Source organism: Neovison vison, chromosome 1 (genome assembly GCF_020171115.1).
Source record: "Neovison vison isolate M4711 chromosome 1, ASM_NN_V1, whole genome shotgun sequence".
NCBI classification, from domain to species: domain Eukaryota; kingdom Metazoa; phylum Chordata; class Mammalia; order Carnivora; family Mustelidae; genus Neogale; species Neogale vison.
The window spans coordinates 62,238,012-62,382,190 of record NC_058091.1 but is presented as its reverse complement, the minus strand read 5'-3'; positions in this window follow the sequence as shown (position 1 = coordinate 62,382,190).

Genomic DNA, 144,179 nt, shown 5'->3' with positions numbered 1-144,179 from the left:
CATTAATTTGTGCTCTTTTGCATTTCTTCTTTTTTCAAGATTTTATTTGTTTATTTGAGAAAGCATGAGAACATGAGTCCAGAGCAGAGGCAGAGGGAGAGGTAGGCTCCCCATGGAGCAGGGAGCCTGATGCTGAGCTCAATCTCAGGACCCTGAGATCTTAACCTGAGCTGAAGGCTGACACTTAACAGACTGAGCCAGCCAGGGGCCCCAAGCTCTTTATCATTTCTTTGCTTGTATTTTCTTTATTTTTAATTGTTCTTTTTCTTTCTTTTTTCCTGTTCTATGTATCTTTTCCTGTTCTTTATATTTAACTGTTCTTTTCCTACTTCTTGAAGTAGACATCTGGATCACTGTTTTTTGTTTGTTTGTTTTTTGTTGTTGTTGTCATTGTTGTTTTGCCTTTCTTCTTTTTTAATATTTGCACTTATTACCAGAAATCTCCCTCAAAGCAGTGTTTAGCTGCATCGTCCATTTTGATGTCACTTTTTAAAATATCATTCAATTCAAAATATTTTCTAATTTCTTTATTTTAAATTATTTTAGAATAGTATTGGTGAATTTCCAAACATTTCAGAATGTTTTAATTCTCTTTCCTATTGATTTCTGGCAGTAACTATAGTTGGCATAATTTATATCTTCTGAGATGTTTGAGAATTTTTTTTTTTTCTGAGCATATGGTCCACTTTGGCTAATATTTCATGTGGATTTGGGGGAAAAAGAAAAGTGGACTCCAGAATAGTGGGGAATAGTGTTATAGGTCAGTTAGGCTGTTTATTATTCAAATCTTCTATATCTCTGTCAGTTGTTTTTTGGGGTGGTTTTCTTATTCTATCATGTATTAAAAGAAATACATAAAATGGCTCAATTAATTTTGTGATTTTTTTTCTGGTTTTTCTCAGCGCTATTAATATTTGCTTTATAAATTTTTAACTTATATGTATACATTTGTAGAATTGTTACATCTTTTTGATGGATTTACTCTTTTCATGACATGATCCTCTATCTCTAGCAATTCTTGCCTTTAAGTTTGCTTTGGTTGATAATAGCAAAGTTAAGTTGATTTTATCTTGACCTATGTGTTCATGGTAGATAATTTTCATCTTTTTATAATCAATATTTTGTGTCCTTATATTTAAAGGTGTCTTATCTAAATAGCATAAACTTGGGTTTTTAAAGAAAATCTAGTCTAATAATCTTTGTATTTTAATTGGAATTTTTAGTTTATTTATACTTCATGTAATTTGACACATTTGGGTTTAAACTGACCATGTTACTATTTTATATTCATTTTCCATTTACATTTTTAAACTTTTCTTATCTTCTTTTTGTTAATAAAAATTTTTTTATGATTACACTTCTGTCTCTATTAGTTAGCTATGCTTTATTTGTATTTTTAAAATAATTACTTTAGAGGTGTAGTGGCTGAGAGTACAACATTCTTTCTTTATTATAGCCTATTATAATTTAGTACTTTTGCCACTTTATGGAAGATATGAGGTCCCTTAATCATTTTCACGTCATTTACTTCCTCCTACCTTTGTGCTTTCTTCAAGTATGTAACTCTATATGTTTTAAACTTTGTAAGGCACTAATATTGTTTTAAACAATCAATATTCATTTATACTTACCCACTTATTTGTTTTTTTCCTTGGTCTTCATTTCTACCTGTATTCTCCTGCCTCTGGGATTACTTTCCTTTTGCCGGGAAAATGTACTTATCATGTGGATCTCCTGGAGATAAATTTTTTCAGATTTTTTTTTTCCGTCTGAAAATATGTCTTTTATTTTTGCTGGTATAGAATTCTAGGTTGACAGTTATCTTCTTTCAACATTTGAAGGTCGTTAATTCTTTTCTCCCCCTAGTTCATTTAGTTTCTGTTTAAAAGTTAACTGTCAGTTTTATTATTTCTCCTTTTAAGTAATGTACCTTTTTTCCCTGGCTCCTTTTAAACTATTCTTTATCTGCATTGTTTGGTAGTTCAAATATTCAGTGTCTAATTATGTGTCTTGTTGTTGCTGTTGTTTTTTTATGTATTTCTTGCTTTGGGCTTCATGAATATGTGACTTGATGATATAATGTAATTTTGGTAACCCCTTCTTCAAATATTGCTTCTGCTCTATTCTCTCTGTAGACTCCTCTGGGATTCCAATTAGGGACATGTTAAACTCTTTTCTCATGTGCATAGACTGTCTTTCATATTTTCCATCCTTTTTCTTACTGGATATATTGTACTGATTTTTACTAGTCTTCATACCTTGTGTATGTAATATGTTATGGAATCTATTTAATGAATTATTATTTCCAGTTATTTTATTGTTTACTTCTAAAATTTTATTGTCTCATTTCTATTGATTTTAATTCCTTGGTGCATTCTTTATCCTCTTACCTATTTTCTTAAATATAGTAACCACAATGATTTTTAAAATCAGTGTTTGATTAACTCCAAATTCATGTTTATTCGTAGTGTGATTGTTTTTACTGTCTGTGTTTCTATTTTAGATTTTGGCTGTTTGGACTGTCTTTTGGTATCCCTGGTAAATTTAGATTGAAGTTCAGGTATTCTGTGACTACATTATTTTATTTTCTTCCAGAGAGATTTGGGTGTACTTTTGCCCAGTAGTTAAAGGCATGGAAGATCATTTCAATTCAATCACAGGTTAAGATGATACCAGCTCCTGTTTGTGTCCTCTTGTACTGATGTACTTATGATTTGCCTTTACTCCTAGATCTATACTTTCACAAGTCCCAGCTGAAAGTTTGGGGAATTTTTTATAGTCTCTCTTTTTTTTTTTTTTTTTTAAAGATTTTATTTATTTGTCAGAGAGAGGGAGAGAGAGCAAGCACAAGCAGACAGAGAGGAAGGCAGAGGCAGAGGGAGAAGCAGGCTCCCCGCCGAGCAAGGAGCCCCATGTGGGACTCGATCCCAGGACACTGGGATCATGACCTGAGCCGAAGGCAGCTGCTTAACCAACTGAGCCACCCAGGCATCCCTCTTGTCTCCAATATGTAGTATTCTTCAATTTTTATTTCTCCAACATGATACTATTATAGAAATCTTCAAATAGTTTTTTAGGCTTTTAGCTATAGATTTCTGTGGCTCTCACCTTATATAGCTTAGTATTTTTTTTAAATGCTAAAGAAAGAAAAATTTGGTGAAAATGCCAAAATATTGAATTTTCTTCCACGTGATTCCCTTTTCTCTAGAATCTTGGTCCCTTATTTTTGACCAGTTGGTAGCCTTGTAATTCATTTTGGTCTCTATGGACTTAGGGATTTGCTTAAACCTCTAGGCTTCCATTTTCTGCTCAGTTTCTTAGCCGCATACCACTCACTAACAGGCAAATATTTTAAGAAGAAGTGTTGCAGAGAAGATCATGTTCACCTCTGTGCTTTACTTTGTCTCCAGAATATTGGCTTCTCAGGTCCTGATGTTTTGGTGAATTTCTGCTAGCTTCAAACACTTTCGTTTGTAATGTTACTTTTTTTTTTTTTTTTAAATAGAATTGGTCTGTTTTGGATAGGAAAATTATTCTGGCAAGGAGCTCTGTCACAGTTGGAAGTAGTGTTTTCCATATTGAGTACTTTGAGTGCTGCTTTTCAGAGATAAATCTCTCATATTTGACTCTTTTTTTCATGATTTGGAGTATGACTTAGCTTGAGTGTGCTTTCCTATTTTTTTTCTTAGTTCTCATTAGTTGGAAATAATTATGCATATCCTTACATGATCTAGTTTTAATGATCAAATATTGGGGCATCTTATCAAGGGTTGTGGAAAATAAAGGTATTTTGAAAGCAAGGTAAGAAATTAGTTTTTTTTTTTTTTTAATTTCCAAATAATATGTGATTTTATGAGACCCTTTTGGTTTTGGATAGGAAACCCTTTGGTTTTTCATAGGAACTTGTGTCTAAAAAGGAGCACCAGAGATCTCACTCTTGGTAATATTTTTTCCCTCCTTCTTTATAAGCACTGTGGAGAACAAAACAAGTGGCAGTGATTAGGAGGTATGCTATGAGCTCTAAATAACAAAACAGTGGCTTCATGGTCATAGTTACTCGTCTTCCAGTCCTTGCCCCCTTTCCTAACAGTTTCCTAACTAAATGTCTTCCTTGGAAAAGACATTTAGTTGTTTAGGATTCTATTTTTACATTTGTGAAGTGGCCTTCTCTCATAAGACTTTTGTGAGGATTAAATGAAAGACATAAAAGGAAATGAACACAATGTGTAGCACAGGGTTAGGTGCCCAATGAACGTGAATTCTCCCCTGCCTTCCATTCCACAGTGTCACAGTGACAGTGGAAAGTGACTTTTGGGAAAGTACATATATGACTGCCAGCTGTTTGATGGCTAGAAGTCCAGTCCAGTTGGTTAGAACTATGGGACAATGAGGCCTGGGTCATGGATTAAGAATCTGTGCATGCCAGCCAACTTCTTTCTCATTTTTTATTATCTCTCTCTCACTTTCTCTCTCTCTCCTCCTCCCTCACTCCCTCATTATCTTTTTAAAGTGGGCTCTGCACCCTGGATGTAATGAGCACTGGGTATTACATGCAACTGATGAATCACTAGATTCTACCCCTTAAACAAATAATACACTCGATGTTAACTAAATTGAACTTAAATTAAAAAATTAAAAAATAAAATAAAATAAAATAAAATAAAATACAGTGGCCTTTACATTGTGGTTATGAGGTAATAGAGGAAAAAATGTGCACAAGGACCATGAATAGCCACCTCCACTGCAAGGAGAAATGAGTCAGGCCCATCATCTTCACATACGAGGTGCAGTATAGGACATAATATAAAGCTGTTTGAAACTTTCTTCAAGCCTAGTTCTGTCCTGTGGCTTTATGGTAGAAGACAAAGGAGCCCATGGCACCTTTGCAAAGGAACAGAGGTGACCTTGTTACAACCCACATTAACTATACAGTATTTTTAAAGCTTATTCTTAGAGCTAAGGGGCTGAGCAAGCTCTCGCTGAGCAGTTAATGGTTCCATATTTGCCTCCCGAATCTGTGTACTTCTGGTGCATGACTCATTGCTTTCGGGTGCAATAACTTGAACTACATAAAACCAATTTTAATTCTAAATATAATTTTGACTCTTAGGGAAATAATATACAGCATGCATCACTTGAATTACAAAGTAGATAAAAATAGTTGGAATTAGGTTATCATCTGTACGTCAAACAGGGTGATTTCTCAGCTGCATTTTGAATTGTGGCATGTAGCGATTTTACAAGTAAAGCTAATTTAAATATAGCACACAGGCACACAATCCTCTCTAAGGTATTCAGTTAATTGGAGAATGATGCCAGTTTTGTTCTAAGAGTTACTTTTTTTCTTCAGCTTTTTTATTTTAATAAGATTTTATACTTTATTTCTTGAGAGTAACATATTTGCTATCCTCTGGTATCTTACGTAATTTAAGTTGTTACTTTAAATTGGCCGCATTCACCGTGTTAAGAAGAAGACTGACTGTTGTTTGATGGATCATTAGATTTGGTTTTAGGGTTTTCCTCTCCCATTTACATTAATTGGTTTTATGTACCTTGTGCCTTGGTTCTTTTTCCCAGTTCACATAAATATTGATGTCATCTTCAATTGAAAGTTTCAGAAAAGAAATTAGAATGAGAAAGCTGGCTCCAATAGCCATCAGTTGCAAAACCAATTCCAGTCATATCTATCAAAATTAGCTACTTTTTCAGTACATAAAATCCATTTATGCAAAAGGAAAATCAAATAAACTCTCATTAAAAAATCTGTACTGTTTTATCCATTTCCATCATTAAAAAATGACTTTCTACCACTACCAGTCAAATTAAAGTATTTTCCTAATAGCTCATATGAATAATCTACCAGTTTGTAAAATAAGTAATCTTCCTAATTGCTTAACTGTTTAGTCTCTCCATTCATTTTGAGCTTTTACTTTCAGAGTCACCTTATTTAAAATAAGATCATACCGTAACATAGGTTGAAGTTTTAAGCATATCTGTTTAATAAAGATATACTTGGGAGCTATCCTGTAGGACAATGAATGAGGATAAAAACAGTTTCCTGAGAGCTGAGTGCTCTGGAACCTGGAAGCTCTACAGCTAAATTGACCAACACATAAACCTCAAGAAGGGGGAAGTTGTGAGGGTAGTCCTATTTATCTGTCTAGACTTTTCTGACCTACCCCCAAACTGCTTTCTATCCTGCTTTGCTAAAAAGCTCTAAAAACATACTGTCCACTAGAGTAGACAATCTGTGGCTATTGTTTTTAACACAGTTCATATCTAGAGCAGTTTTAGCTTCACAGCAAAATTGAAAGGATGGTCCAGAGAGTTCTCCCATTCCCCTGCCCCCTATATGCTCAGCCTCCCAATATCCAATGACTAATCAGAGTGGTATGTTTGTCACAACTTATGGAACTACATTGAGTGATACATCGTTATTACCCAAGGTCTGCAGTTTACATTACAATTTATTCTTGGTGTTATGCGAGCTATAGGTTTGGACAAATGTATCATGTCATGTACAAAGCAATTATGCTATCATACAAAACTATTTCACTGTTCTAAAAATCCTCTGCACATGATGATTCAACTCTCCTTTACTCCTAACCCTTGGCAACCCCTGTTCTTTTTACTGTCTCCGTAGTTTGCCTTTTCCAGAGTGTTATATCATCAGAATCAAATTGTATGTAGTCTTTTCAGATTGGCTTCTTCCACTTAGTAACATGCTTTTAGGTTTTCTCCATGTCTTTTCATGGCTTAATACGACATTTCTTTTTTAGTACTGAATAATACTCCATTGTCTGGGTGAATCACATTTCATTTATCCATTCAACTACTGAAGGACTTGTAACTCCCAAATTTTGGCAGTTTTGCACCAGGAAGCACAGTTGTTGGGTTGTATGATAAAAGTGTATTTACTTTTGTAAGAAACTGCAAAATTATCTTTCCAAGTGGCTGCATCACTTTGCACTCCTACTCCTAATGAAGGAGAGTTCCAGTTCCTTGGCATTTTGTGCTCATGTTCTGGATTTTGGCAATCTAATATGTGTGTAATGGAATCTTATTGTTTTTATTTGCATTTCCCTGATAACACATGATAGAACATTTTTTTCACATGCTTATTTGTCATCTGTATATCTTTTTTGGTGTGTGGTCCATTCAGGTCATAGGCCTATTTTTTTTTTATTTTTTATTTTATTTTATTTATTTATTTATTTGACAGAGAGAGATCACAGTAGACAGAGAGGCAGGCAGAGAGAGAGAGCGAGAGAGGGAAGCAGGCTCACCGCCAAGCACAGAGCCTGATGCGGGACTCGATCCCAGGACCCTGAGATCATGACCTGAGCCGAAGGCAGCGGCTTAACCCACTGAGCCACCCAGGCGCCCCCATAGGCCTATTTTTAATTGGGTTGTTTGTTTTCTTACTGCTGAATTTTAAGTATTCTTTGTATATTTTTGATAACAGTCCTTCATCTTATATGTCTTTTGTAAATGCTTTTTCTCTATTCTGTGGTTTGTCTTTTTATTCTCTTGACAGTGTCTTTCTTTCATAGAGCAGAAATTTCTAATTTTAATGAAATACTTATCAATCCTTTTCATGTAAGTGTCCAGTTGTTCCTGCACCATTTGTTGAAAGGACTATCTTTTGTCTGTTCTATTGCTTTTGCTCTTTTGTCAAAGATCAGTTACTGTACTTATGTGGGTCTATTTCTGCCCTCTCTATTCTGTTCCATTGATCTATTAGTCTATTCCTTCACAGATACCACACTGTTTTGATTACTGTAGCTTTAGAGTAATTCTTGAAGTTGGGTAGTGCTAGTCTTCCAACTTTGTTCTTCTCCTTCAATATTGTGCTGTGTATTCTGGATCTTTTGCTTTTCCTTTGGAATCAGTTTGTCAATACCACTAAATAGAGAATTTTTACAAAAATTGAGTGACTTTATAGATCAAGTGGGGTGGTACTAAATTCTTGACAATATTTAGTCTTCTTATCTATGAATATGGAATATTTTTAAATTTAATTCTTTAATTTCTTTCATCAGAGTTCCATAGGGTAACTATGGATCTTATGCATATTTTCCTAGGTTTATACTTAAATAATTCATTTTCAGGGTGCTAATATAAATGATATTGTGTTTTAAATGTCAAATTCCATTTGTATATTGCTGGCATATAGGGAAGCTATTGATTTTTGTATACTACTCTTGTATCCTCCAACCTTGCTATAATTGTTTATTAAAGGAATTGTCTTCTGTTTTTTGTTTTGTCAATTATTTTTTTCAGATTTATTTTCTGGAGAGAGAGAAAGAGAGAGTGTGTGCATATGTGTACACATGCACAGAGGGAAGCGGCAGAGGGAGAGAATCTTCAGACGCCCCACTGAGTGAGGGTTCCCCACTCAGGGCTAGATTCAAGCCCAAGAGATCATGACCTGAACTGAAACCACGAGTTAGATGCCCAACCAACCGAATCACCCAGGCACCCCAGGTTTTGTCAGTTCTTTTGTTTTTTTTTTCATATGTGATCATGTCATCTGTGAAAAAAGGCAGTTTTATTTTTTCCTTCCCTATCTATATATCTTTTATTTTTTCTTTTCTTCATATTGCATTAGCTAAGACTTCTAGTACAATATTGAAAATCAATAGTGAGAAGAGGCATACTTGCCTTGTTCCTCCTGAAGGTTTAAATTTCTCTTCAAGTGTGATATTGTAGGTTTTTGGTAGATATTCTTTATCAAGTTGAGGAAGTTCCCCTTAATTCCTAGTTTATCAAGAATTTTTATCATGAGTGAGTGTTAAATTTTGTCAAATGTTTTTTCTGCATCTATTAATATGACCACATGATTTTTATTCCTTAGATTGTTGATATGATAAATTACACACATAGATTTTCAAATGTTGGTCTAGTCTTATATACCTGGGATAAATTCCACCTGGTCATGGCACATAATTATTTTCTTGTGTTATTTGATTTGATTTGCTAATATATTGTTGAGGATTTTTGCATCTTTTTTTTTTTTCCCTTAATCAGATATATTGGTCTGTTGTTTCCTTTTCTTGTTATGTCTTTGCCTGATTTTGGTTTTAGGGTAATGCTGGACTTAGAGAATGAGTTGCAGAGTATCCCTTCAGCTTCTATCTTCTAAAAGAGTATTTTAGACAATTGATATAATTTCTTTCTTAAATGTTTAGTAGCATTCACCAGTGAACTCATCTGAGCCTGGTGTTTTCTGTTTTGAAAGATTATCAATTGATGATTGAACTACTTGAATGGATATAATCTTATTCAGATTGTCTGTTTTTTTCTTGTGTGAATTTTGGTAGATTGTAACTTTTAAGGAATCAGACCTTCTCACCTAGGTTATAAAATTTGTAATCATAGAATTATTTTATTATTTATTTGTTTTGTTTTTAATGTTCATGGGATCTGTTCTGATATCCCCTCTTCCATTGCTGATATTTGTAATTTGTATACTCTCTTTTTTTCTTAGCCTGCCTAGAGGCTTATCAATTTTATTAATCTTTTCAAAGAAACAGTTTTTTGGTTTCATTGATTTTTTTCTATTGATTTCCTCTTTTCAACTTCATTGATTTCCACTTTAATTTTTATTATTTCTTTTATTTTCCTTTCTTTGGATTTAATTTTTCTTTGTTTTTATAGTTTCCCAAGGTGGACGCTTCCATGGTTGATTTTAGATCTTTCTTCATTTCTAATATATGCATTCAACATTATAGATCATCTTCTATGTACTGCTTTCACTGCAGCCCCCAAATTATGTTTTTGTTTTTATTTAATTAAAAATATTTTAAAATTTCTCTTGGGATTTCTTCTTTAATCCATGTGTTATTTATCTTCCAAGTATTTTGGGGTTCTCTAGCTATCTTTCTATTACTGATTTCTAGTTTAATTTCTAGTGTAATTTATAGTCTCAGAGCAGACGTGTTATGATTTCTATTCTTTTAAGTTTGTTAAGGCATGTTTTATGGTCTAGAATGTGGTCTATTCTGGTGTCTTTTCAGAGGTACCTCAGAAGAATGTCTGTTTTGCTGTTGAGTTCGACTGTGTCCTTACTGGGTTTTTGCCTGATGGATCTGTCTATTTCTGATACAGTATGTTGAAGTCTCCAACCACAATAGTGGATTTATCTATTTCTCCTTGCATTTCTACCAGTTTTTGCCTCAGATATTGTGTCACTCTTCTGTTAGGTGCACCCATGTTAAGGATTGTTATATCTTCTTGGAAAATTGATCCCTTAATCATTTTGTAGTGCCCCCTTTAACCCTGAAAACTTTCTTTGTTATGAAATCTGCTTCATCTGAAAGTAATGTAGCTACTTCTATTTATTTTTGATTGGTGTTAGAATCTTCCATCCATTTAATCCCTTTAATCTGTATGTGTCCTTATATTGACAAGGATTTCTTGTAGACAACCAATAGTTGGGTCTTTAGTGATCCACTCTGACCATTTCTGTCTTTTAATTGGTGCATATAGACCATTGATATTCAAAGTGATTATTGATATATTTGGATTAAAATCTCCTGTATTTGTTACTGTATTCTATCTGTTGCCATTATTTTTTTGTTCTCATTTTCTTCTTCCAATGTTTTGCTACTGTTTGTGATTCTAACTGAGCATTTTATATGATTTCATTTTCTCTCTTTTCTTAGCATATCGGGTTTTCTTTTTTTTTTTTTTACTTGTTTTTAGTGATTCCCTAAATTTTGCAAAATTTATAACTAATCCTAGTCCACTTGCAAATAACACTAAACCACTTCATGGGTAAGACAAGTGCCTTCTAATGACAATATAAACCTAATTCTTCCATCCTGTTTCTTGTATCGTTGCTGTAATGCAATATAAATACATATATATATATATATATATATACACACACACACACTTATACATAAGTGTATAAAATTGAATATATTTCCTAGATCTGCAATTAGTCTCTGACATTATTAATTTGAGGAAATGCTCAGTCACTATTGTTTTGAATAGATCCTCTGTTTCTTTCTCTCTTTTTTCTCCTTTTGGTATTCCTAAAATGTATTTTGTAGAAAATATCTACCAAAAGGTATTTTGATATTCCCCTTTTGATATGCCTATGTAACCCCTTTAATAGTTGTACCATGGTCCTTAAACTGTCTATTCTGTTGTACTTTTTCCTTTCTTTTCTTTTCTTTCTTTTCCTTTTTTTTTTTTCTATTGAGATATCCTTAAACTATGAGGTTTTTTCCGTAGCCACATCCAGTCTACTAATAAGCCCATCAAAGGTATTCTTCATTTCTGTTACAGTATTTTTAGTCTCTAGCAATTTTTTTTTTTTTGGCTTTGTTCTTAGAATTTCCATCTCTATGCTTACATTGCCCATCTGTTCTTGCATGCTATTTACTATTCTATTAGAGCCCTTAACATATTAATCATAATTGTTTTGAATTCCTGGTGTGATAATTCCAACATCTCTGCCATTTCTGAGTTCTGGTTTTGATGTTTCTATATCTCTTCAAATTGTGCTTTTTGCTTTTTATTATGCATTGTAGCTTTTTCTTGATGGTTGGACATGGTGTACTGGGTAAAAAGAACGGTTCTAAATATTTTTTTTAGTAATATGGTGGTAAGGTGTGGGGGGAAGGGAGGTATTCTATAGTATTATGATTAGGTCTTGGTCTTTTAGTGAATCTGTGCCTCTCCGCTGTGAACCGTCATTGTTTCTCAGCAGGATCTCTAGAGTGGGCTGGAATTGGGATATTTTTTTTCCTCCATTGGGAAGACTGGAGTCAGCTGCTGTTGGGTATTTGCTTTACTCCAGATCATTAGGCTCTGATAAAGCCCGGGCAGGTTAGGCTCTGGTTAAATAGTTTTTCCTGAGGGCAGACCTTGTCAAGAACAGAATACTCTGGCAGAATGCAAAATTATTTCTTTTCTCCTCCCCCTGCTGGAAGCAGGAGGGGACGTTCCTCTGATTATCACTGTGAGAACCTAATAGAGCCCCTGGGGATAAAAACTCACAAGTCTGCCCCCCCTTCCCTCCAACGCCTGGGTTCCCCCTGACTCCCAGTGATGAGGTCCCCCTAGAGTTTTTAATCTTTCAGAGTTGTTCACATTGAGTGTCTAGCAATTTTTCAATTATAGTTTACATCTTCCTACTTGAGTACTGGTTTCCACAGAGGTTGCAGCTCCTTGGTTTCTGCTCATGTAAGTTGTGATTCTCTGTGTCCTTCTGTTAGTCTTTCCAATTTAGCGGGAAGCAGTTTGCCGGGCAATGTCACTTCTCTTATGGATCTAAGAAGACTTGTTGATTTTTGTTTGTTTAACTTTTTACTTTTTGTTAAGATAGAGTGGTGATTTTTCAAGCTTCTTAGGACAAGAAACTGAAAGTTACCTGGGTATTTAAATTTAATTAAAATTAAATAAAATTTAAAATTCAATTCTGCAGTCATATTAACCACATTTCAAGGACTCTATATCCCCATGTGATTAGTGGCTACCGTGTTGACAGTGTGGGTATAAAACATTTCTGTCATCACTGACAGTCCTATTGTATTACCCTGCTCTCTAGTATCCCATAACTCCTTCTGTTTGGCATGGAAACAAGTGATGAGAATTGGGAAAAATAAAAGAAATAATAAAGCCAAACTATTGACTATATTCAGAGCATTATCCTGGCTTTTTGGAAGGCAAGGATTCTGGCAGTCAGACCCTTAACCATTAATCCGGCTTCCACTGTCATTATTTTATTAATAATGGAGGTATTCATTTTTGTTCCTCATTTCACTTCTTGAGTTCTTTCCTAAAAAGACTTTGCTTACAGTCTCTGACTTATTTAATGGATGATTGTTAACATCCTTTGGCTTTTTATTATGTTTTCCATCTGTGATATATTGTGGCTTATCAGCACACCAGGATATTCACTCACACTTTTAGAGTGCTTTTCAACTACAATTCTGTTGCAGTTTCTTTCTCCTTTTTCAAAATTGAGGAGAGGCTGCCTTTTTAGCTCAGTTGATTATCAGTCTCCAGTTCAACTTGAGAAACACAATCGAACTAGTACTTCAAAGTTCAGCTTGAAAGGACCATGATTCTTGAGAATAGTGATTCCTTTGCAACTTTCTCAGGAGGTAGCTCTTTTCTTTACCACAGCCTCGCTTCAATAGGTTGCAGAAGGTAGGATAGGTGTTCTCCTTGCTCCTCACTTCGACTTGCAAGCCATTATTTCTCCTTCCCCTCCCTAAAATCACAGCTTTGAATCTCAAGTTGTTTGACCATACTCTCTCTGACCATACTGCCTTTCCTTGCTGCCTCATCCACAGAACCCCTGTTTACTTTCATATTTTCTCTGATGCTCCTTGATGTGAGAGGTTTTAACTCATTCCTATATTCTCTCTAGCACTGCTCTCGTCATAAATCCTTATGGCTCCTATACCACTCAGATGATCCATCCATTCCTGGCCTTTCAGTTTCTTATCTACTCTGAATTTAAATAATTGACTACCATGGTCACCCACTAGACTTTGTCACGCTAATACCTTTAACCCTTTCCTAACTACCATTTCAAGCATTCTCTTCTCTGGCTACTACTGCCTACCTTCCTTCTCATTTTCTCTAATCGTTTTACTTCAACAGTACTGTAGGAACTCTAATCCACCTTTTCCAACTGTCCATTATTCCCTTGTATTCTCACCTCTTAGCTTTCATCAACTCCCTTTGCCTCCTTCTTTCTTCCTAATAACTCTTCTGGCAAAACCAAACATGTTGCCATCCAATTCTCTGGTCAGTTCTGCACTGGCTCCAATACAGGCTTGAAAAAAACACCCAATCTTCTCATTTTAAATGTAAGTCTACTGACTTCAGATGGCCCCTCAGTTTTGCCAGATAGTCAGGCTACATCTCCTTGTACATCCATTGGCTCTCTCCTGGATGACTGTTTTATGCATTTTCTTTTATCCTCAAACCTTCACTCTCATGTGGTGATTTTACCAAGACAATAGTAGCAATCAGAAGAAAACTTCCATGAGCTCTGCCATTCCATTCCACCCACTTAGTATATTTGTGTCTATTTCCTCTCCCTTTTCTTCTGTTGCTATGGATGATCCATCTGTGCTCCAAAGGTCACTGTTTTTTATTTCTGTACATGATCAATCCCATCACCTCTTGCTTAGTCAAAGACATTGCTCCAGCATCTCTCCCTTCTCTGTCTCACATTGTCACTATTAGGCAATCTATTGGATTATTCTGCTCAGCATAAAAACATGCTATTATTTCTTCCATCCTTAGAAAAAAAATCTTTTCTTCCCTTCCTGTTTGTCCCCCAGGCCACTACTTCATTTTTCTTCTCCCTTTCATAGCCAAATCACTCAAAAGTGTTTTCTACATTCACAACACTAATTCATCTCCTTTCATTCACTCTTGAACTCTGTTTCAGTCATGTTGTGAAATAAAGTGGTCAATATTTAGTCCCCATCTCATTTGAACCATCAGTGGTGTTTGACACCCTTTCTCCCCTCCCTACTCACTCATTCATTTTTGAAGCTTGTTTCACTTAATTACCAGTAGAATTCAGTCTTCTGCATTCACTTGACTTCATGGGTCTCTCCTGAATTTCTCTTGCTGGTTCCACCTTATCTCCCTGATAATTACATGTCAAACTGCTACAGGGTTATGATCTTGGATAACTCCTTTCTCTTACCTATACTAGCTTCTGTGGAAGTCTCATCTAGTCTAATGCTGTAAATGTTTTTACATGTTGACCATTCATCAATTTCTATCTCTAAACCAGATAATTTTTGCTGAATTTAAGATTAATATATCCATTGGCCTTCTTAATGATAAGCAATAAGCTCACATTTATATGTTTAAAACTCAGTTTTTGGTGGTTCCTACTCTTCACCCTGTTAGATCTTAGTTTCATGTTTTCTTCCTCAAAGGAACATTTCTCCTAGGAAGGAGATCACAAAGAAGTAACTAAGGAAAAGGAAAAAAAAAAGTAGGTATAAAGGTTTTAAGGGACAGAGATGATAGAGGATATACAAGGCAAATTTTATTAACATAAATGAGCAATATTTACCTGAAATAGTCCATGTCCAGTTTTGGAGATGCCACTAATCTCTTCTAAGCTTAAGGGTATAAGAAGAGTTAAGAGCCTATAGCACTGTGGTTAAAGGTATGGGATTTGGAATCAAAATATTGCATCTCTCTTTGAGAGTCATTTCAACAATGACAGTATCTCACTCACAGGGCTTCTGTGAGAATTTAATAATATGGAATACATATTAGAAAGTAAAACCTTAATAAATGTTTAATGTGTGGCGATAATGATGATGATACCCTGCATTAGCTGTATACCAAGTAGAATACTCTGGAACACAGAGGTAGAGGGACCTCATACTTCTTCAGAAAGTTAAAAATTGCTTCGCAGAGGAGGTAACATTTCAGCTGGCCTTTAAAGATGAGCAGGGATCATCATGGAGAGTATGGACAGAAGGCATAGGAGACTAAATGAGCATGTTCAGAAAATATTCTAAGATAAATGTAGTTTGAGTGGGATGGGAAATTATCTGAAGTTGGAAATTTAAAAAAAATATATACTTTATGCTTATTTTAAGACCCCAAATGTTGAATGAACATATTTCTTTACATTGTTATAGCGTCTCTTTATTCTTGTTATGAAAGAAATGAATACTTTTTAGGGAAAATCTGAAAAAATATAGAAAGTATGTATGTATATATATGTGTAGGTATATATGTGTATAACACATCTGTTATAAATATTTATAATTTACAGGTATCCTTTCTAGAGTTAATCTCTATTTTTTTGATATTTTAATATTGCTTTCTAGTCTTTTTCCTATATCCACATGCATTTTTGTATAAATAAATTATAATATGTGAATGGTTTTGAATTCCTTCCTTCCCCCTTAATATTTTATAGTAAATACACATTGTTGAGTGTTTGCAATGTGTCAAACTTTGTACTACTTGTTATGTATATTATTTCTAAATGACAATGCCTTTATAAATGTCATGACAACTTAGAAAGTTGAGATTTTTCATAGAACTAAATAAAGTATTAGAATCAGGATTCAAACTCTAATCTGTCTGACTCCAAAGCACAACCTTATGGCTTTTAAAACATTCATAATGGTATTTAATTGCTACAATATGATATTTCATTGTTAGGAATATAATGTATTTTTAAATATTTCTCTATTATTGGATAATTTGGCTGTTTGCAACTTGTCACTGTTATAAATAATGCCAGTAATGAACATCTTTGGAGTCTGTTATTTCTTGTATTTAGGGCTGATGCATTACAACAGATTCCTAGAATTCATTATTGGGTCAAAAGGAATGAACTCTCAGCATATTGACATTTTGCTTTCCAGAAAAATCCATGGCATTTCTGGTATTCTATAAACAGTTTACTTTAATGAAAATACTCCCTACCTTGATTAATGGGCCACATATACAGTGCATTATTGATCACCTTATAATGAATTCACTATCATAAATGACTCAAGTGCAGTACATTCTTTATTCAACCTGTGATTTGTAAAACAGTCACTGGCCAGAATAAAAATAATTTATAAAGTTGATGTGATTGTAGGTGTAGGTAAAACCCCAGGAAAATATAAATTGTTGAAAAACAAACAAACAAAAAAACCTCTAAATAACAAAAGCTGTAATAATGACAGTAAAATCAACTCCAAATCCCTCTTTCAACCATCTAAATGTGTTTGGTTTCTGAATAAACAATGTGTTATTTTCTAATAAAGAAAAGTTTGCCCTGTGCATTTTGTGAGGGATGACTAGTACTGGGAAGTGAGACTTTGATCACCTTTTCTGTTTCTAGGACATGCTGGTTCATTGGCAGTGACTGAAATTTATCCAAATAGACTTTCAAAGCTCCCAAGAGTTCTAAATTTATCTCACTCAATTTCTTTGGTTTAGAAACTAGTTTGGAAATCTTACAAGGCCAACTTGTCTTCAGTAATTTCTAGTGCTTCTTGTTTGGGGCAGGCTAGAAAAAGCTCTGAAAAGCTGCTAAATTTGGTGCTTGGCAGAAACCATAATACACAGGGAGAAATACATGAAGTGTAAAACCTAAAATATCAAAACTCTTTGACATTTCAAAATAATTTCAAATGTACAGAGATGATAAAATCATAACATCTGCATACATCAGCTGTCTGGACAACCTATATTAAAGAAAGAAAAAAAGGCAGTATTAATGGGATCTATACCAATTATTTTATAAATCTAATGTTTGCATATGAATGGGGTGATTTAGCCCAAGGGAAAAAAGTCTATATATTTTTTTTCCTACTGATTAAAAACAGTGTTGGAATGTGCCAAAAATGAACATTTACTGCATGGACCTGCAAGAAAGACTCATATTGAGATAAAAGATAGAATTGCTTCCAGAAGACCTTGGTTTAAGTCCCAGCTTTACCCATGTTTACTGTTTAAGTCAGGGGCAATTTATTTGAATAGTCTGTATCTTAGTTGTTTTATTTGTAAAATGGAAATAACAATATGTACCTCCCTGAATTGTTCTGAAGATCAAAATGAGACAATGTTCATGAAAACCTTGCAAAACCTCTAAACCCTATGTAAGTATGAGGTGTTATTTTTTTTTAATCTTTGCTAATTGTAAATAAAACTAAGAGTTCCTGAGATTGAGTGTGAGGTTTGCATGAATTTTAACCATTTTCTTTATCTTTTTAATTTGGCAAAGAGTACTTGTTAATTAGATTGGAATGTTGTATATGATTATGTATTAGGTATAGAACTTAGATAGCTGTTAATGAATTATAATTGCCCCTCCCCACTATTTCCCCTTCTTCCAATCTGCCACAGAGGAAATGCACTTTTATTATCCAACTGCACTTTTCAGGTGGCAGGAAAGGGGAGAGTGAAAAATAAATTTTCCTCAATAGCATGGATCTGACCATGGCTTTAAGTACAAAAATAATACATGAGCAGATAATAAAATGGCTGAATTTGAGGGATAAATTTAGACATTCTACTCCCTCCCCCACCTTAAGAAAGTAATGTCACTATGAATAGAGAGTTTGGCAGAGATGAAACAGTAAGAAAATGACTGTTCAGTGTTTGGGGAAATTCCAGGCAAATTGGATATTAAGGGAAAACCCATAGATAGGTATTTGAATCCAGGCCCATTGCTGGTCCTTAGGCTCCCAAGCCAAGTTCCTTGGAAGGATAAGTCAAAAGTGTCCTCTGATACTCAGATGTCCTTTCAAAGGCAGTATGTGCATGGCCAAGAGGAGATTTTGATTATGCTTCTGCTGCCTTTGGCTGGAGAGCTCATGTTACTACTAGTAATAGGCTTTTATTCAAGTATCTGTCTGTGAGTACTTGCAGTCAATGGAAATTGCTAGTGAGTAACAGGGGGATGGATTTGGCATTGCAGTCTGAAGACTGGAACAACTGCTTAGTATTTATTCTGCCTCTAAACCTGTAGTTCAAATATTTGTTCGTCAGCCAGATAACTTTTCCTTGGTAAATATATTTATGAAACCAACTTAAAAATGTTAATTTGTTGTCTTTCAAGATTTTTGACTGCCTTTTTATTTCAGGATTCAATTTACTATGCAAATATGAATTAAATGTTAATCTTCTTTCGCCTTGGGAATACAAGATTTCCCTTTTCTACTTCTTATGATAAAAACATATTCTAATTTTTTAAAAAATTCTAGCTATACAAAAGGTAATAGAATAGTTGTTGTTTGATGGATATAGTGTTTCAGTTTTCCAAGAGGAAAAGAATTCTGGAGATTGGTTGTGCAATAATGTGACTGTGTTTAACATTACTCGACTCTATACTTAAAAATGGTTAAGATGGTAGATTTTTTTTTAACTTGTATTTTATCAAAAAAAATGTTTAAAAAATTTTGTAAAGTTAATGGAATAAGAATGAAAGTATCCCTTTTATCTATGCCTCAATCCTACTTTCCTTCCCAACCCTGGCTGGTCTTTCACAAAGTCTTTCATAGCCCTGTAACCTTGAATGCAGTTACAGACTTTGGGAGCAAGGCAGCCCCATTTTGATCAAAACAAAATTTCACAAAGAATCCCATTAGTAATAGTGGCTAACAGCTTCATTTTTTTTAATGACATCATCTCACAAGTTATTGCCAAATGAATACATTTTTCTGTTCACATTACTTTGGTTACTGATTCATTTTTATTCAATGGAGACATTTTAAGATCATATGAAAGAGTCACAGAAACCATCCCTGGGGTTTTCCCCTACTGTGACAGCCCACTCAGGGACCCAGGAGCACCAGTAAAGGAAAAGAAAACTTACTTAAGCTTGTCATCTAATTATGCTTATTTTCTTTTAGATCGTGTCCTCATCCCCATCTACCTGCTTGTTCCATATTACTGGCGAAATACTAGCAACTTGGGTGCTCGTGGGCCTGCCTAGGGTGGATCTGCCTGAATAACTGTTGCATGTCCTGTTCCTTGTTCTCTGAGTCATCCCTTCCCCAACAGTGTGTTTTTGCCAAGACGGTGCACAAACAAGTTGTTCATTGTTTAATCTGTCAGTGGGGCCGGGGCTTAAAGCTTCTGCAAGCTTCAGGTATTCAATGCTACTCTCTCTTTCTTGTCTTCCCTTTTTAAATGTTTTTGACTTCAGAGAGAATGTCTTCCACACAATTTTCTAAAAGGAGAGGTCTCTGTGTGTAAATTTCCCATGAAAATAAAATATGTATTTTCAGTTCTCTTTATTTGTTGCTAGAGCAAAAAAACATGGGGCACTATGGTTCATACCTGCTTTGCAGCAGTGTGCCCATTAGATGCTTGGGGTGAGTGAGAAGTGTGATGTGGCTGCTAAGGATGCCACTGGACTTTAGATGTTGCCTGGGAGAACCACAGGGGAGCCCATCTCTGGAGCATGGTGGGCTTACCCAGGCATCACCCTGACTTCAGCATCGGGGGCTTGGAATTCCAGGAGTTGGGTGAGGAAACCTGAAAGTGCTCCCATCATTAATTTAATCATATGTATTGAATTCCTAAGACTTTTCTAGGCAATGGGGATTATAGCAGTGGGAAACAAACAAACAAACTGGTCTTTATGGAACTTACATGCTGGTGGGAGGACAGACCATAAACAATCAGACAAATCAATAGGAAGCGATTACATAGTCATATCTGCTAGGAAGAGAACTAAGTTGAGTAAGGGGACTGAGAATAATGGGGGTGCTATATAGAGTGGTCAGGGAAGGCCATTCTGATGAGGTGACAGTGAATAGATACCTGAATGCAGTGAGGGCAGAGGCTGTGTGTTACCTGAAAACAAAGTATTCCAGGCAAGAAAGCAGCATACTAAAAGGTCCTGAGATGGTGTGTGTCTCCCAAATCTCCTGTGTTGAAACCTAATCCCCAGTGTGGTAACATTTGGAGGTGGCCTTTGGAAGATGATTAGGTCATGAGAGGGAGCCCTTATGAATAAGATTAGAGCCCTTACAAGAGAGACCCCAGAAAGCTCCCCCATCCTTCCATGATGTGAAGACAACAGTGAAAAGATAGTTGTTTCTGAACCAGAAAGTAGACTCTCACCAGACCCCGAATCTGTTGGTGACCCAATCTCGGATTTTCCAGTCTCCAGAACTGTGAGAAATAAGTTTCCGTTATTTATAAGTCACCCATTCTATGCTTTTTTGTTACAGCAGTCCAAATGGGCTAGGATGGGTGGGAACATTGGAGTAAGAAAACTTTGAGACGAAAGCAGAACAGGAAATTAACAGTGATAAGAAGTGAGATTGGAGAGAGAAACTTGTGGGGCTTCAGAGGAGCACTGCTTTTGTTCTAAGCCTGATAGGAAGGTGTTGGAAGGTTACCAACACGAAAATGACTGATTTATTTCACCAGACCACTCTAGCTACTGTGCAGAGAAGGTGTGGTAGGGGGACTTGAAGACACCATAGATGTTCAACTGGTAAAGGAAGGTGAAGGGTAGAGAGAGGAACATTACAGTTGCTTCAAATGTTTAAAGTACTTCTATGAGTAGGAAGGATTTTTTCTTTTCTATATCCTCAAATAAAATATGCTGAAGTTATTTTAAAAAAAAGAAATTTTAGTTCAATTCAAAGAAGGACCTACTCTAAATTTACTTTTTCTCTGAATACAGAAGTAACAATTTTTTTAGGAAGTGTGTAAGAAAAGAGTAAAGTATAAATAAAATATACTACTCATAATCCCACTGCTCAAAAATAACTATTAACATTTTCTGTAAGTTTCCAGACTTTTTTCTGTGTATGCAATATGAATTAAAAAATATTTTGTGTCATGCAGATATTGTTATACTGTTCTGTAACTTAACTTTTTACTTACTAATCTACCAGGGGATATTATGCATAATTTTTAAAGAACTGCATACTACTCTTATAAACATGCACCATCATTGTTATAACCATTTTGTATAGTCAAGTGGTTTTTTAGTTTTCTTTCTTTCTTGTTATTAGTAAGTAACATTGCAAAGGACAACCTGGAGTATGCATCATGATGTGTATCTTTGGTAATTTCCGTTGGATAGATTTTTAGGATTACCTGATTTTAAAAGTATGCACACTTTAAAGGCTCATGATTTATATTGTGAAAGTTTATACCGATTTCACACATCTATCAATTAACATGTTTCATTGCTTCCCAGTTTCTTGTCTGAGAAAACTAAATATGGAGCAAGCTCCATTAGGAGGAAGTGATTTCCATGTTCCTGAAGGCACTTTAGTAGGTGTTGGAAAGTTACTTGGATGGGATATTAGCCAGGTAAATCTAGTTGGGTATTTGAAGTGTCAGTGAAGTTTCAGAATTCCTTTCCAGTTTAAGAATGGAGGTAGAGGAAAAGAAAGAAGGAGGAATGTTGAATAATTCTGTTGCCTGTACTCTGTTCTATATATAGATGAATCCGTTGATTTTTGTGATAGTTCACATGAAGCAGTTAAAAAAAAGAAAGAAAGAAAAAGTAAAAACAACAGTGAGGTACTTGTAAACAACTTTCTACAACTTGTTGGAAGTTAGAATTAGCAAAGGCCAAGTAGGATAACTGAGGTTGAGGTGTGCTTCAGATAATAGACACTCAATGTAAAATATACTGTTATATAGATGAACAGAAGGGGACTATTAGTTGTTCTTAAACTTTTCTATGTGTAAAACATAGCAACACATAACCCAAATATTACCATCTCCATCATTTATTTAGTGGTCTGTTGACTTAAGTATGCATTAGTTAAAAATATGAAACACACTAATTCTAGGTAGTTTGCTGGATTCAGGGGCTACAACATCAAATAGAACACGATTTCTGCCCTAATGAACTTATTGCCCACAGTGGAAGATGGGCGAGAAATTCAGGAACTTCATTGTGTGAATGCTACTATTAATATTCCACAGCATACACAGCATTTTATTACAAACAGTGGAGAGGTATCACCATACAAAAGTTCATGGGGACAAATCATGCCTAATTTCAGAAAAAAAAATTCTGGACTAAGGATTGGGAGATCTAAGTTTACATTCTTTCTTGGATACTATCTGGTTGGATGAGGTTGGGGAGGTCATTTAACCACATCTGAAATAAATGGGAAAAATTATATTTACTTAACATGGTTTATTTTTAAAAATTGAATAGAATAGTCTGTGAGAGCAACTAGCACAGTGAAAGGCATGCACAAAAGCTTAGTAAATGTTAGTTGAATCATTGAGACATATGAATAGTTTGATAGAATAGATCTTCCCAAAAAGTAATTTCATGCACAGCCCACCAGAAAATCACAGAATGAGACAGTATTTATTGAAACTGGAAATAGATTCTTTTGCTATAACCAATGAATTTTGCCAAATAGTATATCCTACATAAATCTGAGGTTAAGATCATGAATTGTATATGAATTTTCATGAGGTTAGGATGCAAACTCAGATGGATCGCAATTGGATAGAACTCAGGAAGTCAAATAAAAGTTTTCTATTCATAGCACACACTGACAGGAGGAATTTCTCTTTGCTAATTATCTCATGTCCTGAGCAGCAGCACAGAGATGATTGCTTTGTGTCTAATGATTAAGAAGGTCAAGTTAAATTTACAGATAAATAGAGGAAGCATTCAATGTGCCAAAATACCTCTTCAAGGAAGGACAAAAGTGCTCCCAAATAGTGAACGATTAATAGAAGTTATTGTAGGGTATGTCGGTGGGGGAGGTGAAATTCAGGATGTTAGCCTCTCTCGAGATTCTTCTCTGTCTTATTTCAGACTGACTTCTCCCACATGACATCAAGTCTGACAAATAGAGGAAGCCGGTGCTGTCTCCCAGGCTGTACATGGTGCACTGGGGACACAGCAGTGAACAAGACTGCCAAGTACTGGGCGTTGTGAAGCATGGAGTCTAGCAGGAAATACATCTCTTTAAAAATAAGCACCAAGAGGTGACTTTTGTGCAAGTGGAAGTCTAGGAAATTAGGACAGGCTCTGGTGCAAATGGTACCTGGTCTGGAGTGCTTTTGAAACATGGAGTGAGCTCCAAGAAGTATCTTCTTATAAAACTGTGGTCAAAGAGATTATTTTAGTTTTCACGTGGGGGTGGTGGTACAGCAATTACCAGAACTCGTCCTGCTGTTCTGCATGTAGAGGACCAGAGCTATTGATTTGAACTTAATGTCAGTTCAGCCTTAGATCCCCCCACCCCAATAAATAAAGCCAAATGACAAAGGGGAAAACAGCTTCACTAGTAATCAACAAGTGAACAACTCTTTCCTGAAACTATCAAATTAAAGATTTAAGTGATCACATTCAGCACTGACAGCCGTCAAAAAACTCTCGTGGCTGGCAGGAGCAAAAACTGGTACAATCTCTTTTAAAGGCGATTTGGTACTACATGTCAAAAACCTAAAAAACTCCATAGCCTTTGATCCACTGTTAATTCTAAGACTTGATCCTAAAAAAGAATCCAAAATATCGGGAAAAGATAATTTTATACAAATATGCACATCACAGAATTACTTAGAACAATGAAATTATGGAAATAACCTACTGTCTAACAACAGAATCATTGATTAAATTATGTGCATCTCCATGAGATGTGGGACCAATAAAACTGATAGTTATAATGCTTCATTGTAATGTTAAGAGAAAAGCTTACTTTTGGTTTCCCGTGAAAGAAGCAAATCCTAACGCATTTATAAAGTGCTAGCGTTTATTTAACAATTCAGCACATTGTGCCATGTAACATCTAGTACTGTGGGTTTTAGTTTTTAAATATGCACTGTTAATTAATACGATCGTAACTATGTCAAACAAAATAATAAACCTCAAACTTCACAAAACCAAAAAATACTGGAAAGAAATCCACCATTTTGTTAACAATGGTTGACTCTCAGTGGTGGGATGTGTGATGTGTGATTCTTTCCTTTCATTTTTCTTCATTTTCCAAATACCAAAATTAGTGTATATTACTTTTAGAATGGACATATGGACATCAAGCCTGAGGAGGTGTTTTTTTTTTTTTTTTTTTTTAACTTTTCTGAAAAAGCTGTCCTGTTTTCTGGTCTGTTGTCCTGGGTGAAAAGAAAGCCTGAAGCATTGACTTAATAAATAGGCTACTCATTAAAAATAAATAAATAAATAGATAGATAGGCTTCTCATGGTTTAAGAAATTCAGAGAACCATAGAATCCTAGGGTTGAAAGGTCACTAATTTCAAAACATACCACTTTTTCCAGAACAAGAAGACAATTATTGAGTGCCTACTATGTGTAAAACCCCTTTTACATTAATTGCCTATCTGCTTTCCACAGGCAAATTCCTATTCATTCATCCTAGAGAAGAGTCAAGCATCATCTCCCTTATATCCATGTCTTCAGCTTTCTTCAGTCTTCCCCCTTCTCTGCTCCAGGTGATCTGAGCTTGGGCATCTTCTGTATATTTCAGAAGAGATTTTATATTGAGAGCTTTCTGAGGGCAGGATTTGTATCCCTAGCTGCTGGCACACAGTGAACACGTAGACTGTTGAATGAATAAGTGAATGAGTAATTACCGAAGGCACTATTTAGGTGCTCTGGAAAGACGGAAAGCAGGATGAGAAATGGTATTTGCCCTCAAAGACTTTATGAATAATTGTAATGTAAAAAGCTAATTAACAGTGCATATTTAAAAACTAAAAAAGACAGCAATTGATGTCAGATGGCTCAATGTGCTTGTTAAATAAAGGGTAGCATGCAATTAATGCTTTAAGGGTTGTTTCTTTCATTGGAAATAAAAAGATACTGGGAAAGTAAGATACCAAATGGCTCAGATGTACTTTTTCATGATTAAATTATGTGGTTTTGTTTTATGATTTTTTTAATCAGTAAAACAACAGACTATTAATAATGATATCTTCTGCATACATAGATTTAAGAAATTATCAGGGAACCTTTTATAGTTTTTTGTCATGACTAATTTACCAGTTCATTTGTAGCTGAACAAGTGTCAGAAAATGTAATGTCTTCCTTAAAATATATGTTTCTTTTTGATTAAGTTGTGTGCCTGTTAGTCTTTATTAGTTGTTGAGTTATCTACCATATAAGTTGACAAGGTCAGTTCTTCAGAAGGCTTAGGACTGGTAGGAAAGAACTTTATTCACTTTAGTAAGCATGAATATCTAGAAATTACATGTTCTCCTGGGTGGGCAGAAATGGGCTTCTCACTGTTGTCTTCTCCATGAGAGGGGCTATGTATTACTGCAGCAGTGAAGAAAGGAGATCCTCTTATGCACTGTTCTCTTCACCAAGTGGGTGACTTGGCAAGTTTTCTAGATTATGTTTATAGATATAATTTACCTTCCTTTCTCCTTCAACATACAGGTAGGCATGCTAAGGGTAGAACTTTCCAACCTCTCTTGTTCCTCAATGTAAATAATGTAAAAAATTCAAATTATGCTAATTTTTTATTTATGAAAAGTGCTTTTTTTTTTTTCACCTTCTTTAGTCTATAAACATAGGCCACAGCCTTTCAGAGCCCTGAACAGATGGTAGTAGAGCTCAGCTATGTGGATTCTGTACCATGAGCTTCCTGCTAAGATGATTAGGGCATGGTGTGAATTGACTGTATCAGTCTGTAAATATCTCTGAGTAATATAGATATAGACATTTTTCATTATGCATAAAGGATATGTAAAACAAACACCACCTATTAAAATTTTTGGTGCTAACTGTAAACTAAGTAGAATATAAACGTTTCAATGCTGCCTAGGAAAATGTGTCTATGGTCAAGAAGTTACAGAGATATCAACAAAACGAACTTGTTTCTAGTATAGTAGAAAATTGCAAAAAATGAATTTCATACAAACAAGCAAGACATTGAATTACCATAAAGTAATGATCAATTATACATAAAGTTTAATCTTTTATCATAGCATGTGCATTAGGATGGCAGTAAGCTGGGCTGTAGGAATCCACTGTCTTGAGCATTCTTTGTCCATCACCTCAGTGGCTCTTGAGGGTGATGCTGAGATGGTGCTTCATGTCAAATTTGGGAAATGGGGGACTGTTGCAGCATGCAGAAGTCCCGAGAGCTCAGGGGAGCACCATGGTATAATGAGAAAATTATTTATAGTAGAAATCTGAGAACATTTAGAGTGCTAGGGGCATTGACAAACTAGACTTCCCAATAGAGGAAGACAAAGTTGATGTGGAAATTGGAGTATGGGCTACCTAAGGCCAAGATAAAGTTTCAGAGAAGTCCCTGATAAGAATTTTTCAACCCCTGAGTAGCTGCCACATGGCAGAAGGAATAGCCCACAAACAATATTTGTTTTAAAAGACAGAACTCAGGAGGGTGGGTGGAACATTAGGGAGGCAGATTTTGATTTAATATTTGTGTAACTTGTGTTTTGAATGCTACTTTAGGACACAGCATGATGTAGTGAAAAGTCAGACCTATTTCCAAATCCTGTCTAGCTCTGATTCATGATGGCAATATCTACTGTTGAGGCCTAAGGTTGGTCAGGCACATAGAGGAACTTGATGATTTTATGTCACTTCTTTTCCACCCCAGCTGTGGTCTGGTCTTGTTCTCTCTCAAGAAGGAATTTCAGCCCTGGTATGCTGCCCAGAGTCAACTTGTATCTTACTTGTAGTGCAAGCTGAATTCAGTCAATGTTACCCTGTGATCTTAATGTCTTACACAGAGATCTGTTTTATTATTATTTTTTTCCTTTTCTTCAGTGCACTCACTGCATCAAAGGACTCAGTCTGTCTATTGAGTCTTTCAGAGCCTACTGGGATAGAGGGAAGCATGAAAGACTGACAATGTGTTCTATTCAAAATGGCCTTATGTCTGACACCCACTATTGCCTTTAGGTCAAATTTATGTTTCTTGAATCACTCTTCTATTGGTTAGCCTGCCCCCCACTACCTTTACTGGCTTGAAAAGCACATCTGAAGCCTAGGGTTGCTGTAGCTCAGTGCTCAATTTAAGACTCCTGCCACGTAAAGAAAATGTTTTAATAATTAGAGTTAATCTCAAGGGGAATGACGTAGCTCAAGAAAGAATAACCTCTTTCCAAAGGAAACATGCACACAGAGGCTCAACACCCATGTGAGGGATGTGAAGGAAATAATTCTATATGAAGGAAGTGCAGAAGTATAGGCTAAGTCTCCAATAAGGTCCTTCTCATCTATAATGTTTATGGGTCTCTGGGCAATTCTGCCACTATGTTAATACTCCTTACAGGGTAAGTAAGATATCTACAAGCAGCAAGAGTGAGAAGATTGAACAAATGTACACAGGTGCATACACAGGCTCATGGAACCCCTATATAATGCTCTTTTGTCAAGAACTGGTTTGGTTATTTCTTTAGTTTTCTCTTAGGGATTATTTAACCCTGTTAAAAGATGTTCAGCAGCCTTTAGTACACCCAATAACTTAAATATAGAAGGAACTAAATATGTGAATAAGTTAACCTGGAAGATTGCCACTTTCCATTCGTTTACTACCGTACATGACAAGGTATCTTTTTAAGAGTTCATTTGCCTTACCTTTTCAAATGGAGGCCAGAGTTCATGACTAACCTTTTCTTAGTTTTTTGCCCAGCTTCAGAAGATGCTCAGTTAATGATTAAAGTCCACTCTTTCATCCAGGACAGGTTGTAACACTCACTGTGCTTGATCTAAAATGTCTCTGCTATGATCTCTGAGACCTGGGATGGTCATTTTTAATGTGTGAGAATAAGAATTTTGAGTTGTGCAGAATTTTGAATTTTTTTTCCTGTAGCACACAGCTCAGAAGTAAAATGGTTTAGGTTAAAGAAGACCCTGAATTCTCACTCTAGTTCTACCAATTTCTAGCCATATGGTCTTGAACCAATTAATTCACTTCTTTTGAATCTCTGTTTCTTCATCTGCAAATACCATTCAAACTGAGCTATAGTGGTATTATTTGCTTACTGAAGGACAAGGAGATGTTTATGTACTACACTCTAAAGGTCAAACAGATGGGATTATTTTAGATTGAAAGTGCATGTGTAGGAGTCATGCCTTTTGTGAGCCACATAAATCCCATGGGGTCTGGTAACTTGCTGTGCACCCAGCAGGAACCCCAAAAAGGTCTTATGATGGTAATAAACATAGTACCATAAAATAAAGCCACGTTTAACACGAAGAGAAACCTGAGAAAGAAAAAATGAAGGAAAAATCTAGACTTCATTTCTAGATACTTTGAGTGACTTTGGCTAAGTCATGTTACCACTTTCAGGTCTTTAATCAATTTATGGAAAGAACCAAATGCTAACAAAAGGGGGGAGGTATATAATAGAAACAGCAGAAATTACTGAGCCAATGGATAGGAAGTACAGCACTCTGAAATGCATGGCATCTTGAAATTCCTGGCTTCCCACCTCTATTCCCCTTCAAAAGGATAGAATTCCCATAAAAGCTGGTGTGGGATGATGCTAGTAGAGGCATTTATGGGAGTTGTTTAGTAGGATACAGGGTACATTTGAATTGGGAGGGAGCTTACAGATATTTTAAACTAACCTCTTAATTTTATAGATAGGAAAGTTAGTCTCACAGAAGTTATGTGAATTCTTCAAAATTATATAATTTATGAGAGGGTTAGAACGAGATTTATAAGGTTGTGAGCCAGTGGGGAAATTTGTCTCTCTGTTCTGACCTATTTTGCTTATTTTTTAGTTTAAGTGACAGAAGATAATTTTGTTTTCTGAATGTCTTAGTTTTAGATGGCATTCTTAATGCCCTTTCATTTCATTCAGTAGAAACAAAATGAATCTAGAAAGGAATTAGTTTCATAGACTTAATGCCAGCCAGGAGCTGTCCATTGTTGGGCATTGGTTTTACAATCTTGCTACAAGGTACTTGCTGCCCTTAAAGAGATTTCTTTTTCATTCCTTCACATTGTTGATGTTTAGCAAACTTCTTAGAGAAAGACAACACATTGTTAAGATATACATATATATAAAATAAAAATGAATTTGATTCATGACTCATCCCTACAACAGCCTTAACGTAGCACTGCCCAAAGAATAGTTTCCTCCGTTGGACATTAACTGCTGTCAATTTTTCTTTTGTGAAATAAACAGATTCTGTCTTTAAAATAGATATTTTCTCTGTTAAGGAGTTTTTACTCCTTGAAAGCCCTCTGTTCACATCTAGCACTAAAGGACAGAGAGAGTGGTTTCATAGGGAAGAAGGGATAGAAATGAGAGTAGACTCTACTTCCCTCTCCATCTGTGCATGTATGTGGAATAAGGTTTATTATAGCACAGTCCAGAAAACTAGGTGTCAAAGTCAGTGTTTGTGTCATCAAGGAGTCAGGGAGACTCCCTATGCTTCTTGTAATGTCTTGAAGGCTCTTAATCCTTTTGCAAATACATGCTTGGTCATAAGACAAGTCAAAGAAGAGACTTGTGGTCACTTGGATAAAGTTTAACAAAGAGAACTGTCTCTTAATAATACTAAAAAAGAAATTTTCGTTTAGGTCTGGTCTAGGAAACATGCCACTTGGAACTTTTTTTTTTTCTAAAAGCAAAGTGACCCACCCCCCGCCCGGCAAATTTAAGTGAGCAAAGTGGTGGCTTCTGTTTTTAAAGCTACCAACTTTCCACTGATGTCCATTGACATTAAAATTCCCACATACATTCTGCATAAGTGAGGAGAGATTAACTGAGTCCCATTTGACACAGGAAGACACAGGCCAGACAAATGAAAATTGTCCCAGGGGAGTGAATAATCTCTCCAGCCCAGCAAATGATTTCTTTCTATCCTATTGTCTGACTTTCCCAAAACCTGATTTCCAAAATAAATGAATCTATCCCTGAAAAAGGAATACCAACTTTCCAATTGACAATTACAAAAATGCCTTAGTCTGCACATGGGTCTGACAAGTGAGTGTCTAGGTTATAGAAACAGAGATACCCTCTTCCCACTGCGATGTTTGTGTTGATAGGCCCTGTTTGGAAGATTAATTCTCAATGTCATCATTCATGAATTACAGGGAATGAAAAACAAGAGGAAGGAAAGCAGTGAAGGATGTGCTAATGTTATGATGTTTTGATAATATTTTCAAACCCTAAATTTTTCTACCAATCAGACGATGTCATTTAAATTTAAGACTGCAATAACATTGGCTTACAGAAATATTTTCATTTGTGTGATTTCACCCATTCTTGATGCCAGAGTTCAAAAGGGTGTGTAAATAAGGTGGGATGAGTGAAATTGTATCACTGACCACCGCACCAACTGCAAGAGTAGCTCAAAACTGTTAACAAGTCTAAGCTGAGAATGAGCTGAGGCTTGTAAAAAAACCTACTAATTAGTACAAAAATACTTCAAATGCAATACTGAAAAAAAGAACAGTAATGGAGACCCAATCATAGCCCAAATAGTGTAATCTTAATAAATGTCACAGAGAAAACAGTACTAGCTAATTGGGTTTACTGACATCTTCTCCATCAAGGATCTTCACATTGGAAACTCATGAATACGCATCACCCTTATGACTGAACTGAAGTCTTAATCTGGTAAAGTGATGGTAAGGAGATAAATTTTAAAAATCGTGCTAAGTATCTAAACTCAGAAAAGTACATTTTTGGAACACAGAAATTTTTAATATTGCCTCACAAAGTGTGTCTGATATGGAAAACTATAGGAAATACCTCCCCTCTTCTTGGCAACACTAAAACATAAAGAGAAGGTGGTGATCTTAATATAATTTTCTGAAGACTTTCTAGAAAATTATACTACGCTTATCAGTTTGTTTTCATGACTTAGAAGTATTGGGAGTAGAAAATGGTGATAATTAGAAATCAGCACTGACTTATTAAAATAATTCGTGCCAAAACAAACTCATTGCATTTTTATAGTCTTCAGCCCTCAGCGTGGAATTTAATGGAATATCGGGTTATACATGTAGAAAGAAGTGGAACTCAAGTCAGGGGAAAGCGTGTTCATGTGAATTTGTAACTGTTTGAAGAGCTGCATGGAAGGTGTCATAAAATCATCTGTGCTCTGTGGGGAGGTCCCTATGGTTGTGCAACAAGGATATCTTTATTAACAAGTTCAATGAAGAATTAAGAGTAAGTCATGCTTACCAATTCTGTCTCATTCACCAAACTAGGCAATAGAGAGAGTCTATATACTATGTGGCTGAAGGGGTACAAGGCTTGGGACTCAGAGTCGGATTTTGAATTCAATTTGAATTCCAGCTCCATTTCTATTTTCAGTTGTCTGGTCCTTGACCTCCAGTGTCCTCCTTTACAAGCTAACCACTTGGTAGTGGTAGGGGTGTAAAGATTACATGAGTTAATGTACATAAAGTGCTGAACTTGTGCCTGGCACAAGTCAAGGTCTTTTTCCCTTCTCTTTCTCCTCCCCTCTTGCTTGGAATATAGATTTCTAGAATGAATTTAACTGAGTCAGCTAGTGGTTTGGTTTGCACAGAATTAGAATTTTAAATAATGATTGCTATCAGTGCATGAAAATCTGCATTACTTATGTCCTCCAAAGAGGACCTTGTTTGTAGAGGCTTAATTCAAATGTCACTACTTGTAGTTTCTGGCTGATTTTTTCAGTGCTTCTACTTAGCAGAAATTCATACAAATCCCTTGTTATGTGCTATTTCCCCTTCTTTCTACACAAAAGCTAACATAACTTTCTTTCACAAAAGTAATCAATTTGCTTTTCTCACCTAACAGTGTATTCTGGACATCTAGTTACTCATTCTCTGTAATAACCCTCATCAATTGCCGTAGGTTTTGCAGGGTCAGTAGTTTGCCAGGCAGATGGTGAAGGGAGTGACTTTCCAATATGGGGAAACTGGATGTGTCAGAAACCACTTATTCAATTTTTTCAGCAAATGTTTATTTTTTAGTACTCTATGTGCCAGACCATAGGCTGAATATTTTTTGTTCATTATGTCATGTAATCTTCATCACAACTTTATGAGGTAAATAATATCATTATCCTCATTTTACAGATGAGGAAGTTAAGGTTAGAACAACTAAGTACATCATCCAAGGTCAAAAAGTTACTCAGTAGAAAGACAGCTTAAGGGCCGGTATGTTGGGGCGCCTGGGTGGCTCAGTGGGTTAAGCCGCTGCCTTCGGCTCAGGTCATGATCTCAGGGTCCTGGGATTGAGTCCTGCATCGGGCTCTCTGCTCAGCAGGGAGCCTGCTTCCCTCTCTCTCTCTCTGCCTGCCTCTCCGTCTACTTGCGATTTCTCTCTGTCAAATAAATAAATAAAATCTTTAAAAAAAAGAGCCGGTGTGTTTTATTCCAGAGTCATGTTCTTGATCACATGATTGGCTTCCCATATATAGGGCAGGAAATGATCAGAGAGGGTTCTAGATGTGGGAACAGCGTTGTAAAGTCCCCCAGGGGTGAACAAGCATGACATGTAGAGGAACTGAAGCTCTCCTTCTGTTGACAGATCTATGAGTAGTATCAGTGCTTGTATTGTAGGAGCAAAGTAGGAAGCATGGCAGAAGATGAGGCTGAAGATACTGTCATGGCAAGGGATCAGGAACCCAGCAGATATATCTTGTGCTTGGGTCAGATAGCAGTGTGAGCACCTCAGCCTTCAGTGGGAACTTCAGAAGAAACCTGCTTTGTCAGGACCTGAGGCTGGGACTGAGAAAGAACATGTAGGCTATGAGACTACAGGTTGTATGGGGTAATTTGCCACAAGAAAACAATGGACTTAAATGTGCTTTGTGGGTAACCTAGAGTGGGACCTGGGATTTCCCAGACAGTTGGGTGGTGACTGGTGTTCCAGAAACTCTGTAAATCCCAGATCTGGCTCCTGATGGGTTAGGGAAGCATACTGTGGGTAGATCTATCTTTTCTGGTGAATACTAGTTGTGGTGGTCATATAAGCGCAAAGCATCTTCATTTTTACGCTTGGCGCTTATACGACCACAACAACTAGTATTCACCAGAAAAGATAGATCTACCCACAGTATGCTTCCCTAACCCAGCAGGAGCCAGATCTGGGATTTACAGAGTTTCTGGAACACCAGTCACCACCCAACTGTCCCTTTAAATTGATTCAATGTGGGAAGCTCTTCCCTTTACAGTGATTGTCAGCCTCCTTGAAATCCTGTGGTCACATTTAGATAATAAAGAGACATTTTTACTTTAAGCCACCAAACACTATCACATTGGAATCATCAAGATGTCCCATGTAAAATTTGCTATTAGGTAAGCAGAGTAAGATTGACCTCTTCACTCTTTTATCATGTGGTGATTTCTACTTCTCTTCCCTCTTTGGCTAACTTCAGATTTTGAATCCTTCCTACACAGGGGTTGAGGGAAAGTGGAGAGAAAAAGTCCTCAGTCACCTGATCTTCTCTTGATGTTTGAGTATTACCCTCTCTATGAACTTGGGAGGTGGGTGAAAGGAGCTCATTCTATCATAGACACTTTTTGTACATTCGTAGAAGACACTCCTCTCCAACTCACACCCAAATCAATAAGGGTCTCTCACTTATACTTCCTCTTGAGAAAGCTTAGCCTGACTACATAATCATCCTTTAGTCATGATGCATCCAGCATAAGCTCCAACTTCTGCCAACATATGAGTGAACAGCTGGACACTCCTTCTGTAGGGACCTATGATAGCCCTTTGCTGGCTCAGCTCTGTTTAGGCTTCTCCTGCATGCTCCCTCCAGTCTTTGGTCCACACTCATATATTCCTGGCCAGGGTGGTAGGCCTGCTGCCCCATCTCAGTACAGCAGACTCCTTCACATCCCTGTGGAGGACCAGCCCATCTTGTCCTTAGGGTTTTGGGTGGGAATCAGACAGCACTTAAACTGCAGAGGACAAACATCAAGGTCTTGGAGTAGTCCCAGTGAAGTTGCTTTTCTTCAGTATGAGTTTGGGATCAGTCTCTCTACTGCTCTTTCCAGAAAATTCTTCCTTGAGTTATTACTTCAAAGATCTCTAAGTTTGAAGTTAAGGCTGTCTCCTGCTCTCCTGGACCAGAGATGGGTGGTTGTGACTCATAGCAAAGGCGTCTTCAAATAAATCTTCTCCGCTCCAAAAATTCTCTTCTAATCTTCAACTAGACACTTTTACACTTTAATGCGGTTGAGACATCTAAGATTCAACTAAAGTAGATGTTAGTCTCTTACTTTGGAATATTTTTACTTCTTGGTCTATCTCCCTGTTTTGAAATGTGCCTGGAGCTCTATTTTAATATCAGGTATATTATAGATATTCTAACCAAAATGACATCTTTTCCCTCTGCTTCAATCAGAGTGCTCTTTTAAAAGTACATATATGATCTCCTGCTTTGAACCCCTCTATGAGAACCCCTGCAGTCCTGCAGTATGATGAGGAAGACAGAAGTGCACAAGTGCACCCACAAGTCAGTATAAAATCAGATGTATAGAATGCTGAGACAGAGAACAAAGAGGGTGGAATGCTGAGGCAGAGAACAAAGAGAGAAGGGGTGAGTGGGGAGGAGCCAGGCTCTCTGCCTCCCAACCATAGAGCAACAACATATAATCAAGAGGATTAAAAGTATAACTTCTGACCCCACAGTGCCTGGGTTCAAATCTCAGCTCTGTCACCTACTAGCTGGTCGACCTTGTAAAGTTACTTATCCTTTCTGTGTCCTGGTTTCCTCATTTGTAATGGGTATGATAATAGTTCCTGCACATAGTTGTTGTATTAAAGGAATTACTGTTTTTAAAGTGATTGGAAAAAATGCCCGACATACAATAAGTACTACCTAAAATTTCCTAACTAATACCACCCTCTTTGTCTACAGGTCTTGGATCTTTGCCAGACTGACTCAGAATTACCCTTTGTTATTCAGCTAAGCCATGCATCTTCTCTTCTGAGAAGCTTTAAATGATTCTAAACATTCGTTCAGGCATCCCTTTTATGTACTCTCAATGTGTTGTATACATATCACTATCACCACAATTACCCCACTGTATTGTAACTGACCTCTCTGCATAAACTAGAAACACTGTATTGAAAGCAAGGGCCGTATCTGAATCATCATTGTACGACCAGATTATTTGTTACCCATTAAATATGGGATGAATGGATAAATAAATGAATGAGCCATAGAGAAATACTGATAGATAAGGAAATAATTACCAGCTTGCAATTTGATATTTTTCTTTCTTTCAAGATAGGAAGAGTCTTCTCCAGTTTGTTAGGTATCTCACAGAGTCTATGTGACATCATTGCCTCCCAAGTCATTTGTAAAAGAAGGAAGCTTGGACATTCATCTAAGATTTGGATTTACCAGCTGAGTTTGATTAATTATTCCATCTCAGTATTTACCATTTTTATCAAATATATTGAAAACAGAATTCAACAAACATTTGTGGAGTGTCTTTCTGGGCAAATCAACATGACAGATATAAACATGAATAAAATATGGTCCCCTACATCTAGAAACTTATAGTCTAACAGAGAAGACAGACACATAGGAACTTTCGACAGAAGGTGGAATAAAACAAAAATTAAAAGACTGGAATTTCTAAAGAAGAGGGATTTCATTTATTACCATTTCTTTTTAAAATTTTATTTTTTAAAGTGAAGTCTCATTTCCAATTACTTTATCTTTTCTGATTTTTTATTAGCTTTTTTCACCTCTCAAAGTTAACTCTATTAATTGTGCCTGAAGAACAATTTCTTGATGATATAGTTCACACAGATCAAAAGCCCATTTTACAACAGTCCTTTGTTTCTCTTTTTCTAAATGCACTTTTCTCATTTTTTGAATACGCCTAGACTAATTTGTATAACATTTGGGTTCCCTGTATAGGATATCAGTGATGTCAGTGTAGAATTTTAGAACTCAGAAGAAATTCAGAGGTCATGCAGTATTAACTCCCTCTTTCTTTCTCTTTTCATTTTCTTTCTTTCTTCTCTCTCTCTTTCTTTTTCCTCTATTTTATTTTTATTTTTTTTCACAAAAATCTGAAAGAGGCCTAACTTGAACAGCATAGCTAGTTACTAGAATAGGCAAAAGAAACTCTGACATCCTGATGCCCAGTAAAACTCTTTTTTCCATGAATACCACACTGCTTCTAGAATAATTTTAGACTATAGGAAATGCAGTCCTGGGGAAGATATTTATAACAAGTCTCTGGCTCATTTAGCATGTCGTTGTTTGGGATATCCAGCTGCATGCTTTGTTCTTGTCGGTAATAAATTATTTCCTGACAATTTGGTTGACAAACAGGATTCCAGCCCCAGTGATTTGCACACATCTTTTAAAAAAATGATCAGGTTAACTCTTCTAAACAGGCTTTTTGTCCTTCACTTATCTTCGAGCATGAAGAGAAGGAAGAGTCAAGATCTTCAATAAGAGTGTAAATCACACACACGGACAGAACTCTGTTTATATAACATTTAGGGTGAAGGTACCCTTTTATGAGCCTTTGTAATCCAATGGAGATTCTCTGAAAGCCACAAAATCTCTCCTCTGCCCTGAAACTAGCTAAGTTTGCTTTTCTAACTTCCCAGTGGGCAAGGATACAAAGTATGTGGACATTTCAAATGTTTGAAAAGCAAAACAGAATCAGGAGGTGGGGGTGGGGAGGGGAATGTAAGGGTGGCCAATAAGGATTCTTTTACAACTCATATTTCTCTATTGAAAACTGAGATTTCTGGTCACATCAGGGCAGAATAATTGATAGCAGCTGCAGATGGGAAGGTTTGAGCATGCATCTCCCCAGGCAATATTTTCTTTGGTATTCTCTATGGTATGTTGTAAAGTATAGCAGTTCAATATTGAGCCATAGTTTCTCTCCTTAGCTAAGGAGACTAAAACTATTTGTTCATGTTTCTTCACAAGACTTGCCTTGTTCTGTGTTGTTCGTTAGCCCATTTCTGGCGGCCATGACATTTGTCTATCATCAACGTTAGTGATGATGGGGGTACCCTTCTGCAGGATGCGTTAAGCAGCAGAAAGTGAATGAACACAGAATGAAGACAGGTGGGTGCTATCTTGGCAAAAAACTGGCCTCTTGAAGTTAAGAGCCCTTGGCCTGATTAGTGAGGAGCAGACTTTCAAGGAATGCCTTCTCTTTCAGCTGCCATTGTTAATAATAGCAAGATAATGAAGAGCAGGTTGATCTTTGAGATGTTTGATGGTCTTAGCACAAGCAATAAACAAGTTGGAATTTAAGAGATAGTCATGACTTAAAATGGTGAAAAAGAGTCCAGTATATTTCTCCACAGATGGATTGAAAGGAGGAAGAAGGGAATTTTTCCAATATGGACCCTCTTAAAGAGGCAGGTCTCTGATTTCTTTCATAAAATATTTCTTTAAGACCTTCACATCTCTTCCTTTTAGTGAGGAGTTCTCATTTTAAATGCTCTTATTATGATAAATAGGATGGAAAGGGTATGAAAAGGCTATTAAAATAATTATAGAAGTTCAGGTCATAAATTATCTGTTGATTCAGGCTGTCAGCAGGTAAGTCAATTGCTTCAATGTTAAGACTAATTGGCAAGACTAGAGAATTGGTTGTAAATGACTTCAGACATCTGGATCAGATGTAAGCCATCATCTTGGCCAGTGAGATCCAACGTGCACTGACTATTCAGGCCCCATCTGAGCAGTACATGTTAAGTGTTGTTGTGTTGCTGAAATTTTGTATATTGCCACTTTGCTGTAGAGCATGATGGGATAAAGCATGTCCACCATAACGGCATGGATTAATGGTGACTAGCAACCAAGAAGTCTCATCCGAGAGAACACGGCCAAATCAAAAAGTTAACTAGTGAATGTTTACCATGGACTGGGTTCATCAGCTAACTAAATTATTTTCTGATCGCTATGCTCAATGAAACTCACATTTAACCAGTTTTGCATGCTTTCTAACGTGCCTAACCTAAAAACTAGCATTCTGCTCAAACTTTCCCTTCCCTGCCCCTTGCAAAAACACAAGACCAAGAATGGTTTATACTTCCATTTTGGCATGCAAGAATTTATGTATCAGTGAATCGCGTGAAAAGAACCAATAGGTTCTGAAAATAAAGGAACTCCTGAGACTAGAAAAATGCAGGGTCTAGCCAAACCTGGAAATGAAGTCAGCAGCAAGGCACCCTGTTCTGACTTAACCCTCATATCTTTTTGACTCACTTAGCTATTGTGCTCTCTCTGTAAACATTGCTAATTGGTTAAAAAAACAATAAAACCAGGATAGTCAACAAAACTCTGCCTTACTCATTGACTTTGTCTCGTGACCAGCAAAACATTCTCAATGTGACAGTGGGATTATTCACTTCTAGATAAAACTTTTAGTCTTTTACACGAACTTCTGGTAACTTTTTATTTCAACAAAGTAATCATTTGAACTGTAAAACTATACCCATGCCAACTATCTTACGTAGTTCTGTGGTTGCCTGAAAAGGAGGTCTGCAAAAATAAATTTCCTCAATATCTAAAAGTTACACTTTTTAACTTTGAAGCTTTATAAATATTTGATTATTTTTGTTGGAAACATTTATAATTATATTTGAAAACTTTCTGCTTTCTTGAACATACTAAAGAGCATATTAAATACAATGTCTTAGAAATCAGGTATAACTAAATATAAATGTACCAATGCACTTATGGCCCATTAAAAGTTTGGAAAATTTTGCCTTTCAATAAATCTCTTTATTGTCCCAAATTACTGTATTTTATTTGTCGGCTTGTAGCAGTTTTTCTGTTAGCTATTTATCCTTGTCATTGTTGGAGTACTTGCTCTGTTACTCAGTTTTATTCCTTTTCCATTTACAGCTACTAATCTACCATGGTCTAGAAAATACATAGCTAACATTCTTAAAATTGAGAACAGGAGAATAATGCCTTATGAAGTGAATGGGCTTTACCACCTGGATGTCAGGAAAATTAGTTTAGTTCCCCAGAGGGCTTATTTGCTTATGTAATTGAGGGACAAAATTAAAACAAAAACATTATTTGTTTTCAGATGACATTAGACCCTTTATGTGGGGAAATTCTTTGCTATCTGCATAAGTCTACCACTAATGTTCCAAATGTTTGATATTCTGGTGAGTGTAGAATGAATATATCTCTAATACTAAGGTCTCTTATAGGCATGCAAAGTGTGCATTCTAGCAAATATTCTCAGGTGGCTGCAGTGTGAAGGAAATGTGTCAGAAAGTGAATCCTAAAAAGATTGACACATAAATATTGTGGCGTATATGTTTTGTTTTAATATTAACTTAGCTATTTTTAGTTAGAGTGGGTCCAATAACAATCGTCTAGTTATTTGTTTCTGTTTACACATTCTAAAAAGGAGCTTTAAGCCAAAATTCATTGGCAGAGAAAACAATAAATTAAATGAAAATTAGAGATGGACAACTTATTGCCATATAGAAGGATGCATAAATCTCAAAATATTTATAAATATGGGAGGATTCCATGAAATCTCTTGCTGAGCTATTAAAAAATGTTTACCCACTTGATTTAAAATTTTCCCCTCTTGTGGAACAAATGAAACATTTAATGTGTGTTTTGACTTACACTCAATATATTAGCTTTTCTCATTATAAGAGAGCACTTCATCCAAAAATCTCAGGATGCTCTGATGTCTAAGGCATATTACAGACTTCTTAACAAGCATTTGTTTTCTTTTATTTCTGATCCAGGAAGCTTCTTTAAGTAGGTCACAAGTAAACTTGAACTTTAATTGCATTTTGAAATTCAGAGCATCTTCAAGTGGTGACTAAAGTTGAAAAACAATGTATGAAGTACATTGTTTTCTTTTCAAATAGAAACTTTGCAAAGTCATTACTTAGAAAATTGCCCAAGAAGGGGATGTCTGGGTGGCTCAATGGGTTAAAGCCTCTGCCTTCCGCTCAGGTGATGATCCCAGACCCTGGGATCAAGCCCCACTTTGGGCTCTTTGCTCAGCAGGGAGACCGTTTCCCCCTCTCTTTCTGCCTCCCTTTCTGCCTACTTGTGATCTCTGTCTGTCAAATAAATAAATAAAATTTAAAAAAGAAAGAAAGAAAGAGAATTGCCCAAGAGAAATATATGTGAATTTATGTGAATTTATATTCCTTTTAAAAAAATTATTTGGTCAAATTGATTCCTCTTTAACATTTTCTACATTTTTTCTAAGTTTTTAAATTGTATTAAGGCTGTTGACATAGTTGTATGATCCCATCTGCCTCTGTGGGGTGTGCATGTGTGTTTGTGCATGCACGTGTGTGTGTGTGTGTGTGTGTGTGTGTGTGTGTTGGGGGTGGGATGGCTGGAATGTGAAGGGTGGGTCTTGAAGGAGAAAATGGCGGTTTTGAGGTGTGTTTTTGATGATGTGTTCAGGGAGCTGATGTCAACCTTGGGAGTCCATGGCCTTCAGTTTGACTGACAACAGTTATTTCTCTTTTTTCTTCCTTCTTTCCTTTCTTTCTTTCCTCTTTTTTTTTCCTAAAAAAAATTTCCTAACACGTCAAGAGATCGCAGGATCAAATTAGATACACTCAGTGGGAATTGCCTTCGTGTTGCAAAGATCTGTGAGAAGAGTGGATTTAGCCAGCTTCGGAGATAGCTGCTGATTCCTGCTTTGTCATCACATACAGTAGTTTCTTTACCTCTTTCCTGTGGCTAAAAATGAACAACAGTAAGTACAGAAACTATTTGCTCTGCATTCTACCATCTTTCTGTGTATTATGCAACAGTTTGGCTAATCGGGCAGAAAGTTACTGAGTTTGACTCCAAGGAGAGAAGCCAATTATGTGTATCTTATTATAATGTTCAACAAGATCAGCTGCACTTTAAATATTAAAGTAGTGTTCTTTAAGGCACTTTTTCTGACCTTTAATGCAATTCATTTTACAGAACATGAAAAACAAATCACCAGAATAAACTTCCTGAATTGTATTTGTGGGCTAATTCTCAATCTACTTATAAATACTATTAGAAGTATTGGCTAAATGCTACCACATGTTAGGGCAGAATTCTTGGAATCACAATACCATACACATTACAAAATAAATTGAGTTAGCTCTGTCTATCATCCTTAGTTATTTCAACTTTATACTTATTGTGTGTTATGAAGGTTATTTCCCCCTGAAGTACATGTGCTGTGTGTAAATTATTAACTCATTAATTTCTGAGCTCCTTATGCCCCAAGGACACAACAGTTTATTTTTCTCTAGCTTGCTGGTCTCATAAATGTAGAAACTGAAAGACTTATAGCAGGAAGTCAGTATTAGGGCCAAAAATAAAATTCAGGTCTTTTAGCTCTTAGTGCGGGGTTGAAGAGCTTTTGCATAGAAATAAATTATTGCTATTTGTGGGCATGACATCAATTAAGATTAGGAAAATTGTTTTTGACCTGCCATTATTTTTAATTATTTTAAATTGCTTTAAAGCATAAATATGACATTTGGGTTTGGGGGAAACTTACTGCCCTTAGACCAATATCATTCAATTGGAATTTATTCAATGAATTTAGTAATAGACTGGGGGTAGGATAGAGTTTGATGGAGTGAACATAACCAGGTTTGACTCTCCAGTCACATGTGCACCACAAGTCCAGTGGGAACCTCCTGCGTGATGCTTGGTAAAAGAAGGGTCAGGATATAACTAGAACCAAGAGGAACAAGCTCTGAAAAGAAAATAAGCAAGTTTATGATGGCTTTGTATTACATCTTTAAGAATTCTCCAGAGGCTTCTCGAGCGATTTGACATTTTCTGCAAATAAATTTTCTGGTGTTTGTGCTATAATGATATGCTTAATAACAGCTTGTTTTAGGATCATCTGTGTAGAATGCATTACAAATACACTTTGAGGATATGACTATAATAATAAGACAGAAGGTAGCTGAATATAACAATAATTTGACAAATACTAATGAAGAGTTTACCAAAGCAACATTGATTTAAAGGGTGCAGATAAAGCCAAGGAAATAATAGAAGTAAGAACACCCAAATAGATGCAGTTTGTATCTACCATAGAAGCCTTCAGACAATATTTTACATTAAAACATTTTCTTAAAGACCGATTAATTCTTTAAGGAGTCTCTAAGCATTATTGTTACTTTTTTCTGTCCTTAATATGCTCTGAACACCAAAATTGCTGTGAGAATTGGTGCCATTGTAATCATATTCTATAAATATATTCCCAGTTGCATGACTTCACAAATGAAAAGAACAAGACAAACGACCCATGGATAGTGCATAAAGAGAATGCAGTGGTTTTACACTGGGGAGATAGAGGTAAGGGAGAAAAAAAACCCAGGAAACTATATTTTTATTAATGATGTTTTCCCTTTACCTATGTAGATTTGGCATCTCAACTGTGGAAAATTAATGGACAATCATAATTATGAGAGAATTTAAGGCCTAAGTGGTCATTTCCATAGTAGAACACAACTATTGATTGTTTTCCAGAATAGCTAGGTATAGTTAGTTAAGGTCTGTTTGGTAGGGGAAGATGAGTAGTGAGGGTCCTATTGAGGGGTTAATGAGTGATGCTCTTGGTTCTAGTGGTTCTTCTTCCTGGTTGGTCATGAGAATCTTCTGAGAAGCTTTTAAAATAGACTGATGTCCACCATACCTATGTGCTCCCTCACTCTCTCACTGGCCTGTGAGCAACAAGCTTGCTCTAGCCTATTTTTATTCAGTTGAGACTGGAAAACAAACAAAAATGCCATCTTGGGGCAAAATCAGAAGAGCAGATTCTTAGTTTGCAAACTCTGGTCTGGAAACCAGCACTGGAGATTACCTAGAAATAGTGATGAGAGGAAAAGCTGATGGGAATATTGTAATATAGAGGGGACCGAGATAGAAAAGACAATGGATTAACAGGAACAATGGGAGAAAAGCATGCCATTTGTGGACAAATATGTCCAAGGAATTTAATAAAGATATATAGAATGTAAGTGAATATTTCTAAGAGACATATTTTCTTCTATGTATGGATGCAAAATAGATAATTGGTATTTCTAGGTTAAATTCCCCAAAGCCAGCTTTTTCACACTAAATTTCCAACAACTGCTAACAACTTCCACTACGCATTTAGTCAGAAGTCTCTGAAATTGGTACCAGACCAAGAAAGCCCTCAGGCATTCTCAACAGGCCACAATATTCTGGATCAATTAAGAAAGAAAGGAACAAAAGGACTAAATTGGTAAACCATTGGTGAGACTGAGCCTATCTATGAGGTTTCTACTCTGAAACAAAAATAGTTCAAGAGTTAGGCAATTTGTGTGAGGTTTCTGAGGAATCTTTATTTTGCAAGATTTGTAACACTATGTTATTTTGGCTGAGGCTACCATAAAAACAAAGTCATTATTTCAAACCGTGCAATGAAAATCTTTGCACTTTTTCTGTGTTCCAAGCATAGGGAACTACCCATCATTCTACAAATATCTGAGGTCAAATTACCTTTGCTCTAGTTGTTTCTCTTTTTGGAAAATCTTTGCCCCTTCAATACCATCTTTAAAATCTCACTCCAAAAGGCACATTCTCTGTAACACTTCCTATAGTTGATGAAAACGATATCCAGGTATGCTCTCATCCAGAATGCACACTTCTTTAATACGACCTTTTTTCTGTTGTTTTGTTTACTTCTCTCTCTCTCCTCCTGGATAGACAGAGAGTAATTCAAGGAGGATTTATAGCCAGTGTCTTGCAGAGTGTCTGTTTTTAATTGCATTGGAAAGCTAACCCTTCTGTTGGGTAACTAGAACCCCTAATGAGAACTCAACAAATGTTTGTTGCATTAAATCCACACCCTTTGCCTACTTGGAAATTTTCCCTTTGGCCTGTCCCTGTTGAAGCAACTTGAGTTATGTCAGTCGAGTCTGTCCTGTGGTGTGTTTTTGTGAGAGTGTATTCATCAGCCTCAAGGGGTATATGAATCAACTAAAAATATATGAAAACTTTTCTTGTTTTTTGCAGCACATGCATTTGAAGGAAGGAGAAAGAAGGTCTATAACTTTTATTAGATTCTTAAAGTGGTCCAAATTCTAAAGTGATCTAATGAGAAACTGAAGGCTTTCTCACTGAATTCTGAAATAAGATGAGAATGACCATTGTAATTATTGCATCCTTATTGGAAAATAAAAGGCAAAACGTATGATCAGTGGCAGCATGACAATTTACCATAGAACAACATCAAAAAACAACAACTGAAAACAAATGAAACTTTACTAAAACTAATGGAGTTTAGGAAAGTGGCTAGAAAGTAAAAATGAATTCAGCTATAGATAGGCTTTATTATATTAGTGAAGTCACTTGAAAATATCATGAAAAAATCCCATTCATCAACAATAAAATAAATGTAATACATAGAAATTTAATAAGAAATTTGCAAGAGATCTATCAGGAAAATAATATAGCTTTACTGAAAGAATAAAGAAGACTTAATAAAGCTGTCCCATATTCCTTGTTAAGATGACACAACATTGTAAAGAATCCAAGTAAATATGTGTAAATAACTTCAGTCTAGCTAAAAATGCAAATTTACGCAATAATGAGATACATTTTATCTTTCAGATTAGCAAAGCTTAAAAATAGGTGGAGTGGCATATTTTCTCATACATTGTCGATAAGAATGTAAATTGCTATAACATTTTTGGAGGAAACTTAGAAATATGTAGCAATATTTTAACTTTTAACTCCTTAGCTCCGTTTTTAGAAATCTATCTTCTGGGGAATATCCAACCAAGTGACTGTAATATTGACATATCAGAAACATTAAAATATTTTTCACTAAGAATTGGCTAAAAAATTACTTTCCATTTATGTATTTTCCATTTATGTACTTTTCCATTTATGTATTGGATTTTAGTGAAATACTGGACAGACATCAAAAGAATGTGGCAGTTCTATACATCAGACAAAAACATTGTCCTTGATATATTGACAAGTGTACAAAGCAAGTTGAAACACACTGTTTGACATGGCTCTATTTTTGTTTTTCAATAAACAGTGTTTGTGTGTGTGTGTGTGTGTGTGTGTGTAAATGCATGGAAAGAGTCCTAGTAAGAAATAGACCAAATAGTGGCCATCTCTGGGAGCAAAATTTCATTTTTTAATTTGCCCATTGCCACAACTTTTGAAGATTTTTACAATAATGATATATATATATATATATATATATATATATATATATCAGAAACAAGCATGACCATCTATCTATCTATCTATCTATCTCTTCTCTAGGTTTTTGTCTTATGATTGTTGTGGCTTCATCTTTATTTTTCCCAAGCTTAAACTTCAGGATGCAACCCTTTTTAGGGGAACTGCCTAAAGATGGGCCCTTGGGAAGATAGAGAACGTTCATTATTTCAGAGTTGAGCAAAATTAATGATGGAAATAGCAGTGCTAATGACAAGAGAAGGACTGAGATTTTTTTGGTCAGCTTTTACTGTGCTCTCTTCCCCTCCCTTTTATCTTCTGCCTTGAGTGGAAGTCTTAGAATATATGTCATTAAAGTTCATTGACTTATGAAATGCATACATGAAAAAAGGAGAAAAGAGTCCCAAAGATACTTCTCCTCCACCAAAAGAGAAACACAATCCTCAGAACGTCAATGCTTGGCAAGAGCTTCTTTTAGACTTAAATTCGAAATTTTGGATTGAGAGTTTTGCTTGATGAGTAGGGGGGAAAAAAACCTTCCAAATGAAACAAAAATTAAATTGGAAACATCAGAAGTATTTAGAGAGCCTTCATTGTTGGTTTTCAAAGTAGGTACTACCTCCCCATGCCCCTAGAGTTTTTATTAAAATGCTTTTCCAGAACTACCTTTTCAATGCATAACCTATTGGGCATAAAGAAAATGTTCTCATTGTTACCAAATACTGAAGCACCTTGAACAAACCCTATCGTTTCTTTAATTTTATTGCCGTTTTGATTGCGTGATTATTTATTTCAACATTAAGGAATATTTCTGCTTTTAAATTCTCAACCGATCAAGCTCACAATGAGTTATTTTAAAACACATTCCAAATATTTTATTTCGCCCAGCTTCATGTTGACAGGTACAATAGTCCCATCTTAGCTTCTGTTCACACAGGAACACATTCTGAAACCCAATTAATAAAAGGTAGAGCTCTCTAAGCTCTGCAGAGCCCAGCACCCGCTGAGCGAACTGTCAAATGTTTGCCACGGTACTTAGAGCTGTATTATGGCAAAATGAAAAAAAAAAATAAGCATGGGAGTGAAATTAAAAACTCACAATGAAATAGTTGATTAAGAAAATTAAGCCATTTAACACAGACCCATGCGTCTGTCTCCCGGAGGAAGCCTTAGGAGGTAGCCGTGAAGCAGAGCCAGCTACAATGTTTGTCCTCTATGGCGATGACTGCTTAATTTTATTCACAAAGGACTCCTTTGGCATTCATCTAAATTTTCAGACCCCCTTTCAGATTTATTCATAAGTTCCCTTTTTCCCAGTGACCCCAACATACTTGGTGCTGGGAAAGGGTCTGTCAGCAAGTGGCAGATCTGCACCTACACCAGAATGAAACCTTAGGGGTCCTGAGGCCCAATTTTTGGTAGGGACTGGGGCTGAGCTCTCTGTCTCCCTGGGCCAGACATTTTAATTGCTGGGAGTTTTTTTGTTTTGTTTTGTTTTGGTTTTGGTTTTGGTTTCCATGTTTAAGGGAGAAGGGGGAGGCATGTGTGATAAGGGAAGCTTTGAAGGGATAGCGATGAATAGACCTGGCTCAACATTACTCCCCCTCCGCTTCCGCTTTGTGTTGATTGTTGAAGTTGTTCTGAGCAAAATCAACCATTTCTGTCTTTTAAATACTGAGTATCATAGCCTTGATCACGTTCATCTTTTTCACCTCGATGGCCAGGAAGCTTGGAACTTCTTTTGAGGACACGCAGCAAGTTTTATCAGCAGAATATCCCTAAACCATGACAACATCTTTACGTGTGAACCGGGATGAGTTTTTTGAAGCGTGTGTGTAGTGTCTTTCACTATGGATGATCCTCACATCAACATCTCTTCAGTAAAAGCAATTCTACTGATGTCTACACAAGGAGTTCCACGACCGTGATTTCTCCCGGTCGGGCTAAATTTGGGTAGAGCCTTGCAGAGTATCTGCCCAAATGAGGGACTGCCCTGTCAATTCCATTGGGCTAGTAAGTGTTGTGATGACAAATAACCAGGAAATCTTAGAGGCTGAAAATTCCAGAGTTTACCTCTTGTCCCTGTGGTCTATTCATCATAGTTTGACAAAGGAGTACTGTCCATTGCAGTCATTCGGGAACCCAGGTGATTAGGGGCTCCATGCTTTCCTGATCGTGGAGACTGGTGGAAAAAAACCACGGCAAACGACACACTGACTCTTACAACTGCCCCGAACACTTGTTACATCTACTGACATTTTACTAGCTGAAGTCAGCCACGGAGCAAGGCCGGTCTCCATAGGGTGGGGAAGTCCAGTCTTCCCATAAGGATGTGCCTGGAATACTGAGAACAACAGTAACAAGTTCCGACAACCGCGCATCCTTAACAAAACAACTCTAAGGAATGATTTTCTCAGCTGACATTTCCCGAGATATTGGGTGACAAAAGCCTCCGAATTGTCTTATTTCCTACGACTCTTTGAAATGCAGTGTTCTCTGCTGGCAGCTAAAAAAATAAGAACTGTCTGCTTTCAAGGACAGACCAGCTGGAGGTAAAATTGATGCTCTATCCTGAAAATGCAGCAGCCTATCAAAACCCCAGAATATTCTCCATAACTAACATTTGTATTGTTTCCATGCATAGACCTTCCTTTTTCCCTTGTCTAGTTACAACAAGCACATATAGGTGTAATGATGGTGTCTTTTATGAGTCACCCTGGCCATTCTTTTGTGACTCCTCCCATCAAAAACATTCAGTGACTCCCAGTGGCATTCCTAACATATTTGACACCTTGACTGGGTCATTTTTATAACACCCTTCCCCCAGCCCCACCGTGTGATGAAATAATTTTCATATGGTAAATAATAATCAGCATCATTTTTTCATCTTCTGTTTTAAAACAACACACAAAATGAATGATTTAATTTTTTTTTAAATATTTTATTTATTTATTTGACAGACAGAGATCACAAGTAGGCAGAAAGAGAGGAAGGGAAGCAGGCTCCCTGCTGAGCAGAAAGCCAGATGTGGGGAAAGCCCGATGTGGGGCTCGATCCCAGGACTCTGGGATCATGACCTGAGCTGAAGGCAGAGGCTTTAACCCATTGAACCACCCAGGTGCCCTGAATGATTTTAATTTTAAAGATTACTCAAATTCATGGGATATTTTATGTGTGAACTAAGATTTGCATTTTTCAGAAGAAAATATTACACTTGTCTTTTGAACTTAAGTAAAAAATAGAAAACTACAAGTGATCCCATAGAATGACATAAGTGAAGTAACTCAAGTTCTGATTTTTTTTGACTCTACAATCCCAGCTATGTCTGCCCAATGCAAACTCAAAAATTCCCAATTTACTCTTGGATTCATGCATCTGAGCATGGGTGTGGTGGGGGACCACCGTAGAGTAGGAGTTTGCTGAAATTACTTGTAGAACACAATGTTTAGGAAAGGGTAATAATTGAAATGTGATCATTCAAACCTTCCCGTGTATTCTTAAAACACAATATTAATGGCAGCAAATGTTTAAAATGAAAATATATACAATATATATATATATTTTTTGAAGAGGAAGGGTATTTGATCACTTCCTTGTTTAGAATTATAGGCATGAGGTGATGATTAAAGTCAGAATGGCTAGGTTTTATTATTGTTCAAAATTTTCTATGCATAGTTCCTTGCTCCACACACCTATTGCCTGTACCCAGGACTACTCCTAACAACACATTTAGTCAGCCACTGGTAACTCCCCATGGTTGACATAATTGGGTGCAAAGCGATGACCCTTAACAAAGTTCTCTATCAATGGCCTCAACCTCTTTTTAGCCTACTCCTCCACAGCTCCTCTCTTGTGAAAATATCCCATCAACTAGAAGAGTGGAAATATCCTGCTCCCTGAACCTGCCTCCTTTCCGCCCCCCCCCCAGTACTTATTTATTCATATTTCTCTCTCTGACAATTTAACTATAAAGAGCACAGGCTAGAGCCAGGATTTTCTGGGTTTAAAATTTCTCTCTGTAGTTTAGAAATTGGGGGATCTTGGGTGAGTTAGAGAAGCTATCTAGGCCTTAGCCTCCCCACCTGCAAAAAAGTAATGACAAAAGCCCTTTTTGCACGTAGTACTGGGTCAGATGAGGACCTAAAATATATGCGGGATTATCTGTTACAATAAATATCTTTTTTCTTTATTTCCCTTGCTAAATTTCACATGTCCAGCACTTACAGAGCTTGGTTCAAAATAGGCCCTCATGGAACTTGACAACTGACTCAAACTGATCAAACCAGATGATATAGAAGCTCCAGAGGTAGACGGTAGAGGCTTGCACTCCAGTTCTTTCTTTAATTACCTCAGCTGTGGGCCTTGAGCATTGTCATGAGAAGAAAATCTTGAATATTTCTTCCTTGGCCTTTGTTCCTCTTCTTCAGCTTTCAAGACCTCCCTCACTTAGAACAAACCCTGCGACCAAACAAGGAGGCTGCAGACCCATCACTGGGAATGGTAACCACACGGGAATCTGGACGAGGCGTCCATTTCACCTTCGGAAACATCTCAGCATTTTGAGCAGCTCAGAGGTCAGGAATGCTGTTGTCATCAGGGTTAGAGCTGCGTCCTGAATAAATACCAAGTAAGGAGGAAGATGACTCAGCCCTCAGAGCTGCCTAAACCTCATACTCCTCTGATATTTTAAGCAACAGAGAGTGGTAAGCAGCTGTCAGATATCTTTGCTTCTTTGTTCAGGCAAAGCTTAGCCTGTTCCATTTAGAAAGAAAATATTCATCATTTCCAGCCAATTTTAACTTCTCCTTTCTTAGAATTGTTACAGCACACATAGTCTGGACCACACAACTTAGTTTTATATAGTTTTGTCTCATTTTCTAATTATTTCCTGATTCCAAGTGGGTATAAGGATAGCTGTGGGAAGAGTCTATACCCTGTACTCCTCTTATATTCTCTCCAAACTTCAAGATTAGTGTTGGGTCCATAGTAGGTGGTGCGAACACCCATTTCATTTGTACAGGACTTTAAAAATGAACAAGTTACTTCTACGGTTCATTCTTGCCTTTGAACTTCACCACAACCCCGTAAAGTTAACTGTTGTTATCTCTGTTTTATCGGCCAGGAAACTAAGGTTCAAAGAGATTAAGGAAGCTGCCAAAGATCATATAACTAGTAATTAGGAGAGCTTGAATATAAATTATTTTTCTGAAAATGTATTTATGTAATATGAACTCCACGAATTAAATATAAATTCTATTAATTCTATCTTAAATTTTGTTTGATGAGACCTTAATTAGAAGACTTTTTAAAATATATATTTAATTTCTTTCAAGGTATTGGATTCCCATCACACACCTCTTTTCCTCTGGCTCTGGAATTTAGAACACCTTTTGCAATTTGTACAGGCATAGAGCTAGAACTTAATTATTTGTACACAGAAGGGTTCATCTGTGCCTAGGTAAAAAGAAATGTCACAGGAGAATTTCTGCCTAACAGAAAACACAAATTCATTTGTATTTTGATTAATATGTTCATAGGAGATATTCAGAGAATTCACACTATGTTGGAGGCGTTATTATTTATCTTATAGTTAAGGAAGGGTCAGCAACTGTGGTTAAAGTGAGTAAAAATGACATAAGTAGTTGAAAGTGTTAGACTCATTTGATTCTATCAACAGCCCTCTATGAGTACCTGCATTTTCTTTCATGGCTGAAGAGTGGTTTTGAACACAAAATTGGGGGAAGTCGGATACTCTGGAAGTTCAATCAAAATAACTCAGTTTTATACACCAAAATGATGCAGGAGGAACTGAAGAGCTACCTAGCTTTTTCATTTTGGTCTCATGTTGCAAATGGACAGTAATTCTGAGACTGATGGAAGACACTTGCCTCAATTATTATGTTATGATTCATAGATTCCTGGTATGGAACATAATTGAGTATTTTGTCTTTAGAGGCTTCCTCCTTCAGTTATTGCTAGCCTAGAGTAAATAAACATCCTATTTATATCAACAAAGTAATAATTTAAGCAAATTAAATGTTAAAGCCCATTAAAACTATAAAAAAAACTTGAATTTCAGTATGGGTAAGTGCAAGTACAACAATTTCATCTTCCTTTGAGAGATTATTGAGTGTGATGTGCAAACATTTCATGTTGCCTGTATAATTAATGTCCTTGGTAATTTACCACACCTTTTACTTTATTCATGAAAATTGTAAAGGATTAACTGTAAATGTATATTTGAAGAAGTCGACTTAATGGATCACCAAAGTAAGGAAAGAGTGGTCCAGGGAGGTGTGAGGAGTAGGAGAGTATTCAGAAGGTCATTATTGTAGCTACAGAGAAGTCTCTGTCTCCTGGTTTAATCCCTCATCCTACTCACTCTGCATTAACCTGGAATAGATCACTGTGCTTCTCTGTTAAAAATAATGTACGGACATTTAGATTGATGATTACTGCCGCATTCAAGGTTCTGTAAATAATGATAACATTACTGTCTGGCACATTATATAAGATCATCTAAATTATAAGTAGAAGATGTATCATGTCGCGATCAAGTCTAATACATGTAATTTACAGGCTTAATTCTCACTGTTGTAAGTGTCTGTTGAAGAGGGCAAGGAAAAATCACTCTTACCCAGACAAATATGGGAAGGCTGTGTCTTTTTCTAAATCTGGAGTTTAACAATTGTGTAATCCAAAGGAAAATCCCTCTCAAGGGGAAAAATGAAATCATTTGCAATCCCCCCTCCCACTAGATTTCATCAAACACATTTTGTGAGCTTAGCATGTGTTGGACACAATGCTGAGTATGATGGCCATTGTGGTAGGAGGTGGAAAAAAAGTTTTGGACATCTGCCTTGCTTTCACTAGTACCACTAGCTCATTGAGGAAAGTGTGACAGTCTGCCTTTTAGTTTTGGCTAGGGAGTATCCTGAAGTGTTATTAAAAATTCTTGTGTTTAACTTTCCTTTTGTCCTCTGAGTTTTATGGTTTTTTGTTGTTGTTCCCTGAAAGCATATTCAGCTAATTTTATTCTTTCTCTTAGATATGACTATCTGCCTTTTAAATATTTTCTCCTCTGCCCAAACAGCTTTATCATTTCTTATCATCTTCTCTCTTTTAGAATATTGCTATATTTTTTTCACATGAAAACTTTGAACTCAATCTTGATAATTTTCCTTCTGTTAGTATTTTGTAAGTTAGTTTGCAAACCTACAACCATCATTACCTCTTGGTGTGCAGAACTCAGTTATTCTTATTTCCACTTCATAGCTTCTAACATATCCAGTAAAGGCCATCCTTTTGTTTTGTTATATTCTTTAGTCCATTTCTCTATATCTTTTCTTTTACAGGCAATCATTAATCATTCCATGTATTAGATTGAACTTTATGCAATTGATATTTATGTAGGTCAAAAACTGTCAAATATCAGCAATTTCATGTGATTCAACCAAATCCGTCTTTCCAAACCATATTTGTTATTGAAATAAATATATATATAAATAATTGAAAATGTGCAATGTTTTATGTATAGGTACGTATCTATTCTAAATGAATGGCGCCAACCCGTATCAAATACCAAGCCTATATAAACCAGGGACTCTTCCTCGGCTCTGTATTCTCTTCCACTGGTATTGACTGCTGCACAATTGTCATGAGGTACAATGACTTTGCTTCTTCCCTGATATTGTTTTCGATGTTCATGGGTCTTTACAGTATTTTTTATAGATTTTAGCTAATATTTAGCAACTGATCCTCTAATATTTTAATTTTTTCCCCTCTCTTAGTCTTCTCAACTGTCCCTTAGATTTTACCAACACTACATATCTGATCTTCGGTTGCATTTTTCTGTTGACTATTATAATTTTAATAGCCAAGAGCTCTTCTATTATGTTTTCTCATTGTTTTTTTGTGATAAAAATCTTGTTCTTGATTCACGGATGCAATATCTTCTCTTACCTTATTAAAAGTAACAGTAGCTTTGCTTCTTTGTTCAGTTTTCTTCTTGCAAAGTCCCTTTTCCTTCAACTTGCTTCTCATCTCTCTCATCCCTCATGCCTGGTCATATTTAAGAGTGCTATTTTGTAAAGTTGACTGGAACTTGTCAACTGTGGACTTTAGTGTAGCCTACTGGCTATCTTGTTAGGGAACGTGCAATATCAGTATCTTAATGCTTCTCCTCTTTGGTTTATCAATGTTCCCAGAGAAAAATCTTCTAATTTCCAGGCTTAATATTATAAGTTGGGGCTATTAGTGTCCTTCACTAAGTAACTAAGAGAGAGAGGAATGGAGATCTCAAATTCAGTGTATCAACTTTCCATTAATTCCACTATTTGAAGCATGCTGTTTCATTTTTCCATTAGATGTGTTGCTCCCAAAGTCAGGGAGTCTTTGTTTTACTATCTCTAGAAAAATCTGCTTCCAGTTCTTCTGTTGGGTGGAGTAGGGTTTCTTACACAGAGTGGAGATGGTCCTATAGACATCTGTTTCATAAACAGTATTAATCAGTCATCTTTTGTTTTGTTTGGTTCTACCTTCACCCTCACTTTTAGAGACGCAGGTGCTGAAAATACCTGAGTGTAAGGGAAGTTTTGTGAAATGAATGAAAGTTTCTCAGATTTGTCTGCTACCAGCTTAGGATTCTCTTTTTTAGCTTGCTAGGCCATTTAATATGCATTCTTCTGTTTCTCATCATCTGAAGCTTTATTGCTATTCTTTCATCCTCTGTTCTCTTTGTCTTTATAGAATTTATGCCTCAAAAGATCCCTTCACCATTGTTTTATGAGGTTTATGGAGGGGGTGGATAAAAGGCACACATCCAATCCCCCATCTTTAACTGGAATTCCCTGCTGTTATCTTTTATTATTTCCTTCTTGTTTCCGTGGTTTACTTGGTCACTCTTTTACTTTGCTTTGAGTAATCAGTACCTCATTTATTTAAATCTTTCTTGGTTCCTGATAAATGTATTTAAAATGAAAATTTATCTCTCAGTACTACTTCCTTAATTTGACCTACAATTTCAGTTATTTAAGTGTAAATGTTCATAATTTTTCATGTGTCTTTCTCTTCATATTACATTTACATTGCATTTTTGGGTAATATTCTATAGTTTCCAGTAACATGGAATTATGAAAGTTGTCACTTACTAATTTTTTATTTTATTGCATTGCAATCGGATCAAAAGATCAATATGATATTGATTTAGGGGGTTATTGAAACTATTTTGTGACCTATTGCTCGGTGGATTTTTTTTTTTTTTTGGATAGTCCATGATTATCTGGGAAAAAAATAAAATAAAACAAAACATGGCCATTCTCTGTTGAGTGAAAAGATTTCCAGATAGTGATACATCAAGTTTATTCATCCTCAAATCGTTTTTACTCTGTATAACTCCTTGGTCCTCCTTCATGGTTCCTCTAGCCTCCCCCAAACCTATAAACTTCCCTTTCTTTTCTAACATCTGTAGGATTACAGAAAGAGCAGCAACTGCAAGAAATTATAATAGTGCTCCATTCTGTGAGTTTGTCTGATCCTTCTCTGTTTTATTAATGCAATGCAATTTTGGCTGTGTGTATTTTTTCCATTTGGCTGTTTGCTACAGGAAGTGTCTGTTCTTTGTTAATTCTTTAAATGGTCTATTCTTAGGTGTTCAGAACACCCTCAGGTTCATGTATAAGTAGTACCTGAGAGTTCATCCTACCAGTATTTTTGGAATTACATTAGATTAAGCGCCTGTCCTGTCCAGATGATTCTTACATTCTAAAATTAAGTAAGCAATTATAGAGAGATAAAGGGGACTTTAAAGAGACTCACATCAAATATTTTCGTTTTACAAGTAGAGAAACTGAGGCCTAGAGAAGTTAAGTAACTTTTCTAAAATTCTACAACTAGCTTATCTAAGCTCCTCTGGTTCGTCAACTGGACCATTAAACATGTTTGTCAACTGGAAATTGAGGATAAAAAATGTCTCCGTGGACCTAATGATAAAATATGATAATGTTTGTGAGAGTATTTTAAGCAACGAGAGGATTTTTTTGATAGCGCAGTAGGTTTCCCGATAGCAGAATTCTTCTGAATGCCTGATGCATATAGTAACTATGATTGCTGTTATTATGTATCAGGCACATGTAAGGGTTTCTGATTTCGGGAATGATTAAATATCCCTCTTCTCTCAGAACTTCTGGTTTGGTAGAGAAGGCATAAACATAAAAGAGAAACCCAGTAGAGTGAGACAAGTGCTTTAAGAGAAGAAAGCTACATGTCAGAGCTTTTCTAGGAAGGGAGTATCCGCCTCACCCAGGAGGTCAGAAAGGCTTCACAGAGGACAGATTATACTCTCCAACACCCCTGAGTCAACACTGAATCCCTTGGTTAAAATGACCATTTCTCCTTTATTCTCTGATGACCATCCCCAGGGCAGTGTGAGGTTTTTTGTTTTGTTTTGTTTTGGTATTTCTACAGAATATTGTGAGTGTGGTGGTGTGGCAGAGAAAGAGGTTTCAGAATTAAGCTGTCCTTGGTTTTTAGAGAGCCTACATAGATCTTGGCAGAAAGGGGAGCCATTGGAAGGAAATATTTATGTGTAGTAGTGGTCTTGTCTTAAGTGTATTAGTGTATTCCTGATTATATTACGTAGGTTTGCTTGCTGGACATTCATAGGAAAACATTTTATTGTAATTAGGTTTAAGGTTGCCATTTCTTTTTATCCGTGGCCATTCCACATCCATGCACTACCATTTTGCTAGTATGTTTATTACAGTGTGATGCTCAGAATCCAGGTAAGGAAGAAAAGTGAGGAAGTTGATGAAGACCCTGAGAGAAATTTGGGAGAGTCACTTAAATGTTCCCTAGATTTGTCTATCTTTTAACATTTTTTCAGATTTTCCTTTATATATTGTTTATTCTCTTTTTTATCCCTACTTTTTACCTCCCTCTTTCTTTCTTTTCCTTCATTCTCTCTCTCTGCCCTATTATTTCTATCCTTGCTTCCTTCCCCCCTCCTTACTTTACTTCCTTCCTCTCTTCCTCCCTTCTCCTTTTCCTCCCTCCCTCTCTCCTTCCTTCCTTCCCTTCCTGCCTATTTTTTTTCTTTCTTTCCTTCAACACAGAGACTACTTTTATATTTTTGTTCCCTTCTAGCAGATCTTTTTGGGTAAAGATGGGGTTATAGCAGTTCAAATTCTGTATCATTACCATTTTCATTGGTAAACCCTGAACTATCTGGGGCTCATTTCAGGCTGTGACAGAATCAAAATTCTAAACATCTAGACTCAGAATTTTTTTTTTTCTGTATTTCAGTAGTTTACACATAATTTATTCAATAAGGACAGAAGTCAATTTTCAAACGATGAAATCATTATCATTATCAACCCAAATAATTGCTCTTTCAATCACTAAACAGAATTAAAAAAAATATTTTATTCATTTGAGACAGAAAGATACAGAGAGAGAGAGAGCATGAATAAGGGGAGAGGTAGAGGGAAGAGACAGAAGCAGACTCCCTGGTGAGCCAGGAGCTCAACATGGGACCCAATCCCAGGACCCTGAGATCATGACCTGAGTGGAAGGCAGACACTTAACCGCCTGAACCACACAGGCACCCCATAAATGAAATTCTATAAGCAGAAAAATGAAGAGCCCATGGCTTCTCATGTTAGTTCAGAATCACTTGGATTTGTATAACTATCATCATTATATCCATCCACAATGGCAGCCCTTGGTTTTTTAATTACTATTTTACATTCTTCTGTAGTTATATACAAGTGGTAGTGGTGATATGACATGTTTTTTGTTCTGAGTTTGTATCACATTTATGTTGTTTTTTGTTTTGTTTTGTTCCAGATTTGTATTATGGTTCTTTTTCCTAATTATTTTTGCCTTTTTTCTTTGAATCAATCATATATATATGATATCAAAGGGGCAGAGAATTGTGTGTTTGTCCAAAATAATATGAAATTATAGTATTACGCAGTTTTAAATGATGAATAAATGTGTTCTTTACTTTCAGCTTGCTTACTTTAATAATTTTAAGTCTATTCTATTTTCTTTTTTAAAGATTTTATTTATTTATTTGATAGACAGACATCACAAGCAGGTAGGGAAGCAGGCAGAGAGAGAGGAGGAAGCAGGGTCCCCGCTGAGCAGAGAGCCCGATGTGGGGCTCGATCCCAGGACCCTGGGATCATGACCCCAGCCAAAGGCAAAGGCTTTAACCCGCTGAGCCACCCAGGTGCCCCAAGTCTATTCTATTTTCTTTTATAAAATGTAAAAAAGTCCAGCATTTTGGCTATGTGTGTGTGTGTGTGTGTGTGTGTGTGTGTGTGTATCGTGGGAATCTCATAGTGATTTCTAGATATTAAGTGGTTTGTTCAATCTGTGAGGAGGCAGAACCAGAATTAAAACTCAGATCTCATGAGTCCTAATATGAATCTTCCTTGACTCACAGAGGATTATGTCCTGATAAATCCATGAGTTGAAAATGTATTGAATACAGCTAACCTATGGAACATGGTAGCTTAGCCTAGCCTGCTTTAAACATGCTCAGATTACTTACTTTAGACTATAATTGTGTAAAATCATCAAACACAAAGCCTATTATATAATCAAGTGTCAAATATCTTATGTAATTTGTCAAATACTAAATTGAAAGTGAAAAACAGAATGGTTGTATGGGCCCAGAATAGTGGGCAGTGTATAGGTTGTTTACCCTCATGATTGCGTGGCTGGCTACGAGCTTCCCAACATCATGAGAGGAGTGTCATACCACATATCACTAATCCTGGAAAAGATCAAAATTCAAAGTACAATTTCTACTGAGTGCATATCATTTTTGTACCATCATAAAGTCAAAAACTCCTAAGTTGAACCATCATAAGCTGGGGATGTCTGTATACTGATCTTTGTTCTCTACTATTCTCCCTTTTGTATAATTAACATACTCAGTTGATTGCCTTGGTCTCTGAAGTTTGAGTATAATAATTTCAAGGTGTGAGTTTAGCTTAACGTGAAAGTTGCAAAGGCACAGATCAGGAATGGTGGAGAACACTACAAATTTGGTAGTCACAAGGTGGGTCTTCTGTATCTGCTCAGCAATCAAGGTGTAAGTCTTGGAACTTAACAATTTATCATCACAATTTTTCCAAACAAAATTACGAAACAAAATATTTTATTAGGTTAAAATAAGTTTGGGTTAGTTTCTCCACCCCACTTCTTTCAAAAATTAACTATAATAATGAAGCTCATTTTCTTGTTATCATAAAATGATAGAGATGGAAAGTCACAAGTGTTCATTTATTTTACTCCCTTGAACTATGATAGTACAAAACTTATCCAAGTAGATGGATACCTACCCTGCTTTGAAATGACTTCATAATCTTAATTCAATTCCAGTAGACAGATATTTAGTTATGCTCTTATAGAGATTAGTAAGAGACGGTCTCCAAATTTTTACAGAGTTTAAAATTTGAAGAAATGTTATGATCAATCCTTTTTATTACAGGCAGATTATGATACTGGTCATCAAATAAATATTAAAAAATTTGTTCTGGAAAATCAGAGTGATAACAGCATCTGTAGCTTAGGGATATCAGGAAAGACTTCTTGGTGGAGGCATTAAGATGAACATTGAACACTGTAGAAATTCAAGGATGTGAGGTGGGGCTAAGGCCTTGAGTATCTAGAATGTGTGACCTGATCAGGGAAGAGGCAAAGTTCACAGTAGGGAAGTCCTGAGAGGTAAATCTGCACAGAGAACAGAGATAGAATGGAGACAAGCTTAAAGGCAAATTGAGAATTTATAATTTATTCGGTTGGACAGTTCTGGGCGATCAATGCAGGATCTTGAGCCAAAGAGCAATCCGATGAGAAGAATACTTTAGAAGGATCAATCTGGTGAGTTGTGTAACAGGAATCAAAAGAGAATGTGAGTGGGAAAAAAGTGGAAACTTTTCAGAGTGGAAAAAAGATGTGAGGAGGGTGGGGATAGAAGGGGATTTGGAGAGAAGTGGTTGATGACAAGAGATTCCCTCGACTTGGAAACTGATTTGAGAAAGGAGCAAAGGAGATAAAGTTAAAAAAAAAAAAAAAGAAAAAAGAAAAAAGAAAAAAAAAGAGACCCCTCCCTAATGTTTCTGGTGGGGGTGGGGCGGGAGGGGTGGGACTGGTAGGCTGGTAGCTCCCTGGGAAGAACAAAGAGGTCTGAGGGGGAGTTTTTGGGGAAAGGGTGAAGGTTGTGGATAGTGAATAAAAGATTGTTTTACATCTAAACTAAAAGCGGCATATGTCAGCTTAAACTACTGGACAAATAAAAGATTTAACACCTGACCTTTTGGTTTTCATGTGGCCTAGGGGATGGTGTTGCCTTTTGCTCATGGTCTGGATTTTATGAGCACGTCCTCACTGAAAAATAAGTAGGACTTTCTTGCAGTTGTAACAATATTCTAATTTCCCGAGCAGGGTTGTGTGTGGGGGAACAATAGCAACAATCCGATAGCAATACCGTGGACAACCGGTGGCCACAATGGTGGTGAGAAAATCCGGTAAGGACAGGGATTTCTCGGCCTTCTGTCGCTCACCATTGCATGAAATGCTGCGCATTATATTGCTTCCCGCCTGGTGACTCCATGCCAAACTTCAGCCGGCCCAGGGTCAGGGCTTGCTGGGGGTGCCGCCGGCTCCATTGTGTGTGCCGCACTGGGATCAAAGCATTCTTTCCCCTTCCTCATCTACCTCTTCTCCCTACTGCTTGTCTGCCTTCTCCTGCAGGGGGTCAGGCTGGCCACATTTGCACGTCTCAATGCCTAGCCCTTTTATACAAAGTTTTCTTTGTTAATCAGGAGAAGTACATGCAAATCCTCTCTATGTACAATGAACTTCTTTGAGAAGAAGGTGTGACAGTGATATAATGACCTGGTGAATTTTCAGGCAAGGAAAATCCAAATATCTTGATTTTATTTTCCAGAGATTAGTATTTGAGGGGTGTGCGTGTGTGTGTTTGTGGGTGTGGAGATGTGTGTCCTTTTGCCCACATTCTTCCTCTGGCAAATAGCGTCTCTGTGGAATAGAGTTCTTGAATTCTCTCCTTTTCCATGTTCATACTGGAATTATCCTTAATACTTGAGTGTCAGTGCCAGGAAGCTTTGTTTTTGTTGAAACTGCAGTATATGGAATCTGTGTGACCTCAGCCTGGTTGATAAGCTTTAATACCTCGTAACCTTGGTGTGTCACTCTGGCCGACCCTGGCTCAGGTCAGGAGGGGTACACGGGCCACCTCTCCGCTGTCATTGATGAAGCCAGATTGAACCGAAACATAGGTACTGCCCTCCTTCATGTTTCTCTGCAAGATATTAATAAAAACACAGTGGCTGTTCGTTCTATTCTTCACTTTTCCTTGTCACTGTTTCTTGCACCAATCAAGTAAACAGTTAGTAATCACTTAATTGAAGTACAGGTAAGTTTGGAAGCAGTCCTCTGAACAATCCAGCAGTCTTTGGATCCGGCTTGCACTTGAAGATCTTCTTGGACGACACACGAGGTAGTTACCAAACATCTGAGAAAAAGAGGGAAAACACAGAGGTCTGTGTTGTGTTTTATTTAATTTCTTTTTCTTTTGTTGGACGGTAAAAGCAAGAAGATGGTCCCTTTATTTGACCTCCTCTCCATGGGAATCGTAACTATAATGGGTTTAATTAACTATGTGGTATTGACGTAATTAGTTATCCTGGTGATTATACTTCTTTAATAAAAGCAGTTCATTTGAGATGCATTGGTGTTCTGGGGTGGCTGAGCCCCACACCCATATTTCATAACTGTCTAGACACTGGAACCATGTGCATATTTTACCAACAACCCTTGAGAGAGGTTATCTTGCATGGCTTAAGGTAATTGGGAACTAATGATTTTGCCCCCTGGTTTCAGACTCACTCTGAGCAGAGAGCAGAGGAACTGTCGGGGGAGGGGCAGCAGCTCATTCTGAGTAAACTGAAAAGGCGGGGGAAGGGCTGGGTCTTGGAAACCATATGCTCTTAGAACTGTTTCTCTTTAAGCTAGCAATCAGAAAGACAGTAACACCAGAGGGAATTTGGGTGTTTCATCTACCGGTGCACTGTATAAATACACTGAAAGAAATGTACACAGTGTATACAGACATATGCTCATATTAACAGGAATCCTGGCTGTACACATGTCTATTAACAGACACGTACTCCAATTCGGTATTAGAAGTAGATCGCTGCTTACATTTGGTCAGCAGGTGACTGGCAATGTTCCTTTCACACAGCGCAGAGGACAATGAAGTCAGACTGTATGGGAAAAAAATAGGGCAAATATAAAGGAAGAAACATATAATGCAAAAATTTCCATATGAACATGTCAATAATAATATCACAAGAAACCCCAAAGAAGAAGAGAACAAAAGCAAAAAGATTATCTAGCTGTGTCTGGACCCGTCCACAATTTAAAAAAAAAAAAATTGTGTCTGAACCCCCTTAGTCTCTTCACTATTCAAACTTGGGAAAGGGAGGAGGAGGGAGAACTGTGGGGGTGGGGGAGACAACGATACGGAGGGAGGGAGAGGGGTTAGAAACCAAGCTGAAATAGACTCTGCCGAGAAATAATAGGTTTTGAGCACAATCTCTTTTGCGGCTCGAAGTGCTATTTCTTTTCCAGTCTGTTTTATTTGACTATTTTTTTTTTCCCCCCCAAAGATGTGCTTTCCCCGTCACCTCTTCCCGCAGCTCTTTATCCTGCAGTGCGGAGCCGCCTCCCCTCCCTGTCTTCCAGTCTAGAGACACACACCGAAATCACCGCGGGCATTTGACTGCTTGATGCAGCGCGGGAAGGAACACCGGGGGTCATCCCAACAGCCAAACCCATAAACAAGCACCATCGCAAAACCCAACAAATGGAAGCGAAGTGCCTCGGTGGAGGTACCTGCCAACAAGACTTGTTCCTCTGCCACGAGGGATGCTCCGGCGAAAGCCTCCATCCCTCATTAAATCAATAAAATCAAATGTCCTTTATTTTAAGCCTCGGCACTATATTCCAGTGGCAAGGAGAGGGGCCCAGGCTTTTCATCTCATTGTTTCAAAACAGATCGTTTGGTTGGAATTGACAAAAGGTTCATTCCTTTACCTTTGTGGAAATGTCAGTAAAAAGGCAGGTGCTGGGCATTTGGACTCTTTTGCTCAGCAGAAGAAAAAAAGAGAGAGAGAGAGAGAGAGAGAGAGGGGAGGGGGAGATCTGTGACAGGCTAACTACATGTACTGAAGCTTTCTAAGACATTTTGTTTAGCTTGATATTGTGCAGCAGTGAGGAGAGAGGTAGGATCTATTGTGTCAGCTGCATGAATCACCGGATTGAAGTCTAACAGCCTCAGATCCTCTTTTATACAGTAGAGGGGAGATTAAAGCAGGGAGCTCATATGTCACAAAATAGAGGTACAATGCAGTTCTGGCTTGCTTAGTGCACTCAGCCAGCATTTGATCCAAATTTAGCCAAAGGAAATGAAGGAACGTGTGCTTGCTGCTATCAGCCAGGGAGGTGACAAATGTGGGGCTGTAATACCCAAATTCCTTTCCCGTTTCCAAAATGTCATCTCTCCTTTGTCAGCTTCATTATGATTGAATCTATGTATAGTCACAGACCAACTGGAAACAAACAAAAAACACCAAACCCTGGCTAAATTATTCTACACCTGCCTCTTCCTAAGCTGGGTAATTGATATGGAGCACAGGGAAGTTTCCTCTCCAGGACTTACAACCTCATTTGTTTAACAAGTATTTGCTGAATGCTACAGTATATTCTAGAAGCTGAAAGGGATACACAAGGGATCTAACACATATCTTGCTACTTCCAAAATCTTGCAGTCTGGCTAAGAAAGCAGGCAGATAGACAGACAGATAAATGCATACAGGCATGCTCCCAGGAACAAAGGCAACGGAGCGTTTTGTTTAATGAGTATCTGAGGGTGCATAAAGGAAAAGTGCTATAGGAATTCAGAAAGAGAGAACTCCGAGCGGAAATTTTTTTGAACACAGAGTAGAGAAAGGGGAACAGCTCATGCTTGGAGTACTGAGCCCTTTGAGAAATATCTTACGTGTGCTGCGTCATGAAACCTAGAGTGTGTACAGAGTTGTATTATTATCATCCCCATAGACAAAGAGACTGGAGCCCAGAGAGATAAGTAACTTGCCCAGAGTCACATGGGTAAAAGAGGCCGAGCAGGATTTTAAACTTTCAGCCTATTTACTCTTCACCACTTCCCCAACCTGCTTGGCAAAAGACTGGAAGGAAGGCTCTCTGAAGGAGGCATCGGCCTAGCATCTCTCCCCTTCCCCCTTGCTAAGTGATTTCTCCACTTGGCCTCACTGAAACTTCCAGCTCCTTAATCTCTGTTTCAGCTGAATTATCGGCCACTTTCTCTGTATTTAGATTTCCTTCCCTGGACAGACTTCATGGTCAAGTCAGTAATAAAACTTTATTTCTAGAAGAAATTTAAGTGGTGGCTTGCTTATGGCCAAGTAGGTTCTTATTTACAGACATGAGATCAAAATTTGTCTTTTGAATCCCAGCCCCATGACCCTTCTGTGGGTTTTGCCACACCGATTACACCCCTGCTATTTGCTTTTCTTCTTGCTTTCTAGAGAGGACCTCCGGCAAGATGGAGGTCCAAGCAGTTCTGGTCATCTGCACGTCAAGGCCCCCAATGACAAGTGAGCAGTCACATCTGCTCCCTGACAGGGCTAGGCATCTCTTTCTGAGACTCTCAGGAGCCATTCCAGGCATTCTCTCTTTCCAAGTCCTCAATACAATTGGTAAATGATCTCCTTTTACATCCTAGTGAAAACACTGACATCAGCTGACATGGGATATCACCTTTTCACCTGAGTAAATTCTCCCTCCCCACTCCCAACTCCCTCACTGCCCAAAAGCCGGAAGAGCTGCCCCTCAAAGGCTTCCCTGCACCAACTTGTAGGATTGCTGAGGGGTTGCTTTGGGGGCTGGCATCCCTCTTAGCTTTCAGGGTTCCCCTCATTCTGTTTCAGAAGTCCAGGGTCCGTATACTATCCTACATTCTTCAGTGAAAATCTGAACTCAGAGAAAGGCCTAAGAAACATGGACTTGTAAAAATCTTTAAGGCTCAATATTATTTTCCTCAGCACAGGAGTTTTTAAAATTTTTACATAATAGGATCAAGGATCCACATATCAAAGAAACACATTTATAATTGTGCGATCTCAGGCACCATGGAAAAGGACTAAGGCATTTGGGGATCAAAGGCCATCAAATCACATCACCTCATGGGTGGGTCATCTCTGTTTGTACATGCACAGCCTGCACTGCTGATTAGCTCGAAGCCAAATCTTCGAACTGAAGAGACTCTCCCCTTCCTTTTACATCAGGACGGACCTTGTTCTTGTGATTTTCTGGCACTTTTTCTGGCTTTTTTTCTTCTCTACGTCTTCATTTTCCATGGCTGAGGATACGTAAGTTTATTCAACTTGATAATTCTTCCTTTGATTCTGTTGCATATGCTGAATGGTTGCTTTTCTCCCCTCTTTTACTGACCAGACTTTAAGTGCATCTTCTATACATTCTCTGCCTCTGTGTCTGAGTGACTGCTTAGTTTTAAAAAAGCTTGATTACTTCAGATCAACAAAATTTCTTATCCTGATACCAGATACTAAGTTCCAATTCTTTCTGATGTCTTTGGAAATTCAGCTCTTCTAATAATCTTGTCTTTTAGAATAATCACTCTCAATCCCATCGGTCCCTCAATTCCTTTTAGAACAAATGCTTTGAATGCTGCTTTAAATCCTGAAATAAACGCATTGACAATGTAACTTTTTTACTCATGTAATTTTAATAATTCAACAGAGTGCCTAAAATATATATAAAACATAGAATTAAAGGAAAGTGATTTATAATAAAATAATATACATCTATATATGGAATTATCATTAATACAATAGATACAAACGCAGGTTGATAGAAATGTGATTCCAGCATCATTAGCAGCACCACCATCCAAAATATGATTCATGAACTGATGATGAAGAAACTTTGATAAAGGTTTCAATAAAGAAAAATAAAGAGCCACCTGGGTGGCTCAGTTGGTTAAACATTGGACTTTTCATTTCTGCTCAGGTCATGATCTCCGTCGTGAGCCTGAGTCTCATGTTAGGCTCCAGACTGGGAATGAAGCCTGCTTGAGATTCTCTCTCTCTCTCTCAATCTCCCACCTCACTCATGCACTCTCTCTCTCTTAAAAAAAAAAAAATATTATAAAGAAGAAAAATTAAGAACGACATAGTAGTTATGTATTTAACAACATGCAAAACCCTACGTATTTTCATGAAATAGATTAGGTCCTACCCTGAAATAATGTAAGCTTTTTTTTTACATGTATGAATGTTCATGAATCATTCAAAAGTTTGTTTAATGCAAGATAATTCTTTATGATGTGTGACTGTGTCAATCATTGCAGGATGCCTAGCATTCCTCCCCCAACTCCCATCACTACATACAATGTAAAAATATCCTCCACTATCTCCGTCAACCCCAAATTTCTAAAATGCCCCTTCCTGGGTGGCGTGGTGCAGCATTCTAGGTTATCTCCTCTCCAGCTAGTGGCATTTCTCTTTTCCTTCTCACGTATCTGATCCCTTTTTTCCTTTGGGTGGGCTGTTTCCCCTTTCTCCTTGTAGTTTTAACTGCGGCCAGTCTTCAAGGTCCTCGCTTACCTATTACACCAGCCCCCCTCCCCCCACCTCTTTCCCTACCTTTTGCTTTGCTTTCTTGAGACATCATTTATATCCAGTATGGTTGACTGATTTGAAGTGTGCACTTAAATGTACACAGCTGTGCAGCCATTACTGCAATCCTGATATAGAATATTTCTATCACTCTAAGAGGTTTCTTCTGCTTCTTTACTTAATCTCCTTTCCACGAACCTAGCCCCTGCCCATCACTCATCAGTCTTCTGTGCCTAGAGTTTCACCTGCTATAGGATTTCTTATAAGTTTAATCATACAGCATTTAGTGTTCGAGGTCTGGCTCCTTTAACTCAACAAAATATTTTAGATAACCATCTGTGTTGTGGATGTTTTACTGATTTGTTCTGAACAGCTAAAAATATATATTTTTATTTCTCTTGGGTAAATACCTATAAGAGGTATGGTCGATACATGTTGTAAGTATATATTTTAATCATAAGACATTGCTTTCAATCTCTTTCAAAGTGGGTGCACCATTTTGAACTCATGCAAGCAATGCATGAGTTCCAGCCTACAACCTCATCAACTCTAGGTATTATCAATTCTTTTGAATTGGAGCAATAGTAGTGGGCTTATGGTGGTATCTCATTGTGGCTTTAATTTACATTTTTTCTAATGCTAACTGATGTTGAGTATCAGTTCACGTGTTTTTTTTCTTTTTTTTCAATGTGAATCCTTTGTGAGCTGTATGTTTTGAAAATATTTGTTGTAGATAATATATAATTGGGTATAACATTTTTATCCTCTCTGACATATTTGCCTTTTAGTTGGAGCACTTAGATCATTTTCATCCAATATACTTATCAATTGATTGAATTTAAAACATCTTGCTTTTTTTTTTCTTTTTATTTCAATTTTTCCTTATCCCTGCCCACCCCACCCCTACTTTTTTTTTTTCCTGTTTTCTTCTGTTGGAATATTTTTATGAATCTTTTTTATTTGTATAGTTGGCTTTTTAGTTATAATTCTGCCTGAATATTTTTTTAAATATACCTTTTGATAATTAATTTTCTCAACCTTTATTTGTCTGAAAAAAGTCTTTACTTCATTTTTACATTTGATTGATATTTTTGCTGGATATAGAATTCTAGGTTTACAGTTTTTGTTTGTTGTTTGTTTGTTTTGTTTTTTATTCCTTAGAGTACTTTATTGGTATCACGTCTATTGATGAGAAGTTATCGGTCTTCATTGTGCTTGTTCCTCTCTCCATAATGTGCCTTTTCTTCTCTGACTGCTTTTAGATTTTCTCTCATTCACTGGTTATCAGCAATTTGATTATAAATCCTTTGGTGTGGTTTTCTTATAATTCTTCTTGGTGGTCATTGACCTCGGATTTGTGGATCTCTGTAGTTTATAATTTTCATCAAATTTGGAGCTTTGGGGGGCCAGTAGTTCTTAAAATATTTTTTAGTATCCCTTCTCTTTTGGGTACTCCAATTACATGTATGTTCATTTGTTTGATATTGTCCTGCAAATTGCTGAAGCCCTGTCTTTTGAGGGTTTTTTAAAGGCTTGTATTCTTTTTTTCTATTCGTTTTGGATAGTTACATCTTTGAGTTAGTGATCTTTTCCTCTACAATATTTATCTATTATTAATCTCATTGGGTGTGTTTTTTATTTCAGATATAGTATTTTTCACCTCTTGAAATTTGGGGTTTATTTTAATTTTTATTGTTTTGTTCTTAACAGGCTATTTTTAGAACAGTTTTAGGTTTACTGCAATATTGAACAGAAGGTACAGAGATTTACCATATATCTTCTACCCCTGCACATGCATACGGGTTTGTTTTTTAAGTCACTTTCATGCTTTATATAGAGAATATATACATATGTTTAAAATATACGTGTGTGTGTGTGTATGTGTGTGTGTGTGTGTGTGTGTATGAGTTATTATAAATTCCTGGTCTCTTAATTCTTTTACATGTGTGAAATCTGTGTATGTTTATATTAATTTATTTTTTCTACTGGTTGTGGGTCATTTTGTTCTTTTCATTTTTTTTTAGATCAGACAATTTTCAATTAGATATCATATATTATGAATATTATATTAATAAATGTTTTCTACTTTTCTTGATGCACATTTACTAGAATCAAATTGGTAGCTTAGGCTTCATTTGAAACTTTTTGGGGGTTTGGTGGGGTGAAATCAAGAGCACACTTCAGTCTAAGACCAATATTCTGATAATCTAAGGCTACTCCTGAACTGTAAGAACACTAGCTCATGTTCTGCATCTATCTACATTGGGTGGTGGGGATATTAACCATGCTTGGTTTTGTGTGAGCACTGGTTGTTGCTTAACCTACTAATTTCCAGTAGATTTTTCTTCAGCCTTTGGTAGTTTCTGCTCTGTATGTGCAGAGAGCACTCCCACAAGTACTTGGGGGGCTCTCTCTGTAGTCCTTGGAACAATCTCTTTGCACCTTCCTCTCTGATATTATGAACTATAGATTTTAGCCACTTTGGCCTCTCTTAACTACAGGCAGAAATGTGGGGGCAATTGTAGGGTTCACTTAATTTGTTTCCTTTTTTTCAGGGATCATAGTCTTAAAATGTGTGCTGTCAAATGTTTCAGAATTCTTGCTTCATATTATTTAATTGTTTAAGATAAGAGTATAAATCTGATACCTGTTTATTCATCATGGTCAGAAGAAAATTTCTCAACTATTCCTGAAGGACCTATCATTCAAACAACACATTATTTGCCTTTGTGGAGCTAAGACCCAAAGATTAATCTCAATCTATGACCTCCTATTTGGCCCTATTGTTAGATTTCTAACTGCCTGTTAGTCAATTCCACATGAGTTTCTTTCTTTCCCTTGTCAAAATTGATAACCTCTTTCTATTTTCCTAGTGTCCACCAAAGGCACTAATATATATATATATATATATATATATATATATATATATATATATTTATATATATATATATATTTTTTTTAACCAGATATTCACGGTCTTAGTATTAAAGTTATTTTGAACTCTTATGCTTCTTCACTTCCCATGGATCATCTGTCACTAAATCCTACAGATTCCTTTAAAATTTCACATCTGTCATGGGCACCTGAATGGCTCAGTCGATGACACATCTGACTCTTGATCTCAGCTCAGGTCATGATCTCAGGGTCCTGAGAAAGAGTCCTATTTTGGGATCCACGCTTAGCGGGGAGTCTCTTTGAGATTTCTCTCCCTCTCTATTGCTGTCTTCTCCCCATCACTCACATGCAGTCTCTCTCTCTAAAAATAAACCTTTAAAAAATGTTTTCACATATGTTTTACTGTCTCTATACCTTTTCCACCACTGTAGTCAAGAACTTTGTCACCTTGTGTTTTTAATATGCAAATATTTTGTAATTCTTTCTCTGCTCTAGTTTCTCCGCACATCAGTTCAATGGCACAAAATATTATCCATTGCCTGAACATGCTTACAAATTAAAGGGTAGAGACTTATACCAAAATATTTGACATTAAATAATTCAGCTCTGACCAGCTTCTTATAGCTTTTATTCCAGTCCTAACTTTATCTTCTATTTCCCACAAAATGCCCACAACGTTCTAGCACATGGTGTCTCCTCAGTTCCTGTAAAATCCAGTTTAATTTCCACTTACAATAGAAAGATTTTAACATGGATATTTCTCTAATATCTGGATTGATATTTTTTTCTTTCTATGCATATCAGCATTTAATCACATAGTGTTGTAGAAGATTAGTACTTGCCTGAGTGTGATCTCCTAAATATTCCATTCATTTTATTCCCATCCATGCTGTCAGAGCATGTTCAGCAGGCAAGAGACCAACCTCTGACCTTCCAACTTCCAACCTTCAGTTAAGCATACAACTTCTTTCTTTATGCTGTATTACCTTTCCTGCCTACATTTTTTTTTTCTAATTAAGTTCTGTATTATGGAGCTAAATGAATCAAACTGAGAAAGTTAAGAAAGAAAGGAGGAAAAAAGGGAACTTTCACTTCTTTGTAACAAGAAAGTAAGGAGAGTTCTTTTTATAGTTAGGTACAGATAAAAAGTACAGATATATAGATGAAGATCTGCTGAAGTACTATAAATATAATTCCAAAAAGATCTCCAAACCTTTTTCAGGTAATTGTAGTGACATGAATATGTATCTATATACCAAGGATCCTATTGTTAAGCACTTTATTCTGGGAAGAAGTATCGATATAGTGATTAAGAGTATGAGGGTGCTCATAAGCTTCTCTGGGTTCAGATATCAGGTCTGAAGCTTGTGAGATATGTGACTGTAGACAATTTGTTCTCTGTTCTTTGACTTCTTCGTGTATAAGATGGAGATAGTATTAATCCTTACTTCACAGAATCATGGTGAGGTTTAAGTGAGATAATCTGTGTCAAGTGGGCTAATGGCAGGAAATTATGTTTGGTAATCTTTTCAAATCTGTTGTTAATTAACAAAGAGAAAAAAGTTTTGCCTGAGATGGTTAGAGTTTCATTCTTTTGATTCAGAAGAAGATTTAATTCTGGCTACGATGCAAAGATTTTGACTGTTGAAAGCAACAGCTGGGTTAGGCATCAGAAATTCACCATCAGTGAAATTGAGTTCATTTAACTTAGACAAGTTTTTGACTGAGCTTTGTCCATGTGTTCTTTTTTTCACAAATATTCTCCTTCAACTACACTTGTCCAGTCCCACAAATTCCAGCAAATTTCAAATCCACAACCCAGTGTGTGGTATATATAGATTGATCTATCTATTTTTCTATGTATCTTTAGAAAGATTAATTGCTTTGAATCTCAGTCAACACACAATTGATCTGACAAAATTGATTTGTCAATTGATTTGAAAAAAAGAAAGAAAAATGTAATCAAAATGGTTATTTAGGTACATGAAAAAATTCTATAATACTTCCTTAGATTTTCCTCTTTTTACTTCTAACTTCAAACAAACATGCTTGTGCAGATGTAGTAATATATAGCTAACCCTACCATTATCTGTGGTATCTTCAGACTGGCTTCTGCTTATCTTGTATCTATCATAATCTCTTATCAAGAAAATGAGTGTTCATCTAAGTAAGCATCTGTCCACTGATCCATTAGTAGCACCTTGACAACATAATCATAATTCTAACCAGAAGGAGTTTAGTAGAGGCTGTTTCAATCAGGAATTCAACATTTTAGAGAGGCATAATGTTTACCAGAAAAGACATCTAGGTCAGAATTCATCACCTCTAATTTTCAGATTCCTAATTTTGTTCTCATCTCACATTGTTCCATCAAACCATCATCAAGCAACACTGATTAAGTATTCCCCCAGCTTACAACAGTGTTAGAATTCTGATGATGTAAATTAATTGGCTATGGTTTCAGTCATTTGGAAATTATCTGAAAGGTATTGCTTCCAAGCCTCTTCATATTTTAATTTTTAACCAGGTTAAATGTTAAAATATGTAATAAACTCCAATTTAATAATAGTCTTATTTTTATTTAGTTAGATTATAGTTAAAACTTAGGGTGTTTTTTAAATAATTTTACAGGTCTTTCATTATTCAGGGATGTAAAACTTGACTGTTCATAGTCAGTGTATAAAATTGGTGTACAAAAGTTGATCAAGAGATGTATTAGAAATAATAATTTTAGAAGAATAAAATTCCAAATTTGGGACTGATCAAATAAAGTCTAAATCAGGTGCATTTTGGTGGTATATCAAAAAATTGTTACTGCCACTTTAACTTAGGCATTATTTTATGCATAAGATAGACTATATAGAGTTAAAGACAGTGTGGTTGGGATTTATTGGTAATTAAACATCTATTGGTCTTTATTATGTGCCAATCACTTTTTTTCCTATACATTATTTCATTTATTTCCCATCACAATTTATTAATTATTATTTTTGCCATGATTTAGATAGGAAATGAGGTTAAATTAATGGCAGATCAAGGATTCTATGCAGTTCTGTCCAATCCTGATGGCCGAACATGACAGTGCATTGTGTATGTGAATATCGTCTATCTCTAGTGGTATAGCAGAAATAAGGTCAAGAATGGCCGTGCTACACTATGGGGTAGATAATACTAACTCATATTCATAAGATGATATATAGTTTACATGGCATAGTCACATTTTATTTATTTTTAATTTCTTTATTTCCTTCAAACCTCATTATATTACTGTGAGATAGTGTTATTATTACCATATCCATTATAAATGAGGAAATTGAGAATGAGGAGTGTTGAATAAATTGCCTAAGTTTGTACAGCTGGTAAGACACAGATCCAAGATAAAACTCGGGCCTCTAACCTAAGGTCCCCTTAGTATATCCACTAGACTTCAGTGCTTCTAAATGTAAACATAACAGCTATCAAAATCAAGCATGTGTGTGCCTACCTGGACTAAATAGAAACTTAAGTTGCTGTTGTTTATTTCCCTCTTGTAAATAAATATATCAAAAGACAATCCTGGTAGACTTTGGGCTACATGGCACCTAAAATATTCCATGAGAAAGTTTTTTAAAAATCTCTGAATTATGAAAATAAAGTATTTGTATACACTAAGCCTGACATAGAGAAGATCAACATCTGGTAAGGATATTGTAATTGGAAAATTAAAATGGGAAGAGAGAATATTTAAAGAGAAATGTCACTGCAGAGTCCTTCACATGCATTCCACAAAAGAGTTAAGAGGGATATATAACTAAAAAGAAAACACCATCAGATTTCCAAAGCACAGGATTTAGCTGTAACTGTTTTATCTAGAGATAGGCCAGATATTTTTTCCTTTCTCATGATTTATAAGGTACTAGAAATAACTTTCCTGTCTAGATTATTTTTGCCATTTGCAGTGACTGCTGTCTTCATCATTAGACTTTATTTTTATGGATTGGAGGTATTATCTCCAAGAAAATTCATAAAAGTGTCCACTTGCCTCCATGGAAATCTATATTGTATATAAATCATTATGAAATTATTTTTAATCACAACTAGTAAGGGAGAAGAGTACATTGCACTAATGTGAGGAAAAGTACACAGAAAAGCTAGAAAGCTATGCCATTCTATTGGAAGGAGAGGCCCAATTTTGGTGCTGGGAGACCATCATTCATTCACTTAGTCATTCAACAAACGCACAAAGAGGTCCTGCCATATATAAGATGCTGTCCTAGGTGCTGAGATACAGCTCCACCAGCTATGAGCTCGTGTTCTCATAGCAACTTGAAAAGAGCAGGGTAGCAGTACGTGCTGTCTCTCTTCCCCCGTCCTCCCAAGCTCTCTGAAAGACATCGTCAAGTCACCAAACCTAAAGTATTTTGGGTCAAATGTATTTCACCTGAAAAAACAAGCAATAAAAAAATACTGATTCTGGAAAGAATACATTTTTGGAAGACACCTTGACTTCTTTTTCCTCTGGGAAGAGTAATGGGTTTCAGGATGCAGAACAGCAAAAAGTAATAGAATAGATTCAAAACATTAGAGCAGAGAATATGTTTGAGAAAGATATTCCACAATCAGGCATATTATCCCAGAAACCAATGAGGGCTTAAGCAATGTGAAATGATACCTCTTACCCTTGAGAGATTCCCCAGATTAACTCAGGTTCTTGTTATGCCAGTATTATTTCTGATACAGCAGTTGCACAGGTGGCAAAATGTCTTTTGCTAACAGGACCGATTCACCATAAGAATTTCACTCATGGGGGATATTTCCCCTGCTTTTCTTTGTCCAAGGAGATAGGGAGAACATGAGATGGAGAATCAGAAGGGGAGACACAGACTCCCTAAATTTTGAGAATGGAATTTTATACGCTTGAAAAGAAGTATATGGTACAATAAATATAGTTTAGAAGAACAGTTCATCAAGTATGGTCTGGGGACTCTTGGGGCTCCTCCAGACTGTTTTGGGATGACATGCTATCAAAACTCTTTTTATAATAAGATCAAAATGTCATCTGCTCTTTTCATTCATTGTCTCGTAAATGGTTGTTGGAATTTTCCAGTGGCTTGACAAGATGTTTGATATCATAACAGATGGAATGTGGAAGTAGATGAGGATCCAGTTACTTCTATTATGCAAGACACTTAAAGTTTTTGTAGAAATGTAAAATAATGCCACATTTCTAACTATTTTTTTTAAAATGTAGCTGTTTTGTAAAAATATGTTATAGGTGATGTGCTTGCTAGAGCTCTTTTAAGACAAATTAGTTTAATTTTTTTACATTATGTTTAATTTCTGTTTTGATGTACATAACATATAACATACAGAGATACAAGCTCCTTGGAGTCCTCAAGAATTTTTAAGATCACAAAGGGGTCCCGAGACCAAAAAAAAAAGAGAGAGAGAGAGAGAGAATTGGTGCCTTATTGTATTAAAGGAAAATAATTTTTCAGACATTCGTTAGAGTGTAAAAGAAGAAAATTAATAAATTAATTAATAAATTAATAAATTAGCTTTTGTTTTTCCTTAAAAGTAGATTGAAAAAAGAAGAAAGAGTGAGAAACAGAAATGGAAGCTCTATATTCCGTGGAATTATGGAAAACCTAAAATTCTGATCTAAAACATTTGAAGAAGAATGGCTAAGTACAGTGAAATTTAGATTAGCATAAGAGAAGAGAAAGTGACACCAGAAGATGACTGCTGCTGAATGCATTGGGCCAAGATGGCAGAATACACAATTCTCCTAATAGGTAGTACATCTTAATTTATCTTCTATTGTGATATAATTCATATGCCATAGAATTCATCTTTTGAAAGTGTACGATTCATTGGTTTTAGTACATTCACAAGTTTGTGTTACCATCACCACTATCTAATTCTAGAATATTTTTGTCACCCAAAGAAACCTGTACCTGTTAGCTGGCATACCTCATTCTCCCCAACCTCTAATCTACTTTCCACCTCTGTGGATTTGTTATTCTGGACATTTTATATAAATGGTATCATATAATATGTAACCTTTGTGTCTGGATTATTTTATTACAATATATTATATTACAACATATTCAAAATTCATCCATGTTGTGGTATGTGTCAGTTTGTCATTCTTTTTTTGGCAAAATAATATTCTATTGTATGGATATACCACAAATTGTCTATCCATTTATTGGTCAGTGGACATTTGGGTTGTTTCTTGGTTTTGTTTTGTTTGTTTTGTTTTACTCTTAAGAATAATGCTACTATGTGAATTTGAGTCTGAATTTTTCCATGGACATGTTTTAATTCTCTTGTGTATGCATCTAGGTATGGATTTTCTGAATCTTATGATAAGTCTGTTTAACTGTTTGGGAACTGCTAAACTGTTTCCAGAGCATCTATGTCATTTTACATTTCTGAGCGATGTATGAGAGTTCCAATTTCTTTGCATCCTCACCAACACTTATCCATCTTTTAAATTATAGGCATCCAGGGCACCTGGGTGGCTCAGTAGGTTTAAGCCTCTGCCTTCAGCTCAGGTCATGATCTCAAGGTCCTGGGATCGAGCCCCTTGTCAGGCTCTCTGCTTAGCAGGGAGCCTACTTCCCCTCTCTGCCTGCCTTTCTGCCTACTTATGGTCTCTCTCTGTCAAATAAATAAATAAAATATTAAAAAAAATAAATTATAGGCATCCTTGTGGGTGTGAAGCAGTACTTTTTGTTTGTGTTTATTTTACTTTTTGTTTGTGTTTCCCTCTTCTCATGTGTTTATCGGTCATTTATATATCCTGTTCAGAGAAATATCTATTCAAATGCTTTGTCTATTTAAAAAAATTTGTTGTCTTTTTATTGCTGAGTTATAGGAGTTTTTATATATTTTAGATATTGTTCATTTATTAGATATATGACAGTAAATATTTTGTACCATTTTTGAGTTGTCTTTTCACTTGTTTGATGCTGTCCTTTAATACACAAAGTTTTACACTTTCATGAAGTCCAACTTAAAGTTTTTCTTTGGGGGCACCTGGGTGGCTCAGTGGTTAAACATCCAACTCTTAGTTTTGACTCAGGTCATGATCTTAAGGTGGTGAGATCCAGCCCTGTGTGAAGCTCCACACACAGTGTTGAGTCTGTTTGAGATTCTCTCTCTTCCTTTCCCTTGCTCCCTCCCCCAAATAAATAAGTAAATCTTTTTTAAAAATGAAGTTTTTCTTTTGTTACTTTGCTTCTGGTATCATATCTAAAAAAAAAATCACTACTTAATCCAAAATTATAAAGAATTTATGCCTATGTTTTCTTCTAAGAACTATGCACTTTCAGCTATATAGATTTAGATCTTTGATCCATTTTAAGTTGGTGTATATGGTATGAGTTAGGGGTTCAACTCTATGATTTTGGATTTGGATATCTATTATTTCCAGTACCATTTGTTGAAAAGACTATTCTTTCCCCCATTGAATTATCTTGTCACCATTGCCAAAAATCAAATGATCATAAATATAAGGATTTCCCCCTCTATACTCTTTATTCTAGTCCATTGACTTATATACCAGTGTTATATTATCTTGATTACTGTTGCATTGTGATAAATTTTGAAATGAGGAAATATGAGTCCTCCCACTTTGTTCTTTTCAGGATTGTTTTGGCTATTCTGAGTCCCTTGAATTTCCAAATAAATTTTTAAGATCAGTGTATCCATTTCTACAAAAAAGAGCAGCCAGGATTTTGATAGGCATTTCATTGAATCTCTATTGGGGATTATTGCTATTTTATCAATCTTGTGGTTTATCCTTTATCCTATTAACACAGTTTATTACATTGATTAATTTTCATATGATAAACAAATCTTGCATTGCTGGGATAAATTTTATTTCATAGCGTATAACTTTTTGTGTGTTTCTGTATTTAATTAGTATTTTGTGGAAGATCTTCGTGTCTATATTCCCAAAGTTTATTGAGCTGTAGTATTCTTGTAGTCTTCAGGTTTGGAATCCAGATAATACTTACTTCATAGAATGAATTGGAAGGTTTACCTTCTCTTCTATTTTTTGGAAGCATTCCCTTTGTGTGTGTGAAGAATTGGTATCAATTATTTCTTAAATATTTGGTGGAATTCACCACTGAAACCATCTCATTCTAAGATTTCTTTTTTCCCCTGTGGGAAATTTTGGATTACTAATTTAATTCAAATCTCTTTGCTTATTATAGTTCTTTTAAAAATTTTTATTTATTCTTTATTTTTTAAAGATTTTATTTATTGCAAGGGAGAGAGAGAGAGGCAGAGAACACAGCAGGGGGAGAGGAAGAGGGAGAAGCAGGCTATCTGCTGAGCAGGGAGCTGGGATGCAGAACATGATCCTCAGACCCTGGGATCATGACCTGAGCCAAAGGCGTATGCTTAACCAACTGAGCCACACAGGTTCCCCATTGAAAATTTTTTATTTATTCTTTAGTAAGTTTCAGCAGCTTATCTCTTTCTCAGAATTAGTCTGTTTCATCTAGGTTATCTAATTTGTTACTAAACAATTTTTCTCATAATCTGTTATTTCTGTATGGTCAGTAGTAATGTCTCCCTTTTCATTCCCGATCTTTGTAATTTCAATTTTCACTCCCCTTTCTTGGTCAATCTACCTAAAAGTTTTTAGTTTTGTTAGTTGACTTTTTCAAAGAACAAACTTGGATTCATTGGTTTTCTCTCCATTTTTTAATTTATTTTTCCCATGATATTTATTATTTGCTTCCTACAACTTTACTGGCATCTCGTTTATTCTTCAAATTTACCTCTAAACAATACTTTAGCTATAGCTCATACATTTTGTTATGCTTGCATTTTCATTCATCTCAAAGTACTTTCTTTTTTTCTTTAATTTTATCTATTTATTTAATTGGGAGAGAGAGAGACAGCGAGAGAGGGAACATAAGCAAGAGGAGTGTGAGAGTGAGAAGCAGGCTTCCCAGGGAGCAGGTAACCTGATGTTGGGCTCAATCCCAGGACCCTGGGATCATGACCTGAGCTGAAGGCAGAGACTTAATGGTTGAGCCACCCAGGTGCCCCTCAAAATGCTTTCTCATATCCCTTGTGACTTCTTCCTTGACCATTTTTTTCTTTTCTGGCATATTGTTTAATTTATGTAATTGTGAGTGTCCCCAATTTTCTTCTGCTATTAATTTCTAGTTCATTGCTATTTGTATGATTCCAATATTTGTACAATTATTGTCTTATTTTAGACCTAACCTATAGGGAATGTTCTGTGTGCACTGAGAAAAAATATGTATCCTGCTATTTTTAGGTGGAGTGTTCTAAAGATGTCTATAAGACTTGTTGATTAATAGTGTTGTTCAAGTCTTACTTGTTGATCTTCCATGTAGTTGTTCTATCCCTTATCGAAAGTGAGTTACTGAAAGCTTCAAATATTATTGTTGACTTCTCTTTTTCTACCTTCAGTTTTGTCAATTTTTACTTTATGCATTTTGGGATTCTTTTGGTAAGTGAATATATGTTTATTTAAGTTGTATCTTCTTGATAGATTGAACTATCATTATAAAATTGTCCTTTTTTTGTTTTCAGTAATCATTTTTGTCTTCAAGTAAATGTTATCTGATAATTATGTCTCCTATAGATGGCATGTACTTGGATCATATTTTTAGTCTACTCTGCCAATCTTTGACCTTAGATGGGCATATTTAATCTACTTGTAGTTAATTTAGTTATTGATAAGGTGTGATTTACATCTGGCATTTTTCTATTTGTCTGCCATGTGTCTTATGTCTTTTTATTCCTCTTTTCCCTTTTCTATTCTTCATTTCACTGCGAGTTCCTCAGAAGTCTATTGACTGTTTTTTTCTCTCTGGCTTATGGTCCGTACTTGCTTGTCATTTTGGGTGTCTCACAATTTTTGTTTAGAAACAAAAGATATATCCTAAATATTCCCTTCTTCAGAGTTTGTTGTTGTTTATTTGTTTTCTGAATGACTCAACTGACCTAACTCTGTAAAGTCAGCATTCTCTGCTGGGTGTGGCGACTGAGTCTGTTGGGTTAGATTAGTGATCAGCAAATGACTGGACAGAGATTTCTACATGTAGAATAAATACAAGAAATGTGTAAGATATCTATAAAGAAATTTGGGGCATTTTCCTGAGTGATGTAAAGACTTAAAGTGAACCTCACAATATTTTTAGATAGGAAGATCAATATAATATAAATATCAGGGTTTTTTTTAAGTAAATATAACACAATAGCAGTAAAATGTCAAGATGATTTTGGAGGATCTAGACAACATGAATCTTGAATTCATATTAAAAAACAAATAAGTAGACAAAATTCTGAATAAAAAAATAACATAAAATGTGGTTATCTAAATTATAACTATGTGGTTATGGTAATAAAAAAAATGGGTAGATAGATCAATAGAACAGAAATAAAAGTCCAGAAATACTTCAGTGCACAGCCCAACATCTCATTTCAGTGGAAATGCACAAATTGAATAAAGTATTGAGTTTTTATTATTGAATAAATTGTGTTTAAAAAAAGGATAGCCATTTGGAAATAAATAATAAATTATAAATATTATAATTTAAAATTATAATATTTTATATAATATATAATAAATTAAAATTATAAATTCATTTTAATAATAAATTATAAATATATAATTCTGACATACTCTACAACAGGAATGAACAGAGTGGCAAGAATTTTTAAGTAAGATATAGATTTCAATAATCACAAAAAGATAAAGATTGAAAGATTATTTGGCATTAAAATTATGCTTAGAGGAAAATCAACATTAATCAAATTAAAAAACAAAAAAGAGAGGAGGAGTCAAGATGGCGGAGAAGTAGCAGGCTAAGACTACTTCAGCTAGCAGGAATCAGCTAGATAGCTTATCTAAAGATTGCAAACACCTGCAAATCCATCGGCAGATGGAAGAGAAGAAGAACAGCAATTCTAGAAACAGAAAAACAACCACTTTGTGAAAGGTAGGACTGGTGGAGAAGTGAATCCAAAGCGACGGGGAAGATAGACCCCAGGGGGAGGGGCCGGCTCCCGGCAAGCGGCGGAGCAACGGAGCACAAAATCAGGACTTTTAAAAGTCTGTTCCGCTGAGGGACATTGCTCCAGAGGCTAAACCGGGGTGAAGCCCACGCGGGATCGGCATGGCCTCAGGTCTCGCAGGGTCACAGAAGGATCGGGGGTGTCTGAATGTTGCAGAGCCTGCGGATATTGGAACGGGAAAGCCGGCTACAGAGACAGAGCCGACAGTAAGCTCAGCTCTGTGTTGCCTTAAACCGGTCGCAGGATCGGTGAGCTCAGAGCGCGGCCGGAGGTTAGGCAGACGGGAGTTACTAGGATCTGTTCACTGAGGGCGCACTGGGGAGCGGGGCCCCGGGCTCTCCGCTCCTCTGAGCCGGAGACCAGGAGGCCGCCATTTGTATTCCCGTCCTCCGGAACTCTACGGAAAGCGCTCAGGGAACAAAAGCTCCTGAAAGCAAAGCCTAGCGGATCACTCAGCCCGGCCCCTGGTAAGGGTGGTGTAATTCCGCCTGGGGCAAAGACACTTGAGAATCACTACAACAGGCCCCTCCCCCAGAAGATCAACAAGAAATCCAGGCAAGACCAAGTTCACCTACCAAGGAGTGCAGTTTCAATACCAAGGAGAGCAGCAGAATTCCAGAGGAGGAGAAAACAAACCATGGAACTCATGGCTTTCTCCCTGTGATTTTTTGGTCTTGCAGTTAATTTAATTTTTTTCTTTTTCATTTTTTTCTCTTCTTCTGCTAAAATATTTCTTAACTTTTACCCTTTTCTTTTTTAACCTTTTTTAACTAGTTTACCTAATATATATATATATATTTTTTTTCTTTTTTATACTTTTCTTTATTCATTTTCTTTTTTTAATTCTTTTTTTTTTTCTTTCTTTATTTTTGAATCTCTTTTTATCCCCAAATCAGAAGAGATCCCAATCGGTGCCTGTAATAAAATATTTTCTTTAAACATAAAAAAAAAAAAAAAGAGATCCCAATCTCTTCAATCTCTTTTTTAATTCTTTTTTTAATTCTTGATTGAATTTTTAACTCAATCTCTTTTTTTAATTCTTTTTTTTTCTTTCTTTCTTTTTGAACCTCTTTTTATCCCCAAATCAGTGGAGATCCCAATCAGAAGAGATTGGGAGACCCAATCAGAGGAGATCCCAATCAGAGGAGATCCCTCACCCAATCGTGAGGGGGCAGAAATCCCCCCTCACGATTTGGGATCTCTTCTGATTTAGTTAAAACATATTTTCCTGGGATTGTTGCCACCCTATTAGTATTTTACTTGCTCCTTCATATACTCTTAGCTGGACAAAATGACAAGGCAGAAAAATTCACAACAAAAAAAAGAACAAGAGGCAGTACCAAAGGCTAGCGACCTAATCAATACAGACATTGGTAATATGTCAGATCTAGAGTTCAAAATGACAATTCTCAAGGTTCTAGCCGGGCTTGAAAAAGGCATGGAAGATATTAGAGAAACCCTCCCCAGAGATATAAAAGCCCTTTCTGGAGAAATAAAAGAACTAAAATCTAACCAAGTTGAAATCAAAAAAGCTATTAATGAGGTTCAATCAAAAATGGAGGCTCTCACTGCTAGGATAAATGAGGCAGAAGAAAGAATTAGCGATATAGAAGACCAAATGACAGAGAATAAAGAAGCTGAGCAAAAGAGGGACAAACAGCTACTGGACCATGAGGGGAGAATTCGAGAGATAAGTGACACCATAAGATGAAACAACATTAGAATAATTGGGATTCCAGAAGAAGAAGAAAGAGAGAGAGGAGCAGAAGGTGTATTGGAGAGAATTATTGGGGAGAATTTCCCCAATATGGCAAAGGGAACGAGCATCAAAATTCAAGAGGTTCAGAGAATGCCCCTCAAAATCAATAAGAATAGGCCCACACCCCATCACCTAATGGTAAAATTTACAAGCCTCAGTGACAAAGAGAAAATCCTGAAAGCAGCCCGGGAAAAGAAGTCTGTAACATACAATGGTAAAAGTATTAGATTGGCAGCTGACTTATCCACAGAGACCTGGCAGGCCAGAAAGAGCTGGCATGATATTTTCAGAGCACTAAACGAGAAAAACATGCAGCCAAGAATACTATATCCAGCTAGGCTATCATTGAAAATAGAAGGAGAGATTAAAAGCTTCCAGGACAAACAAAAACTGAAAGAATTTGCAAACACCAAACCAGCTCTACAGGAAATACTGAAAGGGGTCCTCTAAGCAAAGAGAGAGTCTACAAGTGGTAGATCAGAAAGGAACAGAGACAATATACAGTAACAGTCACCTTACAGGCAATACAATGGCACTAAAATTATATCTCTCAATAGTTACACTGAATGTTAATGGGCTAAATGCCCCAATCAAAAGACACAGGGTATCAGAATGGATAAAAAAACAAAACCCATCTATATGTTGCCTCCAAGAAACTCATTTTAAGCCTGAAGACACCTCCAGATTTAAAGTGAGGGGGTGGAAAAGAATTTACCATGCTAATGGACATCAGAAGAAAGCAGGAGTGGCAATCCTTATATCAGATCAATTAGATTTTAAGCCAAAGACTATAATAAGAGATGAGGAAGGACACTATATCATACTCAAAGGCTCTGTCCAACAAGAAGATCTAACAATTTTAAATATCTATGCCCCCAACGTGGGAGCAGTCAACTATATAAACCAATTAATAACAAATTCAAAGAAACACATCAACAATAATACAATAATAGTAGGGGAATTTAACACTCCCCTCACTGAAATGGACAGATCATACAAACAAAAGATCAACAGGGAAATAAAGGCCTTAAATGATACACTGGATGAGATGGACATCACAGATCTATTCAGAACATTTCATCCCAAAGCAACAGAATACACATTCTTCTCTAGTGCACATGGAACATTCTCCAGAATAGATCACATCCTCGGTCCTAAATCAGGACTCAACCAGTATCAAAAGATTGGGATCATTCCCTGCATATTTTCAGACCACAATGCTCTGAAGCTAGAACTCAACCACAAGAGGAAGTTTGGAAAGTACCCAAATACATGGAGACTAAACAGCATCCTTCTAAAGAATGAATGGGTCAACCGGGAAATTAAAGAAGAATTGAAAAAAATCATGGAAACAAATGATAATGAAAACACAACTGTTCAAAATCTGTGAGACGCAACAAAGGCAGTCCTGAGAGGATAATATAAAGCAATACAAGCCTTTCTCAAGAAACAAGAAAGGTCTCAAGTACACAACCTAACCCTACACCTAAAGGAACTGGAGAAAGAACAAGAAAGAAACCCTAAGCACAGCAGGAGAAGAGAAATCATAAAGATCAGAGCAGAAATCAATGAAATAGAAACCAAAAAAACAATAGAACAAATCAACGAAACTAGGAGCTGGTTCTTTGAAAGAATTAATAAAATTGATAAACCCCTGGCCAGACTTATCAAAAAGAAAAGAGAAAGGACCCAAATAAATAAAATCATGAATGAAAGAGGAGAGATCACAACTAACACCAAAGAAATAAAAACTATTATAAGAACATACTATGAGTAACTCTACGCCAACAAATTTGACAATCTGGAAGAAATGGATGCATTCCTAGAAACATATAAACTACCAAAATTGAACCAGGAAGAAATAGAAAGCCTGAACAGACCCATAACCAGTAAGGAGATTGAAACAGTCATTAAAAATCTCCAAACAAACAAAAGCCCAGGGCCAGACGGCTTCCCGGGGGAATTCTACCAAACATTTAAAGAACTAATTCCTATTCTCCTGAAACTGTTCCAAAAAATAGAAATGGAAGGAAAACTTCCAAACTCATTTTATGAGGCCAGCATCACCTTGATCCCAAAACCAGACAAGGATCCCATCAAAAAAGAGAGCTATAGACCAATATCCTTGATGAACACAGATGCGAAAATTCTCACCAAAATACTAGCCAATAGGATTCAATAGTACATTAAAAGGATTATTCACCACGACCAAGTGGGATTTATCCCAGGGCTGCAAGGTTGGTTCAACATCCGCAAATCAGTCAATGTGATACAACATATCAATAAAAGAAAGAACAAGAACCATATGATACTCTCTATAGATGCTGAAAAAGCATTTGACAAAGTACAGCATCCCTTCCTGATCAAAACTCTTCAAAGTGTAGGGAAAGAGGGCACATACCTCAATATCATCAAAGCCATCTATGAAAAACCCACCTCAAATATCATTCTCAATGGAGAAAAACTGAAAGCTTTTCCACTAAGGTCAGGAACACGGCAGGGATGTCCATTATCACCACTGCTATTCAACATAGTACTAGAAGTCCTAGCCTCAGCAATCAGACAACAAAAGGAAATTAAAGGCATCCAAATCGGCAAAGAAGAAGTCAAATTATCACTCTTCGCAGATGATATGATACTCTATGTGGAAAACCCAAAAGACTCCACTCCAAAACTGCTAGAACTTGTACAGGAATTCAGTAAAGTGTCAGGATATAAGATCAATGCACAGAAATCAGTTGCATTTCTCTACACCAACAACAAGACAGAAGAAAGAAAAATTAAGGAGTCAATCCCATTTACAATTGCACCCCAAACCATAAGATACCTAGGAATAAACCTAACCAAAGAGGCTAAGAATCTATACTCAGAAAACTATAAAGTACTCATGAAAGAAATTGAGGAAGACACAGAGATATGGAAAAATGTTCCATGCTCCTGGATTGGAAGAATAAATACTGTGAAAATGTCTATGCTACCTAAAGCAATCTACAAATTTAATGCAATTCCTATCAAAGTACCATCCATCTTTTTCAAAGAAATGGAACAAATAATTTTAAAATTTATATGGAACCAGAAAAACCTAGAATAGCCAAAGGGATATTGAAAAAGAAAGCCAAAGTTGGTGGCATCACAATTCCGGACTTCAAGCTCTATTACAAAGCTGTCATCATCAAGACAGCATGGTACTGGCACAAAAACAGACACATAGATCAATGGAACAAAATAGAGAGCCCAGAAATAGACCCTCATCTCTATGGTCAACTAATCTTTGACAAAGCAGGAAAGAATATTCAATGGAAAAAAGACAGCCTCTTTAATAAATGGTGTTGGGAAAATTGGACAGCCACATGCAGAAAAATGAAATTGGACCATTTCCTTACACCACACACAAAAATAGACTCAAAATGGATTAAGGACCTCAATGTGAGAAAGGAATCCATCAAAATCCTTGAGGAGAACACAGGCAGCAACCTCTTCCACCTCAGCCGCAGCAACATCTTCCTAGGAACATCGCCAAAGGCAAGGGAAGCAAAGGCAAAAATGAACTATTGGGATTTCATCAAGATCAAAAGCTTTTGCACAGCAAAGGAAACAGTTAACAAAATCAAAAGACAACTGACAGAATGGGAGAAGATATTTGCAAACAACATATCAGATAAAGGACTAGTGTCCAAAATCTATAAAGAACTTAGCAAACTCAACACCCAAAACCAAATAATCCAATCAAGAAATGGGCAGAGGACACGAACAGACATTTCTGCAAAGAAGACTTCGAGATAGCCAACAGACACATGAAAAAGTGCTCCATATCACTCGGCATCAGGGAAATATAAATCAAAACCACAATGAGATATCACCTCACACCAGTCAGAATGGCTAAAATCCACAAGTCAGGAAATGACAGATGCTGGCGAGGATGTGGAAAAAGGGGAACCCTCCTACACTGTTGGTGGGAATGCAAGCCAGTGCAACCACTCTGGAAAAAAGCATGGAGGTTCCTCAAAATGTTGAAAATAGAACTGCCCTATGACCCAGCAATTGCGCTACTGGGTATTTACCCTAAAGATACAAATGTAGTGATCCAAAGGGGCACGTGCACCTGAATGTTTATAGCAGCAATGTCCACAATAGCCAAACTATGGAAAGAACCTAGATGTCCATCAACAGATGAATGGATCAAGAAGATGTGGTATATATACACAATGGAATACTATGCAGCCATCAAAAGAAACGAAATCTTGCCATTTGCGACAACATGGATGGAACTAGAGCGTATCATGCTTAGCGAAATAAGTCAAGCGGAGAAAGACAACTATCATATGATCTCCCTGATATGAGGAAGTGGTGATGCAACATGGGGGCTTAAGTGGGTAGGAGAAGAATCCATGAAACAAGATGGGATAGGGAGGGAGACAAACCATACATGACTCTTAATCTCACGAAACAAACTGTGGGTTGCTGGGGGGAGGGGGGTTGGGAGAAGGGGGGTAGGGTTATGGACATTGGGGAGGGTATGTGCTTTTGGGTAAATTGGAAGGGGAGGTGAACCATGAGAGACTATGGACTCTGAAAAACAATCTGAGGGCTTTGAAGTGGCGGGGGGGGGTGGGAGGTTGGGGTACCAGGTGGTGGGTATTATAGAGGCCACGGCTTGCATGGAGCACTGTGTGTGGTGGAAAAATAATGAATACTGTTTTTCTGAAAATAAATGAATTGGAAAAAAAAACAAAACAAAACAAAAAAGAAACTTGTAGAAAACATTTTACCATTTATAATTTCTATAATGTATTTAGAAAATTTAAAAAAATCAATAACCCAATTAAAGTGAGTGAGGAATATAAGGAAAAATTCAAAGAAAAGAAAATAGAATTGGCTTTTAAAGATGTGACTAGGTACTCAACTTACTCAGAAGAGAAATGCAAATAAACACAACAATAAAAACCATCTTTTACCTATCAGATTGGCAAGGAGCAAATATTTCATAACACTTGTTAGCATGGGTGTGAGAAAACTGGTATGTTTCTGGTGGGAGTGTGAATTAGGACAGCTCTTACTGATCACAACCTGGCAATATTTATACAAATTATTAAAACAAATACCTTTTAGTTTGGCAGTTACACCTTTAAGAATGTACCTAACAAATATGTGTACACATTTGTGAAATAACACACCTACAGAGTTATTCAGTACAGCATTGTTGATAATAACAAAACAATAATAACAACTTGAATATCTGCTTACAGGAGTCTGAATAAATTACATACAAAGATTGCTATACAACTGTGAAAGGAAAGAAAGAATTAAAAAGAAGAAAAGAAAAAAAAAGGAAAGAAAGGAAAAGAAACCCTTTATACATTAGTACAGATCTCCAACATAAATTTAAAATATACAAAATCCAAAGTCAGAATAGTATGTATAGAGTGTGTCACTATTTATGTAAAGAGGGAAAATAATAAATATTTTTACTGCTGTACATCAGGGAAAATACAGAACTACATTCACTGTAGGAATGGGGACTGGATTGAGAGTCCTGGGGGATAGAGCTTTCGCTGCTTAAAGTTTAAACACTTAAACACTGTTCACGCATTACCTATTCAAAATGTAAACCGAGAGCTCATAAACAATTACAACCACCACTAAACAATAAATAGAAGGGAAAAAATAAAAACCTTAGATCCAAAAAATAAAAACCTTAGATCCTTACATTTTGGAGGCAGATAAAATTATTAGACACAGCTAAAAATACAATTAGGGAAAGCAGACATTTGATTAAAAATGAGCAAAATCGGGGTGCCTGGGTTATTCAGTGGTTAAGCGTCTGCCTTTGGCTCAGGTCATGATCCCAGTGTCCTGGGATCAAGCCCCGCATCGGGACCCCTCCTCGGCGGGAAGCCTGCTTTCCCTATCCTAATTCCCCTGCTTGTGTTCTCTCTCTCTCTCTCTCTGTCGCTGAGTCTCTCTATGTCAAATAAATAAATAAATAAATAAATAAAATCTTTTAAAAGAAAATTTCAAAGAATTAGTAGAAAAATGTGAAAACCTCTGCAGTATCAACAGATGGGAAACTGTCAATATCCAGTAAAAAGACAAAATTTCCACTAATACCTTAAAAAATTTCCTGGAATAATTGAAGACATTCTCCAGCTGAGAGAAAACATGTTACAGGAAAAACTGATGTAGGTTGGTTAACGCCAAGTCTTTCCTGAGAAAAATTATTGAATGTAACCATATCAGAACAGTCCTGTGAGCCTCAGGCAAAGGCAGGAAAAATAGAGCCTGATATTTAGGGAGGAAAAACAGTAAGATTGGATTTAAACTTCTCCAGAATCACATCCAGTGCTAGCAACTATGGAGCAATATCTACAAAGTTTTAATGAAAAAGAACATCATCATACTTTATGTCCAGCTATACCACTGTGCAATAATAAAAACCGGTGGAAAATATTGTCAAACATACAAGAAATCAAGAAATATTGTTTCCATAAACATTCTTGTAAAAACTACTGGAGGACAGACTTCAGCCAACCAAAATATGAATTTAAAGTCAAGATACATGGAGTCATGGTGAGTAGTGAATCCGTTTAAACATTCAGCTAATGCTAACAACTGTGGGAATTATGCTTATGGAACTAACTATGACAATTTTACACCATGAAATTGTAGAAATGTTATAACTAATAAAAGCAGAAGGGTGAGAAAATGAGAGGAAGGAGCATATGTAGTTAACATGGCTTAGAGAAGGTCATATTTCATAATGTTTTTAAAAGTGAACTATGAAAATATGGTGAACTTGGAGGAAAATAAGACTGGGACATGACTTGTTCTAATATTAGCTGTGTTCTAATATTAGCCTATTAGGAAGATTTCTTCTCCCTGTCTTTGGTGCATGATTTTAAAAATTTTATATATGAATCTCTAATGGTTTCCACAGTATCTTCTTATGATAGAAGCCAAATAACGGGTTTCTGCCTATCTCAGAAGTCTAATGACCAGATCTTAATCAAGTGAAGATTTCTCTCATGCAAAATGTTGAGTTGTGATCCAGTAATTCCACTTCTGGGTATATATCAAAAAATTGAAAGCACAGGGCTGAAGAGGAATTTGTACATCTAGGATCGTCGAAGCATTGTTCACAATGACTAAGACATGGTGGCAAATGAAGTGTCCATCGATGTATGAACAGACTTTTTTTGAATGTGATATATACATACAATAAATATTATTCAGCCTTCACAAATAAGGAAATTCCGACATATGCTACAACAGGAATGAATCTTGAGGGCATTATGCTTAGTGAAACAAGCCAGTCTCAAAAAGACAAATTCTGCATGATCCCACTTATATGAGGTACTTAAACTAGTCAGAAGCAGAGGGACAGAAAGTAGAATGGTGATTGCCATGGGCCAGGATTAGGGAATAATTGAGAGTTTGTATTTAATGGATATAGTTGAATTATGGAGATAGTGATGATGCTTGCACAATCTTATGAATATATTTAATACCACCTAATTGTACCCTGAAAAATGATTAACATGTTAAATTTTATGTTATGTATATTTTACTATAATATATATATATTTTTAAGTTCAAGGTTAGGCTGTTATATTTGTCAAGCCTCCTAGCTGGAAACATCAGAATCCACTCTACCTAGCTACACAAGAAGGGTGGCTCATGGAATCCTTGGAAGGACCAGTGTTACAAGAAGCAAACTAAGCCTTCAGGAAAGAAACTTCTAAAGAATGTCCCAATTCTGGCCTGATAAAGAAGTTCCTGCCACCATCCCCAGATTCCTGGGTGATACTTCATAGACCAGTCAGCTCCAGTTTTGTAACTGGGGTGAGGATACACTTTTGGCTCAGATCTTGGGTATTGCTTGGTTGAGGATATTGGAGAGTCTATACTGGTGCTCAAGGCAATTCCAGACAAAATTCCCAGGTGTAATTCAGAACACTCACACTACCTGCAACCCTCAGAGGTTAACCCTGACTTTAATATCCAACATGATGGAGCATAGCTCTGTGAATTTATTTCTATGTTCTTCTGGTCAGATTATTCTGCAATCTGCTTCCTACTTTCAATATCCTTCAGCGTCTGCTTTCTTCACTCACCGCCTGACTCCTATTCTTGCATTACTCTTAGGCACCACTAATCCAAGATGTAGGGTATCCCTGAGGCTTACCTGAAGGTTTGAAGACAGTACAGAGCAGAAAATAATTTCACCATTAACAGAAGGCATAGACCATACTTTTTACTACAGTTTTGTGATTGGTGAGGTTATTTAACCAATAAAGCAGAATTATTTTCAAATTTGATGTCAGATAGTGTAGTAGAAATGTCCTGAGCATCTTCCATCTTGGGGACGTTCTCACTGGTCACATTCCTCCACCTGCTGCTCTCTCGACCTTGCTGCTCGCTCTCACCTCTGTCTCAACGACCTTTTCTCAGCAATTCCTACTATTCATGTGCCTCTTATTCTCTTGCATGTGCTGCCAATAGGAACTTAATCTTCCTGATTATCTTTTTGTTTTACAGTTTTCTTCCAAATCATGTCTTAGGGAGGGGGGTTTATTTTTCACACCATAGTAGATTCATTGAATTATTTAAAAAAAAATAAATTTTCCTTCCTCATACAAGTTACACCCTCCTACCTCTGTAAATAAAAGACCTATATCCAGATTTTTTTTTTGTAATAGAGCTACTTTGCCCTCCCCCACATAGTAATATTAAAAAATTAGTGGTAGCGATTGAATGGAAAACTCAAAAAGGGAGAAAAGATGAAATTAAGATTCGATTTTAATAATTTTTGACTTGTATACACAAAACTAGTAGTACATTTGCTGAAAGTCATTGATGGACTTCAGTGTATATTTTATTCCTTGAATTCTGGAAATCAAACTAAATTCATTCCTTTTGATCCTATTTTTATGTATGTAGCCATCTTTCTTTGATCTGATATAGTAACGTCTTCAAATAAAGTCCCTGCTACTTTTCTGGTAATATGGGCAGATTGCCGAAATCTGTAAAATGAAACTAAAATGAGCATCACCATCACCATATCCACATTTTGCTAGTTCTCTAAGACTGGCATTAAGTATGGGACACTCAATATATTGGCAGTAAAATGGGACTTTATCCAAAAAAAAAAAAAAGACAAACCTAGTCATAATCCATGATGATAAATATGGAAGCTGATCTTCATTTTACTTTGGGGCCAGGAAACAGGCAGGATGCAGCTGACATTTCTTAAGCCCTTCCCTGTTTTGCTCAAAAAGAACCTGGAGTAGACTAAAAACTATTGCCCATGTATCAGCAGATTAAAGAGATCAAATTTTTTCTTTGTTTTATTATTTGTATATTTATCAGCGAAAAGAAACTTTGATGCTCTGGAGATTCGTACTCTTCCCACTTTTGGTAGTTTGGCTGAGGGTTGGCTCAGCACGCTTGAGTTAGACTTATCCAAAAATAGGATAGCAGTCACAGGCTGAAAAAGCACCATTTTTAAATACTTCTCCAACCATTGCTACATAGTGTATTGTGGAGTGGGGGATCCTTTCTACTAGAATGCTAGCCATGGGATGTAAATAAGGATCATTTGTGACTGTTCTAAGTGGCAAGATCATGGAGGTCAGGTGACTGTGTGCACTCTACTATTTCTCTGCTTGTAATTTCTCACCATCCCAATAAGTCCTATATCCATACCATGTGGCACCAGTCATTTGTATCTGTCACCCGCTTTGGGCAACAATATTTCACAAATATTTACTGAGTGACTACTTTATTCCAGACACTGTTTTAATTCTTGAGATACTTCAGTGAACAAAACAGAGTTCTGTCCTTCGGGAGCTAAATTCTGGTGGGTGGGGGACAAAACAATAAGTGTGACAGGGAAATTATATAATATGTTAAAAAATAACAGTGTTGGGACGCCTGGGTGGCTCAGTTGGTTAAACAGCTGCCTTCAGCTCGGGTCATGATCTCAGCGTCGTGGGATCGAGTCCCGAATCGGGCTCCTTCCTCGGGAGGGAGGCTGCTTCTTCCCCTGCCTCTGCCTGCCATTCTGTCTGCCTTGCTCGCTCTCTACCCCCCTCTCTCTCTGATAAATAAATAAAATCTTAAAAAAAAACAAAACAGTGTTTTGGAAAATGGAGATGTAGAACAGGGTAAGTGGGTATCAGGTGTTGATGTCAGAATTGGGAAACAGGGATTGATATGTAGCTCTGCTATGAAGAAAATGTAGTATCCATAAATTCTTTAAGGTAGACTTGGTGGAGTTTTTTTCATCCATGTAGCCCTTATGAATAGTAGGTGGCTGAAAACTGCTCATCAACTTTTGCGTTGCAGTTAAGAATACAAAAAATGATCTGTCAGGTCTTACACGTAAGTCACATTACCTCAGCACTTTCCTAACTCAAGGACATTCCTCTGCTTCTGTGAAAAAATACCTGGCGCCTACTTATTTTAAGGAAACCTCATTAGGAAATAATGTTCTATGCCATCACTTTCAATTTCATTAATGTCTCCATTGAAGACTGGGTCACGGTGCTGTTTCCGGCATCTGGCAAAACACTGCAGACAGCTGAAGAGCAGTTGGCCACTACTCACCCAGAAGTAGAGGATTCAACAAACCATCAGTCTATGTTTCAAAATGGATACAGTTCTTGTTGACAAAAAGAAAAGAAACACAGATTTTGCAAAGAATTGGAATGTCTTTTTATATGGTAGCTTTGAAGACTGAGTTCTGTTTGAATTGTGACAATAAGGAGGTATAACTGCTGCTCCTAATCTTCACCTTTATGTTGCCTGTATGAAGATGTGAACAGACAGCTGATGAGCTTTCAGTCAGCCTCCGTTTTAATTAGAGATTATGCCGCTGTACCTGAATGGCCCCAAATTCAGTGGTTTAAAAAAGATAAGTCTCTTTTTGCTTTCAAGCAAAACGTGAGGAGTTTAAGTGATAGGGAAAGATCTGCCATCATCTGGGCATTTTCTAAGCCTGCATGATCAAGTTCAAGGTTCTGTCATGTTCTGAGTTCCAGCTAGCAGGTAGGAGAAAGAGAGCAGAAAAAAGTCACAGACAATATTTGAAAATTCAGACCTGGAAAAGGCAGACATCACTTCCCCTAACAAGGCTTTTGTGAGGAAATGTATCTTTTGCCCATATCTACCTGCAAGGGAGGCTGGGAAACAGAGAGCAGCAATGCAGTCATGGGCTAATTTATGGAAGAAGAGAAGAATGTATTTTCGTGGGCAATTTGCAGTTTTCCTCCACAATCTCTGAATCAGTATAGTATAAGAATGAAGGTTTTATGTTAGAATACATTCATGCATGTGGAAAGGCCATTATAGGATTATGCCAAGAAAAAGCTATACCCATCATGCTTATACCTGGTGTTCCTTTGGAAGCTCTTACAAAGCAACTTAAAAAGTGGTTTGGTAAACACTGCTGATTTTCAGATAATTCCCTTAAAGGTTACAAGAGGGTCTACACATGAAGAATAAACTCAGAAAATTCACGATACACCAAAAAAAAAAAAGAAAGAAAAGAAAGAAAAACCCTTCTAATTTGACTCCATTCATCTAATTTGGGAAGGGCACTCAACTGCTTCAAAGTCCTTGATGTCATGCCTCTTAGTTGATGTAGAGGACAATGACTCCATTTTTTTCTTCCTTTGCAAAAGGACAGGTAGAAATCACTGTCAAATTTATCCTATTTATATTGCTATATTTGTAAGATAATTTAGGGATGGAAGAAAATCTTGACAAAATATTGCTGGAAATCATATGGCTCAACTTAGTGAATCACACTGTTGGCTGACAAATTATTTCTTGGTTGTAAAAGTACTCCAGTTGTTTTTTGCTCCCTAAGGCTGATCTTGACAAACTGTGACTTTCATTGATCCTTGGTGTGGAGTACTTTAGATGACCTGGTTCAATAATGAAAATTAAAACCAACAAAGACTGGTTTGGCAGGCAAGAGAGACATCATCGTGGAATGAATGCATTGAGAGTTTAACCAGATGATAATCCTCCAGCTCATTTCAATATTTTTTTCTTTATAAGTCCATAAGATTTTAATCTGGAATGACCAAGTAGAAGTATTCATTCAGAATAATTATACACAGATAAAAGAAACATCAATTCAAAAGCAAATCTACGTGGTATTAAAAATAGAAGTGATACCTAGGTCCCTTTATTAACATCTGTTTGCTCAGAATGTCTAATAAGAGACAAAACTCTATTTTTATATGCAACTTTATAACAGGCAGACAAAATGATCTCCAAAAGAGCAAATAATGTATTTGTGGAATAAAAGGAATGTAGTGGAAAAGCATTATCACTAGACTGCTCCCAATTTATGGACATTGTTGAGTCATTTGTCTCTGGAGCCCAGTTTCCTCTTTGGTTTAAAATGGGAGACAATTATGCTTATTTTTCTCAAATATCATGACAATCCAATGAGGTAATGCAAGTGAACATGTCCTGTAAAGCATAAAATGCTGTGCACATATGAAGTTTATTTTATTTTCTGTAATTCTAGGACAAATGATTTCTTAAATTGTATCATTGCTGTGCCCTGAATTGTTATTAGGCTGAATATGACTTTCACTTACCCTGTTCGACTGTGTCCACAGTTTTCTCTCACCTCACCTGCTATTCCTGTTCTGTCTATGCTACCCCCCTCCCTGTCAAAATCCTATTTCTCTTATTCCCCAAATGCTAATGCTAGCACCATCTCTCTGCCTACCAGATAAGGAACACTGTCTATTTGTGTTCCCTTGTTAATCTATTGACCTTTAACTACAGTTGCTTTTCATTAAGAGAGGGCATGTACTTTGAGGCAAACATTTTCCACTGGTTTAATTTTAGCTGTAGGAGAGAGAGGAGGTATATCACCAAAAGAGGTGACATACACAGAGAGGAGGAGAAAGACACTCTACAGCACATTCCTCTGGTATCAGCTGGTATTTAATTTCTGTAGCAAAGAGCTATGCTGTACTGTTTTTATGGAAAATATGGAAAGACGTAAAACAATAGAGCATTTCAGCACTCTCCCAGGAGGGTACACTGCTGGAACGTTCGGAGCACAAAATAAAAATCATCTTGAATAGAGGTGTTTCACAGGGTATTTATTAGGATCCCAATTCTACCAGTTTTTAACTGAATAACTTTGGGCACATCAAAAGCTTTCTGAACCTCATTTTCCTTCTCTGTTTGGAAGGGATAACTGTGATTTTTCATATGTGTTTATGATGAGAATTAAAAGTAGTACTGCAGGTCAAAAGCTCTGGTCTAAAGTGAGTGTTTAATACACATTATTTACTTGTACATTTATAAGCAATAACTTTATTTATTTATGAATCTATAGCTCTAAGTGGATATTGGCCATCTGCCTTTACTGAGCTCCTGAGAGCTCAAAAAAGAGGCACACTTCATTTGCGGAAGACTTAAGCTATGGATACATGCAGTATCTTATGAGTACTGGAGTTCAGACTCCTAGGAAAGTGAGATTTACTTCTGCATCATCCATGACTGGCAGACATCCAGCCTCTGATTAAACTGAACAGGGACAGGATGCTCACTCGCTATCAAAGCAGTTCATTCATTTTTAGAACAACTCTCAATATTAGAAAGACCTTGCTTATAGTCCATCGAAATCTACCTCTCCAGAATTCTACCTGTTAATCCTACGTCCTTTAGTACTATAAAGAATGAAGTTGAATCACCATGTTGGTGATGGTGATTTTCATGCAACACCTGTTAAAACACTGAAGACAATATCGTGTTAGACTTAAGTCTTTTCTTGTTTTAATTCTTAAATCGATTATCTTATGATTGAATTTGCAACCCTTTACTAAGCCTAGTTACCCTAGGTGGTTTTTTTTTTTTTAATTTTATCATTTTTTTCTTTATAATGTATCGGAACCAGGTTGGAACACAGCACTGTGTGTGTGGGTCAAATACAATGGGCCTCTTTTCTTTTTTAATTGGCACATAAATGTAATCTTTAAGTTTGCAGTCTATATTTACACTCCACTAGGAGCACCACATGCTTTTTATTCAAAACAGGACACTTTTGAGAGTGGAAGATGTGTTATTAGCAATTACACTTGGGAAACAGACCTATACCAGGATTATTAAGGCTAACAAGGACAAGTTGTCATCCTACATCAAAAGTGTCCTCCCCTTCTGTTACATTCTCTTTCTCTCTCTCTTTTTAAATTCTCACCTAAATGGCCTCTTCTCTAGTTTACTGTGGCAGTTCATGGAATTTTATGCAATTTCATAAGTCTTGGTCTATTGTATTATACTCTAATTACTTTTAATAAATATACTTTTGTAAACCCAATGTTCATTTCTCTATTTCAAATCTCATTAACACACCAGGTTTGTGTACTGTCTTTTGTAAACATTTCAAGTTGCCTTCTTAGAGCATTCTCTATACATTAGAATATAATAATCTGAAACTGTTAATATTACCCTGGTGTTCTACTTTTCTGTGGAAAATATGCTTTACTCTTGAAAACATATGCTTCCCATATATATCTGCTGCTTTTGATTATTCCCAGCTTCATCAATTTATCTGAGTAATTGTCTCTCTTTTTCAAATGTCGGGTTAACACTTTTCAGATCAAGCCTACAAATAATTATATTAAATTACTTTTGTTTAATACTTCATACATTGCAAATTGCATTTGTTTAATACTTCATATGTTGCAAAATTGCTTTTATATTTGCATTTGAGTGTTCCAATAACTCTTGAGAAAGGCTGAAGAAGTATAATTATTTCTTCTTTATAGAAGAAGAAATGCATGACTTAAATCCAGATTTTTTATTGCTATTCTGGTGTTCTGATGCCACAATGTTCTTTTTCTTTGTTATCATTCATTAAATACTCTCAACCTTTGGCCTGCTTTTATCTAATGGCCTTCTGAAAAAAATTAATAGTTATTCAACATCATCTAAGTATTTTAATTTATTAAATCATGAAATTCAACTTGAAGAAAATTTACAAATAGTCCATGGAACTTCATATTTTTTTAAAAAATATTTATTTATTTTAGAGAGAGAATAGGGAGGAGGGGGAGTGTGAGAAGGAGAGAATCTCAAGCAGACTCCTGCTGAGCATGGAGCCCAATGCTGGACTCACAACCCTGAGATCATGATCTGAGCTGAAATCAAGGGTGGGTCACTCAACCAACTGAACCATCCAAGCACCCCAGGTCGGCACCTTTTTGTCTTTCTCCTCAAGGAATCAAAATCATCAGATACAGATTGTCTCTCCTGATATGTATTTTGCCTTATTATTTGTCCCCTTTATTATTTGCTTCATGTGAATAAGAAAAACTGGTAGAGTTTGGTAGGTTCAGAAAGTAAAGCAAGATTTCCACCAGATGTTATACATTATTGTATGTCTACATTATTTTATATCATGTTGACACATGAACCAGTCTAAATTAATTTTCTGAGATTCCCTGTCACTATTAGACCATGGAGATACCTATTTCATTTCAAAGGTATCTTGAACTTGTTAAGCATTCTTAATGTTGTGTGAACCCAGCAACATATTTCTTTAGAAGATCCTGGTTCACCTCATTGGGAAAGTTTCTCATGCCCAATATGTGGATCTAATCACACATGTTTCCTCCCCCTCTTTTTTACATTATTCTGTTCTCCAAAGTCTTGAGGTTAATTTCACTTTCTTCAGTTCATTTTGGTCTTTTTTTCTGTTTTCTCTGTAGCAACCTTTCATATTTTCTAATACATCAAAAAACAGAAACTTTCCTCCAATGTTCATCTTTTTTTCCAAGAGCTATGTTATCTACAATACAAGTTATAGTATAGTTTCCTTCCTGCTGGCCTTTAAGACCAGATGTTGCAGTGAGGACGAGTAGTGGAGATGACCCAGGCTTCCTCAAAAGAGACCTTTAATCTGAATGTTCCAGATCTTTTTCTTACTCATTCTTTTTCATCTCCCTGCTGCCACTGTTCAGTTTTGTTTTTTGGGAAAGATTGGAACCCCAGAGAGAGAAATATGATCACTTTATCTCAAGAATAGTATACTCATGAATACTCTCTTTATGACTCCAAGTCCAGTTCTGATCCATGAAAAGTGAACAGTGTGGCCTTGGACTGGGAGTCCAAATCCCAGCTCTCACAAATTAGCCATGTGACCTTACATTTGCCACATAATCCTTGTGAGCATCAGATTTTTCATCTTTTGAAAGTGAAGGTGTGGAACTAGTTGTTCCCCAGGGTTTTTTCCTATTTTGCATCAGCTAATTACAACCATTAACAAGGCATTTCCTGTGTGGCTTTTGGGTATCACACAGTAGTCTTCTCCTTGGTTAGAAGTGCTTGCTTGTTGACCAGGAGATGGTAATTGATTTTTCAGTGATGTTGCTTAGAAGAGAATGATTTACTTCTTTTCACCTCCTAATGACTGCTCATGAATATTTTTCATTTAATCTTAACATTTGTTTCACATATTACTTTCTAGAGTATTAAATGAATAGAAAAATCACTTAGCTGGAAGAGATTCTTTTTAAGCTTTCACATTTATAACTCGTCATTTAGATTCTGGAACTTTAAAAGATTTGTGGACTTTAATATTCTATACTGTTCATAGCGTGTATGTGTGAAATATTTGTTCATGATAGACTCTAGGTACCTTCGGGGTAAGAAATATGCAGCTCTCAAAGGTAAAAGTCTGTATCTAATATTAGATGGCTTCTGTCTCCTATTTATCACAAGTTTTTTTCCAAATGCCCAATATTTTCTAGGGTCCAATATTTTACAAGTCCTGCAGCATCACCGTGAGATGGGTAACAAACCAATTTATATTTTATAGATACTAAAACTGAGGCACAGAGAAAGCATGTGATCTGCTCTGGCCCTCCAGCAGCTCAGCAAGGAACAGCAGAATAAAGATCAAGAAAAGAAATAACCTAATTCCTCTGTGATTCTCTTTTGCTGAAGATCAGAATACCATAGGGCTGAAAGATTCTCTGAGAAGCTAACAGCCCACTATCTCTTTGTAGTGAAGTCCGTATGTGAATTTATCCAGTAGAGATGTCAAGTTTCTGACTATAATCCATACCAAATATTTAACATTCTTCATTACTAGAACATTCTTCCTTAGATTTCACCATCATCTACAACCATATCCCTGCACTCATCATGTCAAGTCTCAATCCCAGTAATAGCCATCTGATGAGGTTAATACCATAATTCCCCTCCTTCCCTTCAACCCACCCCGCCCAGTTCATTCTACAGGCTGCATCCAGTGATCTTCCTTAAAATAAGATCATTGTGCCACTTGATTTTGTAAGGTGTAAAGACTTTCTGTTTCCCAGTTTCACAGCACGTTTGGTCTATAATTCTCTCCTTGGATTTCAAGGTCATCCACAAATGGGCTTTGCTCATTATTCAGCCATTATTTCACTATCAAAACCCCCATCCTGATGTTCAGCTCTCTCTCTCTCTCTCTCTTTTTTTTTTTTTTTTGGTTTGCCTTCATCAAGATACGGCTTTGCTTTTGCACTTTCTGCTTTTCATCCAGGGTTTCCTTTCCATCTCTTCATCTCCTTACCTAAATTGTACTCCTGTCATGCTCTCCTCAAAGCCTTCATTGACTGCTCTAACTGTAGCAGTCACTTTATAGTGTTATTGAGAATTGTCCTTGTGGTCAGTTTTATCTATCATCACTTTCTCATTGTATTTGTGTGTCATCTTAATTCATCTAAGGCTACTGAGCTTCCTAAAGTGCTAAGATTTTGTCTTCTCTTTGTCTTAACCAATATTGCAAAGCACAATAAATAAAGACCATAAGTAAAACCAAGTTCTCAATAAGTACTAGTTGTTTCCTTGAAATTAAGTGAACTGGATTTGTAAATTCTGTGTGTGTGTGTGTGTGTGTGTGTGTGTGTTGATGAGTGGACTTTTTACTTTTATGGGAAAAAAGCTTGTAGATAAGCAGATGAGTATATGTAGTTTTTTGGATTATTTTGAGGAGAGTCTATCTTCACTTATCACCTGAATTTCAAATTCTTCCCAGAGTACTTTTTCCTTTAAAGGAAAGTTGTTTGGCAAGTATAAGAGCAATATCTTTCCCGTTGAGGTGCTGTGGCCTTGTATTTCCACTCAAATTCCCTGTCATGCTCTGAGTATCTTAAATCCTTGTCTTTCACTCCCTGCAATACAGGACTAAATCTTGCATTTGAATATTGTAGGAACTAAAATGGCGTATGACTAAGGTTCATACTTTATAAATGTCAGGAATTCATTTGAAAATACTGGCATAATAATATACAGTTAAAAAAAATGGGGAACAGACCTCACCATAGAGCAAAATGAAACAGTCTCCATTTTGTGAATATTGTTTTGCTCTAGAAGTTATGTAATATTTGCAGTGTCTCAATCTTAAAATATGAATGTTTCTTCAATTCCATGAGGTTGTGTTTGGAAATGATGAAAACTGTATTACATAAAACAAAAACTCATACATAGGTCCTTTTGAGTCTGAGTTAAAAGATTCTGTTCATCTGACATAGAAGTCTACCCAGCAAAAATTCCTTCTTAGCATCTGCTCAAACTTTGGTTCATGCTCTTTGGAAGATAACTGTTGCAAGGCTCTAATTTTGTAATACTTTTTCTTTATTAAGTTTAAACTTATCCAGAGGAACCTCTACCCACTGCTCCTGCATCTAAGCAGCATTCTTCAATAGAACTTTTTTTCCATGATAGATGCATTCTCTATCTGCACTGTCCAATATGGTAACCACTAGCCACTATCTAGCTTTGGGAACTAGTGACTTGAGAAAATGTATTTTCAATTTAATTTTACTTCATTTAAATTTAAACTTAAGTAATCACATGTGGTGAATGGCTACTGTATTGAGCAATGCGGCTCTAACATTTTGCAGAATGAGCCAACAACCATTTTCATATGCTGACTCTTCAAAAAGTTTAAAAGCAGTTAATCTTTGTATTTTCTTTATAAAGATTTTATTTATTTAATTGACAGAGATCACAAGTAGGCAGAGAGAGAGAGAGGGAAGTAGGCTCCCTGCTGAGCAGAGAGCCCGATGTGGGGCTTGATCAGAGGACCCTGGGATCACGACCTGAGCTGAAGGCAGAGGCTTTAACCCACTGAGCCATCCAGACGCCCTTTGTATTTTCTTTTCAGGACATTTTTGTTTCCTTATTAATAGATATGCACTTTAGAATATATTTTGTTGTGGTTGCTGCTGTTGTTATGATCCCCTCTTTTTTCTAAGATCCCTTCCAATATGTTGATTCTATGATTGTGTCTAGATGTTCCTTGGAGTTGTTTAACAACTGCGGTCTTGATGTACATAGTGTTCTGAACTCATGGAAAGAAACAAATTGCTGAATTTGGAGGCATTTGAAGACACAAGGCACACAAACAGTTCTCAGTTGGGAGTGATTTTGCCCAACAGGGGACATTTGGCTATGTCTGGAGATGTCTTTTGATTGTCATGAACTGAGGGAAGTTGCTTCTGATATCTGATGGATAGAAGGCAGGGGTGCTGCTCAACATGGGCTGGACAGAACCCTTATGACAAAGAATTATCCTGCCAAAGATGTCAATATTGTTGAGGTTGAGAAAGTTTGATTAACATATTGTAAGGAGGAAGTATCATTTATTTAGGCACATAAAAATTTCATTATTTGAAAAGAATTACACACAATTGCTTGCTGAGATGTACCAAGTGTGTGAAGTTTTATACACTGCATGTTTGACTCTGAATTCCCTCTTCCATGTTAAGGGCTCTATGGGGTTAGTGAAAATACTCATGAATTTACTAATCCAAGAATATCTTATGAAGTTTTTTATTCCATCCTTCTTTCCTTCTGAAACTATCATTGTCGATCTTGTTGCTATTTTCATTATGAATCATAATTTTAGTCCCTACCTATGCTTTTATTTTCACAAACACTATCTGCATTGTGACAAAGCTGCTGATCAAATAAGGTCAGTTGAAAATGACATATTGTGATGTCAACTTTTTCAGATAATATTCGATGGGACTCCTTTTTCCTTGGAATATTTTATTTGGTAGTGTGAGGCCAGTTAATCTTTCTCCCTCATCTTGGGGCAGGAAATAATTAATACAACCTGGGAAGAGCCTGGTGAGTCGGTCAGAATGAAACCTGACACCTAGTAAAATGTGCTTTGTTTCCGGTTTCAGCCTTAGTGTGAAATTTCCCTAAGTTCATAGAAAGGTTCATCAAATCTTGGCAAATCTCTTCGTAAACTGGGCAGTGTCAAATTCCAAAAGAAATGTGTAAGTTTTACCTGGATTCAAATTTCAAGTGTTAAAGTTTCAGCAGCCACGCCAGAAGTCTCCTTGCAATATTGAGGAAAATCCCAGGTTCTGTTTTTGATAATTTATTGGAAGAGACAATTGACTGAGAATAAAACTTCCAGGGAGGCACATTTCACGGAAACCCATCCAGACTCTTTAAAACACACTGGAGTTTTCAATGGACCTGGATGCTATCACTGTACCAACAATTTTACATTGTTCATTATCACATCGTATCATAAGGTTCCCACATTCAAAGCCAAGTGAGGGGGAAAACACTCTCCCAGAGGGTTTTGCAAAGTTCACACAAAAGAGAATAATGCATGGGACATTTCCTATCAAATTTCAAAGAGTGGAAGAAAAAGTACAATGATAAGAATCAAGAGAAAGTCCCCAAAATATTATTCATGAAATGAGCTTTAGCAGGCGATGAAGGTAAAGAGAGAAGTCACATTTCCAAGTTCTAATAGTAGTTCTGGACTTTGAAGTAAAAAACGTAGAAAACCTTGTCCTGATTTGAGCAGATTCAATGTTTGATGTACTGCACACATTTTTAAATTTTCCTGCAAAACTTTCATACATCAATTCAGTACCAAAGGGCTGTTTTGTCCAGTTCCCAGGGGCACTAGCAGACAGGCTGATTTTAGTCCTGCTAAGTCAGTGAAGGGAAGCTGCCTTTCCAGTGTATTTCTCCTTTTAAAGGAGCTACATCCTGCCAGGCCTTGGAATCATTATAGCTTCATGATAAAATTTCTGGCAATTTAATTAACACAAAGACATTTGAACAGTTTCTAATGTTTTGTAATCTCCTTCTGAGTACCATATAATCAAGGACATTCAACTGGAACAGAATTAGCCTACTTTAAAGACACCCCAAACAAATTCATACATGCTGAAGTTATTTAATCATTGGTTCTGAGAAATGGATATGGTTAAGAGGATGAACAGAGTTTCTCCATAGTGTATTTGATTGAAGGGAGTGCTCCTATAGAGCTATTGATCTCTGGGATAAATAAAAACACTGGGAGTTAAAATCACATTGATTATTACTAACTACTGCTCCTTTTTCATTGAAAGCAATACAGGGTCCTTCAAATAAGTTCTATAGCCACAAATCAAAGACCATTTTTCCATGTCCAAAACATTGCGGGAAAAATGTTGTTATCAAATCTATCTTTTCAATCACTCCTATAACATAGGTAGCAACCACTGTCAGCAGTGACACGTGCTCACATGAAGAGTAATGATAGGTTATTCTATCTTGGTCTTTTTGGTAATCAAACACTCTGAAATTGTGATTGATCGCTGGCTCAGAGTGAATTTTTTCGAGAGCGATGTTCCAAAAGATTTCCTCAGGCTAGATCTAAAATAGCGCAGTAGAAAATATATATATAAATTTACACCAATAATTGATGCTAAAAACTAATTTTCAAAATATTCCTGAGGAAATCATATAATTCAGTGCAAATTACTAGGGCATTGTTCTAATTGTTTCAATAAAAGTACTGATCTTAAAAATAATCTGGAGTGTTCTGATTTGGCTAGTGGTAAATGGGGGTTATAACCTGGGAAAATTCAAAATCTATTTGACAATGCACTGGCCTCAATATCTTTCTTTGGAATGAAAGAAAGCTGTGAATCAGGGCTTGAATTGATTTGTAACACAAGTACTATGATCGGCTCTCAGCAAACAATAACGGTTCCCTTTGGCCACATGCAGACAATTGGTGGCCCAGTTGGGTGAACTGATTCTTTCTGACATAAGAGAAGAGAGTATGCTTATACGAGGCGAGGAAGAGCTGAGTCATGTCAGCACAGGAATGAGTGATGTGACCAAGTCTGAATCACAATAGGATTTTCTATAGCTTCACTTCCCAGGCCCAGTAAAAGGAAGGACACATTTTTCTCCAGAAAGTCAGAGAACAGCATAACACAGTATTTTCCTAGAGAAGATAGTTTGGTATCCTGCTAAGCTGAGAGTAAAACGAACCTGCCAATTTCACCTACTTAAGCCATCCACTGACATGAGACTAAAGAATTGCTCAACAAAATTAATGGCTAACGCTTTAAAAAACTAAGTGGAAAGAAAATTCTGCACTGAGGGGTAGTCAGTTTGAAATTTATGGCAGTAGAAAGCACTTTAATCAAAGAGCATAGCTGTATTTTAAAAAGATTGGATAATTTTATGATCAATAACAGTATTTGTAAGCCTGTATGCTAAAATGGGGAAAGCAAATCTCATGCTTCGAAGCTGAAGCTAGTTGCTTCAGGTGTCTAGAAGGAATGTTTCCATTACATACATCATTATAACCAGCCCAGGCAAATTCCCATCTATTTCTGCTTTTATGCGAAGCATGAGGAATTGGTCACTGCAAGTGGCTGACGACTAAGTTAAATCTCTGACATGGAGATTGTCTGGGCTCTTTACCCATTAGCTATTAAAGAAGAGAGGTACGAGGTCTGTGTGGGGCTGGGTGGGGCTCAGATGAGGAAGGCAGAATGTTATGAGGAGTTAGTTTCTTCAGATTTGAATAATTTGAAGCTGACAACTGTATTTCCATTACCCTTTGGTACAGCAGTGAGAGAAGGAAGGCAAATGCCAAAGAATGATGTCAGCTAAATGCCCAAGGTTTAACCAAGTGACAGAGAGCCCAGGGGCTCATTCTATTTCCAATACATACTGGCATGAGCAGACAACTCACTAAAATCCCCATCATCTCAGTATGTAATGCCAGTTTTTCTGCAGTGAAATTACGGAGTTGACTTTTATTTTTTTATTTTATTTATTTTTTTTAAAGATTTTATTTATTTATTTGACAGAGAGAGACCACAAGTAGGCAGAGAGGCAGGCAGACAGAGAGAGAGGAGGAAGCAGGCTCCCCGCTGAGCAGAGAGCCTGATGCGGGACTCGATCCCAGGACCCCGAGATCATGACCTGAGCCGAAGGCAGCGGCTTAACCCACTGAGCCACCCAGGCGCCCCGGAGTTGACTTTTAAAATCACTTATAAAAATGTTGGAGGAAGTTTAGTGTAAAAAAGGCTTACCACGACAAATAAGAGTGAAATAGTAATTGTACCCTTGAAGAGACTAATCTAACCAGGTCCTTTGCAGCCCAATTCCAAGAGACTTCATCACTGAAGAGCCCAAAGAACACTGCTGTAAGTGAGTGTGACTCATCAGGATAGATCATAACAGGTATCAAAGATTGCACAATACTGAGGCTGAAAATCACATTATTATTATTGCTCCCCAGCTTAAACTAATACTAGGAAAGGGCTGTCCGATTGATAGTTGTAAGAAGTGTCATTGAATTATTTTTAAGCAGGCTGATTATAACCAAAGGCTTCAGCTTCCTCATCCGTCAAGTGGTGGAATTATAGGCAAATACACTCTATCCCCAGCAGTGATTTCTTATCTATTAAAGGTCTCCTATAAATTGAATATTTTGACTACCAAATGGTGCCCATTAGCACCAATGCATCAGCCATTTTAAATCAATCAGTAATCTATACAACCACAAATAAAGGTGTCTCATTCATTCCACTGGGATCACTGCAGGGGAAAAAAAGAGAGAGAGAGGAATTGGATGCTTTCTTTAGCTAAACTAACCATGGCTAAATAAAAATATATGATCACCATTAGGTTTCTTTATAAGCAAATGCGGCTTGTTCTCTCATCACTATCTTGAGAAACTTAAAGAATAGCAGACTGGAACCCATTTTTCCCAGCAGCATTACCCAGTGCCATGCCTCAGTGGAGAAACCGTGAAATAGGCCGTGTCTCTTGCATGAAGTATGTTGGTAAGTGCTTCCATTACAGGTGAGCTGCGTGTAAATGCAGAAGGGTTGCCTTAATGTCTCCCACCTGGAAACAGGAAATACTCAGTAGTCATTCCCATCTATCTCGTGCTGGGTTTTACATTAATAAGGTAATGCCTTTAAGTTCTCTGAGGTTTCAGGGAGAAAGGCACATTGGGAGAAGAGTTGTTATTATTTCCGAGACCTCCTGTCTCGAGCCAGCTTAAAGGCTGAGGGTCCCAAGGCGGTGCTGTAATAGCAGCACTAATAATGTGCAGTTAAAGCACATCTCACGTGAGGCACTCGGAAGACATTATACACATTTATTCATTAAACCTGAACACACCCCGGAGATAGGTTAACTGCTATTATACCCCTTTATGCTAAAGTAAATGAAAACAAAGGGGGGGGGGAAGCAAGTTAGTCAAGACCATCTGATGAACCTGTAGTAAAACTGTAGTGAAGAAGATGGTGTCCCGCTCCCTAGTGATTCAGTGAAAAGCTTGGCCTCATTTGGCATGAGCATATGCCTGTATGTATATGTTTATTTAATTTTATGCCATCTTGTTCTAGAAATAGCTGGAGAACACTTATAATTATATTTAATACAGCTAGATAACATAAATTGAAAATAAGTGGCTGGAGGAAAAGACCCAAGGAAAATAGGGCTATAAAAATGAGAGGAAGCTGGGATGAAGTGCTGTTTCTGTTTTATGTGACCAATGTTCAGCAAGTGCTCTTATCATTCAACTGTGTATAAATGGTAGTGCATAGCCTCAGTTTCCCCTACCCATGTGTTGTGAGAAGAAAAATTTTTGTGCCCCGAGAAATTAAGGGCTACAGAAAACATTAAAGATTTGTAAGACTAGATTTCAGATTGCTGAGTGGTGAATCAAAGAGTATCATTAGGGCCCGATAGACTCTCAGATCTAGTGGCATCTTTTTGAAAGAGTAAATGGAAGAAAAGTGTGACATTTCCCCAACATCCGGAGTAGTAAACAGCAGAGAGAGTGAGATCAACTAAGAGGAACACTGGTCACTGGCAGCAGAATGCTCTGTTCCCCTTGGAGAGATTGAAGGTCATGGGTGAATTAGTGCCACAAATGGGTCAGTGACTCATGGTCTGGGCAGAGTCTGCAGGTGACAAGGTATTTTGCATCAGCATAGACAGCAACTCATGGGTCAACCTAGGGCTGTAAACATAGTTTGCCTCCATGTAAGGACATCAACCCAGATGAGCAAAATGCCAATCTGAGGAAGGAGGGCAGAGCTGTATGTATATGTGAGATGGCTCTCTCCATCCCTATCCATCAACCTCAGCTCCACTTTGGGAATCCCACAGAGAGAGAAGAAAGACAAGGGTGATGAATGTCTTTGTGTTTGGAAAGTGTGGCTATTCTTTCAGCAGAGGGAAAGGGAATTGACTAGAGTCACCTGAATACAGTGGAATATCCAATGAATGGAAGGAAATTCTTTTTTCTAAGGATTTAACAAGACAAAATATATTTTCATTAGACTAGTATGGTTTTAATTAATGCTTTCTTGGGAAAATGAACTTCTAAACCTTTCTATTTGTAGTCATGACACTAATTTTATCATTATTTTTTTGTTGGTGCATATGTATATATATGTGTTTTGTGTTTTTTTTTTTTTAAGATTTTTATTTATTTATTTGACAGACAGAGATCACAAGTAGACAGAGAGGCAGACAGAGAGAGAGGGGGAAAGCAGGCTCCTTGCCGAGCAGAGAGCCTGATGCAGGGCTCGATCCCAAGACCCTGGGACCATGACCTGAGCGAAGGCAGAGGCTTTAACCCACTGAGCCACCCAGGCGTCCCTATATATGTGTTTTTATGTTGTTGTTTCTTGATGTACTGATCTAGTATATGGAGGTAAGGGTTTTTCCTGTGGTGGAACACCCATGGATGGAATTTAGATATCCGGTGGGAACTTCAGATCCCTTAGTTTCTACAGAAGATCAGCTTGGAGCCCTATTCTGTCTTCATTCTTTCTCTGCATGCATTAAAGCTTTATTTCTCCCAGTTACCTCAGACTTAGGGTCCTGCCTTCACTGAATTAATTTGGTTGAGGTCATTTCACTCTTCCACATATGGTGTCTCTATTCTGCACCATCTCACCAGATGTGAAATTCAGCCTCAATCTCCTCTGAAAATTCTTAACTCTTGAAGAACTTTGGAATATGGTAAATTTGACCTTTTTTTTTTTTTTAATTGGGAGTGAGTTTACATTCCAAAAACACAAACGATTTCAAGTCGGACACTGAAAATTCCGAGTCATTCATTCATTTCTACAATAGTTATTAAGGCCTTACATTATGCCAGGCACAGTTCAAGATGCATAGGGGTTTATCAGTAAATAAAATTGACTAAGATTCCTACCCTCATGGAAATTAAATTACATCAGGTGTTTGAAGAAGCCACTGTACATCTCCAGAGGGTTTCCTGGCTGCTTTGTCTGTACACAGGCTGCAATCTCCCTCAGTTCTTCTGGCTCTTTTCTTCCACACCTCTCCTGAACAAAAACAAAGTGTTCAAACTTTCTCATAAAGAACAATTAACTATTAATGTGGTGCCTTAGTTCTTTTCTTAAATGATACCCTAAATGATATGATAAAGTATTTTCTTAGTCAAAGATACTTATTCCTTTAGTAGTAATTTTGCTAGAAGCGGGGAGAGATAATATTCTTTTACTTCTTTTAATTTACTATAAGCAGCTTAAGATATCAGCTATTCATTAATAGGAAAAGAAACCTCTTCCTTATGGTGCCATTGCTTAGTTTTTAACATTGGTTAGAGAGCAACTTCTCATCCATAAAGTTTTCACTTTTCCGTTTCTGTACTTCCTGCAGTCCAACCAGGATCACAGACATGCTGCATCAGAACACTGCCAGAGTTAAAATGAGGGGAAAATGAAAGTTCTGGTTTTATTCTGTATGTTACCATTCAGGACCACTAGTTTTCTGTTCATAAATAATTTTAATTATTTTAAGAATATTCTCATAAACAAATTAGTCTTTAAAAGGTGAAGAAGCATAGAGAAGCAATCCACCCACTTTCCAATGACCCTGGTAGTTCAATATATGAGCATCCAGCAGTCTCAGTGTTCATATCCAAGGATGACTAACTCTGCTATAGATATGTAGGATAGATGAATGTTCAACAACAAACATATATCCACACAGAATGAGCCCTGACTAGGCAATGTATGTATGAAAATGAAGATAAGTATTATGACAAATCTACTAGAAAAAGAAATGATTCAGAAACTGTAGATATGGGGTTGATGGATATTTTAAAATTCAATTCTCTTCCAAAGAAATGGTTTTACCACAATACAGAAGACTGAAAGATCCCAGACATTGAGTCCCAGAAGAGAAAAACAAAACAAAACACCACTTTTGAGAGAAAAAGTCATAGGAATTCTACTTAATTGAAAAAGGGTAGCTGTCAATATTTGTAGGTAGATTATCACCAGTTAGAGAACTGTCTTAGGAAGAGAAGGATTACCCAGACTTGACAATCTATCTATACAAAACAGTACTGTCTGGAAATGGGCACTCCACAACTGTTCAAGAGCAGGTCATCTGTACTGAGGTGGAGTTGATTGGCAAATCAGTTAAAGGGTTATTTGTTGCTGAGAATGTTTGATAATGGTTGAGAAAGACCTGAGGGTCCAGTTTTCAAGGTAGAAACGTTAATTCCGAAAGGCTGGGGAGGGAGGTACTCATTAATAAAATGACAAAACCCTTGTAGGGAGAGAATTCCTTCTAGTTGGGGCATGGCAAGGATCCCCAACTAGAGCTCTGATGGGGGAAAATTTCATTTAGTAATAATATAATCAGCTCAAACGCACAGGGCACCATTTCTTTGAAGTAGATATTTGTTCATTTATTCTTTCTTCAGATTGTCTAAATTCCCTAAGTTACTGACCTCATATGTCCCATAAAGAGATAGAAAAGATCATTAAAGAAAGTCAGCCTCAGGCACTTACCTGTGCCCAAGAGAAAAAAGATGAAAAAAATCAGAACTGTCTGATCTGAATAATATGGTATCTAAAAAGCTATGAAGTTTGTCCAGAGATAACAGGTAACCCCACTACAAAAACAAAACAAATGACAACAACAAACCTCTTGATTAACTATTGCTTTGATTAACTTCTCCTAAATCCTCACAATAACAAAATAGAACTTGCATTTCCTGACCCACAAGAGGATTTGTCTATGATACCAATAAACATGTGGGATCCATTTAGAAATGGACACATTTAATTTAATTAACATATAGCAGTTACTCTATGTCAAGCATATTTCTTATTCAACTGTCAACTCACTTAACTGTCATAAAAGTGTAGATCTAAGCACTACCATTTCTGAGGACAGGCTGTCCAAGCAGAAGCAGGAGCTCAGCTATGAGTTACTCACTAGGTGTCTTTCCACATGTAGGTATAGGAAGGTTCAGTGCTGGCCAAGGGCTTATAAGAAACTCAGGCTGGAGTGATTGTGTGGTGGATGTCCCTCAGGCAAGATGTCTAAGCAACCATGGAGTAAGATCTCAGGAAGTATAAATAGCTCAATAAATGAATTGCTTTATCTATGTAGAGAAAATGATAATCTTAAGGATATCAATTAAAGATATTTCTTATCTCCTGAAGTAAGTTTTTTGTATGTGTGGGGGTGATAACCTTGCAAGAGACTTAGGGATTCCCTTGGAGGAGAAGAGAGAGCCCTAAAGAGACATGTAGAGAAAGAAGGGCTTCAATCTCAGCCTTCCATCATTATTATCATTATTATTAGCAATTATAAATTTCATCATCATAATCATTATTGCTACTTTGGTGTTTATCTTATCAACCATTATAAAAATATACCTTTAAGGGGCGCCTGGGTGGCTCAGTGGGTTAAATTCTCTGCCTTCGGCTCAGGTCATGATCCCAGGGTCCTGGGATTGAGATGATCCCAGGGTCCTGGGATCGAGCCCCACATCAGGCTCTTTGCTTGGCAGGGAGCCTGCTCCCTCCTCTCTCTGCCTGCCTCTCTGCCTACTTGTGATCTCTGTCTGTCAAATAAATAAATAAAATCTTCAAAAAAAACCTTTAAAAAGAAACAGAGAAGGTAAAAGAAAAAAGTAAAAAAAAATGTTAAGGCAGTAGAGGCTTACAGAAGAAAATCAAATGTAAAAATTAAGAATAGTAGAAAAGAGAATAAAGTAAGAATGGGTATGAGAGAATTAAAATTCTAGTAGAATAAAATGTTAAATTTGAAAATAAGATTAAACAAATGAGATTTAAAATAAAAGATAAAAGGATGGATCATTAAAATTATAAAACTAGGGATGATTAAAGAATAAGATAAAATACTTAAACCCAAAAGATAAAAAGTTTAAGTGTAAAAATAGATAAAACTAAGGATTAGTAGGAATTAGTCACTAAGTAGGAAAAAATTAAGGCATTGAAACTAAAAATAAAGAGGCTTAGAAGAAAATATGTTAAGAGGAAATTAGAGAGCTATGGAAAGAAAAATATGGAAAAAATGTCTCTGAACAGTTTGGAAATGAGTCTTATTTAAAATATTTATATACTGCGTCCTTCTTATGTTAACAAAAGGGCAACATCCTCTGGGTGTTAGAGTTGAAGGATGAAGATAGTGTAAGAGGTGAGTTACAACTTGACCAGATGCTGAAACCCCTCAGAAATCCTTCTAAGCTGTGCTGATATGTCAAAAGGCAAGTCTTCTCAACACAGAAAACTGAGACCACCCTGAGCTTCTTCTCACTGATTCTAAGATTTTTCCATAGTGATTTTTGGTCATCCATTTATGTGGTTTACACCATGTTTAGGGCAGGGTCCTTAATTCTCATAAACAGAACTCATAGACTACTAGAGTATCCCTTGATGAACATCAGGAAATCTGAATCATGAGCAACTACCAAAACTACAAATTGTTTCTCTATTAAACCTCTTTTCTATAATTTGTAAATTCATCTTAGTGAAAAATATGTTTTTAATGGTTATAGGATTAGGGTAGCATAGATGACCACTCTATATAATAGATATTTTATATTTGCCATTTTTACCATATCAATGAAGTTGTTTCCCAACACCCTAAATTTTAAAAAGATCCTGTTGTCATGAATGTGGACATTGGCCTTCCTTTACACCGGATGGTATCTGTGCCTCTTCCCTTTTGGAGAGCATCCTTTCTTCCTTAGTTTGAATAACCATCTCCATTTGGACATGCATGAGGTCCAGATAGTGGTTCTGCCAGCTTGCCCACTTAACAACAGTTAGTGGTTTAAGAGTGGGTGACCTCTTCACAGTTCCTCTGAGAGATTTAACCCCCTAACATGCAGATCCATCCAAGAAGTGAGAATGTCGCCCAAATCACCCGATCAGAGGCTTCCACTGGGATTTTCTTAATCTGAGCCAGAGGGGAGAAGGACCTAGAAGTCTAGAAGGCACTTCAAACATTGAGAAGAAAACGCTGAAAAAAATGAAAACAAACATAAATAGTTATGCCCTCAGAAGTCTTAAAATTAAGAGTGCCTCTTATTTTCTGCTTTCCTTGTTCTTGCTATAATTTGGTCATGTGAGCCAATAAATCGACACTTTTATTGAAAAGGTTTCTTTCATATGTAATCAGAAGAGTTCTAAATAATATATGTAGTTTTGACTGAAAATCCTTTTTCCTTCCTTTGTCTCTTCACAGGGCCTTTGTGTTTTTTGCTCCAAGGTACAGATTGTTACTGATGGCCCAGCCTCTGAGCTCTCCATCCCAGTCTAAAACGGCTCTGCTGTCTTTTGCAATCAATAAACACAATAAACACTCCCTGCCTCTGATGTTATACTCAGAGAGTGTCCACCAGCTGGATGGTGTGGACCTTCATTTAAAAAGAACACTCTTAGTTTTCCATTTATCATTTTGGTTAACTTGAGCAAACTAGTTTGGATTTGTATGGGTTCAACCAATGTTAATTTGTGCTCTTTCTCAAACTCCAGGTCCCACTGTGGAAATGATTTTCTTATGCCAGATTTCCTTCCTAAGAAATACTTTTTCTTGGGGGCCCTGCTATCACCATTTAGATACTGGAAAATCTGAGAGATTTGTCTATATATGTGTCAAACCTCAATTTCTATGAGGGTAACTCAGAAAGGTTGAATAGCTCTTCAGTCACATAGTGTGTCAGGGATAAGGTAAGGAATCAAGTCTATAACTCTAGTTACAAAGTCCAACCTTTCTACTCATGTGGGAAAAATATATACATCTGAAGAAAAACTCTAAAGAAGAAGAACAAATGAAATCAACTATTGTGCTTTGGAGAGTTCCAGAAAAATAAACTTTCCAACATTATCACTATGCTATCAGATTAAAAAAAAAAAAAAAAAAAAGTGGGGGACTGGAAGTCAATCAAGCCCAATCTTTTTTTTTTTTTTTTAAATTTCCTCATATGAGCAAACCATCTAACACCATTCCCTGAGTAAAAGAAAACTTAACTTTAAGGAAAAGCTACTAGTACTGAGAATCTACCATGTTTCATTGATTATAAGAGGGCCTTCTTTTTTTTTTTTTCCAATTAATTTATTTTCAGAAAAACAGTATTCATTATTTTTTCACCACACCCAGTGCTCCATGCAAGCCGTGCCCTCTATAATACCCACCACCAGGTACTCCAACCTCCCACCCCTCCGCCACTTCAAACCCCTCAGATTGTTTTTCAGAGTCCATAGTCATAAGAGGGCCTTCTAATGCATCATTATTATATCACTCCTGTGATGGTTAATTTCAGGTGTCACCTTGACTAGGTATCACAGGTATCCAGATATTTAGCTAAATATTATTTTCTGTGAGAGTGTTTCTGAAGGAAATTAGCACTTTAATTGGTAGACAAAATACACCAGATTACCCTCCTTGATGTGGAGGGTATCCTCCAATCCACTGAGGGACTGGATAGAACAAAAGGTAGAGAAGGGAGAATTCTCCCCCTTCTGGGTGATTGCTTGAGCTGGAGCATTAGTCTTCTCCTGTCTTTACAGCCAGGCTTTTACCACGGGCTCCCTAATTCTCAGGCCTCTGGACTTGACTGAACTACACCATCAGCTTCCCTGGGTCTCCAGCTTTCCAGATGGAAACTAGATCAAGAAAACTTTTCAGCTTCCTTTGTGGGAACCAGTTGTTCATAATAAACATAGTAAGTCTGCCACTCCCTCTCATCATCTTTCAATCGATTGGTAGATAGATGCAGATCTCTGTCTACATATATCTCCTATTGGGTCAGTTTCACTAAAGAATCCTGACTTGTACCACCAATAAGAAAGATAAAAGCTGTCAATTTAAATATCAAAGAGTTGGAAGACTTTTCCAGTAAATGGCCAGGTAGTAATTATTTTAAGATCTGAGGTCTGTAAGGTTTGTATTGCAGTAACTAATTTCTGCCATGTTAGCCAGAAAGCAGCTGCAGACAATACAGACACAAATGGACATGACTGTGTTTCAATAAAATTTTATTTATGGATGCTGAAATTTAAATTTCATAAAACTTTCATATGTCATGAATCATTATTTGTCTCTTAAATTTTTTCTAACCATTTAAAAATGAAAAACTCATTTCTAGAAACATACAAAGGTACGTAGTAGGTCGATTTGATCTGTACCAGAGTATGGTTTCTTTTCTCATTCATACAAGACACATCTAGACTTCAAAGATGTTAGAATATAGAAATACATGCTTCTTAGATTGAAATGTGCTAGCTACCTTAATATTATCAAGTACTAGGTCCTTTGGATTTCCTAGAGTTTTTGATATCAATAATAGATCTCTACAATGTTTTGCCATCTAGCGTTTGGCAGTCAGCAATGATAGCTAGTGACCATAGTTTGTCTCTTCTGAGAAATAGAGCTGGATGTGAAATGGAGAAAGTTGAAAAGAAAGTTCATGAACTCCTGGAGTATGGGCCAGTCTCTGAGAATCTGAGATTGGACCAGTCTCTCAGAATGTTCAGGGGAATCATAATATATACCATTTGTATATCACTTTATGGTCTATAAAATATTTATGCATATGTTGTTTTATTGAATTCTCACCATGAAGCTATGAGATAACCATGGTAGAAATTAAGCTGCAAATTAAAAAACAAAAACTCTGAGTTAGAGTTATGTATCTGGTAAGTAGACCTGATCTCTTTTGACTATATAGTTGTTCTTCCTTTTTGCAAAACACATATTCAAGTGCTTTGAGGGTGAACAGTGAGCAGATGTATTTCAATGTTTTGGGGGAAAGAGATGGGAAAAAAGGGTAAGATCCAGTGTTCCTAGTACTTCAAATAATCCCCACCACTGAAGCAAATTGAAGGAGAGAGAGTTTTCTCCCTCACGATCACGGTTACAGGGTCATAATCTCTCTTTCTTTTTCCTTGAAACATTGGCTTCAGTGGAACCCACTACTCCTTAGCCAGTTTTAGTCAAAGCTATTTTCAGGACACTGCCTGTGTATATCTAAGCCAAAATGTGACTGGCTCATACATTAAATTTAAACATTTTGACAGTTATCTCTGATTTCACTTCCTAGTTCTGTTTTGTTTCTCTTCCTTATTTAAGCCAAGTAATCTGATAGGGTGGAAATAGCAAGGATTTTGGACTCAGGGAGTTGAAACCCAGATGTGCTGTTTATTAGTTTGTGACTCTCAGCAAATTACTTCACCTGACTGAACTCTTTCATTATTCTTATTTTAGGAAGGGAGTAACATTGACATCGTAGAAAAGTTATGAATGACTTAATACATAGAAAGCCCATAGAAACATGCCTGGCACCTAGTAGTATGTATTAGCTATAACTAAGCACTGAGTGAGAATCATATGTAAGACATCTAAAAAAGCACCTGGTACCTGACAGACAATTTCCTACAGAGCCAAAAAAACCCAAGATTTTTCCTGTATGGATTCTTCACATTCCCCTTTCTATCCAGCTCAAAGGTTGCACCTCTGTTCCCCAAACACAAAAAACCTTACTAACTAGCACAGTCCTAGTCACTCCGGTTGTTTGCTGAGTTTTTTTACCCCTCTTTCTCTCATGTTTCCACTAAGGACTGTCCGTCAATAATTTACCCCAGCTCATACTTACTATTTATACAATTAATAAATGATTTTATCTCTTCCACTCCAATAAAACCTTTTCTTTTTCCTTTATATTTCTACTTGTATTAGCCTTTCTCTTAAAGATTGAATATTTGATGTCCCCTTCATGCATATTTTGATTTCTATAAACCCAATGTCTATTTCTCTGGCCTTCATTTTATTGGCTCTCTCAGCAGCATCGGACCCTGTTGACCTGTTGTTTCTTGTTTTTGCTCGCCTTGCACACCATCTCCATTCTTATCTGACCTCTCTGCCTCTTCTGCCTGTATTCCTCTTGCAGACTCCTCATTCTCTGCCGAACCAGTAAATATTAGAGGACCTCAAGTTCTCTCCTAGGGAACTCATCAAAGCTCTTTTCTCATCGAAGTTCTTTTTTGCCCGTTATTTGTTTTACTTTTTAAGTTTAAAGATTTCTGTTCTTCCCTATTTCTGGGAGCAGAAGTCCAAGCTAAAAAGCTCAACCTGAGCTGCGTCCTTCATTCCCCTAGGTCTAGTCCTTTTCCAATGCGTCTGTGTAATATATTTGATAAATTACCTAACTTTTCACAAAACAGAATTAATCTCAAACTTATAAAATCTATATAATTTAGTTCCTGCCAACCTTTCCTTCTTCCATGAATTCGATATTCCAAAGATAAATGTTCCACTTATTGTTCTTAGAAAAACCCATAACTATGAGAAGAAAGCATCCTTTTTTCCCTTAAATGAAGACTTAAATGAATTCCTGGTGAGAATTTTGAAGAGCCATTACTAGAACGGGTATTTGACAGACTTTAATGTTAATAAGAAAACATCCTTTAAATGATGAATTGGTTCTGTTCTGTTCTGTCCTTGATCAGACTTACTCCAAAAAAGAAAAAAAAAAAAAAGTAAAAGATTAAAAAACAAAAGCCAGGGATGCCTGGGTGTTTCAGTAGGTTTAGCCAGTATCAGGTCATTCTACGTAGGGTCCTGGGATCGAGTCCTGCATTGGGGTCCTGCTTTTCCCTCTGCCTGCTTTTCCCCCGGCTTGTGCTCTGTCTTTCTCTGAAAAATAAATAAAATCTTTTTTAAAAAATGAAAAACCTCTTCTTTATCATTTACCAATTGCTGTATTAACTAACCACCAACCGCCAGTGACATATGACAACACCACTTATTTCTTTTGCCCCTGTAAGTTGGTTGGGGTTGGTCGAGCTCTGCAGGGGGCTCTGCATCAAGTTGGGCTTGGCTCTTCCCCATGGCTTGGCTTCTGGTTGGCTCCATGTGTATTCATCCTGGGGCTCAGGCTGAATGGGCAGAAGCTACTCAGGTAAAGAACTCTTCATGGCATTGGCATGAAAGCAGAGAGCTAGCCAACTTCATGAGCTGTCTTATCACTGAAGCTTGAAACTGGCTCCCTGTTGCTTGTGCTATGTTCTGTGGGCAAAAGCAAGTTACACAGAGGCTTCCACAGTCAAAGAGCAGGGAGGTGATTACCCTTTTTGTGGAAGGAAGCTCAAAGTTATATAGCAAAGATAAGGACACCAGGAAGCATAAAGAATTGGAGTTGCTTATTCAGTCTACCATACCAAGTCCATAATAATGGGACAGTGAATTAATCTTCCGTGTGGGATTCACTATGGTAGTCCTTTTTTCCCTTCTCCCCTCCCACCATGTTTTTCCTTCAGAGATGAATTTTATGGATTAGGAGAAAAACAGGAGACAAGCTAGCCTTCAGCATACATTTCTAGAAATACAACTCAAGTGATCAAGACAATAGGTCCTGAAGAGGTAATTGTGTGGTCCTAGACATTCAACACCCTTTATCTTACTGCACACCTGGGATGACATAACAGACTCAGGTGGGGGGAAAAATGAATTGAGAAAGGGGTTGGATTCCTGCAATGGGTAGGGGTAAGGTTTTTGGAGAAGCAAATTGCCTTTACCTAGATGTTTTAAAGAGGTGTCTAGAAAAGATTGAAGCCAACCTCACTGATGGTGAGCTATCGGAGGAGACACTTTTTGTCTTCACAGCATCTGACACAGTATTTCACACATAGTTGGCTTTTACTCTGTGGTAGACTGTGAAGTAAAATATTAGAGATCTCTGATTTACTACAGTTAATAGAAAGATTAATGCAATTTGCTGAAATAAGTTATAACAATGCAGAGTCTAATATACATAAATTCTAGTTGATGAACAGATTTTTGGGGAGAAACGCCAATTCGAGTAAAACTTTTTCTTGCCATTGGCAAGCATAGGTTTTACTGATAGTTTATAAGTCATCTTATAGGTTATTTTTCATCATTGTCAGTTTTGGGAAATCATATGGAGGGGAACTGTGGTTTAGGGCAGAGACAGAACATTCAAGAGCTTTGGTTTTCCCTTCCTGGGCCTACCCCTGACTTTTTGTGTGACTTTGTGTGACTTTAAATAGACCATTCAACCTCTTTAAGCCTCAATTTTTCCTTCTGCAAAATGAGTCCTTTGAAGCACATAATCACTATATATATATTTTTTTTATTTAAATAGATTTCACAGGTAGTTATAAACTTTTCCTGTGAAAGTAAGCCAAGTTCAGACAGAAATAGAGGGAAGGGAATTTTTCTGAGGCAGTGGCATATACTTAACAACTTTATCTTTTAGTTTTTATGACTCACTCTTGGGCACAGGCATTTTATGACTTGTAACAGTTTAATGGTCCTGCTGGGTTAACTCCTCCTGCAGGTTATGTTCCTCTTCCCTGAAACACATGCCACACCTTCCATGTGCTGAGAAGGTCAGATGAAAATGTACTGCCTGTGAGTAGCTTCATCACGTATCATGGACAAGGCACCAGGGAGGGCCTTCTTTTTCCAGTGCCTTCCCTTTCTCTCATCCTTGCTGCCTGCAGAAAATTGAAAAACAATTATGTCTCTTGCACCATGGAGACAGAAGTACAAAAAATAAACAGTGACTGATTAAGGGAAGGGGTTTTATTCCAGGGTGAAAAAACACACACACGGTATCATCAATAATTGCAAAATGGAGAAAAATGGCAATGGATGTTTATGCAGAGTAATACAGTCATGATAACAATAAAAACCAATGAAAAATGCGATTTTATCTTATTTGTAATAATATGACTGCTCATCTTGACGAAGTGTCCCCGTTTTGACTGTTTCCGACACTCGTATAAGCACTGTGTGGCTTTTCATTTATTTCCCCTAAGAACACAGCTGAGAGGCTGTGACTGTTCTCTTCCCATATCCTGAGAATTACATCTTCACTCCTTTCCTTTCCAATTATACAAAAGGCACACTCACTTTTAGTTTCCTCTGTTGTTTCCAGCCTGGGATTAGCACCAACAATGCAATTGAATCCTCAGGAATGTTCTTGTTGTGACAGCAGGTCCGAGCTGTCAGGTGATTTCATGCCAGTTGGCAATCCCTTGGGTATTCAGGTACCTCCCCCCCCACCCCCCAATTACTGGAGCAGTCATGGTGGAAAATTAAGGCAGATGATCTTGAATGGAGAGAGACTGAAAGAAGAGTAGAAGCACCAACACAGCAACCCCCCATACGTAATAGGAGGGCTTGTTTCACCAGGCTGTTGTCCTCAGTGTTTTTGTGAGGTAGGTTATTGTAGAGGCTCAGATGTTGAACAGTTTAGTCTGAGAAATCAGTGCCAAGGAGTTACAGCATCTTTGGAGGGTCCAGATTGCTCCACTGGTTAGAAAGCATCAGTGTGTTCTCTGAATCGTGAGGAGCTACAAAGGTGGCAGAGTAAATGATACCTTTTGCTGAGGCTAACAATGACGCAGAGATAAGTGAGCTGCCAGGGAGCCCCTCCTGCTCCACCCTCCAGACAATGTGTGTCACACTGAAACAGAAATAATAAAAATCTTGGAGACCTTTGAGCCTATCAAAGATAAGACCTTTGTGCTTTTGTTTCCCACAGATTCTGTGCACTTGAGTATCACTAACCCAACCTACAAGAGCACAAATACCTAAAAAATCACCTCTGTCTTTGTCTTTCAGTCTGTGTTTCTTATTGGTAGGGAAAGAAGGTGTGTTTAATCTTGTGCAGCGATTCGGAGATTGGAAGAGGACCTTAAATGCCAAGGGTCAGGATCTATTTGAGTAGATGCAAGGTATTGGATAGATTCCGTGTGAAGAGGCAGAAAAGCCTCTCCTGGTTTTCAAATGAATGTAGATTAGGTTAAAACAAACAGGCTGTTTTTCAAGAAAATGGGTTTACGCCATCCTTGTACAACTGCGTAGGATTACAGTTTATGTAAAAGTCAAATACATAAATGAAAGTTGGCAAGTCTTAGCACAGGAGAGTTGCAGTGAGTGGATGTGATGAATAAAGAGGTTTAGGAATGGCTGGGCTGAAGGAAAAGTTGTTTTAGCTACTAACTTTATGTCACTCTTTTTTAGGTTAAAAAACAAATTTATGTGCATTCGTATTTTCTCCTCCCTGCAATCATGAGTCAGGTCCTATCATCATTCTCCTTTTATATATGAAGTATACATTTTGTGGCCATGTGATCTAGTCTACAGAGTCTACGCTTTAAGCATAGGCTTAATCCTGATTTTACTGTTTACTAGTTGCATTCTCTCTCTCTCTCATTTTTAATGAAAGGCCATATGCCCAAATTCAATTTCTTTTTTTTAAATTTAATTTTTATATTTTTTAATAAACATATAATGTATTTTTATCCCCAGGGGTGCAGGTCTATGAATCACCAGGTTTACACATTTCACAGCACTCATCATAGCACATACCCTCCCCAATGTCCGTATCCCCACCACCCTCTCCCATCCACCCTCCCCCCAGCAACCCTCAGTCTGTTTTTTGAGATTGAGTCTTTTATAGTTTGTCTCCCTCATGATCACATCTTCTTTCATTTTTTTCTTTTCCTACCCCCAAGCCCCCCACATTGCATTTCCACTTCCTCATATCAGAGAGGTCATATGATAGTTGTCTTTCTCTTGATTGACTTATTTCGCTAAGCATGATACCCTCTAGTTCCAACCACATCATCGCAAATGGCAAGATTTCATTTCTTTTGATTCCATTGTATATATATAACACATCTTCTTTATCCATTCATCTGTTGATGGATATCTAGGTTCTTTCCATAGTTTGGCTATTGTGGACATTGCTGCTATAAACATTTGGGTGCACATTCCCCTTCGGAGCACCACATTTGTATCTTTAGGATATATACACAGTAGTGCAATCACTGGGTCATAGGGTAACTCTATTTTCAATTTTTTGAGGGATCTCCACACTGTTTTCCAGAGTGGTTGCACCAGCTTGCATTCCCACCAAGAATGTAGGAGGGATTCCCTCTTTCTGCATCCTCGCCAGCATCTGTCATTTCTTGACTTGTTAATTTTAGCCATTCTGACTGGTGTGAGGTGGTATCTCATTATGGTTTTGATTTGTATTTCCCTGATGCTGAGTGATGTGGAGCATTTTTTCATGTGTTTGTTGGCCATCTGGATGTCTTCTTTGCAGAAATGTCTGTTCATGTCCTCTGCCCATTTCTTGATTGGATTATTTGTTCTTTCGGTGTTGAGTTTGCTAAGCTCTTTATAGATTTTGGATACTAGCCCTTTATTTGATATGTCGTTTGCAAATATCTTCTCCCATTCTGTTGGTTGTCTTTTGGTTTTGTTGACTGTTTCCTTTGCTGTGCAAAAGCTTTTGATCTTGATGAAATCCCAATAGTTCATTTTTGTCCTTGCTTCTGTTGCCTTTGGCAATGTTCCTAGGAAGAAGTTGCTGCAGTTGAGGTCGAAGAGGTTGCTGCCTGTATTCTCCTCAAGAATTTTGAATAGCTTCTTTTCTCATATTGAGGTCCTTCATCCATTTTGAGTCTGTTTATGTGTGTGGTGTAAGGAAATAATCCAATTTCATTTTTCTGCATATGGCTGTCCAATTTTCCCAGCACCATTTGTTGAAGAGGTTGTCTTTTTTCCATTGGACAGTCTTTTCTGCTTTGTTGAAGATTAGTTGACCATAGAGTTGAGGGTCTATTTCTGGCCTCTCTATTCTGTTCCATTGATCTATGTGCCTGTTTTTGTGCCAGTACCATACTGTCTTAATGATGACAGCTTTGTAATAGAGCTTGAAGTCCGGAATTGTGATGCCACCAACTTTGGCTTTCTTTTTCAATATTCCTTTGGCTATTTGAGGTCTTTTCTGGTTCCATATAAATTTTAGGATTATTTGTTCCATTTCTTTGAAAAAAATGGATGGGATTTTGATAAGGATTGCTTTAAATGTGTAGATTGCTTTAGGTAGCATAGACATTTTCACAATATTTATTCTTCCAATCCAGAAGCATGGAACATTTTTCCATTTCTTTGTGTCTTCCTCAATTTCTTTCATGAGTACTTCATAGGTTTCTGAGTATAGATTCTTTGCCTCTTGGGTTAGGTTTATTTCTAGGTATCTTATGGTTTTGGGTGCAATTGTAAATGGTATTGACTCCTTAATTTCTCTTTCTTCTGTCTCGTTGTTAGTGTAAAGAAATGCAACTGATTTCTGTGCATTGACTTTATATCCTGACACTTTACTGACTTCCTGTCCAAGTTCTAGCAGATTTGGAGTGAAGCTTTTTGGGTTTTCCACATATAGTATCATATCATCTGCAAAGAGTGATAATTTGACTTCTTCTTTGCTGATTTGGATGCCTTTAATTTCTTTTTGTTGTCTGATTGCTGAGGCTAGGACTTCTAGTACTATGTTGAACAGCAGTGGTGATAATGGACATCCCTGCCATGTTCCTGACCTTAAGCAGAAAAGCTTTCAGTTTTTCTCCATTGAGAATGATATTTGCAGAGTGTTTTTCATAGATAGCTTTGATAATATTGAAATATGTGCCCTCTATCCCTACACTTTGAAGAGTTTTAATCAGGAAGGGATGCTGAGCTTTGTCAAGTGCTTTTTCAGCATCTGTTGAAATTATCACCTGGTTCTTGTTCTTTCTTTTATTAATGTATTGTATCACATTGATTGATTTGCAGATGTTGAACCAACCTTGCAGTCCTGGAATAAATCCCACTTGGTCATAGTGAAGAATCCTTTTAATGTACTGTTGGATGCTATTGGCCAGTATTTTGGTGAGAATTTTCACTTCTGTGTTCATCAAGGATATTAGTATGTAGTTCTTTTTTGATGGGATCCTTGTCTGGTTTTGGGATCAAGGTGATGCTGGCCTCATAAAATGAGTTTGGAAGTTTTCCTTCCATTTCTATTTTTTGGAACAGTTTCAGGAGAATAGGAATTAATTCTTCTTTAAATGTTTGGTAGAATTCCCCTGGGAAGCCATTTGGCCCTGGACTTTTGTTTGTTTGGAGATTTTTGATGACTGTTTCAATCTCCTTACTGGTTACGGGTCTCAGGTTTTCTATTTCTTCCTGGTTCAGTTGTGGTAGTTTATATGTCTCTAGAAATGTATCCATTTCTTCCAGATTGTCGAATTTGTTGGCATAGAATTGCTCATAGTACGTTCTTATAATTGCATTTCTTTGGTGTTGGCTGTGATCTCTCCTCTTTCATTCATGATTTTATTTATTTGGGCCCTTTCTCTTTTCTTTTTGATAAGCCTGGCCAGGAGTTTGTCAATCTTATTAATTCTTTCAAAGAACCAGCTCCTACTTTCGTTGATTTGTTCTATTGTTTTTTTGGTTCCTATTTCATTAATTTCTGCTCTGATCTTTATGATTTCTCTTCTCCTGCTGGGTTTAGGCTTTCTTTGTTGTTCTTTCTCCAGCTCTTTTAGGTGTAGGGTTAGGTTCTGTATTTGAGACCTTTCTTGTTTCTTGAGAAAGGCTTGTACCACTATATATTTTCCTCTCAGGACTGCCTTTGTTGTATCCCACAGATTTTGAACCATTGTGTTTTCATTATCATTTGTTTCCATGAATTTTTTCAATTCTTCTTTAATTTCCTGGTTGACCCATTCATTCTTTAAAAGGATGCTGTTTAGTCTCCATGTATTTGGGTTCTTTCCAAATTTCCTCTTATGATTAAGTTCTAGCTTCAGAGCATTGTGGTCTGAAAATATGCAGGGAATGATCCCAATCTTTTGATACTGGTTGAGACCTGATTTATGACCCAGGATGTGGTCTATTCTGAAGAATGTTCCATGTGCACTAGAGAAGAATGTGTATTCTGTTATTTTGTGATGGAATGTTCTGAATATATCTGTGATGTCCATCTGTTCCAGTGTGTCGATTAAGGCCTTTATTTCCTTGTTGACCTTTTGCTTAGATGATCTGTTCATTTCAGTGAGGGGAGTGTTAAAGTCCCCTACTATTACTGTATTATTGTCGATGTGTTTCTTTGATTTTGTTATTAATTGGTTTATATAGTTGGCTGCTCCCATGTTAGGGGCATAGATATTTAAAATTGTTAGGTCTTCTTGTTGGACAGACCCTTTGAGTATGATATAGTGTCCTTCCTCATCTCTTATTATAGTCTTTGGCTTAAAATCTAATCGATCCGATACAAAGATTGCCACCCCAGCTTTTTTCTGATGTCCATTAACATGGTACATTGTTTCCCATCCCCTCACTTTAAATCTGGAGGTGTCTTCGGGTCTAAAATGAGTTTCTTGTAGGTAGCATATTGATTTTTTTTTTTTTTTTTCCATTCTGATACCCTGTTTTTTTTTTTTTTTTTTTTTTTATTGTGGCATTTAGCCCATTAACATTCAGGGTAACAATTGAGAGGTGAATTTGGTGCCATTGCATTGCCTGTAAGGCGACTGTTATTGTATATTGTCTCGGTTCCTTTCTGATTTACTACTTTAAGGCTCTCTCTTTGCTTAGAGGACCCCTTTCAATATTTCCTGTAGAGCTGGTTTGGTGTGCAAATTCTTTCAGTTTTTGTTTGTCCTGGAAGCTTTTAATCTCTCCTTCTATTTTCAATGATAGCCTAGCTGGATATAGTATTTTCGGCTGCATGTTTTTTTTTATTTAGTGCTCTGAAAATATCATGCCAGCTCTTTCTGGCCTGCCAGGTCTCTGTGACTAAGTCAGCTGCCAATCTAATGTTTTACGCTTGTATGTTACAGACTTCTTTCCCAGGCTGCTTTCAGGATTTTCTCTTTGTCGCTAAGACTTGTAAATTTTACTATCAGGTGATGGGGTGTGGACCTATTTTTATTAATTTTGAGGGGCATTCTTTGCATCTCCTGGATTTTGATGTTTGTTCCCTTTGCCATATTAGGGAAATTCTCTACAATAATTCTCTCCAGTATACCTTCTGCTCCCCTCTCTCTTTCTTCTTCTTCTGGAATCCCAATTATTCTAATGTTGTGTCGTCTTATGGTATCACTTATCTCTAGAATTCTCTCCTTGTGGTCCAGTATTTGTTTGTCTCTCTTTTGCTCAGCTTCTTTATTCTCTGTCATTTGGTCTTCTATGTCACTAATTCTTTTTTCAGCCTCATTTATTCTAGCAGTAAGAGCTTCCATTTTTGATTGCACTTGATTAATAGCTTTTTTTATTTCAACTTGGTTAGATTTAAGTTCTTTTATTTCTCCAGAAAGGGCTTTTATCTCTCCGGAGAGGTTTTCTCTAATATCTTCCATACCTTTTTCGAGCCCAGCTAGAACCTTGAGAATTGTTATTCTGAACTTTAGATCTGTCATATTACCAATATCCGTATTGATTAGGTCCCCAGCCTTCAGTATTGCCTCTTGTTCTTTTATTTTTTTTTGTGGTGAGTTTTTCCTCCTTGTCATTTTGTCCAGATAAGACTTGCTTTCTCCTCCTCTGGAATTCCGCTGCTCTCCTTGGTGAGTGAAGTTGGTCTTGGCTGGGTTTCTTGTTGATCTTCTGGGGGAGGGGCCAGTGATTCTCAAGTATCTTTGCTGGAGGCGGAATTGCCCCACCCTTATTAGGGGCCAGGCTAAGTAATCCGCTTGGGTTTGCTTTCCAGAGCTTTTGTTATCTGAACCCTTTCCGTAGAGTTCTGGAGGATGGGAATGATAATGGCAGCCTCCCAATCTCTGTCCCAGAGGAGCCGAGAACTCGGGTCCCACTCCTCAGTGCACCCTCAGAGAAAAGCGCCCAATCGCTCCCATTTCCCTAGCCTCTGGTTGTGCTTGGAGAAAAGTGCTCAGTCACTCCATTTCCCTGGCCTCTGGCTGCATTCTGAGCTCACCCAGCCTGTGCCCGGTTCAAGGTAACCCAGAGCTGAGAGCTCACTCCTCGGCTTTGTCGTTGTAGCCAGCTTCTCTGCTCTAATACCTGCAAGCTCTGTGACACTCAGACACCCCCGGTCCTTCTGTGACCCCATGGGACCTGGAGTTATGCTGACCCCGTGTGGGCTTACTCCAGTTTAGCCTCTGGAGCAATGTCCCTCAGTGGAGCAGACTTTTAAAAGTCCTGATTTTGTGCTCTACTGCTCCACTGCTTGCCAGGATCTGGGCCCTCCCCCAGTCTATCTTTCTGTCACTTTGGATTCACTTCTCCGCAGGTCCTACCTTTCAGAAAGTGATTGATTTTCTGTTTCTAGAATTGTTGCTCTTCTTCTCTTCGATTTCCCGTTGGATTTGTAGCTGTTTGCAATGGTTAGATAAGCTATCTAGCTGATCTCCTGCTAACTGATGTCATCTCAGCCTGCTACTTCTCCACCATCTTGACTCCTCCCAGTTGCATTCTCTTGTCAAGCTAGTTTTCCTACATGAGGATAATGTTATGTGTCTTAAAGGGTAATTAAGATTTCCTGCTTCTCTCCTGTACCTGTTTCCTAGTTGGTAGTTCCCGATGTCCTCATGCTTCTACATTCACATTACAAATATCTTGGTTTAGTCACTTATCTCCTTCTCCTTGACCTTTATAATAGTCCCTTCAGTGACCCCTTTGCTTCCTGTCTCAAGCCTCTATATTTCCTTTACATAACGCTGTCAAAGACAATTTTCCAACATGAAAATCTGTTATGCTATTTCCCTGCCTTCAATATGCTGTAAGCTCCTTATTGTCTACAGAAAAAGTCCAGACTCCTTAGTGTGAATTGCAAGGTTCCACCATTCATTTGGGCCTAAGCCCACCCACCTCCTTCCAGGCCACTGCCATTATGCCCCTGTGCTATGACCATTGACATGACCTGTAGGCCCCTGAAAGTGGCCCGCCCTTTCCTGCCTCTTTATCTCTGTAGCAGCTATGCCCTCTGCCAAGAAGGCTCACCTTCATTGTTTCTTCTTGGTAAATTACTTCTCCCTGAAAATCCAATTTAACAATAATCTTCTGTATAAATCTCCCCAGTTAGTTAGTAGTTAGATATACCAAACTATTGTAGCACTTTGTTCTTTAGCTCTTCTTTCTTTTCAGTTAAAGTTAACTGTTATTTTTGTCAGTTATACCTGCACAAGGTTCCAAAGTCAAGTTGTCCGATAGGATTGAAGGAAAAAAACAAGTTCCTGGGTTCAGTCTTCCCTTTCGTCAGCTCATCTCTCAGAGGCTGCCCTTTTCAATGCTTTTAGTAGTTGTATCTAGTCACATCCTTCTTTCTATTGATACAATTATGGTACTGTTTTTTTATTTTTTTCAGTTTTAGAACAATTTCTGAATTTCTCCTGTAACTTCCTCCCCTTAGTACCACCCTATCTCCAATGTTCAGTGTTATTTTAACCATGATTTACAGGTGAGCTATGCCATATACCATGACTACATTTCTTTTTCATACTGCTTTTTGTTTATTTAGAACTTGTAAGTGAAGATGTTTATGTACCTACCGCTAATTTCTTCAAAATTCCTTGTTAGAATTTCAAACCTATCAGATAAGTTCTCGTTTTTCCTTTTTTTCCTAAGAAACATCCTTTCCAGAGTCTTCCATTCTGTAGTTTCTACCTGGACCATATGTTCCATAGGTCTACACCTCACCTCTTGTCCCAGAATGTCCCTTCATCCTCATGAGGGGAGTGTTCCTACTCTCCCTTGTATAGTTGATCCTCTTTGCTGAATTCCAAATACCCCTTTCTCCATACCAATTTTGTTGGCATGCCTTTTCTAGTAGGGCACTAAGAAAGGATGCATGAAGATTAAATTTTTTGAGACTTTGCAGGTTTAAAATATCTTCATTCTACTCCTGTGCTTATTTGATAGTTTCTTAGATACAGAATTCTAGGTAGAAATAATTTTCATTCAGAATTTTATCTTCCAGTGGTGCATCTGAGAAAACAGGTGGCACTGTATTTTCTGATAATTTATATGTCATCGACAAGCTGTTTATGTTGTTTGTTTAAAATAAAACAATTTTTGGGACGCCTGGGTGGCTCAGTTGGTTAAGCATCTGCCTAAGGCTCAGGTCTTGATCCCAGGGTCATGGGATTGAGTCCCACATCGGGCTCCTTGCTCGGCAGGGAGCCTGCTTCTCCCTCTGCCTCTGCCTGCCTCTTCTGTCTGCCTGTGCTCGCTCGCTCTCTCCCTTTGTCTCTGACAAATAAATAAATAAAATCTTTAAAAAAATAAAAAAATAAATAAAATCAAACAATTTTTTAAAAAATATGAAAGTTTGGGGGATTTTCAGTATACTTTTGGTGTCCAAAACGTTAACAACCTGCCTTGATGTAGGTCATTTCATTCATTGCCCTGGACCCTTGTTGGGACATTTTTTAAATTCTAGAAACCCATTTCCTTTGATTCTGATAAGTCTACAGAATAATTTCTTTGGTAATTTGTCCTCTCCATTTTTTTCTATTTTCTGTTTCAAGAACTCTTAGTAGTCAGATGATGAATCACTTTGGTCTTATATTTTTATTTTCTTTTATCTTCTATTCTCCACCTCTCCATCTCTCTCTGTCTCTCTCTCTCATTCTACTTAAGGGAGCACCCTCAAATTTATCTTCTAACATGTCTATTGAATTTTTATTGGTTGTACCATGTATATTATTTTAAGTGCTCTTTTAGTTCTCTGATTTTGGAAAAAAATTGTCTTCTTATTGCATGAATTCAATATTTTCTTATTATAAAGATACTGACGATAAGCTTTATAGATTTCTTTTTTTCCTCCTTCCTTTCTTATCTTCCAAGTTTCCTTATGCTATTTATTTATGGTTGTCTGTGTCTCTCATCACATTTCCTTGACTATTTAGCAAACTATTTATATTTATTAATGAAGCATTGAAAAGCTGACTAGAAGATCTGTATTTATGGGTGGGACTTGTTAAATGCTAGACTTTCCAGTAAGGGATAAAGTTGAAATTCTTAATATGGGGTCCTCAAATGGCAGCATTTGTAGGTTTGTTTTGTTTTGTTTTGTTTCCTCGGAATAAGCCTGAGGGGCAATTGTTTCTAGAACTTTGCCAAGCAAGGAGGCTGGAGCAGTGTTCAGAATATAGACTTTTACTTAATCCTCCCCTTTTAAGAATTGAATCTCAGCTCTCATCTGGACCTAGCTTTCTTACATCCAAGGCTTCTGTCACTCAGTGTTCCTAGAAAGTCAAATTCTAGTCTTTTCCCAGGGTTGGGTAAGGGACTACATTTCTGAAGAGCTAAGGTGCAGATTTCCATGAATTTCTTAAATAGACTTCTTTTAGCTGTATACTTTACTTTCATAAGTATTTGTCTCCATATTCCAAGGCTTTCCAGAATCCTAGTGAGATTTGGTTCATTTCTAGAGTTTCCTTAAAATGGGATGAAGTTTCTTTCTTTCTTTCTTTCTTTTAATATTTTGTTTATTTATTGGTTAGTGAGAGAGAGAGAGTGAGAGCACTAGCAGGGGCAGCAGCAGGCAAAGGGAGAAATGGGCTCCCTGCTGAGCAAGGAACCTGATGTGGGACTCAATCCCAGGACCCCAGGATCATGACCCCAGCCTAAGGCAGTCTCTTAACTGACTGAACCACTCAGGCATCCCAAGATGGGATGAAGCTTATGTTATATTAGTTATTACTTATTCTTCCTCTCAGGCTTCCAATTTCAATAAAAATAAATATTTTTCTTGGGGTGCCTGGGTGGCTCAGTGGGTTAAGCCTCTGCCTTCAGCTCAGGTCATGATCTTGGGGACCTAGGATTGAGCCCCGCATCAGGCTCTCTGCTCAGCAGGGAGCCTGCTTCCCCCTCTCTCTCTGCTTGCCTCTCCGCCTACTTGTGATCTCTCTCTATCAAATAAATAAATAAAAATGTTAAAAAAATCTTTTTCTTGTTATCTGCTCTTTCTTTTTTGTTTACCTCTTGAGTATGTGCTTTAAAGGAGCAAATTTAGGAGGAAAACACAGTAAATATCTGTTCAATCTTCCATATTTATCTGGAACTCCCTTTCTTTCTTATTTTAATTCAGTCCATGTCTACATATACTAGGCGTTAAAATAAAATTAATTGGGGCGCCTGGGTGGCTCAGTGGGTTAAAGCCTCTGCCTTCGGCTCGGGTCACGATCCCAGGGTCCTGGAATCAAACCCTGCATCGGCTCTCTGCTCAGTGGGGAGCCTGCTTCCTCCTCTCTCTCTGCCTGCCTCTCTGCCTCTTTGTGATTTCTGTCTGTCAAATAAATGAATAAATCTTTAAAAAAATAAAATAAAATAAAATAAAATAAATCATTTCCATCAGCTTTGGTCAACAATTTTGTTTCTATTTTTCCTGATTTAAGCAGCTTGTCCTGTAATTCAATATAGTTAAGTATTGTAATTTGCTCTATGATAATAATTTTGAATTTTATCAGTGGGATAAGAAAAATTGGTTATGAGCCTGACATCTATCTATACAACTTTACAGAGGGGGGGGGAAACGCTTTTATATAGTGGTATTTTAAAAAGTTGATATGAACTTTTATCATCCCTCTGTACTTGTCTGCGGCTACTAACAGTCACACTCAAGGATATACATTTCTTCATTTTTACAATGTTTTCAGCAGCAAAGACCTGACTACTAAACAGGGGGAGCTGGACCAGATCACAATTTTGTGATGGGCTTGTGAGAAACTTTGTTTCCCATTCCAGTTGTACTTACATTCAGCCCAGCTCATTCTTGACGGTTTCATGATCTGGAGACTACACATTGCTGATTTTATTGTTCAATGCCTTTCTTCTCCTTTTTTTGTGGAATGAGTGATGTTCCACACGGAGGATTAAGATATATAATAACAAAACAGAAACTCTCACGTTTAGCTGTAGCTAGATTTATGGCTAAGTTTATGGAGATTACTTAGGGCCGGGAACACATGTCCAAGAACGTCTCTGGAGTTACAACTCTGCATGGAGGGAGATGCTATTACAGACTGTGGACAGTAAACACCTCCGAGGTTGTGTGTCACTTCCTGCAGGCCCATGAGTCTTTCTGATTTAAGTGGAAAGGTGTCTGTTAGTAATGCAAACAAAACCTAGTTTAACCTCTGGTTTCCAACATCTGGAATACTTATCCCTGTGGCAACTGTATGGGTCACTGAACACTAACTATTCCAATGGTCCACCGAAACACAATTTTGGCTTGAAAGGAGTTTGCCTGTCTTGGGGAAAAAAAAAAAAAATCCAACTCAGAATAGTTATCACTGAGAATGCCAGAAGGATTTGTGATAACAGCGTCACCACTGACTCCCCAGCTGGGCTACTTGGATTGTGCTCTGGTGAGAGCCTTCTTTCCTAATGACATGAGAAAAGACACAGAAAGAGCCGTCCTTTGGACCTCATCGTGAACACAAGACTTTTCTTGTTCCCTTCAAAGACTGTTTAATCCATATACTTAGTTTCAAATTTTTATTTCTCTGTGTCTGAATGGAATCCAAGTAATTTAACTTTGATGCTTTTCAAAAATGTTAAGTGAGTCAAGCATCTTCTTTTTGATGTCCCATATTCTATTCTTGTAACTCAGACATGAAACAAAGGTTCACTAGAAGAGATAGATAGCTCATGTGGCAACACACACCTGGGTCTTTTTCCACGGCTTCTGGGAACACATTATTTCTCAACTGCTGAAGTGGAATACAAAGTGTGGTTACTACAGACTTGAGAATGGGGGTGGAGAACAATTTCATAATGGCACCAGGGACCATGGTTGGGGAAGAAGCAAGACCTTTACCCAGCAGAGTTAACTACGAGCCATAAAAAATATCTAGGAGCAGACCTGAGTGCAGAATGGGTTCACTTAGTTATTAAAACCAAAGTATGTGGCTTAAGTTCCTGGTAATAACTTCAGGGTTGATTGACTTGTTATTTCTCAGTATTTCTCAGTGTGTATGATTGTCTTTCTCCATCTAAGGATAAGCTGCAAGGAACAGATACTGTACAGCTTCTGGGATTTATTCTTTCTAGCCAGTGGCAACTTGGCATTTATTGGTTGAAGCCCTTGGGCAAGTTTCAAAACACTGCCTTGTGAAAGTGTTAGGAGCATGTTCTTGAAGCCCTAGTGCCCTCATTCAGCTCTTAGCAGCTGAAGACTCTTTTTATATGCATCCCCCTCCTGACTGGGCATCCTGGAAATTTCCATCCCTCCAAACCTCTCATTGGAGATTAGTAATAACCACAGTTATATAACAGCTTACAAATCTTAATAAATATCTGATCTCATTGGTCTTTATTCTATGAAGCAGGTATAATTATGACTACTTTACAAATGACAAAAGTGAATCTGAGGAAAGTTGATTTGGCCAGTGTTGCATAGTAAACAAGTAGTAGAGGTGAGCTCAAAATTTAAGACTTTAAGACTCTCAAAAATTTCTTTTTCTTTTTTTAAAATTTTTAGCCCAATATAAAGATGTTTTAGTTTCTTTCTCATCAGAGAATAAGAAACAGAGGGCAAAATAGCTCATTTATAGAGTAAAACAATAGCAGATAACAAAAACAATTCAGTTCTGAGTGTCTATTATTACCTGTATTATGTCCATTGCTATGTTGAGAACTACATACCAGTGGTTTGTAAGAGTCTTTTCTTATGCCAGTTTGGAAGGAAGTTATCAGCTGTCTTCAGCAAAATAAGATAAATTAGAACTCTCTTCACACATATATACCACCTCCCCCCTACATATATCTTCATTATGAAATTTCTAACCTCCTTTCTGTGCTTAGCTTTTCTTCTTAGCCGTATCACTACCTAACACTTCATATTTAACTTATTTGCATAGCTTATTATTTGAAACTGTCCATAAAATCTAAGCTTCACTTAAAGCAGGGCTTTCTGTCTGTTGCATTTATCCTTACATATCCAACAGCTAGAGCCATGCCTGGCCCACAGTAGGTACTCAAATGTTGAAAGAATGCAGAAAGATGGATGATTGACAACCTAATGCACATAACACAAAATAATCAAGTCCTGACTAGCATAGTATGAAATCTAGCCACAAGCGGAACTCAGAGAAGAGAGATAATTTAAAGCTATCATTTTCAAAGATTTCTGAAGGGAAAAACAAAAACAAAACCAAACAACAACAACAAACGACAACCCAGTGAGGCTAATGTGGAGTTGTATAATCGGCACTGGGTTTGGGTAGTTGAAAAAGATCAGTGAGATAGATATTAAAGCTGGAGAAGAAACAGTAGCAAGCAGATGTAAATGGTTAACAGCAGAGACCCAACCATTCTTGGAGTAAACTAAGTTGTTTTGTGTCTCCTACTTCTTAATTCACTCTGGGGTTGTTTAGCTAATAATTTATTTTTTTAAAGTGACATTTCATGGAGCCCATGTTTCCACATTTGTGGAGACAAATTTATTTGGGTATATTTTTCTTTGGTTCTGAACACAATGTTCAAAATAGAGAGCAGAAATCAATGGTTTAATACAGTAGAAAGAAAAATGCCTTTTGCGAGTGGGTCTAATAGATCTAAGGGATAGAAATGAACTGGAAGTGAATTATATGTTTCAGTATTTACTGCTGTGCCGGCTGACAAGTGAACAAACACCTTCATAAATTAATAGCTCCTAATTGTAGCTTGAAAGGCAAATAAATGGATGGTTTAGATTTTTGTCTCATTTCATGTTTAATGTTATGAAATATGACTCTTGTTGAGTTTTTCTTGCTTGGAAACACGGAGCTAGAATTCAGTTATTTTTCCAATGATTTTGGCTAAGTTAGTCCCTTACTTCTATACTCCCCTGATTTAATATAAACAGCATCTCAAGTTCATTAATAGTTCGTGTGCATTTTTTACATTAGAGACAGTGACCTGATTGAATGGGTCATGATACTTTTTGATATGTAACATGCCACTGGATTGCAAAAATTTTTAGTGTGACTTCTCCCTTAGTTTCTTGGACTGATAGGAACATCTTTGAGATTATTACTAGAATGTCCTTTTTCTATTCTAAGGCATTTTGATCATTACTTGTTTCCAGATTCTGTATAGTATCTCTCCTCCAAGGAGCTCAAGTCAAATATAGCAAATATGAACAATTTTCTTTTATCAGAATGTTTTGGTCTGGAGGAGGAAAAACGTACCACTGATTTCCTGTCTCCGTATGTCCCACCAAAAATTCAGCTGGACACCCTTCTCACCTTTCTTTTTCTCTAGGTTAAGGGGTTTTATTTTATATGGAGGCTTAGCAGGAACAGCTTAGACTTTGAATCACCACTGAGGAGGCTGAACCATTAAAACAAAATGCAGCAGAGAGACTTCAGGGAAGGCAGTGGAAGGTACAAGGCGGATTGTCAAAAAATGCTGTAGGTGGTTACAAAAATCCTCTGCGAGGCTCTTTAGCCAACACAAGTGGGTCACTTACTTTTTCCAAGTGAAGGCTCTCAATGGGGACTTTGGTTGCAGACTCACTAGCCAGGGCTGTCTCATTATAGGAGATGTGGCCCAGGCTATGAAATGTTTATTTTGTAACTAACCCCTTAGGCTGTGAATGAAGTGGTTTACTATTCCTCCTTGTTCTCCCCTGGCTTTTTTTTTTTTTTTTCCCTTCCCTTAATTAAAGAAATAACTGTTAAATTTCAGAAACCTCTTTAGAAAGAAAGAAAGGTAAGGAGGGAGGGAGGGAGGAGGGAGGGGGGAGGGAGAGAGAGAAAGAAGGAAAGAGAAAGAAAGAAAAAGAAAGAAAAGAAGGAAGAAAAAAGAAAAAAAAAAAGAAAGGGAGGGAGAGGAAGGACTAAAGAAGGGACAAAAGAGGGAGGGAGACAGGAAGAAGAAAAAGAGAGACTAGTCTTGACACACTATGTCTTTAGCTCATTCATTCTTAGAGATTATTTCCAGAAGAATGATTGTAATATTCAGTGACCTGCTTTGGAGTGTGTATGCGTAAATGTGTGTGTGCAGAACTTGAGTACGGTATGGTGCACATAAGTGTCCTTATGTAAGCAATGTCCCACCAGCTCACTTTTGGACTTAACTGCCTAGGACAGCAATGTGTGGAAAGCTGAGTGGAGTAGATACTGGGGTGGGGCGGGGGGTCGGGGTGGAGTAGTAAAGGTTTTCCTTTTTAAACAGTGATTTGCTGAAGGAGAATAAAACATGAGATTAAGTGAAATCACACACAAAATTAAATCATTTATAAGCTATTAAAAAATTCTAAACTTTGAATTTGGTTTGGATTTCATTTCTGTTTGCAAAATAATTAGGCAATGAGACCACACCATTTGAAGGGAATGTTTTATTGTTTTTTCATTCTGGAATGCAATGTATCACACCAAAAGAGATAAATAAATGCCTCCAAGAAAGTGAAAACTGCATGAGATGACTGAATAGACTGTGATCTTCAAACACATATGCAAGACACCTTTAAAACACAAAACTCACACTTATTTCCACCCACCTCAGAGTTACCATTTTTAGCTATTTTTTTAGTAGTCAAAGTACATGGCTGGTGAAAACATATTCTTCATTTTATAGAGTTTAGAATGGTGGCAATACAAAATGTATCCAAACATTGAGGTTCTGATTTGGAAAATGCTAATAATTAGATCTTTAGATAGGTGATTGGAATAATTGTAACCCTTGTTTCATGCAATAACTTATTTTCCATATGTTCTCCTACAATGAAATGAAATTAGTGGTCTTCTATTTAGTGGTCTTTTTTTTTTTTTAAAGATTTTATTTATTTATTTGACAGAGAAAGAGATCACAAATAGGCAGAGAGTCAGGCAGAGTGAGAGGAGGTAGCAGGCTCCCTGCTGAGCAGAGAGCCCGATGCAAGGCTAGATCCCAGGACCCTGGGACCATGACCTGAGCTGAAGGCAGAGGCTTTAACCCACTGAGCCACCCAGGTACCCCTATTTTGTGGTCTTAATCTTGCCCTTCAAGATTAAGGATTCATAGTTTTATGTATTTGTAGTTACATATGTTCTGAGAGTTTCAATAATTTGTTGTAGAATCATTTGTCTGGTCTCAGTATTGGACACAGGCTCATGGTTCCTTGACTAGGGCTGTCTTATATGGCTGCGCAGGCTGGATTGGGCACAACTGCATGAATCACCATGCAATGCAAATAGTATTCTTTGGAATCATCCAGTGGTTGCAATGTAATATTCACACTGAGAGGGGACTCAGACACCTTTGTGTTGGAATATAGTGGTGTGAAAGTCACGTTAGTAATAAACTACAACTTACTTCCTAATATAATCCAAATAATTCAAAGAAAGACTTTTAGTAAGCATTTTATGCCAGGAACCAAAAAAATTGAGTAATAATTTATCCCAAGAGATATCCAGAATTCCTGCCTTTACCTTTCTTGTCTTTCATACTTCACTTCACTAAAAATATTAATCCTGTGGCAAAGTTTTGTGAAGCAAATCATCATTTTGAAATACCTAATTTATCTCTTTGATGAGCATCACATGTCATAGTTCAGATAGTTTTTTAATAAAAAGCTGACACATTGCTATAGAATTCTTTATACTTCAATGTATTTGATGTAAATTTTTCCAGGAGATTCTTACAACAATGCCATAGAAGAGGAAATGTGACTATCATTCCCATTTTACAGACAAGAAAAACATTGCTCAGAAAAATAGCTGCTTTCTTCAAGGTCACCCAGAAACTAAGGACAGATTCAGGATGAAAACTGAGCTTTCCTAATTTCGTTCAGGCTAATTGTTTAATTTTTTTAATATTAAATAATAAATATTCAATATGTATATATGTATCTGTGATTTTTTTTTCCTTTCCATCCTTTTCTCTGTCCATTTTCTTTGTGTTTATTAGTGGAGTGGTGAAATTGGAAATACACCTATCAAATACTGAAGACAAGGAAAATATCTAGGCTGGAAGAAATATTAAAAAGGGTAAAGATGCATACTGGAAAATTGATAAAATTGTTATCAATGATCTCAAGTTTACTTTTCTCTTGATATCACAGATTCTTTAAGATCATCATATAAATTGTCAAATGAGGTCAATAAGTGCAGTACATCTCCTCCCCCACCCTAGATCAATGGATAACAGTACAAATTGTGTTATTTGTAGCTTTCCCTTATTCATAGGTTTTTTAAATTACTGAATACATAGTAGTTTTATAATGTCTGGAAATCTTAAAAGATCTTGTCTCAGTGATTGAAGTGTAGTAATACTGATTGGATCATTTTGTCATCTTTATGTCTGACATTGACCCCAGTAAGTTAAAATTGCATGTGTTGGTAATAGGTGATCTTTAGAATTAGACAAAATGAACCGTTTGCCAGTATCAGAACCAGTTGCTCAGGCTCTGTAGGACTGACCTACATTACTTCCTAATACATCTCTTTGTGAAAAGGTAATTCTAATATTACCACTGACCTACCTATTACTTAACCTCATTTAGTGAATAGCATCCATGTGCAGAATATTTTACTAGATAAAGACAGAGTAAAAAGGAGGAAGAGTTACTTTATATGAACATTGAACTTTATATTACAGAAATAACCCACTAATTTATGGTTCGGTGTTAGAGCCATGAGTATCTTTATTAAGAAAATGCATGTATTGTACATTATACTGAAAATAAAGCTTAATAACACAAATAACTACCAAAAGCATATTTTAAACGTATATTAGAACAACTTATTTTATGAAAATAAATGGTTTTATGTGATCCTATTTGTGTTGCTTGAGATTCTAAGCATTTCTGTACAGCATCTTTGTAAAGTATGGATCAGCATAAAAAATTTTTTTTAAAGAAAACTATATTCAACTACCATCTATCCACGGAGGAAATAATAGATTATGTAAAAGTGATAAATTTTAATTTTCATTATGTCAGTTATGAAGATTATGTATTGACATATTGACTCTATTTTTTTCAGAGTTTATTCATAAATGTTTCACTATAGGAGCCTGTGTGAAAAAAGGCTGAATGTAAAAAAATGAGACACACTGGATTTAGAATACTGTCTATGTTCTGATTCCAAGCTGTGCCTCAAAGTGAACCCCTCAGCCCAGCATGTTTGTTGGAATCTTCCTTAGACTGGAATTTCCTGGGAGATATCCAGTACTTCGGGGGCTATAAACACCAAAATAAACTGCCTTTCTTATAATATGTTATGTCTAGTGCCAGCTATATTCAAGAAGTTTATAGGTATGGAAAAGGTAACTCAATTTTGGGGGAGAAACTTACAAATTTGATTTATTTTAAAACTTAGCCAAAATTTCATCTCAGTAATATAATTTCTTTGGAATGATTTTCTTTTGCTATTAGTTTTAAGTATGACAAATATGATCTAAATAAGAAAATATTACTCTATACAACAAATTATGGCAAACAGGATCCCTGCGGGTGGTAGAATTTTCACCATAATAGGGGCTTGTTTCATCATAGATAGGGACTCCATGTCCATTATATGTGTGTATCCATATGAATATATACACATAGATCGGGTTAATCTCTAAAGAGTATCTGAATTTGAAGATGTTTCTCTAGTGTGTATAACTGAAAAACATAAACAAATAGAAATCATTTGTTAGTGTTTTGGTAACAAAACATGTTTGATGACAAATGTAGACACATAAAATTAGCTTAATCTTCTATGAGAAATTTCTAAAACAATATGTGAGAAATATCCCATAACATTGATTTTCTTCTTTCTTCTTAATAAAAAAATCTTGAGGTGCCTTGGTGGCTCAGTCGGTTGAGTATCTGCCTTCAGCTGGGGTCATGAGCCCAGGGTTCTGAACTCGAGCTTCATGTCGAGTTCCCTGCACAGCGGGGAGCCTGCTTCTCCTTCTCCTCCACTCATGCTTACTCTCTCTCTCTCTCTCTGTGTGTGTGTGTGAAATAAGTAGATAAGATCTTAAAAAACAATTTAAAAAATCCTGATGTTTTTAGGTCAGCCCAAGTTATCCCACTAGAAGATAACATTTCTCAGCCTCTTTTTTCATCCAACAGTGGCAATATGACAAGTTTATGCCCAATGAGAATTATGTAAAAGTATTTTGTGTAATATTTCTGTAAGGTCTCCTTATAAAGTTAAGAATGCTCTGTTTCCTCTATTTATTTTTCTTGCTATTTAGAATGGGGCATTTGGTTGGTAACTCTAGCAGCCATCTTGGGTTGGCACATGGTGGGCTTGAAAATGTAAACCATATGCTAAAGATGGCAGAATGATAGCTAAAAATAAAAGACTGGGAACTTCATTGAACCATAAATCTACCATACCTACTTTGGATACTCTCCTTTCAGACTTCTAATAAAAGAGAAATAATCTGTCTTGTTTAAGCCACTTATTTGTAAGATACCTGTTACATACAGCTGACCAAAGTCAGAATGAACTTGGCACCAGCAATGGGGTCCTGTAAAACAGAACCTACGATGTTTCATTGGCTAGGTGAATTCAGTGGAAGGAAGATATTAAGTACTCAAATATTGAAAATTGGGAAACTGGTTGCCATAATACATGGCTGCAAAAACTATATTGTTGCCTGCTATATCTTGGAGACTGCATGCCATCCTAGGTACAGTCATTCAAAGAATGGTGGAAAAAAACTCAAAATATTAGCTTGCTTTGATTGTCCTTTGGTGTTTTCATCAAGAAAGACAAACTTGGGTTAGAACCTATCCACAAGAAAGCTGAAATACAGGGGATGAAGGGAAGAACTTTTTGCCTTCAGCTTGCAAGCTAAGTTTGATTTACCTTTCTATAATTTGGGATCTAGTCATTTGAAAAAAGAAAACCACATTCATATACCAAGCTGAATTCTTTTCCTCTAAGTTTTCATAACCAGAAGCCTACTTGCAAAAATCCCATTCAGAGTGCTGAATTTTACCTAAGTGGTTTGAAAGGGTCTCAGAAAATGTCAGTATCAGTACAGTTGCTAGTAAGTTAGGGATAAGAATCCTCAGGTTAAAAGCTATTTCTAGATATGACCTTCACTTATGGTTACCCCAACATGGAACTCAGCACATACATACAGAGTCCAGATGTCGCTCTCGACCCGCAAGAACGACACGTAGCCTGGTCTCTTGTTAATGTTGCTTTTTTTTTTTATTCTCCTACCACACTTGCTTATATGCAGTAGGGCACCCTATCAGAAGACAGATATTCTCAAGACATCCAATCACAGACCTGCTGCTAGGCTTCCCCTAGTTAGTCTATCCAGGGTCTGCTTTTCCTCCCCCCATGGGCTGCCGCTGATATTGACTTGTTTACATGGAGGTCTGTTTTGGCACCTGGCCAGGCACCATCTTGCAATGGTGGGAACTTCCTTGGCCACAGGTGGTCCCCAACATCTCCCCCTTTTTTGTTTTATGGCAGGGATCGTGCCTGTCTTAGGTTGTCAGTAGCAGAAAACATCCTTACCCATCATCAGACACAAGATATCGATGATCTCTGTCCTGTCTTAGGTTGGTATGTTTCTCTACTGATCTTACCCGTCTTTGACTACTGATCCAGCCTGCTTAACTATATTTGGGGGGATGTTCCAGCTTCGATCGCCAGCAGAGCTTGTACTAGGGCTTGCTTTTGCTCCTGATGTTGTCATCTCCACTGACATATTTTCTTAGTGAGAAGTAGCATGCCAATGAGGAGAAGGACAAGCAGACCAATCGTTCCAGCCCATTGTTTAGTAAAGTTAGAAACATTGCCGAGTGCATTTAGTATGTCTGGAAATGATGCGGGCCGTACACAAGTGCTATTAACCTTAGTGATCTCAGCAAGAAGGCTCTGTGTAAAATTTTGAAAGTCTTCAGACCAGGTGCCTTGTAAATATCGGGAGAGCAGTCGGGAGGAATTGCTAATCTGACTAAAGCTAGAGAATTTTACAGGGGTAACACAGAGCGCAGAAAAAGGAACAATATAACCAACACTCAGTATTTCAGCTAAGCCTAGGGTTTGATTGGTGGTAAAGAACGGGGGGGAAATAAAGGAAGAATTAGTTAAGGGTAAAGGATAGGGCCAAGCTTTCAGAATAGCCCATAATTCACGTGTCGCCATCAGGGGAATTAGGAATATCAGAGTCCCCCACAACAGTAGGAGGATTACAGCTTCCTCTGTCCTCATCTTCGTTCTCAGGGGCTTTCCGGACCAATCTTTCTGGAATCCAAATCGGCACTTCTTTGTCCTGTGGGAAAACACAAATGGAGCCTCTGCTCCAGATTAATACAGGATCCGGGCCTTGAGTAATGGCTGAAGCAAGTACTTGTCCTTGAATAACGCTGTCATTAATATCCCTGCATACCTTGATGTATGTGCTTAAATCTTTAGCTTTCCATGGCCTAATGGCCTCTTTACACCATTTATTGGCTTGCTCATAGGCCAGCTGTTTAATTAAAGGCATGGCTGTGTCAACATCCCCAAATATTTTCCCAGCTGTTTGCATCAATCTTGCAACAAAATCAGCATACGCTTCATTTGGTCCTTGTATCACCTTAGATAGTTGACCCTGCAGGTCCCCACTGCCCTGGAGGGTCTTCCATGCTTTAGTAGCAGCAGCTGCAATCTGCATGTATACGGCAGGGTTGTATTGCAGTTGGTTATGTTTACCAGCGTATGGCCCCATGCCCATAAGCATATCCAGATTCCATTGTGGATTGCCTGCCGTGTCTTTATGCTGTGCAACATCCTGGGAATACTCTTGCCATGCTGTCTTCCAGACCAAATATTGCCCTCCAGAGAGGGCTGCCCTTGCTAAATTCCCCCAATCTTCGGGGATTAAATTCATGCCTGCTATGGACTCCACTAGAGAAATAGTAAATGCTGCCCGAGGGCCATACTGCATGACCGCTTCCTTTAATTGTTTAACTAATTTAAAGTCCAAGGGCTGGTGATATCGTTGATGATTTTGGTCCTCTAGAACTGGGAACATTGAACTGTTATTGGCCCCCCTCCATGCGGTCTTTCAATCCTCATTGGCAGAGGGATGACATTTACATGTCATCTCCTCCGCCAGGGGATTGTAGGGAGGCGGAGCATTAGGGGTCACTGCTGAACAGGGAGGGCCTAGTTTTAACTTGAACTTGCACTCTAGCTCCTCCCCCGACATTTCTTCTTCCCCTTCGCTAGAACTGCTCCTTTCCGAAGCACGAAATGAGCGTTCTTCTTTCACTTCCTCAAGTGCCTCAGCGCCCTCCTGAATAGCTGAGTTACATCTCGGCTTATGTCCTCCTAGGCACCCTCTGACTAGAGTCCATATAACTAACGTTCCCGGCGCAATGGTTTGTTCTTATCCCTCTTCTTAAAATCCTTGCCTAAATGGTCCCATTGGGGGATATTTAGCAAGCCCTCGTCCAGAAACCAAGGCACCACGGTCTCAACTGTATTCAAGAATATCCTAGCAGTTCTCATTTTAAACCGCGTGCCATTGGCCTTTAGAAGGTCCTTTAGGGCACCCTTCAACCTCGACTTTGACAGTTCAGATCCCATAATTAGAATCCCAACCTAATGGTTGTTCAGCATATACTCGCCACTAAATCCCGGCTCTAAGGCTGCCCCGCTTCTTATTGCGGTCTTGTAAAATCCCGGCTCTATGGCCGCCCCGCTTCTTATTGCGGACTTGTACAAGTTTCCCACCACCTTTGCCGTGGTTTTACCCCGCTTACCTGCGGACTTCTCCCTTGCAAGGTTTTTCTATTTTTCTTAATATCTCCCAGGTTTCGGCACCATTTGTCGCTCTCGACCCGCAAGAACGACATGTAGCCTGGTCTCTTGTTAATGTTGCTTTTTTTTTATTCTCTCATACCACACTTGCTTATATGCAGTAGGGCACCCTATCAGAAGACAGATATTCTCAAGACATCCAATCACAGACCTGCTGCTAGGCTTCCCCTAGTTAGTCTATCCAGGGTCTGCTTTTCCTCCCCCCATGGGCTGCCGCTGATATTGACTTGTTTACATGGAGGTCTGTTTTGGCACCTGGTCAGGCACCATCTTGCAATGGTGGGAACTTCCTTGGCCACAGGCGGTCCCCAACATCCAGAAACTTTTGGGGTGGACCATACCTAACAGGGTCTGGAGGAAGGACAAGTTACCCGGGCTCTCCAAAAAGAGATCCCATCCAAAGGAAAGGAGGGATTGAGTACTCCTTTTGGGGAGATACATAAGATCAAAGAAAGTTGGAATCTTCTTAGCAGCCAGACACATTGGCATGGTCTGGTGCTTTGGGTAACAATGACTGAACATGTGAATGTGAACCTAGATTCCTGACATTTTTGAGGTCCTGGTAGGAGTCACTATTGTGGCCCATGCAAGATTTGTAATCACTGTGGCAATCACAGCTTTGTGAGACTGTGTGGAGACAGTCTTTGATTTCCACATGCTGCAGAAGTAAAACATCAGCAATACCAGTTTGATCTCTGATTCATTTTTCTCTGCACAGAAGATTTGGAGGAAAAGTGAAGCCAACTTGGACTAAGTGAGGTATGGCATTCATAGGATAAGGTAGTTGGGGAGAGATACTGGACCTTCCACTATTAAAAATGTGGTAGTTCGAGAAATTACTTAAATATATTTTTCAAAAGTGATTATATTTCCATCTAATGATGATAAAGCTGGTTATCCTGAGTACAGTGGAAAATGGCTTCTACTACTAACAAAATTTGAAAATCATTAC